General features: G+C 49.3%; 9 protein-coding genes across 20 annotated transcripts in view; 4 read left to right on the top strand and 5 right to left on the bottom strand.

Moving 5' to 3' along the window:
- Slc5a6 (solute carrier family 5 member 6) overlaps positions 1-8,885 on the bottom strand; it is a 12,035-nt gene extending 3,150 nt beyond the window's left edge. For 2 of the 5 annotated variants that reach the window (XM_057771221.1, XM_057771259.1), the window contains exons 1-12: positions 8,706-8,885; positions 7,953-8,169; positions 4,716-4,786; positions 3,208-3,748; positions 2,882-2,947; positions 2,604-2,655; positions 1,981-2,048; positions 1,605-1,759; positions 1,240-1,380; positions 958-1,087; positions 425-513; positions 58-170 (exon numbers count right to left, since the gene is read on the bottom strand). In XM_057771221.1, the coding sequence (XP_057627204.1) occupies positions 58-170; positions 425-513; positions 958-1,087; positions 1,240-1,380; positions 1,605-1,759; positions 1,981-2,048; positions 2,604-2,655; positions 2,882-2,947; positions 3,208-3,597 (1,204 nt within the window). In that variant the 5' untranslated portion in view covers positions 3,598-3,748; positions 4,716-4,786; positions 7,953-8,169; positions 8,706-8,885. Of the gene's footprint in view, positions 1-57; positions 171-424; positions 514-957; positions 1,088-1,239; positions 1,381-1,604; positions 1,760-1,980; positions 2,049-2,603; positions 2,656-2,881; positions 2,948-3,207; positions 3,749-4,715; positions 4,787-7,952; positions 8,170-8,334; positions 8,438-8,550; positions 8,649-8,705 lie in introns of those variants that run through there. The other 3 variants (XM_057771241.1, XM_057771231.1, XM_057771250.1) reach the window with 3 other exon arrangements.
- Positions 8,886-9,000: 115 nt separating this feature from the next.
- On the top strand, positions 9,001-14,874 carry Atraid (all-trans retinoic acid induced differentiation factor). Its single transcript, XM_057766221.1, has 7 exons — positions 9,001-9,134; positions 9,749-9,867; positions 12,897-12,968; positions 13,162-13,233; positions 13,473-13,594; positions 14,277-14,374; positions 14,544-14,874. The coding sequence occupies exons 1-7, from the start codon at positions 9,036-9,038 to the stop codon at positions 14,646-14,648; spliced, it is 687 nt and encodes a 228-aa protein (XP_057622204.1). The 5' UTR covers positions 9,001-9,035; the 3' UTR covers positions 14,649-14,874.
- Cad (carbamoyl-phosphate synthetase 2, aspartate transcarbamylase, and dihydroorotase) lies at positions 14,748-37,608 on the top strand. 2 transcript variants are annotated; one of them, XM_057766200.1, is made up of 45 exons: positions 14,748-15,297; positions 15,510-15,649; positions 18,531-18,660; positions 19,448-19,590; positions 19,701-19,842; positions 20,191-20,362; positions 20,548-20,733; positions 20,871-20,983; positions 21,256-21,401; positions 21,657-21,788; positions 22,076-22,309; positions 22,430-22,651; positions 22,802-22,990; positions 23,228-23,352; positions 23,475-23,605; positions 27,040-27,152; positions 27,314-27,558; positions 27,733-27,979; positions 28,251-28,349; positions 28,493-28,717; positions 28,802-28,984; positions 29,163-29,381; positions 29,655-29,822; positions 30,457-30,639; positions 30,731-30,835; positions 31,199-31,438; positions 31,687-31,768; positions 31,919-32,085; positions 32,215-32,379; positions 32,519-32,650; positions 32,855-33,056; positions 33,251-33,441; positions 33,536-33,676; positions 33,804-33,905; positions 34,336-34,432; positions 34,718-34,768; positions 35,054-35,098; positions 35,198-35,367; positions 35,453-35,527; positions 35,902-36,114; positions 36,267-36,392; positions 36,528-36,683; positions 36,769-36,870; positions 37,044-37,138; positions 37,229-37,608. In XM_057766200.1, the coding sequence occupies exons 1-45, from the start codon at positions 14,748-14,750 to the stop codon at positions 37,329-37,331; spliced, it is 7,197 nt and encodes a 2,398-aa protein (XP_057622183.1). In that variant the 3' UTR covers positions 37,332-37,608. The 2 variants fall into 2 exon arrangements, with proteins under 2 accessions (XP_057622183.1, XP_057622192.1); XM_057766209.1 differs by lacking the exon at positions 34,718-34,768.
- Positions 37,609-45,293: 7,685 nt separating this feature from the next.
- Positions 45,294-53,326, bottom strand: Slc30a3 (solute carrier family 30 member 3). The gene is made up of 8 exons (XM_057790601.1): positions 53,034-53,326; positions 49,555-49,727; positions 48,893-49,039; positions 48,650-48,803; positions 47,967-48,165; positions 47,688-47,793; positions 47,427-47,561; positions 45,294-46,484 (listed from the first exon to the last, which is right to left on the bottom strand). Exons 1-8 carry the CDS (start codon positions 53,126-53,128, stop codon positions 46,339-46,341), a joined length of 1,155 nt encoding a protein of 384 aa, XP_057646584.1. The 5' UTR covers positions 53,129-53,326; the 3' UTR covers positions 45,294-46,338.
- Positions 53,327-66,268: 12,942 nt separating this feature from the next.
- Positions 66,269-68,281, top strand: Dnajc5g (DnaJ heat shock protein family (Hsp40) member C5 gamma). Its single transcript, XM_057785514.1, has 4 exons — positions 66,269-66,381; positions 66,641-66,854; positions 67,328-67,465; positions 68,267-68,281. The coding sequence occupies exons 1-4, from the start codon at positions 66,269-66,271 to the stop codon at positions 68,279-68,281; spliced, it is 480 nt and encodes a 159-aa protein (XP_057641497.1).
- Positions 68,282-71,100: 2,819 nt separating this feature from the next.
- On the top strand, positions 71,101-93,822 carry Trim54 (tripartite motif containing 54). Its single transcript, XM_057777567.1, has 9 exons — positions 71,101-71,552; positions 86,202-86,374; positions 87,349-87,520; positions 91,032-91,127; positions 92,393-92,626; positions 92,889-92,911; positions 93,028-93,152; positions 93,255-93,347; positions 93,651-93,822. Exons 1-9 carry the CDS (start codon positions 71,385-71,387, stop codon positions 93,659-93,661), a joined length of 1,095 nt encoding a protein of 364 aa, XP_057633550.1. The 5' UTR covers positions 71,101-71,384; the 3' UTR covers positions 93,662-93,822.
- Positions 93,823-94,292: 470 nt separating this feature from the next.
- Ucn (urocortin) lies at positions 94,293-94,725 on the bottom strand. Its single transcript, XM_057792670.1, has one exon. The coding sequence runs from the start codon at positions 94,723-94,725 to the stop codon at positions 94,354-94,356; it is 372 nt and encodes a 123-aa protein (XP_057648653.1). The 3' UTR covers positions 94,293-94,353.
- A 2,287-nt stretch (positions 94,726-97,012) lies between these two features.
- On the bottom strand, positions 97,013-110,211 carry Mpv17 (mitochondrial inner membrane protein MPV17). Of its 4 annotated transcripts, none has more exons than XM_057761594.1 (8): positions 110,138-110,210; positions 109,557-109,631; positions 101,197-101,312; positions 100,877-100,969; positions 100,702-100,797; positions 100,453-100,485; positions 100,162-100,214; positions 97,013-97,390 (listed from the first exon to the last, which is right to left on the bottom strand). In XM_057761594.1, the coding sequence occupies exons 2-8, from the start codon at positions 109,624-109,626 to the stop codon at positions 97,321-97,323; spliced, it is 531 nt and encodes a 176-aa protein (XP_057617577.1). In that variant the 5' UTR covers positions 109,627-109,631; positions 110,138-110,210; the 3' UTR covers positions 97,013-97,320. The 4 variants fall into 4 exon arrangements, with proteins under 4 accessions (XP_057617577.1, XP_057617596.1, XP_057617587.1 ...); XM_057761613.1 differs by lacking the exon at positions 110,138-110,210 and adding an exon at positions 109,891-110,125; XM_057761604.1 differs by lacking the exon at positions 110,138-110,210 and adding an exon at positions 109,908-110,125.
- A 2,219-nt stretch (positions 110,212-112,430) lies between these two features.
- Positions 112,431-137,074, bottom strand: Gtf3c2 (general transcription factor IIIC subunit 2). Of its 4 annotated transcripts, none has more exons than XM_057761567.1 (21): positions 136,694-137,074; positions 133,080-133,142; positions 131,075-131,773; positions 130,613-130,934; positions 130,231-130,359; positions 129,632-129,908; positions 126,964-127,058; positions 126,632-126,709; positions 125,847-125,945; positions 125,173-125,400; positions 124,910-125,021; positions 124,604-124,712; positions 122,681-122,706; positions 122,011-122,140; positions 116,422-116,566; positions 116,175-116,336; positions 115,943-116,030; positions 115,594-115,722; positions 114,334-114,483; positions 113,923-114,030; positions 112,431-113,573 (listed from the first exon to the last, which is right to left on the bottom strand). In XM_057761567.1, exons 3-21 carry the CDS (start codon positions 131,316-131,318, stop codon positions 113,355-113,357), a joined length of 2,850 nt encoding a protein of 949 aa, XP_057617550.1. In that variant the 5' UTR covers positions 131,319-131,773; positions 133,080-133,142; positions 136,694-137,074; the 3' UTR covers positions 112,431-113,354. The 4 variants fall into 4 exon arrangements, with proteins under 4 accessions (XP_057617550.1, XP_057617532.1, XP_057617542.1 ...); XM_057761549.1 differs by having other exon boundaries at positions 131,075-131,341; XM_057761559.1 differs by lacking the exon at positions 133,080-133,142 and having other exon boundaries at positions 131,075-131,341.
- Positions 137,075-137,556: the final 482 nt, after the last annotated feature.

The following is a 137,556-nucleotide window of genomic DNA, read 5'->3' as shown; positions in this document are numbered from 1 at the left end:
GACCACGACGTATCTCAAAACGAACAAGACTTAAGATACATGGAAGAATAAGCCTACCAAGGCTTCGGGAAAGCAGGATGGCCCGGGTTTCAGTCATCTCAGGGAACCAAGGCTGAATTAGGTCCTCCATGGTGACAGTTGCCAGTGAATTGAATGCGGATGATATGGTGCTGCAGAGGAGGAAAAAGACGAGCTGTGTCAGGTCCGAGAGCCAAAGGAGGCAGAACTAAGGACTCCACAGAGGGTAAGAAACCACCCATCGATGTGGAGCCCAGGCTCCTTCAGAGGGGTTTGGAAAGCAAGATGTTTCTGATGGAGTGTAGGTGTGTTCACCTAGGTGACTGACACTGTCAACTGTAGCCTGCTTTGGGAGAGGCCATCCAAAACAGATAGGACTGGTCCAGCAGGGGTACTGCAGCAGTACCTGAGGGATCCACTGAAGAGGCAGGCGACAAAGAGCCCAGGCAGTCCCGGCGTGTCCTTCAGGAGGTCCATGACGAAATAGAGCACTAGCTGCAAGGAGAGCAGACACACTCAGAGAGAAGCCTGGGCGTATCAGCAAGGGGCACATCTTCCTCGAGCAGGGAAGAGCAGGGCTCTGAAGAGCAAACTCCACAGCCCACCCAGCCCGCCACTGATGGCCAGTGTGACCACAGCATGCTGCCTAACACACCAAGTCCGTCTGCTACAGAAGGAGGTTGTTGGGAAGCTTAGATGAGAGCAGACATGCAGCAGTTTCCAGTGAAGGCTGGCTGGCTGCCCACCCATCAGATGGGTGGGCACTGATTAGATCTGCTCAGGACTGGAGTCTGACACTAGACAGCTGGGATCTCATGATGGAAAAAAAATAGTCATCTATTTTTTTTTTTCCAATTTAGCCACACAGGTACTCTGCTTTGGGATCCAGACTGGCTTCGCATGAGCACAGGATGGAGCCAGAGAGGCCTTCTCTCTCACCTGGTCAGGTGCTGCTTGCTCTTGCTGGGGGCTCATAGTATATTTCTTATAATAGGCAAACATGACCAGACCAATGAGGGAGCTCATGCACAGGGCCACTTGTTGGCAGGGGAACACCGCATAGCAGGAACTGCAAAAGATCAGTGCCAGAAGACAGAGATGACATTAACAGACACTGTTAGATGTGCCTTCCTGAACCTCCAGAAAGCCCCCAACAAAGGGGAAGGCACTCTGAATCCTGTCCCACCCCACTGCTCCCAGGGACCCCATCCTCACACTTACAGAATAGCAGCTTTCTCTGAGCGGGAGCTGAGGTAGCGCTGCACCTGAGCCTGATTCACTCCATACAAGGACAGCATCATGAAAACCCCCCCAAAGGCCAAAGTCCAGAAAGTATGACGCACAAACGGGTCGGGATCCAGCCTGCAACAGAGATACCCGGTCACTGCCACAGCCACCTCATCTCAGGTGTGCATCCAGGCAATGTCCAGGTCTCTACACCCATGATCACTTTCTCCCTCTGCAGTATGGACTGTCTGCCTAAGGTGGTGCCAACTTTCTCTCTGCTTACTAAAGGCCCGAGACCAGGCTGAAATGGACTCAGTCCGTAGACGCTACAGGTACCAGTCAAGGAAGCACAGACTTACTCAATCCCAGAGATGCGGCCATACTGGGAAGACACGTTCCATACATGACCCAAGCCGCCCACTCTGGCTGAGCCTACAATGATAACCACCAGCTGCCCTAGGAACATGACCAGCGTTTGGAACACATCTGTCCAAATGACAGCCTTGAGCCCACCCTACAAGAAAAAAAATATCACATCAGTCACAAATGCCAAATCAACCGGAGAGGGTGGACATCACACTACCAAGAAAGCCCTTGCATAACCCCTGAAACTGTTAGTCACTCCACCTTCTCTGCCTCACCCTGGAACTGCATCCCATTTCCTGTATCTCTTTTCGCTGGCCCTTCTTTTCATTCTCCCATCTTCCCGCTGTCACCCAGGTTAACTGCAATTACCAGCGCAGTGTAGATGTTGCAGACAATTCCAAGGGCCAAGACCGACAGCCATAGATCAAATCCTGTCACTGAAAACAGATAAACGTCACATCCTACCTCTGCTAGGTTTTCCAGAGCAGTCCTGGTGAGGATAGCTACTCAAATCATAGAGATGAGCCAGCTGGGGTTGTCACATGACTTTAATCCCAGCATTCTGGGAGGCAGAGACAGGTAGATCTCTGGGAGTCTAGTGTGCTCTATCCATACAGCAAGCAGAGTGCCAGGACAGCCAGGACTACATAGGGACTTTGACTCAAAAACAAAACAAAACAAACAAACAAAAAAAAAAGAAAACCCATCACAACATGGAAGCAATTAGTTATTAAAGGGGAAATAAATCATTTCTCAACAAGTGGAAAAACATTTTCAGAGCTCCACCGAAATGCTGATTAACCAGTTCAGGTGTGGCCTGGTAATGTTTGATCAGCTTTCAAGCGAGGTGAAGGAAGTCTCCTTCTGCCCCTCGTAGAGACCAAGAGCCCTGTCCATGAATTAGTTCTCTCTAGCACACTACCCCCTCTGCCCCTCCTAACGGCATTTCTCCAGTCTGCCAAGGCTGGAAGTCAGGGACCGTGACTCCTCACCTGCATTGAGGGCCAAGGATGGTGCGTAGAGAGCAACGCCCATGTAGATCACCTGTGGGAGATGGGAAGGGTGTGAAGGGGAAGAGACGCAGGTGGAAAGGCAGTGTCCCCAAGGCTTGTGCTTACTTCCCTCTAACGCCTCCCAAAACCTGGCTTGCCACCACTGTCATATCTAGAGTGGCATTGGACATGATGCCATCAGGGACTTGACCAACTAGTAACTCAAAGGAATTTTAATCACAACTCTGAAGCCCCTCCCCTGCCCCAGGCCCACCTACCATCTGAAAGATGAAGGTCACAGTTCCAAGGATCCTCACTACTTTATTAAAGCGGAGCTCCAAGTACTAGATACAAGTACAAAGAATTTATGTGCCTTTTAAGGCATGGCATTTCGTGACTCCAAACCTCACAATACATAACCTCTTTCCTCAAGAGGCCTAGTAACACAAGAAAATATGCAGAACATATACTCTGGACCCCCTAGGCATGGCACTCTCCAACCCCCTCCCCCAGGAAGAAGAGCTACTTGGGGCAGTCATTCTTTGGTGGAGCCCGAGTCACAGTCTTAGGTACCCATCCCCTTCTCCATGCCTTTCCTGTTTACCTCATAGGCACTGGTAAGATGCAGGCGGTAGAAGACTGGGATGAAGATGTGAGCAGGGATCAGAAGTCCCAGGAAGTAGGAGCATCCCAGGAACCAATACTGGGTTCCGAATCGGTAGATCTCAGCTGGTGCCCCCAGGATGGCTACTGCTGACTGGAAGGTGGCCAGCAGGGACAGTGCCACAGGAAGGCAGCCCATTTTGCGGTCTGCCAGCAGCAACTCACCAACAGTATGACGGCCCCATCCACGGCAAGCATGATAGAGCCCAATGATGAGGGAGAGAAGGAGCAACAGGCCAAACACCACATAGTCCACGACAGAAAAGGAGGAAATAACCCTGTTGGTGTCTGAGGTATGGAAGGGAGCTGAGGTGCTCTCCCCCATACTCATCCTCTCTGCGCCCGTTTTTCAGGACTTGGTATTCCTGGGCTCAGAGCTGTCAGTTCACCGACCGAGCACGTACAGGCGAATGGCTCCGAGTTGGTTCCTGGCTCAGTTTTACAGCATTCCTCTTCCAGCCAGTGACACGGTCCAAGAGCAACTGAAAGAATCCATCTCTTAGTTAAGCCTGCCCTGCCCTCATGGCTGCCCACCCACAGGTTGCGGACATGTCATGGCCAGACTCAGACTAACCAGCCAGCACAGTGGTGAATGCCTGCAAGGTACAGGCAGGTTTGCTAGAGGTTAGGGAGGGAGGGGAGGAGGGAGGAAGCAGCAGAGTAAGACACAGGAGACAGTAACTTGGCCAGGACCTTTGCATATACAGTTATGAAATTCAAGACCTTTCTTGGGTCTCCACCCGAGTAGTAAAATAAAAATCAACTCTAGCCTAATATTCTTCATATAATCCCTGCCTCCATTTGCGGGCACAGACCCAGTCACTACAATGTATTGAGCCAGCAGAGCCCAGCCTGGCGCCACAGCCCAGCAGGGAAGAAATGGGAAACCAATGACAGCAGGGTTTCCCCTATTCTCCTTGGCCTCAGTTCCACTTCTCATGACCCAGAGACCCAGAGGTGTCGTCCTCCGAACAACACCCCCCCCCCCAGCTCAGCCCAGCGAGCTCACCTCCCTGATGTCTCCAGTCCCATTCAGAACAGAAGGTTCACTACTCTGTATCCCTTTCTGTTTCGGGATTAAAGGCATGTGCCACCACTGCCCAGTTGTACCTCTTTATTAGCATCCCAGGTATCACTAGAGAAACCTACCTGTCTGCCTCAGCTCCTGCTAGACACACCCATCAAGGGTGGATCTGGTCGGAATGGTAAAATTAAAAAGTGAGACAGACAGGGGCCAGAGGTGACGGTCAGTGGTTAAGAGTACTTGCTCTTGTGGAGAACCCAGGTTCTAGTCTCAGCATCCACATGGAAGCTCACAGTCATCTATTACTCTAGTTCCAGGGGGTCTGATGCCCTCTGATTGCTTCTGTGGGCACCAGGTACACATGTGGAACAGACATGCACACAGACAAGACACCCATATACATGATGCTGGGCTCAGACACATACCCGGAGAAGCAATCTCTGAGGCAGAGCTGCCTGGAGCGGCACTGAGGTAGAGGTCCTGATTCTGTAAGGAGCTGAGGAAAGAGCAAGAATTGGGATCAGAGGAATGCATTTGTTGCTATCTGTTCCGGGCTCTTCAGGGAACCAAGCACTGTGCCCCGAAATGGCCCATATCAGCCTATGTCCCGGCTCAACTCTAACAGATCCAGACTAGAGAGCAGAGAACTCACATTCAGCAGCATTCTTAGATGGATTAGGCTCTCAGGCTAAATCGCTCTTGGCACTCTGTGTTCTAGACAGAGTTAGAAAGGAGTTGCCTAGAAGACGGGAAAGTTACTTTTCTAACACTCTCTCTCTCACACAATCACCATTCTAATAATATGCCACAATCTTTAAAAGAACAAAGATGGGATCACACTATTCCAAGTCAGCCACTCTTACAGCGCCCCCACTTCACACAGAAGCATTCAAGATCCAGACATTCAAGCAACCTTTTTTCTTTTTCTTTTTTTTTGGGGGGGGGGTGGTGGTTTTGAGACAGAGTGTCTCTGTAGCTTTGAAGCCTGTCTTGGAACTAGCTCTTGCAGACCAGGCTGGCCTCGAACTCACAGAGATCTGCCTGTCTCTGCCTCCCGAGTGCTGGGATTAAAGGCGTACGCCACAGCTGCCCTGGCCATAACCTTTTCCTTTTTTTCTATGTTTATGTATGCACAGGTGTATGTGAGCAAGTTCGCGAGCATGTGGAAACTCAGGTGTCTTCCTTGGTCTTCACACTTAGGTGGCAAGCCTTGACCTACTACTAAGCTATCTCCTGGGCCTCTCAAGCAACCCTCCTAAAACACAGCTAAGTAACTGTCAGAGGCAACATTAGAACACAGGCCTATGGATCCCTCATCCATCCTGCTCTCCCAAATGTCCATCCTCTCGTCTTGAAAAGCAATCCCTAAGCAGGGCAGTGGTGGCACATACCTTTAATTCCACCATAAAGGGGGGGGGGCGCAGATCCAGAGGTGGACCTCTGTGAGTTCAAGGTCAGCCTGGTCACAGAGCAAGTTCCAGGACATTGAAACAAACACAAAATAAACAAAAAGCAATCCCCTAGAAGTACTCCTCAGGCCGAGCAGTGGTGCACCACCTTTAATCCCAGCACCTGAGAGGTAGAGGCAGGCAGATCTCTGTGAGTTCGAGGCCAGCCTGGTCTGCAAGAGCTAGTTCCAGGACAAGCTCCAAAAGCTACGGAGAAATTCTGTCTGGGGTAGCGGGGGAGTATGGGGACGGACACAAGAATCAAAAAAGCACTCCTCCTCAGTGTGGAAGTAACACTAGAGAATGTTGCATATTTAGATAGCCTTACGCGATGACAGTTTACGTTCTCTGAATACCTGCTTTTGAGCCAGGAGTAAATAAAGTGCCTCTATGTCACCGGTTCACAGACTTTTGACCCATCTGAGGAATCAGTCACACCTCAGATCCTATCTATTACCTTCTAGGTGCTAAATTCCTACCTTCGAGCAGCCTAAGGCAGGGTGGTACAAGGGACTTTTCCTAAATAAACTATAGCTCTATATCCTATCTAAATAAACTATAACTATGTATCCTGTCTAGTACGGGCCACTAGGCTAGAGACCCCACCTTCTAAAACTCAAACACCCTCCCTCAAAGTTCTAAAAAAAAAAGCAGTCTCCTGTTTTGTGTCTTATTTGCTGCTAAATCTTCTCTCCCAACCTCCCCAATGGTGAGCAACAGGGTATTTCACCTGAAACACACTCAGCATCTCTCTCCAAAACCTGTAAAGAATGGGTCTTGAGTCTCTATTATAGGGGTTGGTGAGATGGTCAAGGGTTAGGGGTTCTGACTTCTCTGTAGAGGACTCAAGTTTGCATACAAGCATCCATAGTAACAGCCTGAAACTACCGCTAACTCCAGCTCTGTCGCTTCTGGGCTCCTCTCACTAGTACTCATGGACAGACACACACAGAGCACAAAACAGTTCGCAGGTAATTCACCGTGGTCCAACCTCACTATTCCCAAGACTAGAAAAGATCAAAGTGCTAACTGTAGTCAGTCAGTCATGGAACAGTGCATAGATTTCAACCAATCTAGTGACAGATTAATACATCCTGCCTACCAGGAGATCAGGGCATCTTCTCCCATACTGTATTCAGATACTGCCTGGTTGATAAGGTGCGGTACACACATGTTAAGGAAGGGTCCGAGCTTGGGCCACACGTTCTATGTCACAATGCAACTGTCTAGATCAACAGTCTCAACAGGGCATGCTGGTTTAACCTAAGGATGCCCCGGGCCTTTGTATTTTGTAACACCTTGAGATTTCTCACTCTTTGGCAAGCAGTCACTACTATGAAAACGTCTTAGACTAGGTGGTGGTGCACGCCTTTAATTCCAGCACTTGACAGGCAGAGGCAGACAGATCTCTGAGCTGGACGTCAGGCTGGTCTACAGAGTGAGTCAGACAGGACAGTCAGCTACACAGGAGGCAGAGACAGGTGTAGCTCTGTGAGTTTCAGGACAACCAGTGCTACACAGTGAGACCCTATCTCAAAATAAAAACACTGACTGGTTCCCTCTACTTCTGGAGTTTCCGAAAATTTTGTTTTTGTTTTGTTTTTCGAGACAGGGTTTTTCTGTATAGCTTTGGTGCCTGTCCTGGAACTAGCTCTTGTAGTCCAGGCTGGCCTCGAACTCACAGAGATCTGCCTGCCACTGCCTCCAGGAGTGCTGGGATTAAAGGCGTGTGCCGCCACCACCACCCAGCTTCCTGACAACATATTTGCATTAGGCACCAAGAATCCTCTAGGATGGAGGAAGAAGAAACTAAGCAGACAGGAAAATGCCAATCCAGTGACAGGCTTCAGTTCACACAATCCGATTCTAGGAAAAGAACAGTGGCCTTCTGAACACTCCACAGACACACCGATGGACATATCTATCTCAGAGGGGTATCCAGAAGAAAGCCAAGCTACTTCCCTAAGTCGGATTCTCATGTTATCTGGCGGTTTGTGGGTTTTTAAGTCCTGAGGACCTGAACAAGCTAGTAAAGCGCAGGTCCACAGGGCTAAATCCTCACCGGCTTCCTCCTTTGAAATGCAAATGCAAACGGCCACAGACAGGTCTTGGGTTTAAAATTCCTCAAGGTCTAAACAGTTTCTCACCAGAACAAAATATTTCAGCAGCTAAATGTATTAATAAATGTAAATTCAGAACTTCCAGGCAGGTTACCTGAAATGAACTCCAACTGTCTTTGGTGACCTCTTGAGGTGTCCTCATCAAAAGCAATAGCTGCCCTTTGGTGTGACGGGTCTCTCCCAGCGCCCTTCCAGACAGGACTCCTGCGGCTGCTACCACGCTGCAGAAGCGCTACCTTGCCTTGCGTCGGTGGTTCGGCCAGGACTACCAAAGTTCCTTCGTTCCTTCCGAAACCAGCATTGTTCTTTTCCTGGGAAGGCAAAGAACATGAGTTAGGGAAGCGTCTTTCCCGCTCCACCGCCTTGCCCGGGCTCCAGGGCAATACGCAACATTAAGGTGAAGGGTTCCCAGACTCGTGTCCTCCTGCCAGCGTTTGCCCTTCGCCCTCCGATCTCCGCTCCTCCATCACCCATACCCTTTTTCAACTCAGTTTTCCCCTTCTCTCCACACGTGGCGAACCCACCACTTTGCGCTAGTATTTAAGACCTTTCCCCAAAGCCCACGCGGAGAGGCTCGCCCCTCGCCTCGCCCCGCCCCGCCCCTCCCAGCTCCGCCTCTCGCGTCCCAAGGCGACTGAACTCGGCCTCTCTGCCCAATCCCTACCCAACCCCCCCATCCCGGCCCAGCCCACCTGCGCGATTCCACACGTGGGTAGCTGGCCCGCAGGCCAGCCCGGCCCGAGCAGCGTCCGGCTTGGTGACAGCGGGACCCCGCCCCCCCTGCCCGCCCTGTTCGCCTTGCCGCCATGTTTACTGAGGGCGGATGGAGAGTCCCAGTTGTCCGCACCGTGCTGAGGAAGCATGCAGTAGGCTCCAAGCAACTAAGCGGCGCCTGGGGAGGCCTGCGCTCCCGGAAGAATGGCGGGAGGGTGGGTCTGCCCGCCAGGAACAGGCACCGGGGAGCGCGGACATGAGCCCAGAAAACAGGGAAGCAGTAGCGGCGCTCTGGCAAGCCATGCCACGCCCCACGGCGCCAACCGAGGACTGATTAGGCCACGCCTCAGAGTGGCCGGGTTTGCAAAATTAGGCCCCGCCCCAAGGCTAAGGCGTGATGCGCGGGGGCGGGGCCTCGCGCTCGGCTCTCGCGAGCTGTCAAGAAGGTTGAAAGGAGTGGAAAATGGCGTCTCGCGAGCCAGGCAGTTCTGCGGGCTCGATACCTTGGGTTGCTACCCTGCTCCTGGCTGTGGGCGTGGAGAGGGCCCTGGCTCTACCTGAGGTACAGAAGAAAGCTGGTTTGAGATCTGGCTGAAGAAGGTTGCCGATCGTCAGTCTTGTGTCGAGCTCGCCCGCCGGTGGCTGTCCCAGGCGAAGCTCAGATTTCCCCCTTGAAGATTCCCTAGCCCTGTCCCAGCGGGGATCGTGCTCCCGAGTACTCTCGTAGCGCCGGCCACTGGCACCTTCGCCCTGCCCACATTCAGAGACCTTTGAAATTTGATCTCCTTGCTTTTTGAATAACTTTAAATTGTTCTTGCCACTCTAGAGTCCCCGGCTCCTGTGCCAGCTGTCCGTGCGTGGTGCAGTGGCATGACTGAGTACTTTGTGTACCCGCGTGCAGCTCTTTAACACTTGCCAAAGCATGCCTGTCAGGTGGAGAAGTCTCTGGAAAGGACATAATATAGTCAAGTAATGATTTTCCTAGATGAGGACCTTCTTTCGGGAAAGACTTGTATAGTGCACTGATTTGGTGCCCTGTGGTAGCCGAAGAAATGGGTTCTATTTATAAAAGCCAGCTTTCTGCTCTGTATTGTAGGAATACTGACAACTAACTATTAATTCTTGTTTGTTCTTTTTCTTTCTGGAGTCTTAATAAGGTTTCTTTCTTTTCTACAGATATGCACCCAGTGTCCAGGAGGTGTGCAGAACACGTCCAGAATAGCCGTTTACTGTGAGAATTCATCGGAGTCAATGCAAGCCCGATGCTGCCTGAATCAGAAGGGCACCATCTTGGGGTGAGGGAGGAGAAGACATCCTTGGATACTCAAAAAAGTTCACAGACGAGTATATCGGCTTGCCTAACTGACTTTGGGGATAAATACTGGCACCTAACTGGAGACGTCTAATGCTTGATTGTAAAACGTTTAAATTGGGTGTAGTATTATTCGATAGGTAAAAGATCTTTTTTCCCCCCTGGATGACAATAGTTCTTGCCATTTTATAGACTTGTGTGGCATCATTTAAAAATAGCTTTGTTTTTGTTTGTTTGTTTTTGTTGTTTGTTTCTGAGACAGGGTTTCACTGTTAAGCTCTGGCTGTCCTGGAACTCACAGAGATCCACCTGCCTCTGCCACCACCACTAGGCTTAAAAATAGTTTTATTATAACTCTTTGGATTATTTTTTACTAAAATACATTTACAATTTTCTTTCTTTTTTCTTTTTTTAGACAGGGTTTCTTTTTCTTTTTTTTAAATTTATTTATTATGTATACAATATTCTGTCTGTGTGTATGTCTGCAGGCCAGAAGAGGGCACCAGACCCCAATTACAGATGGTTGTGAGCCACCATGTGGTTGCTGGGAATTGAACTCAGGACCTTTGGAAGAGCAAGCAATGCTCTTAATCTCTGAGCCATCTCTCCAGCCCCTAGACAAGGTTTCTTTGTGTATCTCTGGAGCCTGTCCTGGAACTCGCTCTGTAGACCAGGCTGGCCTCGAACTCACAGTGATCCACCTGTCTCTGCCTCCCGAGTGCTGGCTTTCAAGGTGTGTGCCACCACCGCCTGGCACAATTTTCTTAATTTAAGTTTTTTATTTTGTGTGTGTGTGTCTGGGTGCATGCACTTGAGTGCAGGTGCTGGAAGAGTTCAGAGGCTTTGGGTCCTCTGCAGCTGGTGGGATAGGCAGCTGTGAGATGTCCAACATGGGCGCTAGGAACTGAACTCGGTTCTCTGCAGGATCGGTACTCACGCTTATCTGCTAAGCCATTTCTCCAGTCCTTAGTTTTCTTCTGTCTTTTTGTTATAGCTGTTCTGGGTACTAGGGAATGAGCCTAGGACCTTGTGCATGCTATCCAAGCTACCTTTTTCGGCTTAGCTTTTCTTTTTTTTTTAAAAAAAAAATTATTTATTTATTATGTATATAGTATTCTCCTGCATGTATGCCTGCCTGCCAGGAGAGGGCACCAGACCTCATTACAGATGGTTGTGAGCCACCATGTGGTTGCTGAGAATTGAACTCAGGACCTCTGAAAGAGCAACCAGTGCTCTTAACCTCTGAGCCATCTCTCCAGCCCCTTTTCTTTTCTTTGGCACAGGATCTTCCTATATAGCTCTGCCCAGGGCATTGTGCATGCTAGACAAACTATCTTTTTTGTTTGTTTGTTTTCTTTTCTTTGGGACAGGGTCTTCCTATACAGCCCTGTACTTACTGTACAGCACAGCATAACCTCAAACTCACATTATTTCTGCATCAGCCTCCCAAGTTCTGGGGTTACGGAGTGAGCCATCATACTGACTCCTTTCAGCATTTATCATTTTGACACGTGATCTCACTGAATTGCCTACATAACCTTGAACTTGTGATCCTCCTGCCTCAGCTTCCCGAGTAGCAAGGATTACAGGTAGCTTGCACCACCAGGCCAGAAACTAAGTTATATATTTTATAATGTTATGATTTTGTACTTCATAGGCACTCAGTAAATGAAAATAATGTGTTGAAGTTCTTTTTTGTTTGGTTGATTTTTTTGAGACAGAGCTTCTCTGTATAGCCCTGACTGTCCTGGAACTCATTCTGCAGACCAGGCTGGTCTTGAACTTAGAGATTTGCCTCCCTTTGCTTTGGACTGCTGGGACTAAAGGCTAGAAGTCTTTAATGTATAGAAGTTTATAATTGTCTCTGATAGGAAATATAGTTGTGAAAAACTTAAGTGATTTGCTTTTTTTGTTTTGTTTTGTTTTGTTTTGTTTTTTCTTTCATTTAAAACCTCTGTGGCTGGGCTTGGTATTTGTAATTTCAGCACTTTGGAGGAGGATCAAGAATTCAAGGTGGGGCTGGGCGATGGTGGCGCACGCCTTTAATCCCAGCACTCGGGAGGCAGAGGCAGGCGGATCTCTGTGAGTTCGAGACCAGCCTGGTCTACAGAGCTAGTTCCAGGACAGGCTCCAAAGTCACAGAGAAACCCTGTCTCGAAAAAAAAAAGAATTCAAGGTGGGCTAAGAGGTAGTGAAGCACGCCTTTAATCCCACGCAGCACTCGGGAAGCTGTGCAAGACCAGCCTGATCTACAGAGCAAGTTCCAGGCCAGCCAGGTATTACAGAGAAACTCAAGGTCACCCTTAGCTACTTAGTGAATTTGAGGCTAGCTTGGGTTACATTGAGACCTTGTCTGAAAAAGAAATCATTTCGGTGGGAATGCTGACGGGGATGTTGCGCTCTGTGGTTCTTGTCTCTCACCCCAGCATTTGAGAAGCTGAGGCAGGAGGATTGTCACAGGTTGAGACCAGCCTGGGATGCAGAGTGAGACCCTGTCTCAGAACAAAAGAAAATCTCTGTAGTATGGTGGTTGTGACTGTGGCTTGGTGATCAAGTACCTCACTCATGCAAGACCCTGGGTTTAATCCCCAGCAAGGCCACAAAAGCCTCTGGGTCTGAGACTCACAGGATAGGAGCTACTAACTCTGGAGAAAATAACACCAAGTTTCTTCCAGTACTTGCACAGTGCATAGCTATACTGGCTAGAACTGTGATTGCAATGTTCTGTACCAGTACTGATCAGCACAGGAGCCACGATGTCATACCTGTTTGTAGTCTTTCTTGTGAGAATGCATTTGAATTTTAGGTAAATTACAATGTCGACATATGTAGCTAGCGCTAACTAAATTGGATAATACACGATTACAATGTCTTCTACCATAGTACTTCTCTTATAGTTTTGAACATAGTGTTGTTCTGTCAGTATTGGATTAAGTGGGGTGTGTGCACAAATACTAACCTTGCTAGGCATGGAAAAGAGACATAGTTACACTAATCACTTTGTTTCTTCAGGCTAGATCTCCAGAACTGTTCCCTGAAGGATCCTGGTCCAAACTTTTTTCATGCTTCAACTGCTGTTATCATGTAAGCATTTAGGTACTTTCCTAATATGGTGATGGGAAAGTCTTTGGGGATAACTCTTAAAAAGGGTAGATTAATATTAGCTTCTAAACCTGTATAACTGAGGGTGAGGGTTGGACTAATAGCCCAGGAAAGCATGTATAAGTGTTAATAGCATGCTTTTCTCAGCAGAGTACTAACACTGTGTGCTTTGCAGAGACCTTCAAGCAAATCCTCTCAAGGAAGACTTGACCAACACCTTCCGTGGCTTTACCCAGCTCCAGACTCTGTGAGTAATAGACTGGGAAGAGGGAATCATAGATCTTAATTGTTAGTCAACATCGGAGCTGCTGTTGCTACTGTGTGTGTGTGTGTATGTGTTTGTGTGTGCGTGCATAGATGCTTGAGTGAGCTCATATGCACATGTGTATGCGTGCCATGTGTGTTGCTGGTGAATGTTTGTTCTGCTACTGAGCTACACCCTGAACTCTTTGGCTGTGTGTTTATGATCATGTGTGCTGTCTTCAGGATATTACCACCAGATGTCACCTGTCCTGGAGGTATTAATGCCTGGGAAAGTATTACCTCTTTCATGGACAAGCAAATTTGCCAAGGGCAGAAGGACCTTTGCAATAGCACTGGAAGCCCAGGTATGCTGTGGAATGGCCATCTCACTGGCGAGTCCTTTTCCTTCTTTCTAAGGTGACGTCATTCTCTACTTTAGAAGAATAAAGATGCTAAGTGCCCTTCTGTTCGGAGTTCTCTATTTCCCTATAAAGGTTTTAATTATTTTTTTAAAGATTTATTTATTATGTATACAGTGTTCTGTCTGCATGTACACCTGCACACCAGAAGAGGGCACCAGATCTCATTACAGATGGTTGTGAGCCCCCATGTGGTTGCTGGGAATTGAATTCAGGACCAGTGGAAGAGCAGCCAGTGCTCTTAACTGCTGAGTCATTTCTCCAGCCCAACATTTTAATTATTATTGTTAGTGTTACAGTCTGATTATTTATGATCTTCTATTTTTTTTGTTTGTTTTTGTTTTTATTTTCTGAAGCAGAGTCTCTATATATTCCTAGCTGATCTGGAACTTGTGTAAACAGATTGGCCTTCAACTCACAGAGATCTGCCTGCCCCTGCCTCCCAAATGCTGGGATTTGGGCATCTGCCACCATGCCCAGCTTTTTTCTCTACTTTTAAAAGATCTAAGCAGATATTTGAGAAAAATACCTAATGAGATCCAGTGATACTCTCCCCTCCCCGAACCATGCTTCTGAGATCAGGGATGGCCTTGGAGTCCAGCGACTCTTGTTTCCCTCTGGCTCCCAGAAATGTGTCCTGAGAATGGGTCCTGTGCACCTGAAGGTCCTGGTCTTTCGCAGTGCGTTTGTGCTGATGGTTTTCACGGATACAAGTGTATGAGGCAGGTAAGGAACTGGACCTTTTAGAAATAGAGGAATGCATTTGGCGAGAACCTCTCAGAAAGAAACAAGGGAAGTGGCCGAGATGAGGGGATGCATGGCGAAGAAAAACTAGGTAGTAGAAAGTGACCCTGTATATACTGCTGTGACTGTTTGTTTCGTTTGCTAATCGCAGGGTTCCTTTTCACTACTTATGTTCTTTGGCATTCTGGGATCCACCACGCTAGCCATCTCTGTTCTACTTTGGGGAACCCAGCGCCGAAAGGCCAAGGCTTCATGAACCACACAGGGCTTCCTGCTCACCTGAGATCACCCTGATCGTGACAAACATGACTGGCCAGGGGGCGGATCCTGCTCAAAGCTGAAGCGGCCATTGATAATGAAGGAAGGTGTCAAATTGCACCACCTCGGAGTGATGGACCCTCGGTTCAGGAGTGGACGAGTACTTGTTTGTATTATTGACTACAATAAACACTTTTTTCCCATTGTTTTAGGGACTAGCGCCATACCTTCGCGTGTTTCTTGCTTGAGGGGCTGGTTTGGGACGGTCGGGTTTCTCGGGTCTCCAGGGTTTTGCTCGGTGCCCGGTGTGATGCTGAGGACCCACCCCATGGTCCCGCCCCTTACGTGCCCGGCCCCGCCCCTCACGCTACCGGCTGCCTGCGCCGTCGCAGTCGTGCTTCTGCTCAATACGATTAGGGCTCCCGCTTGCCGCGCCCGCCTGCTCTCCAGCGCTCCGCGCAGCGAGCCACGTGGACCAACTCCGGCGCGCGGTGTTCGCTTGGTTCCAGTGAGGCTCGCCGCGCCTCCCGCGTCTCTGTGCTCGCCCGGTCTCAGCTCCGACCCCATGGCGGCCCTGGTGTTGGAGGACGGGTCGGTGCTGCAGGGCCGGCCCTTTGGGGCCGCTGTGTCGACTGCTGGGGAAGTGGGTAAGCAAGCCCGGGCGGGCTGCCGACCTCATCCCACTCTGCTTAACCTGTCCACCCCTCCTGCACACTCCTCTCCTCGATGCGGTGGCCGCAGCCCCAGCTCCCTTTCACCACTCACGACCGAAGCAGTCATCTCCTCCGGGATTTGCTGCGCTCGGGGCAGTGTTCTGAAGGCTGCCCTTGCCAGAACTCAGTCCTGCCTCTTTCTTCAGTGTTTCAGACCGGCATGGTCGGCTACCCAGAGGCCCTCACTGACCCTTCGTACAAAGCTCAGATCTTAGTGCTAACGTACCCTCTCATCGGCAACTACGGCATTCCCTCAGATGAAGAGGACGAGTTCGGCCTGAGCAAGGTAGTCACACCCAGTGCTTTCTCTACATCCCTTCTCAGATCAGAAGTTAACGGTGAAGTGACACTCTGCTAGACATCCTAGAGGAAAGAGCGGAAAGCACTAAGGCGGCCGTGGTTACAGGGCTTTTAGGGGACCTTGAAAGGCAGAGCTGGAGACCGCAGAGCCTCCAGGTGGTACCCCCTTTCAGAGTCTTGTGTGAGGTAAAGGCACGGGCCACAGGAAATGGCAAAGGGCTTATGGGAGTAGTTATCCAAATGAAATGCAAGGGGTGCACTTTTTCTAGTTATTTCATAAGAACCAACAAAGCTTTTTAAAAATTTTTTAGTAGCAGTCATAGGGGCAAACAGAATCCTTTAGGTAGTCAGCCTTCCCAATGCGATGGCCCTTTAATACAGTTCCTTACGTCTTGGTTATCCCCGACCATAAAATTATTTTCATTGCTACTTCATAACGGTAATTTTGCTACTAGTGTGAATGGTAATGTAAACATCTGATATTTCAAATGGTCATAAGCGACCGCTGTAAAAACGTCGTTTGGCCTGGGGGTCGTGACCCACAGGTTGAGAGCCACTGCTTTAGGATCCTATAAGTTGGTAAGAAACTGGAAACCAGGGTTGTACCCCTTCTAGTACCAGTCATTGCCAGTTCATCTACATCGGTGACACTGATCACCGTCTGGACTCCAGGCATCGCTTCCTTTTCTGCTTCTCAATAGTATTTATTTCTAGATAGAAAACTCAAATTTCGGCCAGCCTGGTCTACAAGAGCTAGTTCCAGGACAGGCTCCAAAGCTACAAAATTTCCTCATGTAGTGAGGTCCTCCCCATTCATTCTGTAAAATCTGGAAACTAAGTTGTCTCTGAGAGTTAGGTACAAATGTTAACACAATCATTATGATAATAATAGAAATCACCATAGACTAGATACAGTATTTCACAAAATTTGCTTAAGCCCTGATCCCAGTCTTATGGCATCTTCCTATCGAAGCCTGGCTGACCTGGAATTCCCGGAGATCTACCTGCCTCTGTCTCCCAAGTTGTGACATTTGATACTATACCAAACCTTCAATCTTTTCCTCCTTTTTAAATTATTTTTATATTTTTTTTGTTTTTGGATATATGATACTCTATACTAGGCTGACTTAAACTCAGGAATCTCTTCTGCCTTTGCCTCCTGAGTGCTGGTACTAAAGACATGTGCCGCCACCACCTGGCTAATTCTTATTTTTGAAGCCTGCCCTGAATAAGGGCGCACTAATTGTTGTTATTCCTGCAAGTTTTTCATCATAAACCGCTGCGTACCTGCTTTTTAATTTTCATCTTAGTATCTTATGAATTTGGTTAACATGTGAATTGTCAAAAATTTAGTGCCTGAGGTCTCCTACAGCCCAATGCATTTGCTGTGTCTGAAGCTGTGTACATGGGTCAGTCCGCCTACCCTGGGGAGGGCTGCAGCTCACATAGACCTTCAAACTCAGAACCCTCCCACCTTACCTTCCCCTGGTGCTGAGATTGCAGGTGCGGTGGTGAGTACATCATTATCATCGTCTAAAGACCAGGGTCTCTGTGAAGCCCACACTGCCTTCAAGCTTGCAGATGGTTGTCTTAGCAGTGCTGGGATTGCAAATATCAGTATTTTGCCTTTAAATACAACTTTTCACTTAGCTTGTTTTCAAGACAACATTTTGCTAATTCATACCCCTCCCTCCCTGGAGTCTTTCTTTTTGAGACTGTGTTTCCCAGGCTAGCCTGGTACTCACTATTGTTAAGCCATACTGACCCTCAACGATCGGCAATTTTCTGCCTTGTCCCCCCCCCCAACCCCTAGGAATGGGATTATAGACACATGCCACCAGCCTGTCTTGAATGTCGTTTAATCTCTCCCACAAAAACTTACCAGGTCAGGTATGGCATCTACTCACTTAGTCCCAGTGCTGGGGAGGTAGAGGCAGGCTAGCTCTACATAGCCCATCTTGGGCCAGCCTGGACTATGTAGTGAGACCTTGTCTCCAAACAAAGTGTCCTTTTTAATTTACTATAATGTACTTCTTTTGAATAATAATTTGGTTATCTTTTTAAAATTATAATCTGAAATGAAATGATAAAGTGACATCATATCTGTCTGGTATTATACCCTGTAACTTTTTTTAAAATTTGTTTGAGACTGGGTTTCTCAGTGTAGCCCTGACTACCCAGCTGCCCTGGAACTCACTCTGTAGACTAGGCTAGCCTCCAACTCAGTGATCCAATTAAAGGCATGCAGCACCGCACCTGGGAAGCTTTGTTCTATTGTATTGTTCTGTGCGATTATCTTTTTATAGTTGTATTTTATTTATGTTTTAATAAATAAAGCTTGTGTAAAGATGAGAAGGGCAAAGCTAAACCTCTAGAGGTCAGGGAGTGGTGGCACACACCTTTAATCCAAAGATTTGGGAAACAGGCAGATGGATCTGTGTGAGTTCAAGATCAATGCTGAAACAAATCCAGGTGGTGGTGGCTCACACTTTTAATCCCAGTACTAGGGAGTCACGCTTTTAATCTCAATACTAGGGAGTCACGCTTTTAATCCCAGCACCTGTCTGTGTCAGATGCAAGTACACATTCCTGACACATTGGAAACAGAAGGAAGAAGTGGAAGGGGTTCCATCTTTGAAGGAAGCTAACGTACAGTGGATATGCGGGAGTCGGGTGCTCACAGGGAAGACTTGTAAACTCGCTTTTGGACGAGGAAAAGTACCATTCTCTGTTCCTTGGGCACTCTGGGCCCTTGTTCAGGACTACCTGTGAAAGCAGGAAGGGATGACAGACTGTCGTGTGGGGCCGAGCGGACAGTGTCGGGCGTTGTCCCTGGACTGCTCACCCTCTCCTCTTTCCATCTGCAGTGGTTTGAATCCTCGGGTATTCACGTGGCAGGACTGGTGGTGGGTGAATGCTGCCCCACGCCCAGCCACTGGAGTGCCGCCTGCACCCTGCATGAGTGGCTGCAACAGCATGGCATCCCTGGCCTGCAAGGTATGATTGCATGCACTGGGATGTCTGGGTACAGGACAGTGGGCCTAGCTGGAAAGAAACAGGTTTCTGAAATCTGTTAGTTCCCGAGTCTAAGGTTGCAAGGCAAAATGTGCAAAGTTTAGATTAGAGAAGAATCCAAACTATTGCTCAGAAGGAAAAGCTCTAAAGAAAGCAAACCTAGCTCCTGGTTTGCCTGTTTAAGTCCGACTCTCAGCAGATTTTTACATGGTTACATTGCATTTGGCTAATGCATGTCTGAAAGGCAGCTCTGCTCCCTGCTGTATCCTCAGTGGATAGCTGCTGACACGTAAAATGCGTAGATCCTGTAACTATTTCATGAAAACAAACTATTCTTCCTTAAGAGAATTAATTGTGTAGTCTCCCCTTTTCCCCCTTTTGGTGGGGGAGAGTGTTGGTTTTGAGCTTTTGAGACAAGGGTGTATGTAGCCCAGGCTTGACTCAAAGGCAATGTGTGACCAAGATGACCTTTGAACGCTCGACCCTCCTGCCGCTTCGCGAGAGCCAATGTTGCCGTCTGCACCACTACAGCTTATGTTCTTGTTCCTAGAGTGTCACTTAGCCTTTTCGTTTTTCTCTAGAAGTTATTTTCAATAATTAGATCGCTCTAGATTGTGCTTCAACTTGGGCGTGCTATTTTGGGCAGGGTCACTTCGTGGCAGTGTCCCTCCAGCAGCCCATGGGTTTGACTTAGGGCTGTGGAGCGGGAGTGTTCCTGGACGCCTGCCCTCCCTGGTGACTGTCATCTGAGGCTGTGCTGTTTTGATAGGAGTGGACACTCGGGAGCTGACTAAAAAGTTACGGGAACAAGGGTCTCTACTGGGGAAGCTGGTCCAGAGTGGGACAGAGCCTTCATCCCTGCCATTCGTGGACCCCAATGCCAGGCCCCTGGCACCAGAGGTCTCTATTAAGGTACAGAGGAGGTGCCCACAAGTGGGGTAAACTCAAGGACTTAAGAGTTTGGTGTGGCATGTCTTCACTTGCCGATCTGTGGCCGCCAACTGTTGTTCTTTGTCCCTCAGACTCCGCGGGTATTCAATGCAGGGGGTGCCCCTCGGATCTTTGCTCTGGACTGTGGCCTCAAGTACAATCAGATCCGATGTCTCTGCCAGCTTGGGGCTGAGGTTACTGTGGTACCGTGGAACCATGAATTAGACAGTCAGAGTGAGTATCTGGGGCCTTGCAGACCAGCAGCTTTTGTTAGGGCGGGAGAGCTGTCCCTCAGAACAGGTGATGAAAGTCAGCGTGAGTTGTAGGAAGGAAGGCAGAAACCAGGGGCTCCATTTTCATGGTCGAGTGTGTGTGTGTGTGTGTGAGATCTATTATTTTAATTATTGGGGGCGCACAAGTGTGTGCCATACAGCCTTAAGAAGTCAGGTCTCTCATGGGTTCTGGGAATCGAACTCAGGTCATCAGGCTTGCACATTTGGTGCTTTTATCTGCTGAATCATCTCGTCAGCCCTCGGGTGTCTCTGAAATCCCATTTATGACCACCTTTTCTGCCCGTTCCAGAATACGATGGTCTCTTCCTAAGTAATGGACCTGGTGATCCTGCCTCTTATCCTGGTGTGGTATCCACACTGAACCGCGTCTTGTCTGAGCCCAATCCCCGACCTGTGTTTGGAATCTGCCTTGGACACCAGCTGTTGGCTTTAGCCATTGGGGCCAAAACTTACAAAATGAGGTGGGGCTTGGGAGAATAGGAGCCAGCACTTGGGACATAATCGAGGAACGCACTGTCTTGAGAACTGGGGGTTACTGGTGTGGAAACTGGCGTCGAGCTGTCGGGAGCAATGAGATCTGAAAGGGCTGAGTTTGCTTTAGTCAGAAGAGGGTGGTGAGAGCGGTTGACTCTGTCCCATTCTCTAGGTACGGAAACCGAGGCCACAACCAGCCCTGTTTACTGGTGGGCACCGGGCGCTGCTTTCTGACGTCTCAGAATCACGGGTTTGCTGTGGATGCAGACTCACTGCCAGCAGGCTGGGCTCCTCTCTTCACCAACGCCAATGACTGTTCCAATGAAGGCATTGTACACGACAGCCTGCCCTTTTTCAGGTGAGCGTGGGCGTGCGTGGGGTGACAAGGGGTCGCGAAGATGGGCAAAGAAAGCCCAGCCATGGACCTCGTTTCTGGAGGCTGCCACAACCATAGCCGTGACGTCAGAGGTTTCTGTCATTCAATCTCTTCAACAGTGTCCAGTTTCACCCAGAGCACCGCGCTGGTCCTTCAGATATGGAACTGCTTTTTGATATATTTCTGGAAACTGTGAGAGAGGCTGTAGCTGGGAACCCTGGGGGCCAGACAGGTAAGGCGCTTTGTAGAACCAGGATGTGGACTTAAGAACGGGGCTAGTTCCGGACAGGCCCGAGATGGACTTATTCTCAAGGCTGTGTTTGGGAAGGAGGAAGAGAAACAACCCCGGGCAGTTTGTGCTGCCTCTGTCAAAAGGATCTCTAGAGGTAGAGGTCCTGGGCTCCTCTCAGGCCTCTCTGCTTTTTTTCTGGAACAGGGGTTCAATCTGCATGGCTCCTGAAGGCCCACTCTCTTGACATTCAATGACTTTGTTTGCGTTCACAGTTAGAGAGCGGTTGGCGCAGCGCCTCTGTCCCCCTGGGCTTCCCATTCCTGGTTCTGGGCTTCCACCACCACGGAAGGTTCTGATCCTAGGCTCCGGGGGCCTCTCCATTGGCCAAGCTGGAGAATTTGACTACTCGGGCTCTCAGGTAAGGTGTGGCGATCACCTCCCATCTGGATGTGCGACCCATGGAGTCATAAGGAGAAGGACTAGGCCTGGGCACTGTTAGCGGGGATGAAATGGCCCAGGGAGGTCTGTGTGCATCCAGATGGATGAGGTTGTGAAGGACAGAAGTCCCTTACTAAGTACTGGAGTACGAGGGAAGGAGGAAGGAAGGAGAAATGCTGGCCTAAGGCTTCAGTTGTCTGTCGAGGAGGCTGATAGGCCATTTTTGTCCTGTCAGGCAATTAAAGCCCTGAAGGAGGAGAATATCCAGACATTGCTGATCAACCCCAACATTGCCACAGTGCAGACCTCTCAGGGGCTGGCAGACAAGGTCTATTTCCTTCCCATAACACCTCACTACGTAACCCAGGTATGGCTCAGATAAGGGTGGCTGGAAGAGGGGAACTCTTTTTTTTTTTTTTTTTTTTCTTTTTTTGATTTTCGAGACAGGGTTTCTCCATAGCTTTTTTGGTTCCTGTCCTGGAACTAGCTCTTGTAGTCCAGGCTGGCCTCGAACTCACAGAGATCCGCCTGCCTTTGCCTCCCGAGTGAAGAGGGGACTCTTGATGGGCAAGAGGTTTCACTGGTACCTACAGGGTCCTAAACTGCTTTGATCTACTCTCCCCTAATGGTTTGGATTCCTACCTCCTGCCTCAGGTGATCCGTAACGAACGCCCAGATGGTGTCTTACTGACTTTTGGGGGCCAAACAGCCCTGAACTGTGGTGTGGAGCTGACCAAAGCTGGGGTACTAGCTCGGTATGGGGTCCGGGTGTTGGGTACACCTGTGGAGACCATTGAACTGACGGAGGACCGACGAGCCTTTGCTGCCAGGATGGCTGAGATCGGAGAGCACGTAGCCCCCAGCGAAGCGGCAAATTCTCTTGAGCAGGTTTGTGAGGTGGTTGGGTAAAGAGTGACGTATTTCCTCTGTATCTTATTTCCTTTGGGTCCAGGAGCCCTCTGGGCAGTAGCAAATGACTTGTTGGTTCATGTCTTCTGCTCATTGCAGGCTCAAACAGCTGCTGAGAGACTGGGCTACCCTGTGCTGGTGCGTGCAGCCTTTGCCCTGGGCGGTCTTGGCTCCGGCTTTGCTTCCACCAAAGAGGAGCTGTCAGCTCTTGTGGCCCCAGCTTTCGCCCACACCAGCCAGGTGCTGATAGACAAGTCTCTGAAGGGCTGGAAGGAGATTGAATATGAGGTGGTGAGAGACGCCTATGGCAACTGTGTAACGGTGAGTGATGGGGCGCAGGGTGGCCCAGGCATTCTGAACTTACGGAAGAGCAGAATCTAGAGTAGTCTAGCCCCAGGCATAGCAGGACCTGGGGAAGCAGCCTCCTGGTTCTTTTGACTTCCTTCATTGGTGACCTCCACCACCCCATAGGTATGTAACATGGAGAACTTAGACCCACTGGGCATCCACACTGGTGAGTCTATAGTGGTGGCTCCCAGCCAGACCCTGAATGACAGAGAGTACCAACTTCTGCGACGGACAGCTATCAAGGTCACCCAGCACCTGGGGATTGTTGGGGAGTGCAACGTGCAGTATGCCTTGAACCCGGAGTCCGAGCAGGTGAGCCCGTGAAGTTAATATTGCCCCATTGTATCTTGGTCTTTGGGCCTTGAGGTTAAGAGGTTTGTTGGTCCTGCCCACCCTACACTGAAGCCAGGATCTTAGTTAGGGTTGGAGCTTGGGGAGGGCCCTTTCACTCCAACCCTATTGGGGATGCGGTTATCTTTCCTCTCATTTTTGAGCACTTTTCTAGGTCAGGTACCAATGACTTGTTTTCTCTGTTCTCCCCGTTGGCAGTATTACATCATTGAAGTAAATGCCAGGCTCTCCCGCAGCTCTGCCCTGGCCAGTAAGGCCACAGGCTATCCTCTAGCCTACGTGGCAGCCAAGCTAGCCTTGGGCATTCCCCTGCCAGAGCTCAGGTATAAGGTGGTGTCAGGGAGGGGGGACTTGAAAGCATTCAGAAGACAAGGACTGCGAGAGTGACGAGATGCTCACCCTGCATTTCCTTCTCTGTCTGGCACCCCAACTTCCTGATGCTCAGGAACTCTGTTACGGGGGGAACAGCAGCATTTGAGCCCAGCCTGGACTACTGTGTGGTAAAGATTCCTCGATGGGACCTCAGCAAGTTCCTGCGTGTCAGTACAAAGATTGGGAGCTGTATGAAGAGTGTTGGTGAGTGTCGCACTCCTGGGGTCCTGTAGAACCAAGATGCTGGCATTACATCATTGTACATGCTAGACCAGTGGCTCGCAGCCTTCCTAATGCTGCAACCCTTCCGTACAATTCCTCATGCTGTGGTGACCCCCAACCTTAAAATTATCTCAGTGCTACTTCATAAGTGTAATTTTACTACTGTTATAAATCATAATGTAAATATCTGATATGCAGAATGAATATCGGATATGTGATCCCCAAAAGGGTCACAACCCAGAGGTTGAGAACCACTGGTCTAGAATGTCAGTGATGTCTAGTGTGGCCTGAATTTCCCCTGCTCCTTTATTGATAGTAGCTTAGAAATAATGGTTTCAGAGTTAATGGGCGTGTTTCAGGTTGGATGGTCATCGTCAAGAGCAGGCTCAGACTCATCTGGAAACCTGTGTTGGAATAGTCCCTGGGGTCTTCTTTCTTCTTTAACAACCGAGTAAATGGAGAGGCCACAGGAAGAAAGTGACCTAGTTGAAGGCTCACAAAGGAGCAGTGTGAACAACCAGGTCCTGTGAGGCCATCGTTCACTACTCCCCTTATCCTTGCGACTGGTCCCCTAGACGCACCTTCATCCGCACGGCATCTTCTTCACGGCCCCATGGTTAGGTTGATAAATGCAGGGGAGAATTACTCTTGCTTTCCTGTGAGTCCTTGTTTATTTTTCAGGTATTTATTTTATCTGCATGTGACTGTTTTTCCTGCATATTTGTATGTGCCTCAGAACATATCTAGTCCCCTGGAACAGATGGCTGTGAGCCACCATGGTGTGTGCTGGGAACTGAACTCAGGACCTCTGGAAAAGCAGCAAGTGCTCTTAACCGCCAAGCCATCTCTCCAGCCCCCATCCTACTTAATTTTTAAAATTCGACAGTATCGTGTTTGTGTGTGATATCTGTGAGGGTGGCGTGTGCATGCCACAGTATGGATGTGTGAGTCAGGACAATTTTAGAGTCAGTTCTTTCCTTCCACCTTTTCGTGAGTTCCGGGAATTGAACTCTGGTCGCCAGGCCCAGGTGGGAAGCTGCTGTCAGTGATTCCTTCTGAACGGTAGTCAGCATGGTGCTAGCCATTCTCAGCCTAGCTCCTCCTCTGCTGCTTGTAAAGTGGACTTTTTAAAAATGTAATTGGCTATGGGTAGATTCAAAGAATAGTAGGATCGTCCCACTGTTATCCAAACTCTTTAATATTCTAAAGGATGAGACATTCCAGATGGTGCTATCATGGGATGAATAAAGCAAGCCAGAGAGCTGGGCAGCCATCAGAGGTTCCGGCTGTTGCTTTCAACTGCAACAAGTTCCAGCATGTACAATGAAGTTTTGTCTTAACAGAGTGTGAAGATCAGAGCAAGACAGCACTAGTTACCCGACAAAGAACTTAGCACTTGGGAGGGTTAGAGAGGAGGACTGTAAGTTCAAGGCCAGTCTGGGCCTAACCTGCGAGAGTGACACCCTGTCTCAAAAACAGAACGAAAAGCTCTCGGGTTGTTTTAAAGCATTGTGTGACAGACAGGACCACGCGGTGGAGAAGGGGGCTGGGACCTAAGTGCTGGTGTGCTCTGAGGTGGCCCTGCGGTGGTTCCATCTCAGGTGAGCATGTACTAGCTCGCGGGCCACCTGATTTGGAGAAGCATGTCACTGCTCCAAGTCTCCATTTAGAGTGGGAGTGGCTTTTGAACAAGTAAATCAGCTCGGATATTATTTCAGAATTTTTAGAAATCCTACAAGGCTGCCAAGATGTTCCTTCTGGAGATGAATTTCTGTTATATGAAAATTATAATAAACATGGGACTGGAGCCATAATTAAATTATGGTTAAAATAAATGGATTGGAAATAGGACAATCAAAGATTGAGTCCCAGCTGAGACTTTGAAATGTCTTACACTCCTCCGGTCTTCTTGAAATGCCATCTTCCTGCTTACTCCTTATAAGTTTGTGTTTTTGTCTTTTTGAGAGAGGCTCTGGCCCTGTGCTGTCCCCCTCTGTAGATGAGGTTGGCCTGGTGTTCACTGTGTGTTCACTATGTAGTCTCCAAACTTTTGGCAATCCTTCTGCTTGAGTCTCTTAATTTTTCCCCCCTAGACAAGGTCTCACTATATAGCCATAGATAGCATGGAACTTGCTATGTATCAGTCTGGCCTCCAACTTAGAGTGATCCTCCAGCCTCTGCCTCACAAATGCTGAGATGACAGGCATGAACCACAACATTCAACCTTCAAGATACTGTTTAGCAAAAATCACCCAAGTGATCATTCTCACTTCTTAGGGGGTTGTTACACTTTATACTTTGTATTGTAGACAGGAGCTTATATGATGCAATTGGTACTTGACAAGGGCTACACAGTTACTCTTGCCGAGGGCCCTTGCACTTCTGGAAATCTTTTTGTAAGTAGTAACCTGAAATAAAATAAAAAAATATCCCAGCCTCATAACCATCCACAATTTAAAGCTCAATGTCCTTTAGTAATTCAGCAGGTAAATGATGGGAAAGCATGTAGGAATCGGAGTAGTGCTTATGGGGCCATGTGGGGAAGTGCTCGTGAGTGGGGGAAAGCCGAACTTAGGTTTATACTGTAACTGTCTATGAAGCATATAGGGGGAAGCCCTGGAGTCAAAGCCCATGCTTGTCTGGGTGTGAGTTTGGGTGGGTGTGCTGACTGGTACGTGAGGGGACCAGAGGACAACCCCGCGTGCTGTCACCCACTCCCCTTTCTCTTGACTGGCCAGTGATCCCCATCCCCAGTTCTAGGACTGGAAGCTGTGCCCCCACACCGATCTTTTGTCTGGGTTTTAGGACTTGAACTCAGTTGCTAGGCAAGTGGTATGCTGACTGAACTATCTTTGTACCTCAAATCCTTGTTCGTTTTTTTGTTTCTAAGGCAGGGTCTTTTTACGTGGTCCTTTCTGGACTAAAACTTATTATGTAGACCATGCTGGCCTCACACTCAAAAAGATCCGCTAACCTGTGCTATCATGTAGGCCTTCAAATATTAAAAAACGCAGTTGGCTAGGGATGGATTCAAGGAGTAGTGGGATCATCTTCCTGTTATCCAGACCTTTTAATGTTCTATAGGATGAGACATTCCAGATGGTGCCATCATGGTGTGGATGAAGCAAGCCAGAGAGCTGGGCAACCATCAGTAGTGTGGTCTGCTGCTGTTAGCTAATAAATCCCAGTAACAGCAGGCTCCTTTCGGCATGGCAGTTCCATGTCCAGTCGGGACAGTTTGTGCTTGTCTGTGAAAATGGTAGGAATAAGAGATGGTTTTCAGGCTTCTTCACGGTGAAGCACCATGAAGCCCACCACCATGGCCAAGATTTAAATAAAGCCCATGAGCGTGTTGGGCATCAGTCACCACACATACCCACCCACACCACTCTCCGTCCTTCATCCTGTTCCTCCAGGTGAAGTCATGGGCATTGGCCGCTCATTTGAAGAGGCCTTCCAGAAGGCCCTGCGCATGGTGGATGAGAACTGTGTGGGCTTTGACCACACAGTGAAGCCAGTCAGTGACGTGGTAAGCAGCTCTTCTTCCCGGAAGCACCCTGACGTGGGCCCTGCTCCACTCTGCCCCTCAGCCGGAACTTCTAGACAGTAACTGCAGCGGTCACGTGGTGATTTGCCGTTTCTCACCTTCCTACCGTTCTACATCCACCCCTCTGTGCTCTTCCCCAACAGGAGTTGGAGACACCAACAGATAAGCGGATCTTTGTGGTGGCCGCTGCTCTGTGGGCTGGCTACTCAGTGGAGCGCCTATATGAGCTCACGCGCATTGACTGCTGGTTCCTGCACCGGATGAAGCGCATCGTGACCCACGCCCAGCTATTGGAACAACACCGTGGACAGCCTTTGCCCCAAGACCTGCTGCACCAGGCCAAGTGCCTTGGCTTCTCAGACAAACAGATTGCCCTTGCAGTCCTGAGGTCAGAGATGGTGGTGAGGGCCTCGGGCCAGCAAGGGTGGGGAGGCTTTGGTGGGAAACCTGGGGGGTCTTGCCTTCATTTGACCATAGGATGTTTTCCTTTCCATCCCTGCCCTAGCATTACTTCATTAGTCTGCTCAATACCCAAGGCCCAACTGTGTTTCTGTCCCTTTAGCACAGAGCTGGCTGTTCGGAAGCAACGTCAGGAACTGGGGATTTGTCCAGCAGTGAAACAAATTGATACCGTTGCGGCTGAGTGGCCAGCACAGACCAATTACCTGTACCTGACATACTGGGGCAACACCCATGACCTCGACTTTCGAACACCTCACGTCCTGGTCCTTGGCTCTGGCGTCTACCGGATCGGCTCCAGTGTTGAGTTTGACTGGTGTGCCGTAGGCTGCATCCAGCAGCTCCGGAAGGTCAGAGGCCTTTGCTCCCAGTTTTCCTGCTCTCTGTGGCGGTTGCCTGCCCTCCCACATGAAACCCTGGTCTTCCTGTTAACTGCTACCCCTTCTGTCGTAGGTTTTGGGTTAGGGTCCTTCCTTAAGCTATCTTGCTCCCTCTCGCTGCCTGAGTCTCCTCCCTGTGTGTAGCCATTCCACAGGAGGCAGGCAGGCTGCAGTGGAAGCTGTAACTCCCTTTCTCTTTGTGCTTCCTCTTAATTGTTAATGCACCTACTCCCTATGGCAGATGGGTTATAAGACCATCATGGTGAACTACAACCCGGAGACAGTCAGCACCGACTATGATATGTGCGACCGACTCTACTTTGATGAGATCTCTTTTGAGGTGAGGGGGTACCCAGGGAATGAATGGGACAGGCTGGGCAGCCCAGGTCCTTTGGCACTTAATCAGGCTGAGGGAAGCAGCGAGCGAGAAGGCTCAGCCCCCTGAGCCCTTCTGTTGCCCTTGGTTCCTCTCCTGTACTACAGGTGGTGATGGACATCTATGAGCTGGAGAACCCTGAAGGTGTGATCCTGTCCATGGGTGGGCAGCTGCCCAACAACATGGCCATGGCTTTGCATCGGCAGCAATGCCGAGTGCTGGGTACCTCCCCCGAAGCCATTGACTCAGCTGAGAACCGATTCAAGTTCTCCAGGCTCCTAGATACCATTGGTATCAGCCAGCCTCAGTGGCGTGAGCTCAGCGACCTTGAGGTAGGCTGGGACCTGGCAGGAGGCCTAAGGACTGGATGTTGTTTGTGAGTGTGACCAGCCCTGCTGAGCCACCTGTTTCCTTAGTCTGCTCGCCAGTTCTGCCAGACTGTGGGGTACCCCTGCGTAGTGCGCCCCTCCTATGTGCTCAGCGGAGCTGCAATGAATGTGGCCTACACTGATGGGGACCTAGAGCGCTTCCTGAGCAGTGCAGCAGCTGTCTCCAAGGAGCACCCCGTGGTCATCTCCAAATTCATTCAAGAGGCAAAGGTGAGAGTCTCCTCCCCGCCAGCCCCAGAGAAGGCTGCATTCTTGCTGAGTCATAGGCACAGTGGGCTTGGAGAGATGGGTTGTATTAATGCTGTTTCACAAATGGAGCTTCTTGGGGAGGGCAGCAGGAATCGGAAATGGCCCTGGCCTACATCCCACTGCCTGTGTCTGCCCCCAGGAGATTGATGTGGACGCTGTAGCCTGCGATGGCATCGTGTCGGCCATTGCCATCTCTGAGCATGTGGAGAATGCAGGCGTGCATTCAGGGGATGCTACGTTAGTGACCCCCCCACAAGACATCACCCCCAAAACTCTGGAGCGGATCAAAGCCATTGTGCATGCTGTGGGCCAGGAGCTCCAGGTCACTGGGCCCTTCAATCTGCAGCTCATTGCCAAGGTAATAAGTCAACAGGAAGGGACCAGAGCCTACAGCTCCTCCATGTTCTCTGCCTGCTCCACTGCTGGGGGGCTGTGCACTGCCTTACCCTCATCTGTGTAGGCAGCAGAGCTCGGGAAGGGGTCATTTCTAGAGTCCACAGCACTGTCGGGGCTGGTGACAGTCACCCAGTTGATCGCTCAGACTCAAGAATGCGGGTGAGAACTAAGGTTCGTAGAGCAGTATCCGTGCACCTGGGCTGCACGGGGCCTGATCCGATGTTCTTTCCCCAAGGATGACCAGCTGAAAGTCATTGAATGCAATGTGCGCGTCTCTCGCTCCTTCCCCTTCGTGTCCAAAACACTAGGTGTTGACCTAGTGGCGCTGGCCACAAGGATCATCATGGGAGAGAAGGTAGAACCCGTGGGGCTCATGACCGGCTCTGGAGTCGTGGGAGTAAAGGTAAGGGAAACACAGACCCTTGAGACTGGTGTACAAAGCCCCTCATTGTTAAAAAGAACTTGGGTTAAAAACTAGATGGTTCTGCAAACTGTGGAACACCTGGCTGCTTTGTTTGATTAATTTATTTCTATTTTTGGTGGTACTGGAGACTTGAACCCAGGGCCTCAGGCATGCAAGACAAGTGCTCTGCCGCTCAGCCCAGGGGGAGTGCTCAATGAGCAGATAAACCCTCACCCACGCAAGGCATCGGTGCCCAACCATGGGATAATAAGATGGTCATCATCCCTTAAGAACTTACCCTGTAGGAGGCAAAAGAAGTTTGGTCCAAAAATAGCCTGTTATGGAACAGTCTGTGATACACCTACATAACCAAGTTATAAACCAAATGTACAAGGAATTTAGAGATGGGCGATGCTGTTTCCAAAAGGGTGCTCTGGGAAAGCTTGGGAGAAGGGGTGGTATTGGAACTGAGTCTCAAGAATGGTTGGATTCACAGAGCTCCTTGGAGCTAGCTGTGTTGGGGCCAGGAAACGGCCAGGGCGCAGGCAGGGTGGGAGCAGCTGTGCCAGGGTGATGGGGACAGGGCCTCTTTGTTGCCTCTTCTCCCGACACTTTGGTCCTGCTGCTCCCCCAGGTGCCTCAGTTCTCCTTCTCGCGCTTGGCTGGTGCTGACGTGGTGCTGGGCGTAGAGATGACCAGCACTGGAGAGGTGGCTGGCTTTGGAGAGAGCCGTTGTGAGGCCTACCTCAAAGCCATGCTCAGCACTGGGTTTAAGATCCCAAAGAAGAACATCCTTCTGACCATTGGCAGCTACAAGGTACCAAGGCCGCCGGGGGAGGCGGGAAGTCACACGGTTTCAGCTTCCTAGGCCAGGACTCACTTGTCTCCCTCTGCCTGCCCGGTTCCAGAACAAAAGTGAGTTGCTCCCAACTGTGCGGCTGCTGGAGAGCCTGGGCTACAGCCTCTATGCCAGTCTGGGTACGGCTGACTTCTACACTGAGCACGGGGTCAAGGTACGTGGTGGCCTCCTACCATCCCCCTCTGGCCCCAGAGGAGGCCCCACTTTTCCCCTTCCCCAGTGTAGACAAAGTAGGGTATGTAAGAAAGCAAAGAAGTTTCTCGAAGGCTCTCCTGCACTGTTGACGTGTTGATGGTCTTGTGTTTTTACTTCCCAAGTCTTGTGCGTGTGTACATGCGTGTGAGCTCATACTTCTTGCACACAGGAGAAATACTTTTTCTGTTGAGAACTATACCTTGTCAATAGCAAATAGAGGCAGCCCCTTGCCCCCAGCCTGTGAGGGACCAGAGCCTTTCAGATAAGCCCCCCTGGCGCTTGCGGGAGTGAGGCTGGCCTTGACTCCCATTTGGGCTGGCAGGTAACTGCTGTGGACTGGCACTTTGAAGAGGCTGTGGATGGCGAGTGCCCACCCCAGCGGAGCATCTTGGATCAGCTGGCTGAGAATCACTTTGAACTTGTGATCAACCTGTCAATGCGCGGGGCTGGGGGTCGCCGTCTTTCCTCCTTTGTCACCAAGGGCTACCGTACCCGGCGCCTGGCTGCTGACTTCTCTGTCCCTCTCATCATTGACATCAAGTGCACCAAACTCTTTGTGGAGGTGACATGATCCCGCGTGCTGGCCGCTGCTGTGATGGGGGAGGGGGGACGTGGTCTGGGGGTTGGGAGGTGGCCTGTGACATGGTCCCGCATGCTGTGATGGGAGGTGGCCGTGTGGAAAGGCTGTGTGGGTGCAGCTTTGTGGGTCCAGAGGCAGTGAGGTGGGGTGGAGAGAACTCAACTCACTTCTACCTCACCTCCCAAGGCCACCCTTCCTTTGAGCCTGTCCTGACTGCCCTCCCCTTGCAGGCCCTAGGTCAGATTGGCCCCGCCCCTCCTCTGAAAGTCCATGTTGACTGCATGACCTCCCAGAAGCTGGTGCGACTACCTGGTGAGTATGTCTCTCGGGATACTGATGGCAGCTCCTAGAGGCTCTGTTCTGAGCTCCCTCGGTCCGTGGTGCTCCTGACTGAGGGGCTTGCATCAGCAGCTGTGAATTCTCTCCCACTCCGACTCTGACCTTGCCCCTCACATTCCCCAGGATTGATCGACATCCATGTGCACCTTCGGGAACCAGGTGGGACACACAAAGAGGACTTTGCCTCAGGCACAGCCGCTGCCTTGGCTGGGGGTGTCACCATGGTTTGTGCCATGCCTAACACCCGGCCCCCCATCATTGATGCCCCTGCTCTGGCCCTGGCCCAAAAGGTAAGCCACTATACCCCTGCCTACCTGAACCTCTTTCCCTCTGTCCCTCCTGTGACCCCGGCCACTGGCACCTTGCTGGTGTGTGGGCATGGATGTCAGCAACCCTTACATCGTGTGTATCTTCTCTAGCTGGCAGAGGCTGGTGCCCGCTGTGACTTTGCCCTATTCCTTGGGGCTTCATCTGAAAACGCAGGGACTCTGGGTGCTGTGGCTGGGTCTGCAGCGGGGCTAAAGCTCTACCTCAATGAGACCTTCTCTGAGCTACGGCTGGACAGCGTGGCCCAGTGGATGGAGGTAGGAAATATATCACCACAGGTTGTCTCCTGGCTTGAGGCCTTGTCTGCGTGGGCTGTCAGCAGAAGGGGTTCAGGTTCTTCTGGGGCACAGGGAATCAAAAGCTCATGAGTTTCTCTCATCAATTCTTTCTGCCCAGCATTTTGAGACCTGGCCTTCCCACCTCCCCATTGTGGCCCATGCCGAGCGGCAGAGCGTTGCTGCGGTCCTCATGGTGGCTCAGCTAACCCAGCGCCCAGTGCACATATGTCACGTGGCTCGGAAGGAAGAGGTGAGTGTGGCAAAGGTCGCCAGAAGGGAGTCGAGGAGCCCAAGCCGGTACCCTTGTCACATTTGGCCCTCAGTGCTCTCAGAGGGAATGCCAGGAGTAGACTCTGTAGGGCAGAGCATGTTGGCTCTCAAAGGGAATGCCAGGCGTAGACTCTGGGGTGGAGCACGTTGGGGGCCCTTGTGGATCGCCCTGCTTTCTCTCTAGATCCTGCTGATTAAAACTGCGAAGGCCCAGGGGCTGCCAGTGACCTGTGAGGTTGCACCCCACCATCTCTTCCTAAACCGGGAAGACTTGGAGCGCCTGGGACCTGGGAAGGGAGAGGTCCGGCCAGAGCTTGGTTCCCAAGAGGACATGGAAGCTCTGTGGGAGAACATGGCTGTCATCGACTGCTTTGCCTCAGACCATGGTGAGTTCAGGGACTCGGTAATAGGTAGTTGACAAGTGCTGGTTGAGGGTGAAAATGAGTGAGGCTGTGTGTGCAGGGACCAAGCCCCAGAGGGGCCACAGAGAAAAGCATGACCACCGGGGTTGGGAGTGAAGACGGTGACTGGAATGAGGTGTTCGGACCTGCCCCCCAGAGTGATAGCTCCTGTCTTCCAGCTCCCCATACCTTGGAGGAGAAGTGTGGGCCCAAGCCTCCGCCTGGCTTCCCAGGACTGGAGACCATGTTGCCCCTCCTGCTGACAGCTGTCAGCGAGGGCCGCCTCAGTCTGGATGACCTGTTACAGCGACTGCACCACAACCCGCGGCGGATCTTCCACCTGCCCCTTCAGGAGGACACCTATGTAGAGGTGTGGAGACAGACACCAGAGGTGGGGAGAGTGCCGCCCTCAGAGCTGTGCTCTGGTGACCTTACCCTTGTGTGACCCTTGACCCTTTGGGCAGGTGGATCTGGAGCACGAGTGGACAATCCCCAGCCACATGCCCTTCTCCAAGGCCCACTGGACCCCATTTGAAGGGCAGAAGGTGAAGGGTACCATCCGCCGTGTAGTCTTGCGAGGGGAGGTTGCTTATATCGACGGACAGGTATGTATGGCCCCGGTTGGTCTCGGTGGTGACGTCTTGGCAGGAGGTGACATTTGCTTGCCAGTGTCTGCTTCTCTAAGAGCCCTGTGTGCTCTTCTCCCTCACGTCCCTTGCCTTCTGTGTGCAGGTGTTGGTACCCCCGGGCTATGGACAAGATGTTCGGAAGTGGCCTCAGGGAGCTGTTCCCCAGCCTCCTCCTTCAGCTCCTGCCACTGCAGAAATAACCACGGTAACCACTCTGACCCTGGCTGGATCTGGCCATCAGCCCGAAGGGCGTGCCCTGGGCTGGATCTGCCCGTCAGCCCGAAGGGCGTGCCCTGGGCTGGGCCAGCAGCAGTTTCATTGGCAGAGAGTGCCACACTTGACAGACGAGATCACACTACCTGATCCCTGGCTGCTGCAGAGTGGACCTGGCTTTGAGTTTAGGAAGCCAGCTCTGAGAATCACAAGTTACTGGGTCTGCCCAGGCCTTATTGCTAGATTGACACATACCTCAAACAGGCCAATTGTGTCTCCCAACCGTTGGCAGCATGTTGGGAGACTGTAGCAGGACAGAGGTGCCGTGGGGTGGGCTCTGCCCTGGGGACCCTGGCTTTTCCTAGGGGACTGCATGTGGGCCAGGTCAGTCACTTCAACACGCTGGGCCGTCTCCATTTCAGACCCCTGAGAGACCACGCCGAGTCATGCCAGGCCTTCCTGATGGCCGCTTCCACTTGCCACCGCGAATCCACCGAGCCTCTGACCCAGGTTTGCCAGGTAAGATGGGTCCCGTGGCACGGGACGCAGGCTCATTCCTACTGACCTGTGTGGGGATGGATACTGTTCCTCCCAGCATCCATAATGGGCCAGGGTTGGGGCTCAACTGCCCAGGAACTGATTCAGGCTCTTCCTCTCGGGGCTCCTTTGTCCCTTACCAGCCTCACTCTCCTTCCCTTGCTCCTAGTCTGCGCCACTGCATCCTTCTCTGACTAAAGTAATTTCTACAGCATGAAGCAAGCGTTCCATAGCATTTTCTCACAGGCCTTTTTTCGTTGTGGGCAGCTATGTACCTCCGCCCTGGAGCTGGGATCTCATGGGGCAGCCGAGCATGGGGTAAATCCCGCTTGCTGGTTGGTGTGAACTTGGCCATTCCTCTGCCTCAGATCCCTGATGCCAGCTGGGAAGGCCCTGGGAGGGCACCATTGGCCCATGCAGCACATCCCTCAGGGAGTCCCGGGTCCCTCCCGTAGCTGCTGCATCCTTCCTGCTCCCCCCTAACCTGCTGTAGCACCTGTGGTTTGAGGTGGCTTTAACACAAGCACCGGGAGCAGAGGTCCTTGTGACTTGGGCCCACCACGCACAGCCACCAGGTGACCTCTGTCTAATTGCCCTTTGCAGCTGAGGAACCCAAAGAGAAGCCATCCAGGAAGATAGTGGAGCCAGGTGAGCCCAGCCTGATGCATATTCACCCAGGGGCCTCTGTAGTCTGGTCCAAGTATGGTGGCCTTCTGACCATTGTCTCTGTACTGCCCCTCACTGCAGAGCTGATGGGAACCCCTGATGGCCCCTGCTACCCTGCACCACCAGTACCCAGACAAGCATCACCTCAGAACCTGGGGGCTTCTGGCCTGCTGCACCCGCAGACATCACCTCTGCTACACTCCTTAGTGGGCCAACACATCCTGTCTGTCAAGCAGTTCACTAAGGATCAGGTGCCTGGGGGAGAAAGGGCAGGGACACCCAGAGTTTGAGGATTTGGTGGCAGGACCCATGGGGCTGACTCACGTTCTTTCACAGATGTCCCATCTGTTCAATGTGGCGCACACGCTACGGATGATGGTGCAGAAAGAGCGGAGCCTCGACATCCTAAAGGTCAGGAGGGCGGTGTAGTGGACAGTGGGTCTACCCGGTCCCTTCGTGTATACATCAGACTGTGATGTTGCCTCTGCTTGGAAGGTCCCTGGGATCTGGCCCTGTCCCCTTGGCTGCTTTCCAGCCGTGGTTGACCTACACATGGGGGTAGTCACAGGAGACAGCTATGATGTTTTCTCTTCGGGATGGCTACACACAGGGGTGGCTTGAGTTTCCAGTCATGCTATTATGGAAATGTCAAGTTGTGACAGGTCGAGGGGAGGGTCTCAGTGCCCTCTGGTGTAAGAGGAGGGTGAGTGCTGCCCTGTGCACATTCCCGAGGTGCACGCACGTGCACATACACAAAACACCCTTCCACTTCGTCCTGTCCCCAGGGGAAGGTCATGGCCTCCATGTTCTACGAGGTGAGCACCCGCACCAGCAGCTCCTTTGCAGCAGCCATGGCCCGGCTTGGGGGCGCTGTTCTCAGCTTCTCAGAAGCCACGTCCTCCGTCCAGAAGGGCGAGTCCCTCGCAGACTCGGTGCAGACCATGAGTTGCTATGCCGACGTCGTTGTGCTCCGGCACCCTCAGCCTGGGGCTGTGGAGGTGAGATGGGGTGGCTAAGGCTGGACCGAGGAACATCGTGTCCCTTCCTGCCCACATGTCCTGTGCCCACAAGTCTAAGGTTGGGTTGGACGGGTGAAGGGACCTAGGAAATGGAGAAGGCGGGATTCTCCACATGGCTCCTGTCTTCCCAGCTGGCGGCCAAGCACTGTCGCAGACCAGTGATCAACGCTGGGGATGGGGTTGGAGAGCACCCTACTCAGGCCCTGCTAGACATCTTCACCATCCGAGAAGAGCTGGGGACTGTCAACGGCATGACGGTGAGGGCGCCAGGAGTTCTGGGGGGGTGGGGAGGGCAGTCCAGGAATGGTGTCTCTAGTCCTGAGGGCCAAGATTTTGAGCTGACAGGACGGGTGCCTGCTGTGAGTCTGTCTGGTGACTTCTGCCTCCTTTAGATCACCATGGTAGGTGACCTGAAGCATGGACGCACAGTGCACTCCCTGGCCTGCCTGCTCACCCAGTACCGTGTGAGCCTGCGCTACGTGGCACCTCCCAGCCTGCGCATGCCAGCCAGCGTCCGGGACTTTGTGGCTTCCCGGGGCACCAAACAGGTGAGCTCCTGGTGGCTCATCACACCCCGGGGGCCAAGGGGAGGGTGGTGAGAACTCAGTACTGATTCACGGGCTCCCTCTCCAGGAGGAGTTTGAGAGCATCGAGGAGGCCCTGCCCGACACCGACGTGCTGTACATGACTCGCATCCAGAAAGAACGATTTGGCTCTGCCCAAGAATACGAAGCTGTGAGCATAAGGCTTACGTCAGAGGCCCGGGGCTGGGCTGTAGAGCATCCATAGAAGAGGGCGGGAAGGCTGGGCATGCGCTGGAGCTGCACCACTAGATTCCAGACCCCTCGGTTGCCCTAGCTATGGCCGCCTCTGTCCTGAACCTAATGGGGACCCTGCCTACCTTGCAGTGCTTTGGTCAGTTCATCCTCACTCCCCACATCATGACCCGAGCCAAGAAAAAGATGGTGGTGATGCACCCGATGCCGCGTGTCAATGAGATAAGGTGATATGGCCCTGCTGCTCGGGAGCCCTCGTGTGCCCACCGGGACAGGCTCTCCGGGAGCTGGGTGGTAACGCCCCCCTTCTCTTGCAGCGTGGAGGTGGACTCGGACCCCCGTGCGGCCTACTTCCGCCAAGCTGAGAACGGCATGTACATCCGCATGGCTCTGCTGGCCACTGTGCTCGGCCGTTTCTAGGGCCCGGCCTCCTCCGTTGTCTCTTCAGGCCCAGCTGCTGGGCAAGGAATCCCAATGCCCCCTACGGGGGTAGCACACTTAGCAGACGTCCAGGGGCATCCAGATAGTCCGGGCATATAAATGTACAGACTGAGACCACGCTTTAGGCCCCAGACTATTCTCTGGCTTCTTGGGAGTACAGTCTTTAATACTGGGAGCCCCTCTGCCTCATCTCCGTTCTTACACTCAAATCTGTACAGTTACTTTTCTACTGACTATAATAAATAGCCAAACAGTCCCTGGTTCCTCATGAGCGCCGTGGGCCGGCAGAGGAAGTCTGTGGTGGGATGAGAGACCCCCACTGGGCTCTGCGGGGCTCGGGCTGACACTTGGTGCTCAAGTTATGTGTTTGCTGGGCATCAGAGCTCCCCTAGAGACTCTGGCTTCTGTCCAGCCTGCTCTGTGTTAAGTCGCAATCCAAGCCCTCTGAGCAGTGGGGCTTGGCCTTCTAGGAGAACACCCAGGTCCTGGAGAAGGGAGGCTGTGTGCACTGGGCTGTAGCTTCCAAGATTCACTGTCCTCCAGACATTGACTCCTTCCTGACTAGCCCTGGCCTTCAGTGGCCTGGGTTGCCATCATACCCCAGAACCTCACCCTGGGGTTCTCCAGTTGTCATCAGTATGGGGAACCCCTCTTACTATCTCTGGGGACCACTGCCTAATGCCATGGAGAGCTGAGCAGCCTTTGGCGTGGGGCCCTGGGTAGGTGCTAAGGGGGAGTAGCTCTTGTGGCTGCAGGTGAAGGCTGGGAGCTGCCGTTCTGGTCCATGAACTTGAACAACAGACTTGACTTGGCACGCCCTGGGCATAAAGCTCCATGTTCCCTGGGAGCACAGAAGATAATCAACTCACTCCACTTATTTGTTTTCTGTGTTTTGAAACAAAGCCAGGCATCTTTGGAATTGTTTGATAGCCCCAGCTGCCCTCGCTCCCAAGTCTGGGGTTGGAAGCCTTTACCATCACATCTGGCCTTCCTTTGATTTCCAGTTTTAGGTTATAGAAAGACATGCAGTGGCTTCTATAGATTGACCTTCCACACATCAGCTCCCAGTGGTCCAGACTACCCGGTCTCCACTCAGCGGTACACTTTGCAGCGAAGGGAAGGAATCGCCTTTTTAAAGGTGGCGCCAACACAAACGTGATGCCCATTTCCCTTCAGTCTTAACAGCCTTTCAGCCTTTCCCAGCTGTGCAGACTGGCTCGGAGAAGTTGGCGGGTAGCTTGTGAGACTGATCACAGCCTGCTTGATTTCAAATGCATCTTTCTATTAGGAACTCGTCATTTCTGGCTTTTAGGCCACATATATCAAATAGCTGGAACCAGTTTGCAGAGATTGAGACTCACAAAGGCTTGGTGGGCAGGCCTGGAAGTGGGTGAAAATCTCACGTACACAACCTAGCAGAGCAGTGAAAATGGCCTGCCTGCCATGCAGCGCGAGCCAGGCTTGGCAAAGGGTTCCTGCCTAGTGGGTAGAGTTGAGAGACCACAGCAGGCTGTGAGATTTGTATTTCAGTTCTGAAAGAAACAGGGTCATAGCCTGGGTCCTGTCTGAGGAGCAGCTGGGGTGAGTGGGTTCAGTGCTGTGCCCTGGAGGGGGCTGAAACAGCCGGGCCTGCTAATAGGTGAGTCCTTTGCAGTCTTGAAAACCCAGCCCCCTCAGCCATCACTCCTCGAACTGGGGCTGGGCTGGATGGGTTGATGTACAGGACTCCTTTCCAATACTTCTCAGCTGAGACTGTGCAAGAGTAAGCCTGGGGACCATTAGCCCGCCCCAGAGGCTCGCAGAACCTGGAGCCGTCCCTGTGTGGAGGCTGCACTTGCTGCCAAGTGGCATGCACGCTCCGCTCAGCTGCTCAGTGGTGGGAGGTGTCCCTGCCCTGCTTTGGCTCTCCTAATAACACAGCTCTAAACTGAATAAGCTTCTCTACAACCAGAAGTGAGGTCTTACACTGGGAAATAAAATGAAAGCAGCTATTAGCAAAGAAAACATTTCAATAAAGTCCGCCATGTCTGACTGATCCTTTCTCCACCCGTTGAGAAGCCACCTTGAGTATGCCATGTGATTCTTATTAACTGCCAGAACTCAATTTCCTGGCCTCAATACCCAAGACATTTGACCTATTTTTTTCCGGTAATGGCTCTCGTGTGTCAGGAGCAGACCTATGCACTTTGCAGCTGCTAGCATTTCTTCAGGTATTTTGGATGAATCCTTCAAATCTATTCATCCTCTTGAAAGACGCCTGTCGTTTACCTCCAACTCTTCATCTGGAAAATGTCCTCAAAGTCAGCAGCCCCGTGGAGCTCTGCATCCAACCCCCAACCGGCCATGAGGCATGTCCGAACCCTAGCTGTGAAGGGCAGAGTTTGAAGTTCCCTGTGTCGAACTGGCAGGAGTCTGACCCTGGAGCACTGTCTCAGAGATAGCTGAGCTTTGTGGGGCAGGCTGGTGGCAGCACCCGGAGGAGATGGAGAAGCACTGTCCCACTGGCAGGGCGATCAGGAGCTTACAGCAAGCTTAGATGGTAAGTGGAGATGGTCTGAGTTTAGAAACGGGATGGTGGTACGGGCTGGTCTGTTACTGAAGAGGCAGAGGCAGAAGGATCATGAGTTCAAGGACACTTTTGGTTCCACCTAAAGTAGCCGGCTATAATGGTCACACCTTTAATCCCAGCACTCGGGAGACAGTGCTACAGGGTCAGATCTCTGTGAGTTTGAGGTCGGTCTGGTCTACATAAGGAGTTCCAGGGCAGCCAGGGCTACACAGTGAGACCTTGTCTTCCTGAAAAACACACAGGATCTGGGAAGATGGCTTAGGGACGACAAGTGCTGATGACAAGTGCAGAAGTTTCAGTCATGGCAGCCAACTGTCCTTAACTCTCGTGTGTGTGTGTGTGTGTGTGTGTGTGTGTGTGTGTGAGAGAGAGAGAGAGACAGACAGACAGACAGACAGACAGACAGACAGACAGAGACGCCCTCTTGTGGCCTCCACAAACACTGCAGGCACATGGTACCAGCCATACATGCAGGCAAAATCGCCATACACATAGACTACTTTTGCAACAGGGTTCACAATAGCTCTAGCTGGCCTGGAACTCACAGCTATGCCTGCCTCTGCCTCCCTACTGCTGTGGTTAAAGGTGTGTGCTACCATGCCTGGCATAACAAAAAAAAAAAAAAAAAAAACTTTTTTAAAGATGTGGCCAGAATGGGGGTGGGGCACTGAAGGACGGCCCGCGGTTAAGGCTGCCGCTCTTCTATTTTTGGCTGTGAGCCTGGCCTTTAACGGCTGAGCCACCCCTCCAGGCCAAGACTACTACTCTTACAGAGATCCCAAGTTTGGTTCCCAGCAACTCACAACTGCTTTTAACACTAGCTCCAGGTAGATCCAACGCCTTTGGCCTCTGTGGGCATTTTGCACTTACGTGCACAGATGCATGTGTGTGATTTAAAATAAAATATTTGGAGCTGGAGAGAATGCTTGAGTGTTTGGTAGTTACGAGTACACATTCCTCTTCCAGAGGACCAGCATTGGATTCCCAGCATCCAAATAAGGCATCTCACAACTGCCTGTAACTCCAGTTCCAGGGGATTGTCCAGGGTCACCCACACATGTGACATATATTCAGACACACACACACACACACACATGATTTTTTTAAAAATTTAAGAAATGGCATGGATGGGGCTGGGAAGATAACTCAGACAGAAAAGTGCTTGTCCTGCACCCAAGTTCAATCCCCAGAACCCATGTAGTTTGTTTGTTTTGAGCCAGGGTCTCACTGTGTAGCTCTGGCTGTCCTGGAACTCACTCTGTAGACCAGGCTGGCCTCAAATTCACAGAAATCTGCCTGCCTCTGCTTCCCAAGTGCTGGGATTAAAGGCGTGCACCACCACCGCCCAGCTGAAGTCTGAATCTTAAAGAGTGGGAAAAGAACTGAGAAGAAAGCCTTGCACGACGTGGCACCAGTGTGGCTGGATGGGAGGTGGCATCAGACCCTGGAATAGGCCAGAAGTGAGGGCTGACCTATTGCCAGTCGGTGTTTTATGGTGGGAAGGTGGGTACAGAGCCTCACCTGGTTACATCAGCTGCAGAAGGACCAAGATAAAAGAAGTACAGGAACCGCAACCTCAGATTGCCTTAGGAATGGCTGAGAACGACAGTAAAGCCCAAAGAGACTTATTAGTCACTAGACCGGTGTCAAGGGGAAGCAGGGTTCAGAATAGGCCTAAGGAAAGGAATGTTACCCACCAAGGAGGGGCCTCCCAGAGAGTGGGGTGGTGGGGTGTGGTCAGCAAGTAACAAAGTGGCTTATTGGCCCAGCGGTGGGAGGTGGGGACAAAAGGGACACTGATTGGCTGAGTACTGTCCGGACAGCTGGGAATGGGCCAGTGGCTCCTATCCATTCCTTCACCTGCAGTCCCGAGCTGTGTGCTAGGAGCCAGACTGGGAGCTTCCTTCAGGGACTCAGCCACCCAGGGCAGCCTCCCCACCAGCACCTCCCAGAAGTCTTGAGTGGTCCAGGAAGTAGGTGGAGGGGGAGGAAGCAGGGCGATTTTCAGGCACTGCAGGGTCACGGGAAAATGAATTTGCTGCTGTGGGCTCTGAAGTTGCTGGTTTGGGGAAGTTTCACTGTGCTTTCTTCCCTGGCTTTGGTCCCCTTCGCTTCTCCCTGTGTTTTTTGGCTACAGTTCTTTTTTTAACTTGGCGCCTAATTGCTGGGCTTAAGGAAACAGAAAGGTACTGAGTGTTGGGGCTGTTTGGGTGAGGTCCCTCGGTGGGAAAGTTCCCAGCCTGGCCGCTGCTTGTCTTCAAGGTGAGGGTGAGGATGAGACTGACCCAGAGTTTCACCGGAGCCCTCGACTGTACCCCCCCCCCCGCCTCGTCACTTCCCACACACTTCCTTTCCTCTGGTCAACAGGATGCAGTTTGTGGGATCTTGGGTGCCCACCGCTGCACCTGTAGTCCCAGGCTTTGCCCCAGCCGGGCCTGCATGTTGTCAGCACCCTTTGGAAAATGGTGCTGATGGAGCGGACTTGGGGCTCAGGTCGGAGACAGTAAGGCCTGCCGAACTGGGTGAAGGGAGGCTGAAGAGTTGAGAGTGAAGGGAGAGGTAAGAGGACCTGCCAGGAACAGGAACAGCAGCATTTGGGTTTTCCCATCCCACTCCGCCCTGAGATTCCTTTCAACTCTGGCAGCCCGGCTGCTGTCATAGCGCCAGCCGCGCGGGGGCGCTGCTCCCCCGACTGTCTGGCTCCTGGGTGACAGCTCGCCGTGCCCCCTTCAGACTGGTCTGTAGTGAAGCTCAGGAGACGGGCTGGGAGTGGATAAGGGCTTTATGAGCAGACCATCCTGTGCTTCCTCTTGAGCCTGACAGACCATCCCGCCCTGCTGAGCCTTAGCCTGTGCCTCTCTTATGCGGTACACTCAGGCAATAAGAAGGGCGGGAACTCTTTCTGCATTGGTGTTTCAGGCCTGACCTGTGAAACACAAGCCTCTTAGGTCCCCCAGCCTCAGCCTCCCTTGGTCTCCAGCCTTTCTTTTGAAGACTTCAGCTGCACTTTCACAAGACAAGCCCAGCCCGCAGCCTGTCCCCGTCATCCTTGCTAAGCCTCCATTCTTCTGGCCCCTCTCTGACAGGCAGCCCCCCCACCCACTCTCCCCAGTCATTCAGCTGCGTAGGGATGCCAGGATGCTGATAGACGGGTCCTCCTCTCGCCTGTGTTCTCGCTAGCCTCTCCCAATCACCCCTATTTTAGCTCCCTCGCCTCACCGCCATTGTGTATTTTATCAGCAGAGACCTCTACGTGGGGGGAAGGGACTTCTAGATAAGCAAGTGGGCTGGGGATAATAGGAAGGGGCAATGGCTGTTCTGCAGATAAGGGTTTCCTAGGCTCCCCTGGGAGGAGGGCCAATGGATGGTGGGGAATGAATGCCCTGGGTTTTGCTATTGTTGTTTTGGGGTTTTGTTTGTTTTTTAAGACAAGATTCCTCTCTGCAGCCCTGGCTATCCTAGAACTCACTCTGTAGACTAAGCTGGCCTCGATCCACCTGTTTCTGCCTCCTGAGTGCTGAGAATGCTCTGGAAACTGGCTTCTAGGAGTCTCTATCCATGACAGAGCTGGTGACTGAAGGAGAATAGAGAGGCAGAGGAAATAGGTTCTTGGCTCCAGGCAGTCAAAACTAAGTTTAAATCTTAGCTCTGAAAGCCACCGAGTTGTGTGACCAGCTCGGTCTCAGTTTTCCTATCTGTAGCATGCAAATGCTGCTACTGACTTTAGTCCTCCTGTCTCTGCCAGGTGCCAGGTCACTTTAATCCTGCTTCCTGGCTTTTACCCCAAAGCTATGAACCTTTTTGTATGTATACCAGACATACTTAAACTTGGTGTCCGGGAATCCTTCTGTCATCGCTGGGAAAGCTGGAATGCAGAAAGTCACCAGAATTTGCAGAAGGTGACAGCAGAACTGGCCCCAGAGCCCCAGGTCTGCAAGCACCAGGGTAGCAGGTGGCTGGAGCGGAGCGGCCAGCGCCAGTACTTCACCGGTCTGGGGTGGGTGGGACAGGAGGCGAGGTTGTGCTCCTGCCCCAGCAAGTCCTTTCAGACCTGCCTGTGGAGTGCCGGCCGCTGGCCAGGCTGGGTACATGGTCTCTTCGTGTCCTGAGCATTTGGCTCCCTCTCTGAATCCCTCTCCCATCTCAAGCAGCAGCAGATTAAAGCTGTCCAGAGGGTGATCATTACAACCACTTCCCTACTCTCCATTCCTCTCCATTTCCCCATCGTCCCCGCCCCCACCCTGTCACTTGGGGCCTGCAATCAATGAGACGGAAAATGAGAAAGTGTCAGGAGCTAGCAAAGCGTGGAGAGCAGCTGGGGTAGCCCCTGCAGCGGGCCTGAGTGGGTGGACCCCAGCCCTTCACCCCAGCTCTGGTCCCAAGCCAGCCACTGCTGCCATCCGCTCAGTGCCCAGTGGGGCCAGGCTCCCAGCTGATGTCAGTGAGGAAGTCTACTGTCAACATGTCCAAAAGCCTCGTCTTGAAAAATGTCATGAAACCCGTGTGTTGCTGCACGAAAATGTGTCCAGGACACACGTCAAAGCAGCTGAAGCCATGGCTCCTATAAAGGGGTTATATTTTCGTTATTATATAGATACTGGTATGCACACAAGGGGGGGTTGAGTAGCAGTTACTCCTGGAAGCACAGAAAACACTTCCCCTTTGTTGAACCCCAATAAAGATATGTTGCTTTCATAAGAAAAAAATAACTTTAGGGTAAAGTATTTCCATTATGGGGAGAAACATGAATGGGCCATCGAAAATGACCAGGGACTGGGCTTTGGGCTGAAACTCTATCAACCCAGGGAGGAAGGGCCAATTACTCCTGCTACTCCAAAGCATGGGTCTAAAACCAAAGTATATAGAGTTTGCTTTTTTAAGAGCTAGCAGGATATGGTGGCTCAAGACTATAATCCTAGCACTTGGGAAGCAAGGGCAGGAGGATTAAGAGTTCAAGGTTAGTTACACAAGTTGAAAGCCTCTGTGTGTGTGTGTGTGCGCGCGCGCGCGTGCACACACGAGTGCACGCTGCAGCTCAGATGTTAGAGCTCTTGCCTCACACACATGAAGGCCTGGTTTAGATCCCTACATGCCCCTCACAATATTTGAAGTAGCCCATGCTTGCAATCCTAGTACTCTTTTTAAGGTTACCCTTGGCTACACAGTGAGTTCAAGACCAGCCTGGGCTGCATGAGACTGTTTAAAAAATGGGACAGGTAGTGCACACTTTTAATTCTAGCACTCAAGAGGCAGAGGCAGGTGGATCTCTGAGTTCAAGGCTAGCCTGGTCTACAGAGTGAGTTCTGGGACAGCTACGGCCACACAGAGAAATCCTGTTTTGAAAAAAAAAGAGAGAGACAGAGAAGAGAAAGATTCGTGAGACTTTGAAATATATAGTTTTTCAGACTGAAGAGCGAGCGTGGCGATGACACTGGTGCTTACACACAGCCCACACCTGCACGGAGGGCTCGCTGCCTTTCCCACCCCTGCTGACACAGCCTCTTTCCCCACAGTGTTCCAGTTCCCCACTAACAGGAGCGTGGCCTGGCCTGCTGGAGGGTTCCAGTGAGAAGGGCTCTCCAGGATGGCCCCTGCAGCCCTGCTCTGCCCACAAAGGGACTCTTCTTCGTCAAGAGCCTGGGCTGGGAAAGCTTTCAGCCTCCATCTGAATTTACTTGGGACAGAAGGTGACCGACTGTGAAAGGCCAGGAGGGCCGTGGGTGGTCACTCCAGAGTCCACTTCTGAGGAGTCACGGAGCACAGAAATGCAGTTAGACACGAGTTTATTGGTGGGGCTGCAGAGTCCTCCCTCTCCCGAGGGGAAAGCTGAGGACACAGCACCAACAGAGGGATGGACAGACAGATCCCTAAATGGACACACAGGTAGAGCAGACTCAACAGAGACCAGCACAGCCACAAAGACACAGAGGCCACAGCACCAAAGAACACACACACACAACAGACAAAACCACAGGGCACACAAACCAAAGTGCAGGCATTGGGGCCCCTGCATAGACCGAGCAAGGATCACATGGGGAGGGGGCCCCTATGACCTCCCCAAGCATAGGCACACGAACAGCACACAGACAGGCAGATGCCCCCAGGTACCAGCCAGCCTGCCACAGGACACATGAATTGCACAGAAAGGGCAAGCATGACTCTCCAGGTCACGTGGAACACGAATGGTGGGGCTTCCACACACCCCACACCCCTAAACTGCTTACAGCAATTCAGTCTGATCCTCCCTCCTCCCTCTTCCCCACATGCACACTTTGGTCTTGACCAGGGGGGCAGGGGCTGGGGCATCTGGCAGGTGGAAAATGGAGAGAGGATGGTCCCTTCTGTGGTGGGGAGGCAGATGCTGAGAGTCCAGGCCTGAGCCTGGGCCTGGCAGTGGGGTGGGGGTGGGGCTGAGGCTCAGGCTTGGGGCTCCCGGCAGCGTAGACACTGGGCCATCTCAGGCTGGTACCGCTCCACCTGCAGGGTGCAGCTGGAGAACCCAAACCGGGAATAGAGCCGCGATGAGGCCTCAGCCAGGACAGCTTCAGGGTCAGCCGTGGAGTCTGTGGGAGGGCGATAAGAGGCAGCTTAGTCCTTGGGAAGTCGGGCACAGCCAGGGGCTGTGATAAGGAGGGAAGGGGGCCCAAGCACAGCACAGCCCCAGAGGACTGAATAGACCTCTTGATCTTTCTTCTGCATCACCGCATTATATGAACGGCGTAAAAATTGTAAAGAAAACGTGAGACTCGCTGCAGTGGGCCATGCCGACACACTAAACTGCGCCCGTTACAGGCTGCTTCCTGCCCGTGAGCATCAATACACAGCTGGGTAGTTCGGCAGCCACACCACCGTCTTTCCAGGGCAAGCCAGATGTTAAGTATTCTGCCCCACTGTCCTTCTCAAGTTACCATCCAACATCCCACAAGTTATGATATTTTTGGCATCCAAATTGCATGCCTCTGATTGCTTCTTGCATCTGGGAGAGACTCAAAAACCCTTTGTCAGCTCATGAGTCACTGTATATGTATTTTAATAGTTGAATCATAATGTAGATATAATTTATATTCCGCTTCTTTCTTCCTCAAGCATTATACCACAAACATTTTCCCTAGTTGCCATACAGGCTTCATAATTACCACTTTAAATAGCAATGTGATCCCTTACTGAGGGGAGCTGCCACAGTCACCCAACTACATCCTGAAGCTACTGGTAACGTTTTAAAGCGTCAGAGATGGTATTGCAAGTACCCAGGCCTCCCTGTCTCTAGAGTGTGTGTGTGTATGAGTATGCACACAAATACATGTCAGAGAGACCAAAAGAGATCAAAAAAACAAAAACAGCCAAGGTATTTCAGGGAGGCTGAAGCAGAGGATCTCAGGGATACCCTGGGCTACATAGTGAGATTCACTCTCAAACAAACAATGCCTCAATATGCCAAGCTATTGCCACAGGTGGACAGAGGGGTTGGCTCTGAGACGGCACTGACTGGGTTAGTGTTGACTCACCAATAGCCAGGTGTGCAGAGGCAACATGGTAGGTCAGCGTCAGGGCCCATAGGTGGAGGTCATGCGTTGCTCGGACTCCCGGCACTGACAGCAGTGTGTCCCTTACAGGTTCAAAACCCACACTGCGAGGGGCACCTGCAACCAAGGCCACAGTTGATGGAGACCCAGGTGGGAGCTGAGGGAGCCCCGAGGCGGGAGCTGGGGGAGCCCCGGGGTGGGAGCTGAGGGAGTCCCAGGTGGGGGTGTCAGTATTAAATTCACCTTCCATGAGGATGCGCAGAACGTCTCGAAGGGTAGGGGCTGTGGATCCAAGGGCACAGATAGAGAAGAGGAACGTGCTTATGGGGTCAGCCGCCTTGTACTGAGGCTGCAGAGAAAGTGATGTCTCTTAGAGGAGGCTCTAGGTTCATCTTGGCAAACAGAACCCAAAGGCATCCTGAGACTCTCACAGAGGGGGAAGGAGACACCCTGGAAAGCTGGAAGCTCAATGAAGACGGCAGAGGGTACCAGGAGAGGGAGGTGGACCCTCCACAGCGGTACCTTGAAGTAGATGAGGAGGGAGGCAGCCAGGACCCCCAGGCTCTGGAGGAGATCTCCCAGCACATGCACAAAGGCAGCCCGGACACTGGTGTTTTCCAGGGGCACGGGGGATCCGTGCCCCTCCTCCAGCGGTGCATACTCTGTGCCCCTAGATCCATGGCTGTGGGGGGGCCCAGCCTGGTGCAGCACAAAGGCCATTCTGAAGGAGAAGGAGAGAGGTTCAGCCGGATGGCCTGTTCTTCGTCTCCCCGTAGTGCCCATCTCCACCTGTCTCCCATCCCAGAAAGATAACACCACCTAACAGAAAAATTACACTGTCGGGGGCAAAAGATACTGGACCTGGGGCCAGAGATGTGGATCCAGGTCCTGGCCCTGCCTATTTAAATAGTCTATTGCCCCCACCCCCCACAGTATCTTTTACTAGGAGGAAAACCAGTGCTCATGGATTGATAGACTCAAATGAGATCATATTGATAAAGTAGGGCTAGTATCCAGTAAGCCCTCAACAAATACCTCCTGGCTGAGTGTCTCTTTCCCACTCATTTCACCCAAAGAAGACAATGAAGCTGTGTGTGTGTGTGTGTGTGTGTGTGTGTGTGTGTGTGTGTGTGTTACCATCCTGGAAGAAGACCCTCTCTCTCACCCTGGACCCCACCTGGCGCCCACTCCACACCGGGACGTACAGCATGTTGGCACAGACAGCAATGCTGGCAGTCAGCAGCATGGCACCCCCCTCGATGTGGTAGTCACTATGCAGCAGGCGGATGAAGGCCAGGTACAGCAGGATGCCAGTGACCATCCAGAGGGAGACCACAGAGGCCAAAGCCCCCAGAGTCTCTGCAGGGGAAGACAAGCTGTCAGGTCAGGGCCCTAAGGCCCGGCAGGACCAGCGGGGAGGCTGGGCACCGAGTCATGCACGGCTTTACCTGAGCGGTGCCAGCCAAAGGTCATGGTTCGGGTGGCTGGCCGAGTGGAGAGCCAGAGGGAGAACAGGCTGCCCATCATGCTGCCTACGTCTGCCAGCAAGTGAGCGGCATCGGTCATAATAGCCAAGCTGTGTGCCAAATACCCACCTGCAAAGGGGGAGGCAGAGCTGGGATTCCAGGAAGTGTACATCATGTGTGCACAGGAATGGGAAAGAAAGGGGGCACCAAGAGAGACCGGGCTTTTTCGGGTGATAAAATTACAAGTATTTTTTATTTTTTTATTTTATTTTTTTGTTTTGTTTTTCGAGGCAGGGTTTCTTTCTGTAGCCCTGGCTGTCCTGGAACTCACAGAGATGTGCCTGCCCTGCCTCCCAAGTGCTGGGATTAAAGGAGTGGTCATGTGCCACCACCACCCAATCTATTGGAGGAATTTTTCTAGTCTTTCCATAATAATAGATTTTATTTTCATAAAAAGAGAATAGGGTTCTTAAAATGCCAGTTCAGTCCAGCCCCCAAGCAACTGCTGGTTCACCTTGGTGCCTTGCCTCCCCCGTCCCTCACAGCCCTTGTCTTTCCGTTTCTCCATCCAGGAAACCTGGGCTTCTTGGTGGAGAGTGGCCTAGGAAGTACAGAATATGGGACTGGGGGTGTCCCCAACTTACCAACCACCTCCCCAGCCATGAAGATGAAGCACACAGCACAGGCGGCACACAGCTGCCTCCGGGCCTGCAGCCTCTCAGGAGAGAGGCCTGACTGCGGCATGGGGTCCTTATGGCAGTGGTGGAAGGCCATCCCCTCAAGCTTGGGCTCCTCGGGGAGGGGCTCTGTGAAGAGACTGAGGCAGGCGACATGGTCACCCTTGAGCCTGACCACAGGACTGGCCTGGTCACTCACAGGCTGAGCAAATGGGCCGTCTCTGTCCCTCTGCTAGACCCAATCACGCCTGAGTCTTTGGGGCATGTGGGGGCTCACAGGAACACTCAACCCAGGCTCTTCCTCCTTCCAAACACAGGGCCATAGAATCCCATATCTGAAAGTAAAGTCTAATTTTTTTGTGTGTTTGTTTGGTTTTGGTTTTTTGAACCAGTGTTTCCAAGTAGCTATGGAGCCTGTCCTGGAACTTGCTCTGTAGACCAAGCTGGCCTTAAACTCACAGAGATCCACCTGCTGGGATTAAATGTGAATGCTGGGATTAAAGGCATGCACCACCACTGCCCGGCAAGTCTAATGTTTTAACAATGAATGTAAACTAAGGCTCAGGGAAGGGAAGAAGCAAGAGGGGCCACACAGCTGGCAGGTGGTGGAGCTGGGACAGATACTGACCAAAATTCTATACCATGAGAGGCACCCCAGGAATGCAAAACGGACAGCCACTCTTCCTGGGTGAATGAACGAATGTGGACTAGACACGAGGGCACACAGCAGAAGGCAGATTGCTGCTGCTGGAGGAATTCTGGTGCTCTCAAATGAGTTCTAGTGCGGAGACCACAGAAACCACATGCGGAAGCATTGAAAAATGGGGAGGATGTGGACAGTCACAGCGCCAGAGAAACACAGAAGAAAGCCGGTATGAGAACGTGGTACACACAAACCCGCTCACTGCATCTCTCTCTTAGTCTTGCTCCGATGCCTTGGTCCCTAAACCCTCTCTGTCCCTTCAAGACAGGAGGTATAAGCAAGCGAGGTCCTCTGAAAGGGTGTAAAAACTGGCGTGATGACTCATGTCTGCAGTCCCAGCACACAGAAGCTGAGGCAGGAGGCTCAAGAGTTGAAGGTTAGCCTTGCACACATACGAGGGGAACCAGCAGGGCTGTCACAGGGGAGGGGGTCCTTCCTACTACAGCTGGGATGGTAGTGACAGGAGCAATGGATTTAGAGTCCAGCCCATGTCACCTGGAGCCCAGCATGCCGCACATCCCTTGACAATAGAGATGGGGCCTTACCTAGGGATGCCACAGGTAGGACTCAAAGTGACTGTGTTTGGACCTATTCTAGCCCAGTTCTCACTGTCCCACTGTTCTTCCTGGACCCAAGCAAGGAAAGAACAAAACAAAGGAGCTCAACACAGAGACAGTCCTGAAATTCAGGAGTAACAAGGATCCCTGTGGGAGAAAGATGGCTCTAAACTAAGATCCCTGCAGGGACAGGGATGGGGCCCGCAGTGGCCATCTGACTGAGAAAAACACTGCTTGGGTGGGCCGAGGTGGGGGCAGCCAGCAGTTACAGAGAAAACTCAAAGAGTGGGAAGGTAAGCTTACTTCTTCAATGACAAGCCCCTTCCCAGACTGAGAAAGAGTGTGCATGATTCCGGTGTTCCCAGAAGAGACAGGGAGAGGACAGTGGCTTCAGAGCCCATCCCTGTTCGGTCCATGAGGTATGACAAGCAGTATCCAACACAAGGAGCCCCAGTCTGGTGGGAGACAAACATGTAACACGACTTCTACCAGGGAGAGGCTGGGGGGGGGGGGTGTCTGAACAAATCACTTCGGGGCACAGGGGAGGGCCTGAGAGGAAGTCACAGTCCTAGAAGACGTTCCTGACGGGCAGGATGATAACGACAAGGCACACAGAACGGAAGTCCAGTCCTAGGTGAAGGGAAGAGGAGACCTGCTGGCTGACAGAGCAAATATCTTCATGTTGAAATGACCTTGATGGTGGGGTGTGGGAAAGAGGACATAGAAGAGTCTAGAATGGATCTGGCCGGAGGCTCTGCCAGGCACAGCATCAGAGGAGGGTCAGGTAAACACACAGAGCCTTGAACAATCCTGCCGGATTTGGTGACTAACGGTCATATGAGGATGAAAATGGTCCAGGAGATGAAGATGCAGTCTGAAGAGGAAACAGATGCTGGGCAGTTTGGAGGCTGTAGCAAGACACCTTCCTTGGGCTTTTAAGACGCAGCACAACCAGCCATCAGCGTAGCCACCCATCAACAGGCTGCCTCCTTTTGTTTGGCATCAAGTGGGCACTAAAGGGGCCTCTCTGCTGGGGTGTGGAGGTGAGGAGACGCTTTTGTCCAGGGCTGGAGGCTGTTTCCTTCCCTGGCCTTCTCTGAAACCCCCAACAACAACAAAATGATATAGAGTGGGGGAAACGGTGAGGCCTAGGGTATTCCTTGGGCAAGTAAGCTAGGCTGATGCAAAGTCAAAAGGGTACGGGGAGCAATGCCAGGGCCACAGCTGGAGCCCCACAGCTGCCCACCACTGCAGTCCCCTGCAGGAAGAATCCTTCCTTCCGTTCAGTTTCCCCATTCCCCCACCCACTCAGGTTTAAGGCCCCCCTCCCAAGGAAAGACCTGGAAACACGCAGAAGACCACAACAGAGACAAAAGGAGAGGACGGAGAGGGAAATAGAAAGATTGAGGGAGATGAAAGAACAGAAAAAGCCAGAGACCCTGTCAAATTCCAGAGACAAACGGACGGTCGGCTTCCAGACAAAATGGCTAGCGGAGGTGGCAAGGAAGGGCCTGTCGCGGTGGCAGCTCGAGATGGCAGGGCAGACGGAACCGGCGGCGGGTGGCGGGAGCGGGCGGCCCGCAGGGTGCGGGGGAGGTTCTGCCGCCGCCCCCGGCCCGCTGTCCCGGCCGCTCGGCGCCTCATTTCACACCTCGCCGCCCCCGGCCCCGTCTGTGCGGAGCCGGGAATACCCCCCGCCGCCCAGCCCGCACCTGCTCCTTCCTCGCCGCCCCCTCGCTTCCTCGCGGCCGCCCGCTGAGCCCGAGCCGATCCCCGGGGCCCGAGCCCACCACTGGCCGCGGCTGGATGGGGCGCCCCTATCCTGGGGTGCTGAGCGAAGGGTCCGGGGCCTAAAGCCGGGTTTCCGATGCCCGGAGGCGAGGCTCACGGGGCAATGCGGAGATCGCCGTGCCTGGCCCTCTCGGTCCGACGGAGCGGCGGAGGAGGCGCAGGGGTCGGGAGGCTTGGGGCACCGCGGCAGGGGACTTGCTCCAGAAAATGGGTGTCGGACAGAGGCGAGGCGGGGAGGGGGCGGGCTTCGGCCGGCGGATCGGCGCCGCGAAGCCTGGGGACCGTGGGGCGCTGGGGAGGCGGGCCGGGCCAGCGACGAGGAAGACAACAACGAAATGGACCGATGGCACGCGTCTGGCAACCCCGGGCTGACAGCCAGCCCAGGTCTGTCCTACCTCTTCAATCGCAGGCCGCCGCCGGCGCTGCCGCGGTCCCGGGAACTCACGAGGCGGGTGGTCTCCGAGCCTCCGGTGGCGGGAGAAGGCTCCATGTCCCCACAGCCGCGACCGTCTAGGCCGCAAGGAACGGGAGAGACGGGGCTGGCCTTGCGCCAAATCCGAGAGGCCCGAGGACCACCCGGACTCCCCGCAGGACCGTGGGGCCACCAGAGTGGAGGGAACTGCGGTGACTGTGGCGCTCTGAGTCCGAACTGCAGAGCCCGCGGCAGCGGGAGCCCCGCCCCACGTGGGGCGAGCTCCCCCAAACCCCGCCTCCAGGCTCCTAAGTCCCTCTCTTTCTCGCTCCCACACTTAAGGCCCGCCTCCGGGACACGCCCCTAAATCCAAAGCCCCATTCCCCACCCCCCCCTTTGCGCGCCAAACCGTGGGGTGGGGTGGGATAGCCACCACGATACCCTGGCACTGGGGTTCTTGCAAGCACTCCATCTGCACAGTCCCGCCCACCAGTTCCTAGTCCGGGTCTTCTCACCTAGGGACCCCTCTGGCACCAAACTTTTGGAAGAGACACTGCCCTATGCATGAGAGCTTAGGGGCATCGTCCCACCACCCAATCACTTTGTGGCTCTGGCCCCCACGCGGAGGCAGAAACAGGTGCCAAATTGATCTGGAGAGAGACAGAGAGAATCTGGGGTGAGCAGTGACACATTCCCAAACAACTCTAAGGACTCCAGCCAGAAATCCCACTGTGGAGGCTCTGGAATAGGAATTCATGAGCAAAATCTGCTGCCAAGCACGGTACCGCTAATTACCATTTATTTTTATACAGAGATCTTGGGTAACAAAACCCTTTCTGCTGTCCTTCAATCCATACATTATCCCCACTTTCCAGATGAGTAAACAAAGTCCTAGAAGCGTCATGTGACCTGGAACAAATGCCTCATCCTTCTTCCCACCTGGATCAGGACTAGAAATTGAATTCCTCTCACAGAGAGGTTGGGGAGGCAGGAGGTGCACTGTTACCTCTCCAGGGTCACCAGCCATTGTTTATAGAGGGAGGCTGCTTGTTCAGTCTGTTAGCACGTGACTCCTTCCTTGCCTACTTACTGTAACACAGTCTGGTGTGCTCATCTGGGGGAAGGCAAAAGCCCAGAGAAAGGAGTGACTTACATCCCTCGGCGGCCAAGGCTGGAGTCGAAACTTCAAATGTTCAATGCTCCATACTCCTTGCACCTGCCGCCACTGTGGAATGAAAAGAGGAGGGGACTGAGTTGTACATTCTCAGCTATGAGTCTGTGAAGACGATGGTCCGGAGGAGGAGGAGAGAGCCGTGGAAAGAGCGCTGGAGGCGGCGGGTAGTGAGTTCAGGCAGTAAACCCACCAACCGCATCTTTTGGAACACACGGAGCCTTCTGAACGCAAGGTCCTGGGGATTGACACCTGCCCTCAACATGGTTCTCACAAACAATGAGGTCGTGTGTGCATTTCCAAAAGGCAAACCAAACCAAACAAAAATGAAAAAGTGAAAGAAACGGTGAACTCGCCAGTGTTTGGAAGTGATGGGGTTAAGCCGGGAGAGCTTCGCGGAGGAGGTGAGGCTTAAAACGGATTAGGCAAACCGGGCAGCGGACTGGCTGTTCCGGCGGGGGAAGAGTGCGGCTAGGCTCGCGCCAGGTTTGCCGGGCGGCTTGTGCAAACGGATGGCAGTGAGCAGAGAAGTGGAGCAGAAAACTCGGGGTCTGCATGCCATCGGTGCGGGCCTCTGCCCACGCGCGCCTAAGGCCACTGTCGGCTTTCCCTCTGCACCCGCGCCTGGACCAACGAGAGCTCTTTCCTCCCGCTCTATCCTACTGTCTAGAGGGCCTCAGCTCTTGGGCTGAGTCTCAAGAGGACAAACAGAGGGTAAGTCATGGGCCAAGGTCACCTTGCTGGCCCACTCAGAGCCAAGGTGGAAATCAAGTCCCTGCTCAGCTAAGCCAGCGCCTCGGGCTCGTCTTGCCCAGCGCCGTCGGTTTTCTAAACTCGCTGTTTGCCCTGGGGTTCCCCTGATTCCAACTGCGCTCGTGCTGGGGGTGCTCGATAGTCATGCTGCATTCCAGAGACCGTGTGTTAGCCTCGCCCCCAGTGGCCAGGGCGAGCTCCAGAATGGGGAACCGGCTCGTAGGCACGCCTCGGACGATGACGACAACAGGGAACATGACAACAATGACTTTCCCTGGGATTTCCCTTCTTGGGCAGCCCGCAGCGCGCAGAGCATCCCCGACTGCCCAGGAGGGGGCGCGGGTATTGGCACGTGCCCGACCCGCCACCGGGTGGGAAGCCGGCAGGCCTGGAAGTGAAAGGAACGTCGGAGAGGATGGATGACAGCCTCGCTGTGTGTCTGGCTGCCGAATGCGCCGCCTCCAGAAGCCCAGAGCGCCGGCAGTGGGAAGACCAACTTGGGAATCTATGTAAGGAAAGCTTGGCAGTAAAACCGGTGTTTGTGCCCGCTTCTCCGGGAGCCGCCAAGAGGCCCTACCAGAATTTTGTGCAGGGTCCTTAAGAACGAGAGCCTGGGAGAGTCATGCTGCACCTGGAGAGGACGCTGGAAGGCCAGTCTAAGGCTGGTGTCCCTTACAGAACTGTCAAGTTTACTCAACACACCTCTCACCGCATCGCCACCATGCCACCTTAGCTGGGAATTGGTGCTGAAGGAGATAGACAAGGTCCCCCTCCTAGCGATTTCTAGATGGTTTTCTTCTACCGTCCTTTGTTAAATCAGTGCGATATTGATTCATCCACATGCCCTACTACTTGCCCTGTTCTGCCTCTCTAGCAATCTTCTCTAAGGTGACTCACTGGTCATTTCTTAGTCCCAAAGGCTTGACAGACGCAGGAAACCCTGCCTGTCCCCAGGAGGACAATTCAAGGCCAGATTCCAAAGGGCCTCTGTCAGAACAGCCTGGAAGAAGCTACAGGGGTACCCAGGTTAAAACCCCACCCTGAACCAGCTCCTGTCGGGAGAGGAGGCAATGAAGTCAGGATTAAAGCCAGCAGACAAAATTTGCAATCTAAGCATGCTGTGCCCCAGCGCCCCACTAGTGGCTGCCACAGGGCTCTCAATTAAGCCCTTCCAAACAGGAGAAGGGGGCTGTGAGAATGGCAGGCGGGCAGAGGAGGCGGGCTGTTCGTTGGTAATGAAGAGAATGGCGAGAGCCTGCAGCTTCAATGTCTCTTGGCCTCAGGGAGACTCTCCGGCTCTTAATTAGGTCAGGTCTCACACCAAACACTCTCCTGCATGCTACCTTTTCTTTCTTAGTGTCCACCCCTGAGCTGTAATTGTCATTCGACAACTGTGATTCTTCACCCAGCTCCCAGGATAGCACTGTTTTTATCCTCCTGCTTTGCTGACCCCTTGTTCTCTCTTCTCATCTTCTCAACCTTTTAATGATGAACTGATCCCGGACTTGGTCGCCGTCTCTCTTACTTTTCTGCACTCATTCCTACAGAGTTATCCTATGGTCTTAAGCCTTCATATGATGTCAAGTAATAACAGAAAGCAGCGGTTTGTTAAGGCTGAATGTTGGGTGTGGGAAGCCATTGTCTTATTCAAGCTTTATGCTTGGAATTTATTTAAAAAAAAATCAAAATAAATGGCATCTACAGATGATGGTTCCTCCAAACTCTCTACCCAGCGCCATTCTTGATGCTGTCTCAAATATCAGCAGGGAAGCATCTTGGGTTATAAAGTTAAAAACCTAGCTCCTGATAACTACTCAACCCCAAACCTCCTCTTCCCACAGCGCCCTCGCTCCAGAACATGACACCATCCTCCATTAGCTCAGGCCAGAAACCTTACCACCATCCTTGACTCCACAGCCACTCCCGCCCTCCACACTGCCACCACCTGGCCTCCCAATGGCTGTGCTCACCTCCCAGGTGACCTCCCTTTTCCCACTTTTCCTCTTATCCTGTGACTATATTCCCAGTCCAGTCCAGTACCTAGGCAGCACAAGTCAGAGTCTCCTCTCTCTCTCCCCTCCCCCTGCCCCGGGTTTCTCTGTGTAGCCCTGATGGTCCTAGAACTTGCTTTGTGGATGAGGCTGGCCTCAAACTCAGAGCTCCACCTCTTCTGCTTCTCAAGTGCTGGGGATAAAGGAGCCACCACTGCCCTGCTAGGCATTTTCTCTTATGCAGAGTCCAGGTCAAGCCCCAGCCCCCTGCTCCATTCCCCAACTATTCTAGCCTTATGTGAGTCCCACAGTGCTACAATATGCACTTGTCCATATCACTAACTGTAGATGTGCCAGTGACCTATTTCCTCATCCTTTTTATTACAACAACAGGGCAAACCCAGGACCTGTGACACTTGGAAAGAACTAACAGTGGACTACAAGCCCGGCTCACTAGCCTTTACCTTTTACTTATTTTTCTTGCCATTTTTTCTCAACAGAATGTAAACTCCAAGCCAGATGTGGTGGCATTTGTTTGGAATTTCAGCACTCAGGAGGTTGAGGCAGGAGGATTGAGAGTTTGAGGCCAACCTGGGCTACAAAGTGCGTCCAAGCCACACTGGGATGCAGATAGCAATCCTGTCACATTTAAAACTAAAACAAAGCAGGGCCAGAGAGGTGGCTCAGCAGGGAAAAGCACTTGCCACCAAACCTGATAACATGAGTTCAATGCCTGACCTACACGGCCAAAGGAGAACACCGAACGCCACAGGCTGTCCTCTCGTCACCACCCCAACACAGTGGTGTACACACACAAAATAAACAAGCAACATTTAAAAAGGGTTTTAGCTCAAGAAACCAAGGCAAAAGAAAAAATAATTTTTAGCTAGATACAGCGGCACACACCTTTGATCCCAGCACTCTGGAGGTAGAGTTAAGCAGATCTCTTGTGGGTTTGAGATCAGCCTGGCCTATATAGTGAGTTCCAGAAGAGCCAGGGCTAATAGTGAGATGCTGTCCCACTATTCCAAAAACTGGAGAGAGAGAGAGAGAGAGAGAGAGAGAGAGAGAGAGAGAGAGAAAGCTTTTTCAGCCTTGAATCCCAGTACTCAGGTGACAGAAGCAGGTGGAACTCTATGAACTCAAAGCCAGCCTAGGACTATACAAGAAGACCTAACTTGTCTCAAAAGAAAAAAAAATGGGGTGGGGGTGATGAAGAGACGGCTTAGCGATTAAGAGTTCTCTTCTAGAGGACTCAAGTTCAGTTCCCAGCAGTCATCACCTATATCAGGGAGCTCACAGTCGTTGGTAATTCTGTTTCCAGTGGGTTTGGCGCCTCTTCTGGCTTCTGGGCACTTGTGCTCACTCGTGTGCATATACTCACAGATACACAAAGATACATGAATTAAAAATTAAAAGTAAATCTTAAAAAGTTAAACAAAATGCTCCAAAAAAGAACATACACTTTGGAACATGTATGTGTATACATTTACACACACATATTAATGTGTTTATTGTGGATATATGTGCACCTACCATGCTCAGGTGGTACTTGTAGGAGCCAGCTCTACCCTTCCTCCATGTGGGTACCCAGAATGGAACTCAGGTCATCAGGTTTGGCAGCATGCACCTTAACCCACTGAACCACCTTGAGGGACCCTAAAAGTTTTGTCTTTATCCCTGGCACTTAGACCAGGCAGACATGAATGATAACACTCAGTGAATATGTGTTAAAGGAGCTGATGGATGTCTTATGAGGGTATGAGACAAGGACTTTGGGGGCTGGAGAGATGGTCCCTGGTTAGAACATTACTGCTCTTGCAAAAGGCCAGAGTTTGATTTCCAGTACCCATGTCAGGCAGCTCACAAACACCTATAATGTAACTCCAGCTCCATTTTTGGCACCCATAGGATCCATACACATGTATGCATACCCATACACACGTACACATACCCATACACATGTACACATACCCATACACACGTACACATACCCATACATACGTACACATACCCATGTACACATACACATACCCATACACACGTACACATACCCATATACACATACCCATGTACACATACACATACCCATACACACGTACACATACCCATACACACGTACACATACCCATGTACACATACACATACCCATACACATGTACACATACCCATGTACACATACACATACCCATACACACGTACACATATCCATACACACGTACACATACCCATGTACACATACCCATGTACACATACACATATACATGTACACATACCCATACACATAAGGCCAAAAAAAATCTATTAAAAAAGACTTTGGAGGATTGGAGGGACAGCTTGGTAGTTAAGAACACTTGCTGCCCTTGCAGAGAACCTGGTTTGATTCCCTGCACCCATGTAATGGTTCACAACCATCTGTAACTCCAGATCCTGGAGATCGAATTCCCTCTTTGACCTCCATGGGCACCAAGCACACATGTGACACACATACATAAATACAGGCAAAATACTCACACATAAAATAAAGTGAATTTTTTTTTAAGTTAAAAAGAACTTTGGCCACTTATCAATGTATCTAAGGCATATTGGCAGTACTTAGTGGATACTTCTTGAACAAGTTAATTGATAATTAATTAATTAATTAGCTGTTTCATGGAGTGCATGGAACAAGAGCAGAAAACAGAACTGAGGAACAGCTGGAATATGGCAGACTAGGTAGATGACTGCAAAGGGTTCTGTGAAGGCAATGGGAGACACCGAGTTTGGAGAGGTACAGAATTGACTGCCAGACTGAAGCACACTGGCAGAGGAGTAAGAAACAGGGTCTAAGGGCCTGGAAGAAGGAGACAATAATCAAATCTCAGAGAAGAGTCTTTGATTTCTTTCTTTCTTTCATCCTTCCTTCCTTCCTTCCTTCCTTCCTCTTTCTTTCTCTCTCTCTCTCTCTCTCTCTCTCTCTCTCTCTCTCTCTCTCTCTCTCAGATGGGAAGAAGCTTCTTTCTTTTTGAAGTCAGGAGGAGAGAGGACAGAATCATTACAATGATAAGAACAACAATAAAAAATCAAATAGGATAAATATACCTGGTGTGGCGCGACGTGACAATTACCCCAGTATCTGGGAGACAGATGCCGGAGGAGCAGGATTTCAAGGCCGTCTTCAGCTACACAGAGAGTTAAAGACTAGCCTGGGCTACATGAGAACTTGTCTCACAAAGGCAATACAAATTTATTATAAAGCACACTTGGGCCAGAGCGATGATTCAGTAGGTAAAGGTACTTGCTGTCAAGCCTGATGACCTGAGTTCAATTCCTGGGACCTCCATGATGGAAGGAGAGAACCAGCTCGCACAAGTTGTCCTTTGACCTCCACACATGTGCCACGGCACATGGGCTTGAGCACGGGCGCGCACATACACACATGTGTGCGCACACACACGATCAATCAAAATATAACTGACTTTGCATCTTGAGACAGCCAATATTAGAATAGTCACAACGTAGAGTAAGGTAGAAAAGACCAACTATCAGAGGCTGATTTAGCAGTGGATTACTTAAAGAGCTGCCTATACTGCCTATTTATCAAGCATGGCTTCACTTGCTTGCTACCTGAAACAAAATGTCCTGGAGAAATAAAACAGCAGATCATTGCCCTTAACAACCCAATGACTGCCATTCTGTAAATTTTGCTTGCTTGCTTGCTTGGCTGCCCCACCTTGTGTTTTAGAGTATGAAATGAAAATACAACCTGGGTACCAAGGATTTTCAGTGTCTGTCTTAGCCTAGTTCTACCAACGACATCTTTTCTCTTCCACTCTCATTGGTGTCCACGTGTTTATTACCTGTGAGCCACTCTAAAGTTCTCTTATCAGCTCTCTTTCTGGGGCAGGGGTCCCAACCTTCAACACAGTTCCTCACACTGTGGTTATGTTCATCGCTACTTCACAAGTAATTTTGCCACGGTTATGAATTGCAACGTAACTATCTGATATTTCCAATGGTCATAGGTGACCCTCGTGAAAAGGGGTCATAATTCACAGTTTGAGAATCACTGCTCTAGAGAAGGCACCCTGACTAACACAGAACAGAAACCATAGGGGCAGCCATTACACCACTGGATGACCTTCAGCAGCTCAGTCGTCTTTGGGTAATACCTGCTTCGGTTGGGAAATGAAACAACAGGCCGGAGTTAAATCTCCATGGTCCTTTCCAGCTCAAAAACTGTAACTCTAGAACCTGCTTGTTAGATGTGACAAATTATGATGTCTCTCTCTCCAATTACATATGTTCCGGAGCGTGGTGTTTTGGATATAAATATGCCAGTGTTTGCCGTCTTGTATATGTGTGTATTCTAGCTATATGACTACAGTATCTTTTGTTTGTGGACAAACAAGGGATGCCTCACGGTTTCTTCAGACAGGACCAAATGCCTGTGGGATACAGTAAGCTCACTGACTGAAGGCATTATGGGAAGAGAAAGAACTCAAGAAATTTGACAAGGTTATTTTGTTGTTTCTTTTCCCATTATTATTATCGTTATTATTTTAGTTTTTCAAGACAGGTTTCTCTGTGTGGCCCTGGCTGTTCTTTTTTTTTTTTTTTTTTAAAAACTTTCTGTTTTTTTTATTATTATTATTATTTATTATGTATACAATATTCTGTCTGTGTGTATGCCCGAAGGCCAGAAGAGGGCGCCAGACCTCTTTACAGATGGTTGTGAGCCACCATGTGGTTGCTGGGAATTGAACTCAGGACCTTTGGAAGAGCAGGCAATGCTCTTAACCACTGAGCCATCTCTCCAGCCCGGCCCTGGCTGTTCTTGAACTTACTCTGTAGACTAGGTTAGCCTCAGAGATCTCCCTGCCTCTACCTTCTGAGTGCTGGGATTAAAGGCATATGGGGGCCTTTAATTCTAAAGAATAATTCCTATTATTTTTTGCAACTAAATCTAATTAAGTTTTGGAATCAACTCTGTGGGATAGCGCAGGATTTTACAGAAGAAAAATTGAGAAGCCAAGGGATCAGTTCACACAGCTTGTTAGACTCAGAGCCAGGGCAGCGATGGAGACAGCCAACACCTGACCTGCGCACTCGTCCTGTGGCAGTAATGCGGGTGAGGAGCCATCAAAGGACTTCTGGAGAGCACAGTCTAGAAGCCTCAGGTCACAGCACAGTGTGCCAGGCCCTGCTCTGTCCCAGGGCTCGGCAGCTGCCTGGCTGCAGCACCTTCTTAGGTAGAGCAAGACCTCACAGGACTGGAAGGCTCTCTCGAGGGCCGCAAACTGTGATGAATTCAAATGTTAGAGGGCATAGATGAGAAGTAATTGTGGAGCCTCCGACAAGATGTGAAGGCTTCTTAGTAACTCCTTCCCAGGGCTCACCTCTGCAAACCAGGATTGATCAGGCCAGCTCTAAGGGGTACGGCAGAGGTGCTCGTTCATTGTTGCTTTTTTATTACTTATTTAATAATAATAAATATATCATTTTAATATTTACCATCAATTACTATTATAATTATTATATTAATATCATAAAACATATAATTATATAATATGATATAATTGTGTTATGCTATAATAATTATTAATATAAAATATTATATTTATTATTAAGAATAAACAATACTATTTATTATTACTTATTACATTGTTGCTTTCATTATTGCTTACACCCAGTATCCCAGTTGCTGTATTAAGAACTGGAGGAGGGGCTGGAGAGATGGCTCAGTGGTTAAGAGCACTGCCTGCTCTTCCAAAGGTCCTGAGTTCAATTCCCAGCAACCACATGGTGGCTCACAACCATCTGTAATGAGGTCTGGTGCCCTCTTCTGGCCTGCAGACATACACACAGACAGAATATTGTATATATAATAAATAAATAAATAAATAAATAAATAAATAATTAAATAAATAGCTGGAGGAACACTCAAAGAAATAGCGAGCTCAGGATCGTGTTCCAGACTCTCGATCCTCTCCATTTCCTTCTATTGGTCTCTTCACCTCTAGAAGCGTAGGAAGGGAGGGTCTGTCGTCTTGTCCGTTTCTCTAGCCCCTACCCAGGGAGTTTTTGCTGGCTAACCTCCAGGCTTACACTCCGCGGGGACAGCGACCCTTTAGCTTCAGCTCATTCAACAGGTCATTCATTCGCTTATTAAGAGCCAGGCATAGCGGTAGGTACTGGAGACACCAACCAACAAGTGCTCTTGTGGGCACTGTCAACCGAGAAAACCAGACATTGAAGAAATGAATATGAAAACAGTGATATAAGTATACGTGTACTGTCTGGTTTTGTGTGTCGTTTTGACACACATCAGAGTCATCAGAGGAAGGAGCTCACTTGAGGAAAGGCCTCGATGAGATCCAGCTGCAAGGCATTTGCTCAATTAGTGACCAGTGGGGTAGGACCCAGCCCAAGGTAGGTGGTGCCATCCCTGGGCTGGTGGTTCTGGGTTCTATAAGAAGGTGGGCTGAGCAAGCCGTGGGGAGCAAGCCATAGGGAGCAAGCCAGTAAGCAGCTCCCCTCCATAAGCCTCCGCACCAGCTCCTGCCTCCAGGATCCTGCCCTCTCCTTTGTGAAGAATGAATTCACATTCATTCACACAGCAATGTTGAAGCGTAAGCCAAATAAACCCTTTCCGCCTCAACTTACCTTTTGGTCGTGGAGTTTTGTTGAAACAAGAGAAACCCTAACTAAGATGATGCAGAAATCATGGCGGAGGTTCTGAAGTAAGGAGGTGGAAGGAGAACCCAGTTTGTCTGAGGCAGCATGCTCCTGAAACCTTTGGGGGATGAGTTGTAAAGCAAGGGGACCCTCCAGCCAGAGGAAACATGGTCACAGGAAACACCGCGTCTTCACAGAGACGTGACAAGAAAGAAGAGGGACAGATCCCAGAGCAAGTGGGACGGTGGTTCTCAACGAGACCGGAGGAAGAGGCAGGGCAGAGCCACCCTGGCCTGGGAAACTGAGGTAAGGAAGCCTCTGTCCATTCACTCTGCTTTAGAGCCTGCTGCTTCCCTTCCCCGCACAGTGCAGAAATGATCTGGTTTGTTTCATCAGTTCTGTTGGCCCTGGGTGCTGTTGAAAATTGAGGTTAGAAGATTAAACATAGCACAAACCACTAATGTGGTCCATTTCAGCCTTTCCTGTTTGGTTGGGTAACCTCAAAACTCATCTGACCCCATCCTGTGGGCTTGGTGAGTATCGTTTTATGTACAGACTCAGTGTACCTAAAGACTAGCATTTCAGGGGTGGAGTATTGACTTCACATTTAAACCCTAGGAGAGGAAACGAATTGCGATAACAGCTGTAATAAAGAACAAAAGCTACAAAAGGAGAGATGGACAGGGATTACTGAGTAAGAAAGCTCATGCAATTACATTCCAGGAGGCACTGAGAACTCTCCTCCACAAAGGAAACCAACACCACAAATACTGCCTCCTGTGAAGAATGAGAAGTCCCATCGGAGCCGGGCAGTGGTGACACACACCTTTAATCCCAGCACTCAGGAGGCAGAGGCAGGTAGATCTCTGTGAGTTCGAGGCCAGCCTGGTCTACAGAGCAAGTTTCATGTCTTAAAAAGCCAAAAACAACAAATAACACAGACACTTGCTACAAAAAAAAAAGCCCGATGACCTGCGTTTGATCCTAGAACCCATGTAAGGCAAAGCATCCATACACGTCAAATAAATAAATCTTAAAGAAAAAGCCAAGTTGGAAAAGTTTAAACTCTGTATATTCAGGGCCAGTTAGATGGCTCCTTGGGTGAATGTGCCTGTCACCAAGCATGGTCACCTGTGTTCAATCCCTGCAGCCTGCATAATAGAAAGAGGGAACTACTGACTCTCACAAGGTGACCTCCACACGCCAGCCACTACCGGCGTCCACACACTGCACACACACACACACACACACACACACACACCACATAGATGTCTTTTTTTTTTACTTTCAATTTGACTCAACCCTTCCATTTCCACTACTCTACCCTTGAACAAAAATCAGAAATGTGTTCAAGCATTCTCATGAAAAGGGTTAGTATACTATCAATAATAACTCAATATGAAATCTAGATTTCATAACTACACGGCCGTATCTCCTTATGGACGCACGGGTGAATAGCTTTTGGAAAGGATTTTAAGGGCTGTGCCAACTAACAGTTACAGTCTGATGGTGCCTTAAGAGGCAAGGTGGGGGACAACGGGCGGGGGGGGGGGCGGGGGGGCTGTGAAGGACAGATTTCCCGGAACACTGACATTTGAGGTAAGTCTCAATGTTTGTAGAGAAGTTTCTAGATGTAAGGGAAATAAAAAGGACCAAGTGAAGACTCTGAGGGAATCTGGAATGATAGTCCCCACCTACCTCTCCTCCACCAGGTCACCAAGCCTGTGGTGTGTTTCCATGAGTGAGCTGAAGAGCCATGACGGTGATCCGGATGGTCATGGCCTCTCCCTGGAGAAGAGGGGTGATGTGGAAGGCTGGACCTCTGCCCTGGGGGCTGGAAGTAACGCCTAGCCCTGGGCCCGAGGGTCAGGCTTCTGGAGCGAAATAAGTCCCAGGCCCAATATGGGCTCTCCACTCAGTCCCACTGGGGGCGCCAGAAAACGACTCGCTGCGCCTACAAAGTGCGCAAGCGCAGTTGTCCAAGGCCCCCGGCAGCAATATGAAGCTTCGCGCCCACCAGAAGGAAGGAAGCTTGTGTGAGGCCTACCTGGCTTAATAGACCAATTCTGAGGTAAAGAGCCAGGTCGGGAGTCAACACAAGGCTAGGCTGTCCCAACACACCCGAAGTTCCCAAGTTTCCTGGATCCAAGTTCCCTGGATACTCCTGGGGCCCACGGGCCTCCCAGGCCTCTGCCCCACCCTGTTGGATCCTGTTCTGGATCCCTCCGAGTTTGTCCCCGGCAGCAGCTCCTGTACGCTTCCCTCTGTCCAGGGAGCCATCCTGCTCTCACCACTGTGGGCTCTCTGAAGGGTAGAGGTGAGATGGCCAGAGACTGAGGGGCCAAGAATCCTTGGCCTAGGCCCTCCTGGGATCCTGGACCCGAACCTGACCTGCAGCTAGCGGGCTCTGGTCTGGCTAGTTCTTTCCCGCCTGTTGTTACTTTTCTCCATTTCTCATCCACCCCCTATTTAATGGTTGGGTTACCCTGGTCTTTCAAACACAGCTACCAGCTTGGGCGGGTGGAGGGCGGTTTATGGGAAACGTGAAGAGAAGATGGATCCTCGTTACATTTCTGCATTCTTCCGATTCCAGTCACAGTAGCCATAGACCGTTGTCTTGTAATGTTCGTCCTTTTGGCCCAGAGCATGCCTCAAGGAGATGACACACCCCGGCGACTGTCCAAGACTGGAACAAGCCTCTACGCAGTACTGGAACTAAAGAAAGGTGCCCGGCCTGAAGAGGTCAAAAAAGCCTACAGGTTCAGACCCCTGCCATTTATTCAACCCTGGTATTTCCCCTCAATCCCTTTACCTCAGCAGACTTTTTTTTTTATCCTAATAAGCTTTTATTTGGGGGCCAAAGAATGCCACCCCTTCTTCAGATGTGACCTTGTCTCCGTCACCTCCCATGTACCCCGTGCATCATCTAAAGACCCCACTCTGCCATCCCTCCTAACCGTCCCTTCTCGGCCACTTTCTACATCTCTCCCCACTGTCCTTTGGGTATCACCTGGGCAGGAAACTGGCCTTGCAGTATCACCCCGACAAGAATCCAGGGGACACTCAAGCAGCAGAATTCTTCAAAGAGATCAACACAGCCCATGCTGTACTCAGTGACCCTACCAGAAAGAAAATCTACGACCAGCATGGCTCACTGGGAATATACCTATTTGATCATTTTGGTGAAGAAGGCGTCAGATACTATTTTATTGTGAACAGCTGTTGGTTCAAGGTACCGTCATCTTCCTAGTCCCTCAAAGTAAGAAAGGAGTTGGGGGCAGGAGCTGGAGAGATGGCTCACAGTTGAGAGTGTTTAATGCTCTTTTAGAGGACCTGGGTGTGATTCCCAGCACTCACATGGTCGCTCACGACATCCCGTAACTCCCGTCCCAGAGCTGTCGTCTGGATTCTGCGGGCACCAGACACATACATGGTGCACAGACATACATGAAGGCAGAACACCCACACATAAGATAAAGCCAGCTGCGGTGGCTCATGCCTCTGAGCCAGCCCTTGGGAGGCACTGGGTAGCCTGGGCTACATAGTATGATTCTGTCTGTGTCAATAGAGTAAGGCAGGGGGAAGGGCTGCCTTCCTCTCTAGACAGATGCCTCTGTTCTCACTTTCTGGGCGTGAGGATGGCAGGAGGACCTGCAGGGAGCTACAAAAGGAACAGGGTGCCATGGCCTCTCCCCTGTCTTGTAGACACTCGTCCTCCTTTGCTGCCTCTTGACTTGCTGCTGTTGCTGCTGCTGCTGCTGCTTTTGTTGTGGATATCTTACTCCACCACCCGAAGAAGTTCACGGGAAGCAGCAGAGAAACGTCTGTACTCAGCCCACCAGAGTAGGTAGGGAGGTGGGAACAGTCTCAAACAGTTTATTCCCCCAGCCCCAAGACTGGGGATGGCACCCAGGGTCTTCCACATGCTAGGCCCCCAAGGCTGGGATGGCACCCGGGGTCTTCCACATGCTAGGCCCCCAAGGCTGGGGATGGCACCCGGGGCCTTCCATGTGCTGGGCCCTGGGTGCCATCCTCAGCCTTGGGGCTGGGGGAATAAATTGTTTGAGACTGTTCCCACCCCAGATAGTTAAAAGTATAAAATGGGATGTTGGTCGAAGTTCACACTATGCCACCTGGCAATGCGAATGGGTGACGGTGAGGGAAGGGTTTTCTCGAACGGTTGTTACTGTAGATATGTGAGCATGTTGTAATTCCACCCCAGGAGCACAATGCACGGTTAGAATAGAGAATGAAGACAGCGATGAGTAATAAGGAAATGTGCAGAAGAGTGAGGTATGTAATGGAGGGGCCGCAATGGCTACCAGGTAAGAGAAGCCCCTGAGACGGCTCAGCAGGCGAGGCGACTGCCATGAGCCTGACTACCTGAGTTTGACCTCTGGGACCCACATGGTGGAGAGAAAGGACTCCTGTCCTCTGATCACTACACACATGCCGTGCCATGGCACGGGAACCTACACTCGTATACACACGTACACACATATATCATATATAATCATCTATGATATTTGTGTGCCTATGTGTATATAACACATATCTATATGTCTGTATTATATACTTTAAAGTATACTTCAATTCTTGGTGGTTATCCTAATAAGGTTCCAATGAAACTGTTTCTGCCATTAGGTGCTGGGTCAGTGAGAGTTCCCTGCCACCCAGCCCACTGGACTCACTGAAGAGAGAAGCAAGGAGCCCTATCCTGACATTGACCCTGACTTGACTCCTGCTCTTAAAAACAGTCCATGCCAACATCAGTCCTAGAAAGGGCAACATCTCTCTCTGCCCTCAGGGTGCCACCAAGCCTGTGCACACAGAGCCTTCCGCCACTCTTCTTTAGCTCTAGCCCCTCCCCATCGTTATCCGTGCGAGGTCTCAGGCCGTGGTGGCAGGCATGTCCTGAGAACTCTTTTTCCAGTGCGTGCCTAGCTACTTGCCATGTCAGATGGGTCCCTGGGCACTTGCTGATCAGCTTCACCAAGCCCCTCCTCACCAAGCAAGGTGACTGCTGTCCCAAGAGCTGGTGGCCCAGCTAATCCTCCTTTATTGCAACTTTGTGTACCGAGAACTTCTAGCGCTGGCCTCATTTCTTAGCGATGCCCCTTAGGGAGGCAGGTCTCACCCTCTTCTCTTACCTCCACCATTGGCAATGACACCCTACTCATAAGACAGCTTGGGAAATATGTGAGTGCACCTGAGGTTTGTGCTTCCCTTTGGACTTCAGCCTCATCCCTGGACCCGTTATCAGCCGTGGTCCTGTAGACTGGCTACAGCCCATGCACCAGGGCCTCTGCCTCCACCCTTTAGACACCTCATACAACCCATCACCGTGTATTTGTTCCTAACGCAGGGGCGTGGACTGTGATGGAGACAGACGGTACTCGGAAACATCACTCTAGCCTCAGTGTGCTGTTGGCTTGGTGCCCTCTCCATATCCTCTTACCGTTTCTTACTCACACGGGACGGGGCCTACAAACCCTCAAACCTCTGTGCCCTCACTGGGAGAAGGACTAAATAAAGAATGTCGATAATAAAAGAGCTTTGTCTGATTCCAGTGTATGGTGGACCTCCCCAAAAGACATGTTGTGTGGGGGACAGAGGAAAAGTCCAAAGTCTACTGCTCATGTCTGGGATGAGACTGTGTGCTCAGCAATTGAACACTGTGGAGTTGGGGGTGGAAGATGCCCAACAGTCCTAAGATTTCTCTGTAGACTGGCTCACGGGTGTTCCAGATATCTGTGGCATGTGGATTCTTCTAGCCACATCTGTTTCTCACAACTTTTTTGTTCAAGACAGGGTTTCTTTGTGTAACAGCTCTGACTGGCCTGGAACTCTCACTTTGTAGACCAGGCTAGCCTCAGACTCACTGAGATCTGCCTGCCTCTGCCTCGCAAGTGCTGAGATTAAAGGCGTGTGCCACCACGCCCAGCTTAACTTTTTTCTTTTTATTTATGTATGTTTGTGTGTGCATCTGTGTGCATGTCTGTGTAAATATTATGCACATGTGTCTGTGCATGCCTGTAGAGGCCAGAAGAGGGTGCTGATTCCCTTGGAGCTGAGGTGATGGGACAGATGGTTGTGAGGGTTGGGTTCTGAACTCCAGTCCTCATGAGTGAATGGCAGGCTGCCTTAGCCACTGAGACATCTCCAGTCCACGCTTGCCTGTTTCTAAGCAATTTTAGCACCCTTGAAATGGCGTCTCTACTATAGTGGTGGACCAGAATCACACACTCTTGCGTCCGCATCATAAGGCAGGCCTGGGCCCAGCACAGCAGCCTTCTCTTGCCTCTTCAGCTGCTCTCCTAGGATGACATAACAGGCTATCCAAGGGTGACGTAGTCAGTCCGTGGAATGTGCTTGTCTAGCACATGAGACCCTGCATTGATTCCCAGTACCTCATAGACTGGGAATGAATGATAGTGCTTTCCTCTGACCCCAGCACTGTGGATGTAGAGGCAGGAGGATCAGGAATCCAAGGTCATCTTTGCTGATGCTAGCCTAGTCTACATGAAAGTCTGTCTTTAATAAGGGAGAAGGAGTTGTGTGGCTAAATTTGTCACCAAATCTGATGACCTGAGTTCAATTTCTGGAAGCCACGCTCTGGAGAAAAAGAACTGACCCCTGTCAGTTGACCTGTGACCTCCACATATGCTCCATGCCTTCCCCCCTCCCTTTTAAAAGTAAAAGTAGTTAAAAAAAAAAAAAAGGCTGAGCAAGAACAAACATGGGCCAAACAGATGAGACAAGAAGTTCTTCCTTTAAATATTTAAAAAAAAAGGGGGGGGGGGGCTGGAGAGATGGCTCAGTGGTTAAGAGCATTGCCTGCTCTTCCAAAGGTCCTGAGTTCAATTCCCAGCAACCACATGGTGGCTCGCAACCATGAGGTCTGGTGCCATCTTCTGGCCTGCAGACATACACACAGACAGAATATTGTATACATAATAAATAAATAAATAAATATTTTTTTTTTAAAAAAAGTTCTTCCTCAGCCAGTGGTGGTAGCACACGCCTTTAATCCCAGCACTCAGCAGGCAGAGGCAAAGGCAAGCAGATCTTTGTGAGTTCAAAGCCAGCCTGGTCTACAAGAGCTAGTTCCAGGACAGCTAGGGCTGTTACACAGAGAAACCATGTCTTGAAAAACCAACCAACCAAACAACAAAAAAGTTCTTTCTCTAGGTTCTGTTGGAGACTGTATCACTATTTGGAATAAGGTCTTAAGCCAGAACCTTCCCAGTGACGAGTGAGCCCCACATCTTTGCTGGCCTGCCTTCCACTGAAAGCCGTGACGCCCCTGCTCTTCTTGCTCAAGAAAGCCACTGGTTCCTGAGTGAGTCAGGGTCACTCGGTCCGGGACAGCTGCGGCTCGCCTTACACGAGCTAAATTGGGAACTGGAATGTCACACAGATGCCCCATGTCTCCCTGCCCCCACAGTAATATTAATCTCTCTGGGGAGTAAGGGACAAACAGTACTGCCTGCCGAGTGGACAAAGGGTGGTTTAGGGGAGCTAAAGCGACAAGTGCCTGGAGAGGCTTCTGAGCAAGGAGTGCAGACAGGAGAGTCTGGAAATTGCGGGGGAGGGGGGCGAGAGGAGCTGTGAAAGGAAGAGACAGGAGACATCACTCAAGAGGGAGCAATAGCAGGGATCCTAAGAATCCACAGTCTAGAGTTTGCAAGGAAGGGGTGCACAGGCAGCGGGAAGGCCGGGAACAGGGCCACAGCCAAGGCAGGCACGAGAGCGCCGAGGGATGAACTTCACGGTGGGTTTCAAGCCGCTGCTCGGGGATGCACACAGCATGGACAACCTGGAGAAGCAGCTCATCTGCCCCATCTGCCTGGAGATGTTCTCCAAGCCCGTGGTGATCCTGCCCTGCCAGCACAACCTGTGCCGCAAGTGTGCCAACGATGTCTTCCAGGTGGGCTCCGGGACGGCTGGGAGGGTACAGGGTGGGAGCTGTGGGCGAAGCTGCCCTGACTGAGCTGCAGGAGAGCTGGGGTCGTAGGATCCTGGAGTAAGCATGAGTCAGCAGGTGCCCTGAAGCTGGCAAGCTCAGCCCACGTCCACAGCAGCTAGACAGTGGCATCTCAGGGAGACTGGCAGGGACTGCCAAGGAAGAGTGGTCCTGCCTGGGCTTTGTGGGAGCTTCACTGGATTTTGTTTACTTTGAGGCTTTGATTTTTTTTTTTAAACTGTAGAAGAGATCAATGAAATACTGAGGAACTAAAAAATAATAGGGTCAACAAGATGGTTAGTTGTTGAAGGCACTTACTACCAAACCTGACAACCTGAATTTGATCTCCAAAACATAACGTGGTGAAAGAGAGGACTCCTGAAAGCTGACCTCTGACCTCCATTTACATGAGTGCACATACACACACCCTTAAAAATAAAAGCTGGGTATGGTGGTGTATACCTGCAATTCCAGCACTTAGGGGCCTGGGGCAGGAGGACTGTCATTATTTTGTTTTGTTTTTGAGACAATCTCTATGTAGCCCTGGCTGTCCAGGAGCTCACTATGTAGACCAGGCTGTCTTCGAACTCATAGAGATCCTCCTGCCTCTGCCTCCCTGGTGCTGGAATTAGAGAGACATCACCACCGTGGCTTGACGATCAATTGTTATGATTTTTAGGCTAACCTGGTTTACACAGTGAATTCTGGACCAACCTACAACCTACAACCCTGTCTCAAACAGAAAAGAAAGGAAAAAAACTAAAATTAAAAACCAAGCCATGAGAAGGCATATGCATGGAGCTCGTCTGTCCGTGATGGAGCTGGGTAGACACAGTGGCCCAGGGAAGCAGGAAGTCTCCCCAGTCTCTGATCTGGTAAAGAGGCTCATGGACTAACTAACACTCAGGTGACTTACAGACAGACAAACAGAAAGCAGAAGCAAAATGGTACTTCCCAGAAATGCCTATGTAGCTATGGTCATGAGGCCGGGCATAGCTAAGTTATAAGTCACTGATATCATTCTGTCCACCCGTTTCAAAAATAAAAACAAAAAAGCCTGGCATGGCGATGCATGGCTGCGATCCCAGCCTTGGGAGGTGGTAGCAGAATGAGCTAAGGTTGGCTTGGGGCTATGAGACCCTGTTTAACCAATCAAATAAATGCAGATGCCAGAATTCCTGGTAAATTCACAGGCTTGCGTTCCTGCTCTGTGTCTTTCGTAGAGGTCCGAGTAGGCTATAGACCCAGTCAGAGGTCAGGGAGAGCAAAGGGACAAGACACAGGTGTACAGAAGCGCCTGGGAGGAGCATCACAAACTGCAGGCTAGCCTGGTCTACGGAACAAGTATACCAGTATAACCAGGGACTGTACACAGCAAGACCCTGTCTCAAAAAGGAAAATAGCTGGAGAGATGGCTCAGCAGCTAAGAACACTTGCTGCTCTCCCAAACAACTCAGGTTCAGTTCCCAGTCTCCACAAGGTAGCTCACAACCAGCTGTAACCCCAATCCCAGGGGATCTGATGCCCCCTCTAAACCCTTCCTGCATGGGCACCATGCATGCAGGCAAAATACACAAAAACTAAATCTTTAAAAAAATTAAAAGAATTATTCCTGCTTTTCACAGACTATAAGGAAATGAGTTGAGCAGAGTTTCCAAGCCCCCTTTTCCCTTCTCTCTTTGGTGCTGTGGTTAATCCTGGGCACTGTGTGTTAAACACGCACCCTACCATTGATCTGTACAAGCTCCAACACAAACTATCCGTAAAAACACTAATGTGTGTGTGTCTGCGCGCGTGCGTGTGTGTGCGCGTGCGTGCATGCGTGTACATACAGGTGCCCACAGAAGCCAGGAGAGGGTGTCAGACCCCCTGGAGCTGCAGAGTTTGTGATGTGGGAGCTGGCACTCTGAAAGAACAGCAAGTGCTCAAAATGGCTGGGCTGCCTCTCCACCCTCAACACAGCGGGTCTTACTTCACTGAGAATTTAGGCTCCTTGGTGTAGCAGGCTTTCTCGAACTGGCAGTCCCCAAATCATGACAGAATCTTTTATTAATTTTGAATGCTCGGCCTTATGCTTATCCCACTAGCTCTTATAACTTAATTTAACCTGTTTCTCTTGTCTACACTGTGCCTAGGGGCTTCTTACCTGTCTTTCATTCTGTATAGCCTACTATTCCTGCTTCTGTGCCTGACTGGCAGCGGCTGCCTGGTTCTGGGTGTCTCCTCTTTTTCGATCTCTCTCAAGCCTAGATTCCTCCTCCTGCTTAGTCTCTCTGCTTGCCAGCTTCACCTATCCCTCTACCGCCTAGCTACTGGCCATTTAGCTTTTTACCAGACCAACTGGGTGCTTTAGTCAGGCAACGTGCAACAAGGACACACCTTCACACAAACAAATGCAGCAAACAAAAGCAGCACACCTTTGCACAGTTAAAGTATATTCCACGACACCTGGGTATAGGATGTTTGAAGGCAATACTGGGCTGTTAGGCCATCACAGCATGTCTATATGCCCTGTCTGTCTTCTGCCCCCTTCACTGAGTAGCCAATACTCCAAAATCTCCTGCCACTGTCCCCTTGAGTTCTCTTCAGAGTTCCTTTTATTCTGGGTGTCCAAACCTGCCATAATTTGGCTGTCTGAGGTCCTAGACGGCTGTTGTTCTGACCCTGTCTCAAACCAACAAATAAAACCAAAAATTCTTGCCAGGTGTGGTGGTGCACTCCTGTAATCCTGGAAACATGATTGTCATGAGTTTGAGGCTAGCCTAGGCTACATAACTAGTTCTGCGTAAGCGGTTATGCCTTTCCCACCAGCTTGGTTTCTCCTTTGGTCTGGAAAGCTGATACCTCTTAAGCTGCAATATCCAGAAAAGACATCTTTCCCGTGTGTTTATACAGACACATCTACTGCTTTCTCTCTCTCTCTCTCTCTCTCTCTCTCTCTCTCTCTCTCTCTCTCTCTCTCTCTCTGTGTGTGTGTGTGTGTGTGAGAGAGAGAGAGAGAGAGCCTTCTCCTTCCCTCCCTCCCCACCCCCTGCACGTGCCATGGCACATGTGTGCAAGAGCTTCTACTAAGTGAACGTCAGACTTGACAGGCAACTTTACCAACTGAGCCATCTCTCTGGTCCCAAGGCAGCCCATTATTAGAACCCAAAATATGTGAAGTCAAAGAAACATCTGGAACGCTAAGGAAAGTATTTGGTAAAAAGCAGCCAAGGGGCCAGGTGGTGACGGTACACACTTTTAATCCCAGCACTTGGGAGGCAGAGGCAGGCAGATCTCTGTGAGTTTGAGGCCAGCCTGGTCTACAGTGTGAGTTTCAGAATAGCTAGGACTCTTACACAGAAAAACCCTGTATTGAAAGAAAAAAATAAAGCAGCCAAGGGGCCAAATATGGTAGCACATGCCTTTGACCCCTGCACTCAGAAGTTGGAGACAGGCGGATCTCTTCTGAGTTTGAGACCGACCTAGAGAATTCCAGGCCTTCCAAGGCTATATATAGTGAGACCCTGTCTGAAAAGCAAGCAAACAAACTGGAGAATATCGATTTCCAAATGATAAGGTGTCTAGCACAGAGCCCAGGAATAGCCACTAGAGAGAATGCAGAGTGAGCATGTGACCTTCCTTCTTCAAGGCACAGTGCTGAAGCGTGAATACATGTGAATACATGCCAATACATATCTGGGCCCAGAGAGATCTAGGAAGGTTCTGGGACAAGCCCTGCTCAAAAGCAGATTCGGTGGCACACCTGTTGGTGCAGCTCAGGAGGCTGAGGTGAGAGGGTCACTTAATCCGTCAGTTTAACACACCGAGATCCTATCTTTAAAGAAATGAGAAGTGGGGGATGTTTTTAGTGCCTGCCTAGTAAACCCAGACCCCGGAGTTTAATCCCAGCACCAGGTAAACAGGGTGTGGTAGCTCACACCTGTAATCCCACACCCAGGAGGTGGAGGCATGACAAATTTGAGGCCAACCTGGGCTACATGAGACCCTGTCTCAAAAACAAATGAACAAGACCCAAGCCTGTGTAGATTATTTGAGAGGTAACGTGGCCCGCAGGGCCCTGAGATGGTTCTGTAGGTCTGATGCAGAGCAACCAGCTCTCCTCAGGGACAAGAGCGGACAGCTCGCTCCTCCAGGCTTTATTTGGGGAGGCCTGGGGGAGGCTGACCCAGTTACCCAGCGGCACCCGTGTCTATACATCTCAGCTCCGTCTGAAAGATGAGCATATTTCATTTTTCACACATTGCCTCCACATTTTGACAACTCTAGGCATAATCAGATTGTCTGTTTTCTAAGTATGGCGACGGGAATAGGACTTTTAGTTCCTCCATCTTCAGATCTCTGGGGAGGAAAGCCTTCAGAACACTGCCTAGAAAGTTGGCAGTTGTGAACATGGTAACAGTGTAACACACTTAAATTTTTATGTGTACATTTTTTTCAAACACCTTGGAAGCTCATAGCATGCAGTTCATAGCATGGATCTGCCACTAACTTCAGATCTTAGATTCCCTTCACCAAACACAACCATTACCAGCTTCTCTGAGAATCTTTCTAGAAATTTCCGCACCTAGGCACATGCTTGCACATATAGACACACTTACACTACACCAAGCACCTTTGTTCAATTCTTTTTTTGTTTTGATTTAGTTTGGGTTTTGGTTTTTTGAGACAGGCTGTTTCTGTGTAGCCCTGGATGTTCTGGAACTCAATCTGTAGACCAGGTTAGCCTTTAACCCAGATTGTTGCCTGCCTCTGCCTCCCTAGTGCTGGGATTAAAGGCGCCACCACTGCCCTGCTTTTTTTAAAATTTGTTCCCTACATAGAAGACACAGTATGTCTTCTGTTTTATCATTGCTATTATTTTAGCATATATATATATATATATATATATATATATACATATATATATATATTATTTTGGGTGGGGCACATGTGTTGAAGTCAGAAGACAACACTGTATACTACATAGTGTCAATTCTCTTCTACCTCTACTTGGGTTCTGGGAACCAAACTAGAGCCCCTAGGGCTGTGAAGCAAATGTCCCCCTAGTCCTGCTGACTCCTCTTGAGACAAGGTCTTACTCTGGCCAATCCAAGTCCAGGCTGCTCTTGAATTCAAGATCCTTCCAAGGGCCTGAGCACAGGTGTGAGTCGCTACACCCAGCTGTTTTCTGTTTCAGAGAGCAGCACAATGTCCATTGTTAGAGCAGACCACAGTCTCTTTAATCCACCTGCTAAAATGTTTATCTGCATTCAGGAGTTGTTGTCCGGTGTTTGTTGGAGGAATTGTGGTGGTTGTGTTAGGCTGGGATGTATTCAGCTGATAAAATGCTCACCCAGCACACACAAAACTCTGGACTTAATCCCTAACTCCACATTTACAACCTCAATACACAAGGGAATCGAGGTCATTCTCTGAAATACAGCAATTTGGATGAGCACCTGGGCTATGTGAGGCACTGTTTTTCAAAGGAAATTATGGATCAAGATTAAGGATTTAAGAAAACCATCTGTAATCTAATTCCTGCCTCACCCAACACAAGTATCTTCATTTTTTGCCTACTTTATCAACATTGCTTGAGACAGAATCTTACTATAACATTAGTTAGCCTGGCACTCACTAGGTAGATGAAGCTGGTCTTGAATTCCTAACACTTTTCCTGCCTAAGTTTCCCCAGTGTTGTGATTACAGGTATCTACTGCGATGGCCAATTCATGCTTACTTATTACTTGATTACCTTCAAGCCCTCAGCTCCCTATTATTTTACCTAGTTGCTGTTCTAATTCTATTTAAAGCTCTAATCCTCTTTTTCTCTAATAAGAAACAGAAAACTTCAAAATATGACATTAGCCCCTCTAATCCTCTCCTTCCCACACTTGCACCCACTCAGCCTCCAAAACTTTGGAGGAGAGCAAAGCTGTTGATGTGGGAAACTGACATAAACATCTCCCCGTGTGCTTCTGTCTGTATTTGTAAACCCAGTTCTCATCCAAACTCCTTTCAAGCAAGCCTTCAGAGTATTTTGGTATCTGCCTCCGCTTTGCTGTGGGCACTTGTTTCTGAGAAGCAACCTGTTGTCATTTAGTAGAAAACCAGAAGGTACTGGAAGGAGGTTGCTGGAAGAGCCGTCTTCTTGGAGGAAGTCCAGGCAGGGAGGGCCTTACAGTGGGAACTGGCAGAAAAGAGACCTTCTGGACTGTGATGCAGGCTGCTTTCCCGCTGATTTTGATCCCCAGCATTGTAGAAACCAGGCATGGCGGTGTGATGGTTTGCACCTGCAGTCCCAGTGCTTGAGAGGTAGAGGCAGGAGGATGAGAAATTTCACAAGTCACCCTTAGCTCTATGTAGTGAGTTCAAGGCCAGCCTGGGCTATATCAGACTGTGTATGCCTGTGTGTGTGTGTGTGTGTGTGTGTGTGTGTGAGAGAGAGAGAGAGAGAGAGAGAGACAGACAGACAGACAGACAGACAGACAGACAGACAGAGAGAGAGACACACACACAGAGACAGACAGAGAGAGAGACAGAGAGACAGAGAGAGAAGTCCCAGAAGCCTGCTGTATTTTTGGCTCTTTGAGGCAGCGTTCTGCTATGTATTTCTGGCTGGACTTGCCTGATATGTTCTATGTAGCTGAGACTGGTCTAGAACTCACTGCAAACCTCCTGCCTCAGCCTTCCAAGTGCTGTGCCTCAACCCCCAGCTGGACACCAGGGCTTCTCCAGCCCACCTTGACCTGGTCTCCTTTTGGAGAATCTAATTTGTTGCGAGACCTTGCTTGGGTTTGGGATTTTAATTCCCCAGGGAACAAAACTCCACTGCTGAGACATCACACTCTTCGCTATTTCTCACATCTTTAGGTTGTGTGTGTGTGTGTGTGTGTGTGTGTGTGTGTGCATGCACTTGTGCAAGTTCTGCTGGTGCGTATGCACGGTTATGTAGAGGACAGAGGTTGACATCATATGTCCCCACTTGCCATCTCTCATCCCTACCCAGCACTAATTACATATCCGGTACCATGCACATCTTTTACATGGGTACTCAGGATCTGAACTCATGTCCTCATGCCTGAGTGGCAAGCTATTTATCTGGCGACTCAGCTCCATAGTTCCCAGCTGTTTAAACTAGTACAAACACCTCTTGTAACTTTAATAATCTGCTTTTAAAAATTCAAAATGAAAATTATCCAGTTAGTGGTGTACACATTTAACCCCAGCACTCAGGAGGCAGAACCAGGCAGAATCTCTGAATTCAAGGCCAGCCTAGTCCACAGAGTAAGTTCTAGAACAGTCAGGGATACACACAGAGAAACCCTGTTTTGAACTCTCCATCAAGAAGTTTTACAATGATTATGAATGATCATCTCTCTTATACACATATGAGCACATGTGTGTGCGCGCACACACACATACACACACACACACACACGGACACGTGTAACCCAGGCTAGCCTCAAACTTGCTATGTAGCTGAGACTGGCTTTGAACTCTTGACTCTCCTTTCTTTTTCTCCCAAATTTTAGGTCACAAGCAGGAGTCACCATGCTTGGTGTGGATGACCACTTTTAAGGCCTTTCTATTCCACCAGAGTCCTCCCTCAACCCATTCCTCTTGGCCTCTTAGTCTCTGTTTCCACAGAGGGGCTTGTTGTCCACCTCCAGGGTGGGCCATGCGCATCCTAGTCTCTCAGCCAGCCTTTTAGCTTGTAGTAAAATCTGGATTCTTCCACAGCTGGGCCACTTTCATCAGATGTCTTCTGCCCATTGTGTTCCTGTACTTTCTCCAGTTCACAAACTTTACAAGACCCTCAGGTCTGCGGTGGTAGCTCATCCAGGGCCCATATTAGCATCCCCTGGCTAGCCGGGGAAGAGGACGGGCCCTGTGAGATACGTACACATTTGTCAGAGTGACTTCAGTACAGAGGTCTTCTAGACAGATGACAAAGGGACTAGTAGAATCACACAGCCCTCAAGAGAAAGTTCTGAGCACGGTTGGCCAAAGCCTTGAACAAGGGCTGAGCACTAAATCCCTTTTACTTGTTCCATTCTTTGACACAGGGTCTCCTGTGTTCCAGGATGGCCTTGAACACAAAATGTGGTGGAGAATGACCTTGAACATCTCATCCTCTTGCCTCCACCTCCCAAGTGCTGGTCCAGGCGTGTACCTGCCGACCACACCCAGCTCATCCGATGCTGGAGATCAAACCCAGCCCTTGTGCGTGCTAGGCAAACGCTGCCAACTGAGACACATCCCAGACCATTTGCTCCATTCTCTTTGTTGTCTGTGGTGCTGAGGATGGAGCACCGTAAGCATTACTACCCCACCAGCCCTGTCCATGTCATTTTCACCTTCACAGTGGAGAAAGAAACAGTTATTTCATGCCCCAGGGCTCTATGCAGTCATTTATTTTACCTCATGTTCATTTAGTACTTTATAACTGATTGGGCATCTTCACAAATAAGATTCTGTAGAGCGGTATCGTGGCTATCATACAGGCGAGCACACGGAATGCATATTACAGTCACACAAGGAGACAGGGCAGGGACATCCACCAAGGTGTTTCCTAGAGTGATGGCATTTCCTTCACACATCACACGGTTGTTAGCACATGAAACTGTGCTTCATGGGGCTGACTCCGAGAAGAGCTTTTTTGTTGTTTTGTTTTTCAAGACAGGGTTTCTCTGTAGCTTTGGGGCCTGTCCTGGAATTCACTCCGTAGCCCAGGCTGGCCTTGAACTCACTGAGATCCGCCTGCCTCTGCCTCCTGAGATTAAAGGCATGCACCACCACCCAGCTTCCGAGTATGACATTTAAGGGAAGAATAAGACAGTTATGTGACATGACCGAGTAGGATACATGACCAAGCATGGTACATGACAGGGCAGGATACATGACCGAGCATGGTACATGACAGGGCAGGATACATGACAGGGCAGGATACATGACTGAGCATGGTACATGGCAGGGCAGGATACATGACCGAGCATGGTACATGGCAGGGCAGGATACATGACAGGGCAGGATACATGACAGGGCAGAATACATGACTGAGCATGGTACATGACAGGGCAGGATACGTGGCAGGGCAGGATACATGACCGAGCATGGTACATGACAGGGCAGGATACATGACAGGGCAGGATACATGACCGAGCATGGTACATGACAGGGCAGGATACATGACCGAGCATGGTACATGACAGGGCAGGATACATGACTGAGCATGGTACATGACAGGGCAGGATACATGACTGAGCATGGTACATGACAGGGCAGGACACAAGACTGAGCATGCAATCAGTTTCCTGAAGCAGCGAGGTAAGCAGGAGCAGGGGAACAGTTTGGCTAACTGAATATTAATTAGGTGGAGAGATCTTAGCCCAGAATAGACATTATCATCTTTTTGAAGACTTCTTAAGGTTTCCACCAATACCCTAGAATCTGTAATTACTATTTGTGATGACAACGTTTAGGGGCCTGCAGTCAGGGCAGAGAGTAATTTTCTTTTCCTCCTCTGGATCCAACTGCAAAGCCCAGGATCCCTGCTGTACTTGATCCCAGACAAAGGGCCAAGAAGCTCGTGGTTTCTTTTATTTTCTTTCTTTTTCTCTTTCCTTTTCTCTCTCTTTCTTTTTTTCTTCCTTTCTTTTTTTCTTCCTTTCTTTTTTTCTTCCTTTCTTCCTTTCTTCCTTTCTTCCTTTCTTCCTTCCTTCCTTCCTTCCTTCCTTCCTTCCTTCCTTCCTTTCTTTCTTTCTTTCTTTCTTTCTTTCTTTCTTTCTTTCTTCCGAGACAAAGTCTCACCATGTAGTATTGCCCAGCTTGGAGGTTGGCCTCAAACTCAGAGATCCTCCTGCCTCTGACACCAAAGTGCTGGGATTAAAGTCATGAGCCACCACACTAGCTATGGTTCCATTCTAAAACCAATGTTTTGTCAGGTGAGGTGGTCTACACCTTTGATTCCCAGCCCTGGGGAGCCAGAGAAAGGCGGATCTGTGAGTTTGAAGTCAGCCTGGTTTACAAAGTGAGTCTCAGGACAGCCAAGGCTACATGGAGACCCCATCTCAAAGCCACCAAAAACAAACGAAAAAGCCATGAAATCAGCAGAGGGCCTAATACCACGAAGAGAAGTAATGCAAGGGAAACACATGAAAACAACTGATTTCTGTGGTGAGGCACCCGTGCCATTTGAACTGTTGCCGTTTGTAGTACGGCTTCACCATTGGGGCAGATACTCAGTTCCGCTAGAAGTCAGTGAAAGTGAAGATGCCGTCGTGTCTGAGTTCACAGACTCCCCGAACTCTCTTCATGGATCTTGTCAAGTCTGTGACCCTCGGGTGAGTCCTATGTCTGGAGCACAGCATCTCCCCAGTCACCCAAGTCTACAACCCCAGAATTTCCCACCTCCCTCCTCTCCCCATGCCCAGACTCTGGTTAGTCCAAATCCCACCTCTCAGTCGTGGCTTTTCTTAGATTGCCGCCACTAACATCCCGCGACCTGGCCTTGACTGTGCCGCTCACCCCACTCGCCTCCTATCCGACCCTTGCCTTTGCCCATCCATGTCAACTATAAGTTCAGATCTTCTCCCTGTCCACTCCCAGTCTAGAAACCCAGCCCAGGAAATCAAGTTTAGATCCTCACAGATTCAAAAGCCTTCTAGGGTGACCCCCATCTTTCCAGCTTCTCCCTGCCCCCACCCTCGGCTCTTGCAGTCCCTCCCTCCCTCCCTCCCTCCCTCCCTCCCTCCCTCCCTCCCTCCCTCCCTCGCCCGGAAGCCCTTTCCAGACCCTCCTTCTTGGCTGCTTGTCTACCCTGACTTCAAGCCCTCCTCAAGTGGCACCTTCAATATCAGACCCTGTATACCAACAGCAAACTCAGTTTGGGTCTGGCAAACCTCATTTTGCTGGTTCCTCTTTACTATGGCATTCTAGCGCCCTCTTTTGTTCTATTCGATCCATTTTTCCAAACCCCAGAGTTCTTGTAAGAAATTTGGGACTGATAAAGAAGTTGGGTGTGATGGTCCCCAACAGCAAAGCCAGCACGTGGAAGGTGGAGGCAGGAGGATCACGAATTCAAAGTCATCTTCAGCTACACAATGGAGTTTGAGGCCAGCCTGGGTTACTGTCTTAAAAAAAAAAAAAAAGGCTAGTTACTGTGGTACCCACTTTTAAGCTCAGAGAAAAAGAAAGATAAAGGATGGGTGGTGGTGGGACCTGCCTTTACCCCAGCACTCAGCAGGCAGAGGCAGGTGGATTCAGTGAATTCAAGGCCAACCTGGTCTACAAAGTGAGTTCCAGGGCAGCCACGGTTGTTACACAGAGAAACCCTGTCTTGGAAAAAAAGAAAAAAGAAAAGAAGTAAAAAGGGAGGAGGGAAAAAAAGGCGGGAGGTGCCACCACCCAGAATGCATTGCTGTTGCCTGGAAAATACTGCTGGGGTTACAAGCATGTGCCACCATGCCCCGCACTTTTGTGAGTTCTGGGTTTTGAACTCAGATCCCCATGCTTGTGAGGCAAGCATTTTACCAACTGGGCTATCTCAGAGCATGAATGCATATATGTATATGCACACACATGTGCACACACACACACACACATGCACGCATGCACGCACGCACGCGCGCACACACACACACACCCTTTTGTAGAGTAGGTCTCTTATGGCCCAGGCTGACCTTGGTCCTCTGCCTCACAAGTCAGGTCTGCAGCAACGTGGCCAGGTTTGTCCACTGTCTTTACAAAAAGCTCTTGACGATTAGATTAGACTCAACAACATCCAGGAAGCCTAGAGAGCCTGTGCTTGACCACAGCAGGCCCTCAGCACCGGGTAGAATGCTAGCAGTGAGTCTCATGTGTCTGAGTGTCAAGAAGAGGAAGGGCAGAGGGAGAGTAGCAAGTTTTGTTGGTGGCCTGTAGCACAGCTGCTCTGTGCTCTGGAAACACTTCCCGGAAGATTTCACGTCAGTGAGGCTGGTCTCTTCTTAACCATCGCTCATTTCTTAGCTCCAGCCGACCAGCATCGAGTATCCCAGCAAAACAAGTTTTGCTTTAGTAGTCCTGGTATCTTGTTAACCACAGCTGATTCTTCAGCCCCAGGTAGTTAGAACCATGGGATCTTAATTTGAAAAAAACAAGTGCCCCTGAGAGTCTTTAAACTTCACAAGCCAGGCCCCCATCCTCTGCCCTACTCTCAACACCTTCCAAGCTCCTAAGGAACATCCCACTGAGCTCTGAACACTCAGTGGCTCTTCTAGCCCAAAGTTCCAAAGTCCTTCCACATACCTCCCCAAATCATGGCCAGGTCAGTCCCTGCAACACCCCACTGCACTGGTACCAACTTGTCTTAGCCAGGATCCCTACTGCTGTGACAAGACACCATGACAAAGAGCAAGCTGGGGAGGACAGGGTTTATGTGGCTTACACCCCTCATTGCTGTTCCTCACTGAAGAAAGTCAGGACAGGAACTCAAACAAGGCAGAGGTTATGAAGGGGAAGCTTACTGGCTTGCTCCTCATGACTTGCTCAGTCTGCTTTCTTATAGCACCCAGGACCACCAGGCCAGGGATGGCACCACCCACAGTGGTTTGGGCCCTCTTCCATTGATCACTAAATGAGAAAATGCCTTACAGCTGGATCTAGGGGAGGCCTTTTCTCAGCTGACGCTCCTTCCTCTGATGACCCTAGCTTGCGTCAAGTCAACACACAAAACCACCCAATACAACTGACCCCTTGACACCCGGACACACAAACACACAAATACATCAATATTAAGCCACAGCCATTCCTTTCTTATTCATCCTCAAGATGTTAAATAACTTTAAAAGTACCACAGTCTTTACATATTCAAACACATTCCAATTTCAGTTCCTTTAAAATGATCAATCTCTTTTAAAATCTAGTCTTTTAAAATTCAAGTGTCTCATCTGCGAGCTTCAGTAAAATACTTTCTTCAAGAGGGAAAAAAATCAGAATCCCAGCACTTGAGAGGCAGAGGCAGGCATATCTCTGTGAATTTGAAGCCAGCCTTGTCTACAGAATGAGTTCCAGGACAGACAAAGCTACATAGTGAGACAGTTTCACATTTTTTTTAAAAAAATAAAGTATCTTTGTGGAAACATCAGGTAAGGGGGTTACAGTTAAGTTGCGAAATCTCTGTCACATGCGCCGGGTGTTATTGGATGACATCTTTAATTTGGGGAGGTAGTGGAAGCCCGCGGTATGCCTGTACATTACAAAAGGAATTTGCCCAGTAGCCACAGGGATGGATTTAGGTCGAATGCAGCAGTGAGCAGTGGACGGCCATGCAGAGCAGTGGACGGCTGTACAGAGAACTACAACCAGCCCAAGATGACTGGGCTGCAGACCTGCAACACTGCAATGTCCCAGCTCCCCACAGCCATAGAATATTGGATATTGCCTTACCCTCTGAGGGTCCTGCCTGTCCCATCCTCCGGTTGGTATACAAGGAGTCCACTGGAAACCCCCTGGAGATATGCCAAGTCAAGGGGTCTGCTGTTCCCTTTCTTCTATAAGCTCATGATTCTCTAGCTCAGTGTCTCTCAACCTTCCTAATGCTGCGACCTTTAATACAGTGTCTCATGTTGTGGTGACCCCACAATATCATTATTGTTGCTACTTCATAACTAATTTCACTACTGTTATAAATCAAAATGTAAATATCTATGTTTTCCATTGGTCTTAGGTGGCCCTGTGAAAGGGCCATTCAGTTCCCAAAGGGGTCGCGACCCAGAGGTTGAGAACCACCGCTCTAGCTGATCAGATTGGGATTTTTACTGTAAACGGAAGGAAATGTGAAAGAACTGGCTTTAAGGGCTGGGGTATGTAACTCAGTGATAAAATACTTAATATTCGAAAAGCCTTGGGCTAGACGAGCTCTCTCCAGCTGAGCCACATCCCAGACCCTGGTTGTAATTTCTCTACCCCACTCTTCAGCACCTGGTGTGTGTGCCTCTGCCCAGGACTAGAGAGAAGCTCTCTTAATGCCCAGTATATTATCCCAGCATCAGAGAGGCGGGGGCAGGTACATAGACATTCAAGACCAGTTTTGTGACTACACAAGACCAGAGAGACAGAGAGAGAGAGAGAGAGAGAGAGAGAGAGAGAGAGAGAGAGAGAGAGAGAGAGAGAGAGGAGATGGTAATGGGGGAGGCACATCTATAATCCCATTCAAGGTCATCCTCAGTTATACACCGAGTTTGATATAAACTTACAAGATCTTGTGAAACATGCACACACACACATAGGCACAAACATTAACAACAACACACACACAAAACACCTTTCAGGTGGCCCATAAGGGTCCAAGCTGGAGGACACTTGGCAATGTCATCAGCCCCTTGCCTGTGTCAGCGTTCTGCCAAGGTTCCATGCTGGACCCCACTGAGGACCAATACTGCTCAGGCCTTGGCCAAAGTGAGGTTCTGCATGCAGGACACTCAAGGAGCTGGGCTGAGGAATGAAGCAGACACAAGCAGGAAGCCATCTTAGTCATCTGTCAGACTGTTCCTGGGGGACATCAGATGCCTCCTCCTTACCACTCCTGCGCCCACCACTTCCCTCATGCTCACTGTGCTTCTGTTGTCTTGCCTCCTGTCCTCGCAGGCCTCTAACCCTCTGTGGCAATCCCGGGGCTCCACAACTGTATCTTCAGGCGGTCGCTTCCGCTGCCCATCTTGCAGGCACGAGGTTGTCCTGGACCGGCATGGGGTCTACGGCCTGCAGCGGAACCTCCTGGTGGAGAACATTATTGACATCTACAAGCAAGAATCCTCCCGGTGAGATGTCTGGCTGCTGGCCTCTCTGGAGGGAAGAGCCTGCACCGTCAGGGATTAGAGGGGCTGTTTAGTCAGGGTTACCACTGCTGTGATGAAACACCCTGACCAGAAACCACGTGGGAGGGAAATGGTTTATTTGGCTTATGCTCCGACATCATAGTCTATCACTGAAGGACGTCAGGACAGGAAGTCAAACAGGGCGGGAACCTTGAGGCAGGAGCAGATGCAAAGGCCATGAAGGGGAGCTGCTTACTGGCTATTCCTCATGGCTTGCTCACCCTGCTTTCTTATAGAACCCAGGACCAGCAGCCCAGGGATGGCCCCACCCACAATGGGCTAGGCCCTCCTCCATTAACCACTAATTCAGAAAATGCCCCACAGGCTTGCCTACAGCCCCATTTTATGGAAACATTTTCTTAATTGGGGTTTCTTCCTCACAGATGACTTTAGCTGCATCAAGTTGACTTAAAAGTATCCAGCATGGGGGGGGGGCGGTTGATGGGAGACAGGGACACACACAATGGGGAAGAAGAGGAGGGGATTGGGTTCCTACCCAGGGAGGCCTGATTTTCTCTCTCTCTCTCTCTTTTTTTTTTTTTTTTTTTTGGTTTTTCGAGACAGGGTTTCCCTGTGTGACAGTCGTAGGTGTCCTGGAACTAGCTCTTATAGACCAGGCTGGCCTCAAACTCACAGAGATCTGCCTGCTTCTGCCTCCCGAGTGCTGGGATTAAAGGCGTGCGTGCACAACCACTGCCTGGCTTTGTCTTCGGAATCAAATCTTACTCCCTCTGGTCTGTGACCAAAGCCCACCCCAGCTTTGACCTCACCAGCTCCCATGACTTCCTATCCTGTGGGGCCTCTTTGTCCCCTGCAATAGACTCTTCTTGGGCCCAGTCTTCTTTGGAGGCTCTTCCCTGGTGCGAGTCACAGCCTGGCTCTCTGACAATTGCTCCTCCCTTGTCCATGGTCCTCAGGCCGCTGCACTCCAAGGCTGAGCAGCACCTCATGTGTGAGGAGCACGAGGATGAGAAGATCAACATCTACTGCCTGAGCTGCGAGGTGCCCACCTGCTCTCTCTGCAAGGTCTTCGGGGCCCACAAGGACTGTGAGGTGGCTCCTCTGCCCACCATTTACAAACGCCAGAAGGTATCTGGCCAGGGAGGGACTCGGGAAGGGGGTTTAGGATAGGGCAGTTCTCACTCTGCTCAGGTGAGGTCTAGCAGATCAGGGCAGAAGCCGCAGGTCTACTCTTGAGTCGGCATGCAACCTTAAGGAGTCACCTGACCTCCCTGGTCCTGACGTCCTTCACTTGTCTGACAAGGTGAACGCTACAGTTGCTGTCACCACAGCCTTAGCTAATGCGTGGCAGTAGCCACGGCAACACAGAGGACTGCAGACCCTCAGGGGTCTTTAGCCAAGCCTTTAGCTTCTCCATAGCTGTCATTTTACAATCAGATTGGTTGGGACATGAAAAGAAAGGGGAGGGGAGGACAGGGTCAGAGAGCCACTGCAAACAGAATAGATATCATTTCTCAGATGACCGATGATGGCTAGAGTCAGGTGGTTATATCATGAAACCTGCCGAAGGTGTGTGGGGAGGGATGCCTTTTAAGACTCCTTACACCTCAACTGTATTGCCTGGTTTTTGACAGAAAGAGATGCAAACTCTAAGCTGGACGAAGATCCCTTCAGTGTAGACCTTTAGGCTGAACTTAGATTCCTACCAACCAACCAGTCATTCACAGCTGAAGACACACAGAGGCATGGACTATGAGCACAGTGAGCAGAGCAATGACAGTTTAGATCTCAGGGTGCTTAGAGCTGCTGGCAGCAGTGCCTTGACCAGAGGCCACAGAATACACAGCAGATAGTCACTGATAGTTCAGGTGTCCACCCACCAGATGAGTCAGACTCATGGAGAAAACCTCATCAAGTAAGGCTTACAGGGCCACAGACTCTGAAAACTGGCTGCTTCTGTCTGTAATTTTTCTCCTCTGTGCCTACATTGCCTCCCTAAAAACATTTGTAGGTATTTTTTCCACTGCCTGTGCTTATCTCATGTGTATATTCCAGCTGTTGGGCACACTTATAGCTGTGGGTGGTCAGGAAGATGATGTCTGCTTAAGTGTGTGCACAACTTTGATGAATAGAAACAATACTAGGATCCTTCATGGCTCAGACGGATACAGGAAAACTGCATTGTTCTCAGTTACAAAGACAGCCTTTTACACACCATTAGCTGATTTTAGACCTCAAAACAAATTCAAAACAGACTAATTGCTCGTGCAAAATATGCACACAGGCAAGTTACCAGGTGTCTGTTGACCTAAAGTCAGTCTGATAACATTAAGACACAAGTCCCCACAGTAACTGACTTTCTGCATGGACTCCTAAACCTCACTCTTATGATGCGAGGTTCAAGTTTCAGCCAACTGTTTATTGCTTAGGTCCCGAATTTCAATGTTACTCTCCACGATGTCTCTCAGGCTACATGCAGACAGACCGTGCCTCTTGCCTGCACAGTTGAGTGTTGCCATGGTTACTCATTTCCAGCTGGTCAGTGTGACATTCTAAGCCTGAGAGAAACCATAAGATTCCTTGTGTATCAGAATGGTTTTCTCTCAGCTGTTTACTCAAGAAATGCTATGTGACCCTGAGAGTGTAACTTACATATTGTCCAGAGTTTGGTCTAAGAGGAAGTGTGTGAGTGAGTGTATGAGTGAGTGTGTGAGCGGAGGTGTGTGCAAGTGTGTGAGTGTGTGTCTGCGTGTGAGTGTGTGAATGAGTGAGTGAGTGTAAGGGTGTGTGTGAGTGGAGGTGTGAGAGTGTGTGTCTGTGAGTGAGTGTGTGAATGAGTGCGTGAGTGTGTGAGAGAGTGTGTGAGTGAATGTGAGTGTGTAAATGGGGGTGTGTGAGTTAGTATGTGTGTGAGTGAATGTGTGAGTGTGTAAATGGAGGTGTTGAGTGAGTGGAGGTGTGTGAGTGTGTGTATTGTGAGTTGAGGTGTGTGAGTGTGTAAATGGTTTGTGTGAGTGAGTGAGTGGATGAGTGTTGTTAGAGTGTGTGAATGGAGGTATGTGAGTGTGTGAGTGAGTGTGTGTGAATGTGTGTGAGAGTGGAGGTGTGTGTGAGTGTGTGTGAGTGGAGGTGAGTGTGTGAATGGAGGTGTGTGAGTTAGTATGCGTGTGTGAGTGAATGTGTGAGTGTGTAAATGCAGGTGTGTGTATTGTGAGTTGAGGTGTGTGAGTGTGTGAATGGTTTGTGTGAGTGAGTGAATGAGTGTTGTGAGAATGTGTGAATGGAGGTATGTGAGTGTGTGAGTGAGTGTGAGTGAGAGTGAAGGCGGTGTGAATTGAGAATAGTGTGAGTGAGAGATATAAGTGTGTGAAGACATGTCACAGAGTAGAGAGAAGTGTATACAGGAGAGGGATTGTGAAGAACGAGATGTAGCTCTATGTAAAGAGATATAATTCTGTAGAGAGTGTCAAGAAAGCGATTATTCAAGATGAAGTAAAAGAGAAAGTTACCCTCAGGAGAGAGTGTGTGCTTCTTCCTTTTTTCTTAAATTACCATCAGAATGTGTAAATCCTTCCCTAAGACCCTCAGATGGATAGGAATTTTCTCTACGTCCCACTACTCTGAAGGCATTCTTTCTGCAGCCCTGGGTGTGGTACTGGGAGCTGGCCTCTCGGGCTGCAATACTTGGGGAATTCAGATGCTGGAATTATTGAAGAACAGAAATCCACTGTGCACACACTGTTTTTAGAAGGTGGAATAATGCCAGGCGTGGTTGAGCACTGCAGTCACAGCACCGGGATATGGAGGCAGGAGGATCTCTAGTATGAGGCCAGCCTAAGCTACATAAGGAATTCCAAGCCAGCCTTAACTATATAAGGAAACCCTGTTGTTAAAGAAAAATAAAGATGAAATAAGATAACAGCAAAAAGTAGGATTGGAGATGCACAAAATCTTGCCTAGCACAAAATCTTGGATAGATTTCCAGAACTGAAAACATATGTAAAATGACCATACAACAGCCTGTTGTGGTGGTGTGCACTGTAACCTCAGCTACTAGGGAGGCTGGAGCTAGAGGATCACTAATTCAAAGCCAGTTTAGACAATATAGAAAGGTTCAATCCAAGAAAAACAAACCAAAAACAGACAGGAAAATAGATTTGGCAAGGAACGAAGTAGAGTCTTTAGAAATCAACAGCTCTTGAAAAACCAGTGAATGAATCAGATGATGGATTTCTCAGAAGAAAGAGTTACTGCACGCAGAAGAGTGCAGACAGCACACCAACCCAGAATGCTCCGGGAGGTGGAGGATGAGTAGGTCTAACCTGAGTCCTACCTGACTCACAGAATGGCAGGAATAGAAGGGAGGCGTGTTAATTGAATGGGTAGCCCTAAGTATTTTTTCAGAATTAATGGCTACTGATAAAGCACCTAGGACAGTCATAGTGGGTGGTTAGAGAATGTTACTTGTCTTCACATATGGGGGTGAGGGACTTCTAGAACCCACAGAACGTGCTTCCAAACTTCTAGATCTTTGTAGATGTCCCTGAATGGGCGAGGTGGGGACAATCCCGTGGGGTAAGAGGGAAGCCGCTGCTGGAGGGAGCTTCCAGCTCTAAGAGTTGGCCCATGTGTGTGACAGAGCGAGCTGAGTGATGGCATCGCGATGCTGGTGGCAGGCAATGACCGCGTGCAAGCAGTGATCACGCAGATGGAGGAGGTGTGCCAGACCATTGAGGTGAGCCTGGGCTGGGAGGACAAAGGGGACAGAATAGTCCATAGTCCGAGGGGTGGAGGTACAATAAGCACAAGTTTCAGGCCAGCCTGGACGACTTATGGAGATCCTAGCTATAAATAAATAAATAAATAAATAAATAAATAAATAAATAAATAGTAAGCAAGCAGGGTGTAGTAGCCCAAGACAATAATGCCAGCACTCTGAGGCTGAGGCAGGAGGATTTCTCATCAAAGGCCCACTTGACCCATACCAAAAATAAGTGAGCAGGGCTGGAGAGATGGCCCAGGGGTTAAGAGAAAGAACTGCCATTGCGGAGGACCAGAGTTCAGTTCCCAGCACCCACACTGCAGGTCTCAAAACTGCCTGTAACTCAGCTCCAGGGGAATTCAGTTCCTCTGGCCTCCATGGGCACCCACACACCACGTACATATGCCTAATTGAAAATAATACAACTAAAATTGTGGAAATAAATAAATATGCAAAATAAATATTAAAAGATAAAAGAGGCTGGGAGGTGAGAGTAATCAGACTATATATATATATACATATATATATGAAATTGTCAATGAATACATTTAATTAAAAATTATGTGGTGAGAAATAATTATATGCCCTTATTATATCATATTAACTAAATATATTTGAATATTGAGACAGTATTTCCAGTCAATGAATTTTAGAAATTTAGATTCCTTGTTTTCTTTTCAATTATGTGTATTTGTGTGTGTACAGGCATGTGCACATGACTGTTAGTGCCCGCAGAGGCCGGAAGAGCTTGTTGGATCTCTTGGGGTTACAGGTAGCTATGAACCTTCTGGCATGGCTCTAGAAACAGAATTTAGGACCTCTGCAAGAGCAGAATACACTAACAGCTGGAGCCACCTCTCCAGCTCTCTAACCAACGTCTGTATTTAGAAATAGAGCTTAATTTCATAGCAGAGCAAAAAATTAAAAATATAAAACTCAGATAGTCTTTTAAAATAATGCTGATAGTAACTCATTTTATTTCCTTTATGAAGTAAGTGGCAATTAATGCAAAGCCAAGCCAGGGCCAGTGACATACATGGCTCCCAGAAATAGCTTTGAAATATGTTGTCAGCATTGTTAATTGAAAAGATCTGAGCTGGATTCTGTGCCCCTAACTTGAAGCGTGGAAGGAAGTCACACCTTCCTTCTGGGCTTTCCTTGAGTTCTGTTTAAGGGGTGGAGAGGGATAAAATACCCTGCCAGCCGCGACCTCCTTCAGGCTTGCTCTAATCTTTCAGGACAACAGTCGCAGGCAGAAGCAACTGTTAAACCAGAGGTTCGAGACCCTGTGCGCGGTGCTGGAGGAGCGCAAGGGCGAGCTGCTGCAAGCGCTGGCCCGGGAGCAGGAGGAGAAGCTGCAGCGCGTGCGAGGCCTCATCCGTCAGTACGGAGACCACTTGGAGGTTTCCTCTAAGCTGGTGGAGACTGCCATCCAGTCCATGGAGGAGCCGCAGATGGCCCTCTACCTCCAGGTGGGCGAAGAGGGAGGGAGGCAGGCGCCCAGGGTGGCGGGAATCAGGGCCTGGGTAGCCGGGTCAGGTCTTACCTGCGGTAATTTCTTGTCACCACACCCTGGGAAAAGTCACCCTTTTACACGCGCGCGCGCGATGTCTCTCTCCTTAACGAATTGGGATGTACACCCCTACCTACCCCGCAGGACTGGTGAGAATCAGAAATGGGGCTTTGCCGGGGCTGGCGCAGCGCTCACCTTCGCCCTCCTTTTCTCCCCTGCAGCAGGCCAAGGAGCTGATCAACAAGTGAGTGGTCTGCGCGGTGGGAAACGAAGGGACCCTGTCGCTTCCTTCCATCTAATCTGGGGAGGGGCTTGAGGGAATGCAGGAGTCCCTCTGCTTGAGCCCTGTGACCATCACAGGGTCGGGGCAATGTCGAAGGTGGAGCTGGCAGGACGGCCGGAGCCAGGCTATGAGAGCATGGAACAATTCTCTGTGAGCGTGGAGCACGTGGCCGAAATGCTGCGGACCATCGACTTCCAGCCGGGTGAGGGAACTGAGGGAGCTTAGACACGCCTTAAAGGTCTGAGGTGGGCGCTCCAACCAGGGGAGCAGGGGCTCCACATCACCAGCCCTGCCTTCCACCTAGGCGCCGCAGGGGATGAAGAGGATGACGAGGTGGCTTTAGACGGAGACGAGAGCAACGCAGGGCTGGAGGAGGAGCGGCTGGACGGGCCAGAAGGTGAGAGAGTAGGACGAGGGCTTTGGGGTGAGGAGTAGTTAGTCTCAGGCGATTGCCTTCCTAGCGGCACCAGGACGCTGGTAGCCCCCTCTCCGGTGCCACTCAATAGGAGCCACAAAGCGCGCCCCCTAGCGCGCGCGCGGAAAAGCGCACTCTGTTCCAACAGTTCGTTCCGCATGGCTTTTGGGGACCATGGTGGGTTCGCTAGTAAAACCCAGCTACCTGGGGAAAGCTGGCTGTCGAGGAGTGGGGAGTTTGTTCTTTTAGATCACCCGCCCACCAAGCTGTCTTTTCCGGATACAGGCCTGCACTGACCAGACCCTGATCCAGAGCGCGCATCCCTAGCGGGAGGCAAGGGATGCTAAAGATCTGCTCAGAGACCACCGCGCCTCTCAGCTCGGCGTCCCGCCCTCCGGGAAGGGTCTCAATAAAGGACTCTTGCGTCCCACGTCCTTGGCTCTTTTCGCTGCCCACTCCTAGTCTCGGCTGTAGAAGCAACCACGCCATCAGTCTGCCACCCCCCCCACACACACAACCCGCCGCCGCCCTGAGACATTTGAAGCGGTGGAGGTGAAATAATAACCCCCCTTGTGGGCAACTGCTTTACACCAGAGGTGGAGTTCTAAGCCCGAGACCTCGAAAGGGGGTCTGGGTTGGGTCTCAGGACCTCTGAGTTCCCGGATTTGGATGAGCGGGGGGGGGGGGGCTATTTAGCCCCCAATAGCCTACCTTTCCCACCCCACTTAGCATGCTTGTATCTCCTACCGGCCTGGGAGCTCCACTCCCCCAAAAGTTTCCACCCTTCCTTAGTTGCCAGTGCCCCCCACGACAGAAGATAGAGGCTAAACTCTTGGGCAGTTTTATTAAAAAATAGTCACGCGGAGTGCTCAGGGTGACTCTGGGTGGCGCTGCACCGCGGGACTGAGCCAGCTTCGGTCGCGCGAGCTCCAGCCCCGGGGTATGTAGGGGAAAGGGTCGAGCCTTTCGGGGCCCCACACCAGGCCGATCACTTGCCCACCGAATGGAGTATGATGCGGTTCTGCTCTGCGCGCTCCCGCTGGCTCTGTGTCCGGGCCAGCTCCAGCAGGGTTCGCAGCAGGTGGAAGGTGAGGTCGATGGACAGCGGAGGGTCGTCCCGTCGCTGCCGCTCGCCGCCTGGCGTCCCCGATCCCGCGCGGCGCGGGAAGCGCTCAGCTAACAGCAATAGGAGCGCGCGGGCGCCGCCGCCCTGATTCCGTGTCCCAGGACTCCATCGCAGATTCGGATCCTGGACCTCGGTCGCTGCCGCAGTCACCGGGCTCCACTGACTGCTCCCGGGGCGCAGCTGTGCCAGGAGCAGCAGTGCCACTAGGAGTGCAGCGCGTCCCCTCTGCCTCATGGTGCCGCCTGCCCTGAACACACAGGGGCAGCATAGGGTGAGGTGCGCTTGGAGCCGCTGCAGGTGACACGAGCCCCTTCTCGCGAACGCCCAGTGCCCCCACCGGGACCCTCCAGCTGTTGCCTGGTGTCCACAAGCCTGCCCATCAGCCCCAGCCGCTGAGCCAGTCCAGTTCCACCCTCCTTTCCCTCCTTCCCTCCCGGTGGGTCGCAGTGGGTGGGCTGAGTGCAGAGTCTTGGTGCTAAGGGAGTCTGGATCTTTGCTCCGAGCCACTCACAGGTTGTCGGAGTGTTTGCCCGGTGCAAGATGGAGCTCCAGTCTCTGTCCCCCGGGACGGGCTGAAGGCGTCTTGGGGAGCACGGGGTCTGTCCCGGGACCGTCGCCAGCCTTATATAGCACCAGGACAGCTCCGACTGACGTCAGCGAAGAACATGAACTGATTGTAGAAGCAATGACAGAGGCAGCTTCGAGTCCAGCAGCTTCAAGCCCACAGAGGGGCGCGTATCCTGACCCTAGAGCCAGCTTTGGAAGCACCTTGGCTGTAGAGGAGGGAGAAGCTGGCTGAGGCATAAAGATTGCTCTTTCCGGATGTAGAGTTCTTCCCCCGCCACAGAATAGTCAGAGTGTGTCTCCAGAACAGAGTAGTCCAGTTTTTTCTTCTCCAGGACCAAGAAGGGGGACAGGACCGTGGAGCTGTCCGTGGTCCTGAATTTATCTGCAGCCGAGAATCTGGCCAGAAGTTCTGAGGGGTGTCCTATGCTGCTTAGACACAGGACCCAGGACCCAGGCTGGCTATCGAGTCCCTAAAGTAAGATCACACAGTCCCATCCAAAGGCCCGCTGGCCCAACTGGTCTGTCAGGATTCTTGACCATCTTACAGCGGCAGAGTCTAAAATCTACAGGTGTCAGATTGTGTATGACGTAGAAAGGAGTTTGGCTTTCAGAACTTAACGCACCAGTCTGTCCTGAGTTTGACAAGGTTAGCCCTTTCCCCTGGAAATCGCAGAAACAGTACTAGTACACCGCTTTGCCTTCTAGTTAAGGTCACCAAGCAGGGAGTGAGGAAACTTGGGCTGGAGCTCCTGCTCTACCATCAGCTGGTGGTGCGAGCTCTTTGTAAATCAAGGCCAGGCTTGAATAGCCTCCACTTCTTCTCAGTAATAGACTACACGTTGGTAGTCTCCTGAAGGGTTTTATCCATGACTGCTGCAGACTCCAGATAATAATGTATTTATTTCTATGCCCATAAAGACACCAAGAAGGTCTGAAGGGGCACTGGGACCCAGGAAAGTTAGAGTGAAGATGTTCTAGGTTAGGGATGTAGCTCAGTGTTAGAGCACTTGATTAGTATACACAAGGCTGAGTTCAATCCTGAACACTGGATAGGAAGATGTATCTATAGAAGTGTGGATGAGCTGGGCAGTGGTGGTGAACACTTTTAATCCCAGCACTCAGGAGGCAGAGACAGCTGGATCTCTGTGACTTAGAGACCAGCCTGGCCTACAGAGGAGGTTCCAGGACAGTCAGTATTACACAGTGAAATGTCTCAAAAAACAAAGAGGGGATGAGTATTTTTTTTGAAGGATGGGTATTAATTGTTGGGACACGGATGTAAAGTTGGCAAGGTTATTCTACAAGCATTTGTGGGATATATGCTATGTGGCAGGAATAAGAGAAGCCATGCTGCATAAGGACCTTTTAGTCAATGGTGACAACTTGTACCATGGTGGCTTCATATAATGACAACAGAGACGAAACATTCCTACCACTGAGCAACATTAGCTGTCACAATGCTTAGTTCAGCTCATTATTCACGTCCGTGTGATGATGCTGGTGGAAACATACTATGTTGGCAGTAACATGGAAGGACAGCTTGGGCAATTATGTACAGTATGTACAACTTAACGATAAATGACAATGTCACTGGTTTGTGAATTCACTATATTTATCATTACTTTAGGATGTACTACATATGAAAAAAAGGTCCCCTGTAAAACAGTATACCATGTGTACTGGCAGCAGGAGAACACCTCACTGCATTCAGAGCCCACGCTAAGCATCTGTCTGTTGCTATCGGTTTAAGTATATTCTATGATGTGTATACAATGACTACACTGCTAAAGGACACACTTCTTACATCGCCCATCAGTAAGTGCCAGAGTGACAGACAATGTTATAGAGGTCTTGGTGATTTCACAAGCAGTTACATCTTTAGAGTGAAATGCGCTGTTTCCGAGTGGTAATGCCATCCTGACCAGCACCTCCATACTGTGGAACTGAGAGGATCTCTTTTTAAGAAAGACTTTATTTTATGCTTTATTATGAGTAAGTGTCCATTCATGTGTGTGCGTGTGAGTGCAGGTGCCCGAGAGAGAGGCCAGAAGAAGACAAGGATCTCCTGGAGCTTGAGGTGGTTGTGAGCCACCCGATGTGGCTGTTGGGAACCAAACTTGGACCCTGTGTAGACCAGTCCGTGCTCTTAGTTAGCAGCTGAGCCACCCGCCAGTCCTGATGTGCTCGCTGTGAGGACCATGTCCAAGCATTCCAGGGTGAAGATGCATCAGTGCAAGGTGTAAGCCACGGAAGCAGGCAGGCTTAGAGCTGATGCGCCTTCCAGGATAGGTAAGAGTTCCAGACAACAGCAACACACTGGACGACAGCCAATCTAGGGGATAGCAATATACCGTGAAAAGGAGAATGGGCAGGGTAGGGAGAGTGATGGTCAAGGGCTTACAAGTTGCGGGTTTGGACCTCCTTCCTTTGAGCCCCATGGAGGAGGGACTGTATGGTTTGGACCAGGGGACAACCAACCATGCTCTACTTCAGAGCTCTGCCTCTCAGATGAAGCCTGAAAGCCTGAATAACCCCATAGCTCACTCCTTTACTCATTAGTTTTGCATGTGTGCATGTGCATGCACATGGAACTCAGACAACAACTTTGGGAGTGGGTTCTCTTCTTGCACCATGTGGGCTCCAAGGAACGAACTCAGGTCATCAGGTTTGGCAGCAAGGGCTCTTACCCACTGAGTCATCTCATCAGTCCACCAGCAGCTCTCTTTCAACAAATGACTCGTCATCCATGCCTCTAGCTAGACCTTTCCAAATATATCTGTACACCTTATACCAGCCAAGATTTCATTTCCAAAAATAATGCACTGCCTGTCATATAAAGTAACCATTATATGTAATCATATATATATGTAATATATATAATCATATATACATATATATATATATGATTTATTTACTCATTCACAGACTCTCATATAGTCTAGGCTAGTCTTGAATTCTTGTAGACACTACGTCACCAAAGACAGTGTTAAACTCCTTTGACTCTTTTGTTTTGTTTTGGTTTTTTCAAGACAAGGTTTCTCTGTAGCTTTGGTGCCTGTCCTGGAACTTGCTCTTGTAAACCAGGCTGGCCTTGAACTGACTGCCTCTGCCTCCTGAGTGCTGGGATTAAGGGTGTGCACCACCACCGCCCGGCTACTCCTCTGACTCTTTAGTGTTCCAATAATAAGTAAGCACCCTCATGCTGGTCCCCCTTCCCGCCCCGCCCCATGTTCATTGGTGTTTGTCTGCATGTATGTCTATGTGACAGTTTCAGATCTTGGCGTTAGAGACAATTGTGAGCTGTCATGTAGGTGCTGGGAATTGAACCTCAGTCCTCTGGAATAGCAGTTAGTACTCTTAACCACTGAGCCCCATGCCTGGCCTTTTGCAGAAGACCCAAGTCTGGTTTCCAACACCCACAACTGACAGCTCACAATGGTCTATAACTCCAGTTCCAGGAAATCTGATGCCATCTTCTGATGTCTGTACATCCACACACATATGCATACAGCCACACACATAAAGAAGTTTTTTGTTTGTTTGTTTGATAAAGTTCCCACTGTGTAGCCTGGAAACTCACTATACAAATCAGGTTGGCCTTGAACTCATAGAGATGCAAGTGTCTTTATCTCTGTATGCTGAAACTAAAGGCATGTACCATCCCAGCAAAAAAACTTTTAAAATCTTAAAAAAAATAAGAATCTTAAAATTTGTACTTTTAAATTTATGTTATTTTATCTATTTAAATATATTTTTATTCTTAAAAACTTTCTTGAGGGGCTGGAGAGATGGCTCAGTGATCAAGAGTACTTATGGCTCTTGCAGAGGACCTGGGTTTAATTCTTGGCACCCACATGTCTGTAAATTCAGTTGCAGGGTATCTGACGCTCTCTTCTGACCTCCATGGGCACCAGGCATCATGGGGTACACATACACTTATTCAGGCAAGACATTATATACAAATAAAAATAAAAGCTTTTTTGAGACAGAACCTAGTGTGTCTCAGGAGGGGCTCAACGCCTGTTCTTCCTGCCTGCACCATTGCTAGGGTCACCGGCATGGGGCACTATGACTGGCCTAGTGCTGGGATTAAAGGTCTGCACCTGGCTGACCTTGCTTTAGTTCTGAAGAGTGCTACCAAAGATTCTGATGGTTAAGATTTGACTCACAAGTCTGCATTCTTTTTAGTTAAGCTATTTGGTAGCTGTCAACCACAGTTTCATATTTTCCTGTGTTCTCAAGATCCCTCATCTGGGAGCATTTTCCCAGCCCCTTCTGAATGCCACTCTTAATTTTTTTTTATTTTAGATTTACTTATTTTTATGTTTATGGGTATTTTGTCTGCATGTATGTGTATTCAGTGCCCACAGAGGCCACAACAGAATCCTCTGAAACTGGCGTTACATACAGTTGAGAGCCATGTGGGGGCTGAAAATTGAATTTGGGCCCTCTGAAAGAGCAGCAAGTTCTTTTAATCACTGAGCTATCTCTCCAGAACTTTTTATTTGATTTGATTATTATCAACATCATCATCATTATTATTTTGGTTCTTTTTCCCTATGTAACCTTGGCTGCCCTAGAACTCACTCTCTCTGTAGTTCAGACTGGCCTTGAACTCACAGAGATCCTCCTGCCTCTGCCTCCCAAGTGTTGGGATTAAAGGTGTACGCCACCACTGCCCACCTTTTTTTTTTTTTATAATGCAGTTCAGCAACAAATTTTATTACTAGAACAAGATAATCCTCTGAGGTGACAACCAGATAAGGCTCCTCCTTAGCATTTGAGTCTGACTTTTTGTCTGACTTAGGCTACCAGTGTACCGCAGCCAGGTACTGTCCCTGCAGATGAGCCACCAAACATGGAGCTCAGGAGGGGTGGATCAAGGTTTGTGGGAGCTGGCAGGTTAGCCAGGGACACTCTAAGATGATCTCTGTAAAGGGTCAAAGGTTCCAAATGAAATACTGGAGACTCTGAGGAGGCCTGACCAGGACACAGTGCGCTCGTGAAGACCTACAGTAGGTCAAGGTTGTGATGATTCTCATTTTGTCTCCATCTGGGAAACAGAGGGTCTTCCTTCAAGGGTTGGGGAGGGGTCTGTCATACCTGTAATGCAGGGGGACCAGGTAGAAGTTGGCTAGCTGCACAGCAGGCCAGAGCTAGAAGAAGAAAATGTGAAGGTCAGGGGGTATTGCTACCTGACCACCAGACTCCCTGTCCTGCCTGGCCCCGCTCCACAAACCACACATAAGAATGGCTGGAGGTAGGTGCCTCCCTGAACAAGGTACCCATGTGGGAGACTGATCCTAATAGAGGGATTCCTATGTGATGAGCCCCAGTCTCAGAGAAGCTCTACACTAACGGAGGCAGAACAGATAGCGGAGGGTCAACTCTTACATAGTAGTTAGTGATGAGGGCATCAGGGTAGTCCTGCAAAGACAGAGGGAACAGGTAACAGGAATCGCGTTTCAAAGTCACTCGCGCACAGCATGAATATCACACAGAGACTCTATTCCAGGAAGACACTCCCACCCCAACTCCCCTAGGCTCCTTTTCTCCCAAGATTCTCCTTGCACAACGCTTGTGCCTGCCTCAAACCCTTGGGGCAGCTAGCCTGCCTAGCCTGCTAGCCAGAGAGCCACTTACCCGCTGTAGTTTGGCCCAGTTGTCCCGGGCTGACATTCCATTGAGTACTCCTACCAGGGGGAGGAAACAGCCTAGAAAACACGGGGCAAAGGCCCCCTGGGGAAGAGGAGTCAAGGGTAAGCTGTGAGGGCCCAGAACCAGGCTCTCCTCCCCAGCTCCCTTTTCCTCAGCTCACCTGATCTAACAACATCTTCTTCAGTGCATCCACCTTGGTGGTGCCGGGGATAAGACGGTCTAAAACCTTATACCAGCCTCCGACGACAGGGCCCTAGGAGTAAAAGACAGGACAGCAGGGCACAGTGACTGAGACCCTTGGCTCTTATATCACAAAGTTCCTCCCCAAGGCGCCAGAAACCAAATCATGAGGAAGGCAAACTCGAAGACAAAAAGAGAGCACAGGCTGGCCTAGGTGTGAGAGGCCAAGGAAACTACAGGGTGGCAGAGAATGAATGCCACTGCCCGAGGCACTGCGGTCCCACTGTAAGCAGAACTTACCACAAAGCCACAGCCCATGGATACCATGGTCAGAGTCCGGCCTGTCTGGTGTTCCTGGAGACCCCGCCTCTCCACCAGCTGCTGTGAGATAATGTCACCTAGGCCCATCAGAGACCCTGTGCAGGGCATACAGGTGTTGTCAGGACATCTCCCAAAAGGTAAGTCTGTTGACCAAACAAGGCTTGGCACCCTGAGGCCCGGGGCTTTGTTCTGGCAAATGACCAGCCCCTTCTGCTTCTCGAGGATGGTGACACCATTCATGTGTCCTATCAAAAACTGGATGAGGAGTGTGGTGGCGCACGCACGTCTGGCATCCCAGCACTTAGGAGGCAGAGGCAGGAGGGCTGCTGAGTTTGAGACCAGCCTGGGCTACATAGGGAGTCCCAGGACAATCAGGGGTATACAGTGAGACCACAGCTTAAAACAAACAAACCATGAAGGAAGTGGTGGGCAGAGAGAGAGGGAAGTGGGAGTCGGAAAAGCAGAGGAGATGAGCAGGCCAGGATCTATGAACACACAGTTGTAAGGGAACCAGGGCTGAAACCCCAGATAGAAGAAGGGAAACCTAAAGTCTGTGGCTAAGAACTGTAGAGACCAGAATTGAAAGGGCCTTCCAGAACGTTCCATTTAAACTTATTCTAGAGGCATGGAAATGAAGGTCCATGATTTCATAGAGTTGGTAATAGGGCTTTACTCCTAGACACTATTCTTTTGAGGACCCCAAAATACTTACAGATTATGTGCAAGAGAATAAGGAACAGCCTCTTTCCTGCCAGCTCGAAGCTAGCCTCTGGTCAATGTCTTTTGCTTTGGGCGTAGGGGTCTCTACTGGTAGATAACAGCATGAATAACTCTTTCTAAAATGTGCCCAAACAGAGCCAGAAAAGCAGCTGCCTTGCTTGGATGATCAGAGCCTCCTTCATAAGGAAGAGTCCTGGCCACCTATTACACACACCGGAAGACAAGCCCAGACTCCCCCTCGGCAACAGGGATTGGGGTCATTTCCCCTCAGACCTCTGCACCTGCTTCCCCTCCCCTAACTGCATAGATTACCCACTCCTAGAAGCCAAGACAGATTTGGAATCATTACTATTTAGAGCCTAGAGCTTGTCATGAAGGCGTGATGGTTTCTAACAAACAGTCACGGGGCCACGTGTGAGTGACCGCATGATCTCCAGCTCACCCATCCATCTTACCGGGTAATGAAAGTCCCCTCTATTCCCGAAGCCACCGCTCTTCCCATGCCCTCAATTAGAGCTGGGCAAACATACCCTTCAACCCCATTTCTTGGTCTGGAGCTGGCTCTGACGTCCATGCTGGCTGCAGCTCTACCCCCTCACACTCTCAGGCCAACCTAGCCAGAGGTGGCTGGAGAAGGTAGGAGCAAGAGCTGGTGATGGGCAACCCTCGGTGACCTGGGCAGCTGGACATCAGGCAGCTCTTCCTCAGCATCCCATCAAGTCCACGCTGCCTCTTTCCCCTAATCTCCCCAAAACAGTGAGAAATGGCCTCCCCAAGGGCATGGGCAGAATTCCTGGAGGTTGGGGGAGGGGTTAATTGGCCAGAGTAGAATCCTAGAGATGTTTTCTGTCAGTCTCTACACCTAACCACATCCCTAATAGGAGCTCAGAAAATAGTCAAACAACTTACAACCCCAAACAACATTGTTTGGGGGAAGAGCACAAAGAACTCTAAACTCACTGGACAGGGGTAGGGCACGCCTTTAATCCCAGCACTTGGCAGGCAGAGGCAGGTAGATCTCTGTGAGTTTGAAGCCAGCCTGGTCTACAAGAGCTAGTTCCAGGACAGGCTCCAAAGCTACAGAAAAACCTGGTCTTGAAAAACAAAACAAAAAAGAACTCTAAGCTCAACCTGAAGAACTGTGTCAGGCACAAAGTGTTAGGCTGTCAGGGAACCTAGAGTGTGCTTCCTTGTCCCAGGCAGTTAGACTTCCTTCAGCCCCACCGCTTCCCAATGCGTGGCCATCAGCTGTGCGCTCAAGGCTCTCTTCAGTACTCTTTCCTGGACTATGTATAAAGGCAAAAATGACCCTAGAAGGCTGAAGGCACTTGGAAAATGAAAGGACAATAGCCCATTTTGACAAGATGGTGACAGTCTACAAAGGACTCAATTAATCCTCACAAGAGGTCTGGGAAGTGGGTAACCGTATGTCCATCTAACTAAGGAGTCTCTGAAACATGGAGTGACTGAGTAAGGTGTAGAGTTTGGATTAACTTAAGCCAGGGGAGCAAGGCCAGAGCACAGGCAGAGGCAGGCTAAGAGGCCATGGGCTACCAAAGGCTCCTACCCAAGTAATGTCTAGAAGGCTCACATATCAAAGAAGTTTCCTGGGCAGGCATAATGCCCATGCCTGTAATCTCAGTTCTTAGGAGACAGAGGCCAGGGATTGTTTCAAACTCAGAGAGCCTGGTCTATATTCTGAGTTCTAGGCCGGACAGGGCTAGGTGGTAAGACCTTGTCTCAAGCAAAACCAAACTTAAAAAAATAGGAAAACAAGCCGGGCGGTGGTGGCGCACGCCTTTAATCCCAGCACTTGGGAGGCAGAGGCAGGCGGATCTCTGAGTTTGAGGCCAGCCTGGTCTACAAGAGCTAGTTCCGGGACAGGCACCAAAGCTACAGAGAAACCCTGTCTCGAAAAACCAAAAAAAAAAAAAAAAAAGGAAAACAAACAGACAAACAAGGGGCTAGAGAGATGACTCAGTGGTTATCACTTAGAGTTTGTGCAGAGCCCCGGACTGGGTTCCCGGCACTCACACGGCATCTCACAACCATTTCTAATTCCAGTTTCAGGAGATCTGCTGGCCTCTTTGGGTCTCTGGGGGCACTAGGCAAAGCCGTGGTGCACACACACTTAAGAATACTAAAAATCTTCCTTTGTTCTTATACACTTCTGTATTATTCCCCAGACTACGATCCCCTTTGTTCCTTGTTACCCATAGGGAGGGCAGGCAGCAATAATCTTAGAAAACAGAGACGCGCATATTTTCTCTCCTCACGATTTATCAGTAGTCATACAAGCTAAAGGGAGAACTCGCACGAAAACCAACTTCCTGATGCCATGGTTCTGGAAGCCTTCAGCCACTGAAAAAGGCCTACCTGCAGTGTCCTGGTATCCACGAGAGTAAGTAGAGTCCCCTCTCATTGGTTTTTGTCTGTTTGTAGGGATGAGCCCATGGCGTATTGATGATTAGTAGCTCGTGCATGTCTATACTTAGACTGTCTGCTCCTGGACGGCAGGTGGTTGGGGAAGGACTCAACCCTTTAGTTAAGGTGTATCTGTTATATGGTATGTGGCGACTGTAGTTCCTGATTGCTTAGGGTGCTTTGATAAACTTCCTTTGGGGATGTGGCCTGCAGACTCGCAGACAGTCGTATATGGCACCTGTTATTCCTTTTCAGCACATGTTAAGAGCAGGGGAGCGAGGCTGGCACATATGAACACTGTATGAGCATATCTCTAGCCCAAACCTTTGAGGCTAGGTCCATCAAGCCTGAGGCAGAACCAGGTGACAAGCCATCTTCAGAGCGATGAGGGGAAGAGGTCTGTCCATTTCTGACATAACTGCACCCTGAAGCTTGTCTTCTGCTCATAGGAGCCTATGACCACTGGACCTGCAGCAACTCCAGGATGGCCAAAGACTTTGGTCCATGCCAAGAGCAAGGCCTGCATTCCTGGTCCAAGTGAGCCTTCAACAGGAAGGACTCACACATTCAGATTCTTTATCCTGTTTTCTCCAGCCCAGACCCCAGAGCTCTCCAATACATGGTTAACAATGGTGTAGGGGGGGCTGGAGAGAATGGCTCAGTGGTTAAGAGCATTGCCTGCTCTTCCAAAGGTCCTGAGTTCAATTCCCGGCAACCACATGGTGGCTCACAACCATCTGTAATGAGGTCTGGTGCCCTCTTCTGGCCTGCAGACATACACACAAATATTGTATACATAATAAATAAATAAATATTAAAAAAAAAACAAAAAAACAATGGTGTAGGGATCTGCTTCCTCTCTTCTTGGATTTGAGAGTTGGAAGCCTCCAAATACATAATGTCCAGAGCCCTGGTGGGACAGGGTGAGAGGTTGCTGGGCAGTGGTGTCCCAAAGCCAGGCTGGGCACAGAGCCTAGTGAGTAGACACTGGTTCTGAGTATGACATCATGCCTCTGGGTAGATGCCAGGTCTCATCCGTCACTCCCCACTGGATCTAGGGGGTGGCGGGGCGGGGGAGAGATGTTTGGCTCTGAACACAGATCTATTTGAAACCATCCCCTTCCTGCCCATCAATGGAAAAGCCCCAACTTTCCCAACCCTCTCCCAAGACTCCTGCTTCCCTTCGTTCCTCAACTTGCTTTTGGAAAGGGTCATATGTACAAGAAAATAAAGTATTAACAGAAGAGAAGATGCAGGTGGACCGGAAGTGGCTTCCTGGAATGACAGGGATGTGTGCTTTTAAATATTTGAGGTGGGGTCTGCAGGTAAAGATATTCCTGGCACAGAGCCAACAGTGCTGCTGACTAAGGGGCCTGCTAGTTGGTGCAGGAGTTTGACCTGGCCTAGGGCCCAGGGGCAGCTCAAGGTCTACTGAGGAAGGGAGGCATAGTCCCTGCAATGGGTCTAAGTGCTCAGCTCACTCCTGTCCACAAGAATCCTATTGAAGAAAATGAGACAACACGGCCAGCTCTACAGCTTCTCATGCTTAAACCCAGCTGGACTGACACTCAATGTCCCGAGGCTCCAGGAGTTCAAGTACAGACCTGGAGTACAGGTAGCAGTGCCCAGATTCTAATGCCAGGTCTAGAACTGCGTTGACACCTAAGCACATGTCACACCCTGCTTATGCCTCTGTTTCCCTTTCTGCAGTATCAAAGCCTCTAAGACACACATTCTGGCTTAATTCAGGTTCCAAGGAAATCAGTGCCTACAAGTTTAGCTGTTCTGGTGGCCTGCGATGGATGGAACTGGGCCCTGGGCTCTGGGCCCACTGCAGACTGGAAGAGCCCTCCAGAAAGGAAGGAACGAAGCTGACTCAGACTGCAGAACACAGACAACCTTTCCCCCAGGCTGCCCTGGTGGTGACTATTAGCCACTTCCGCTGAACCACTGCCGATCTTGATGCATCCACCTATTGCTCTAGTCATGACTGCAGCTGGAACAGACAGGCTTCCTTCAGGCCCGCCACACCCAGGGTCTCACTGTTAGTGCCTTTGGGGACTACACATGAGTGAAAAGGTAGTAGAGGAGTTAACTGTTCCCTGGGGTGAAATGCTGTCCAGTGCAGGGTGGAAATCAGTGGATTAAGGCCTCTTCTCCAGAAATGACTTCATCCGATAAGGCATTTCAAATTGCTCCTTGGTCACTTCCAAGGTACAGAGCCACAAGGAGTCCTGAAGGGCAGCTGATTTAACAATGCACCCGTCACACCTGCTCTCCCTCTTGCCCTCAGGAAGGATCACTTTCTAATCTGCCCATAAGCTTTAGGCTCTGCTGTTCGGAAAACCAGGGCTAAGATATTTATCTGTAAGCTGGGCATGCTACAAGTCTATGACCTAGGCTCACGAAAGGCTGAAGTGGGAAGACTGAAGAGTTTGAGGCTAGCCTGAGCTAGACAGTGAGTTTAAGGCAAGCCTGGACTACACAGTGAGATTCTGATTGAAAATAACAGCTCTTGGGGCTGGAGGGATGGCTCAGTGGTTATGAGCCCTGACTGCTCTCCCAGAGGAAGCGGGTTCAATTCCCAGCACCCACATGGCAGCTCACAACTGTTTCTAACTCCAGTTTCAGGGGGTCTGACACCCATGGCAAAACACCAAAGAACATAAAATAAAAATAAATAAATAAATAGAACCTGCTGTACATGGGTTACCAACAATCATAGAAAGGGCCAAGTCCTCGAACCTTTAAAAAAGTTCCAGTCAGTTCAGGAGAGAACTGACTTCGCACATGTCAGCCATGTGTGCGCATCCACACACTAAATAATATTTAAAAAGTAGACGTTACAAAAGGATAAGCATATCGTCTAGAGAGAGCGTGGTTGCCCAGCATGAGACTGTGAGTAGATAAATAAAAACACTTCCTTGCTTCTTCTCAGAGATAAGTCCTGTAACTGACCTTTAAGTTCTGATTGAGGAAAGTGAGGCGCAAAGCGCTTTACTGACGCGGGCTAATTAGGCCGCTACTAAGTGCCATGCTCCGAGATTCAGATCTCGGCCTTCTAGTTCCAAGTCTGAGATTTCTGTTCTGTTTCCCAGTGTGAGCTCTCCCATGGGACCTCTGCAGCCACTGTGCTCAGAAAACAGTCCAAGATGAGCTAGTGAGCTAAGTCCACCCACCCATTACTTGCAGGTTGGTCCAAATAACCCAAGCAGCAAGGAAGTCTGAGGGAAATACAAGGAGGCTGCAGGTTGCTCCAGGACCATGTAAAGATGCTACTACTGCATACATATGAGACCACGTATGAGAAACATACACACGGGACCACGGAAAGAGCCTAGCAAGACACGCCAGGCACTCCAGTTAACCCCAATTTTGCACTTGCACCTCTTCAGTTCCTGCCTCTGCCAGCTATGGAGGGAGCATTTAGGCAGGGAAACATGACTGTCCTTCCCCTCTCCATTCTTGATGGCCGCAGGGGGACCTTCTATCTGGAAGCCAGGGGCCCTGAGGGAATCTAAGGCTGGGCAAAGGGCCCAGCGTGTCAGTTCCCATCACAGCCACACAGTCCAGCATGAGTCACCACTCAGCCAGGTGAGTCATGCAGGCCGGACACCCTGAGGACAAGAGGTGGCTGGGCACAGGATGCTATCAGGGGGCTAGGGAGGAGTAAGGGGGTCCACCTTTTGGCCAGTCACGCAGTGAATGTAGTTTCTATTGTTCATGTAGGGCTATTCTGCAGGATCACTGTTCTACCCTGACCTTTAGCCTTGCTCTTTCCTTTCAGAAGTTCACAGCTCTCCTCAGAATATGGGTTCTCTGTCTAAACATAGGCAAGGTGTCTTTATGACCCCATTCCCCCACTGTGCTGCTCTGACGGCCAGAGGACGGATGATGCTTCCCTGTCCTGTCCCCTGTACCAGCTAACCAGCAGAATGAAGGTGGGAACAGCTGCCACTTCATCACTGGACGCGGCGTCAAAAGATCTCAGTTAGTACACTGTCTGATGACACGGACGTAAGAAAAGCAAAACAATGACCTAGGCCAAGCTCGGACAGTGGCCGTAGCCAGTCGTGATGCTCACACTTGAAGTTCAGTACTAGGAGGCCAGTTCAAGGCCAGTCTGGTGAATTCCAGGTCAGCCTGGGCTAGGGTGTGACTCTGGTCTTTTTTTTTTTCTCTTGTCTTGAAACAAAACTCAAACAAGGTGGAATGTACAGACTGAGGAGAGGGGCTCCAGGGGTCCTAAAGCTGAGTGCTGACTCGAAAGCATTCAGTTCTAATATTTAAACTTCAGATACATGACTGTTTTGTGCATTTCACAGTAAAAAAAAATGCTGAGAATAAATAAACTATAGTAAGTTACTTCAGCACTTGTTAGGCGTGTGATCTAACATGGATCAAGGAATCTAACAGACTTTTGGAGGCCCCTATGACACAATGCATGTACATTAATGTGCTCGACACACTATGAAATGTAGGAGGAAAACTTTAGCTTCCCAAGGTGGGTGGTCTCCTGGGGGAGATGATTTAAGAATGGACTACTTAGGTCAGGTAGTGGTGGCACACCCCTCTAATCCCAGTACTTGGGAGGGAGAGGCAAGTGAATCTAAAATGAAGGCCAGTCAGGTCTATAGAGTTCCAGAACAGCCAGGGTTACTCAGAGAAACCTTGTCTTGAAATAACAAACAAACACAAATGAGTGAATGAATGAATGAATGAATGAATGAATGAATGAATAAAAAGGACTACTTAAGTTTGTGAGGACTTTAAGACTTCCTGGACAGAATCATGTATCTCTGTTTAGATACATTGTTATCACTTTTAAATGATTGTAAATTATGTGTGTGTGTGGGGGGGGGTTGAGTGATTTGCAGGCGCCCCAAGCGGCTGGAGGTGACTGACAGAGCTAGAGTTACAAGAGGCTCTGAGCCACCTGACAGGGGTGCTGGGTCCTCTGCAAAAGGAGGTATGTATTGGTCAAGTCTGAGTCATCTCTCTAGCGCCCTACTGTGTATACCATAGGAATAGCTTTAGGACCTCGCCCCCCTCTCCCCTCCCAGAAACCAGAATAGTTAGGGATGAGATAAAATCAACTCTAGGCGGCTAAATAGGAGGAAGTGGGTGCCATAATGTGGGCCTCTTCCTCCTCAAATCAGCCACTCTAGTTACACCCTGGTCCCAGAGACACTCACCAGCTGTCAGAACCTGGACCTTCCACGGATGTGCAGCCAGGGCTCTCTGGTATGCCCGCCAGAGTGCCATGCCTCCTGCCAAACCAAGAGGAGAAGTTACTCCACTGCCCATCCTCACAGTAAAAACCACGCCTGCCATTTCCTATGCTCACTCTCTTCACTTTGAGAATCTGTAAGTGACAGAGGCCTCACAAAGGCTGCTTACTGAGCGGTGTCCTGCCTCAAGACCACTTCAGACAACTGCAGAAGAGGCAGTCGGGTAACTTTAGAATTCCAGAGGCTGCCTCTGCTACCCCAAACCCGGTCCTGAAGCAAGGCTGACAGGGCTGCAGACCTGATCCAGACACTCACGAGGTCAGGTTTACACTAGCTTCCATCCAGAGTCTAGTTTTCCTCGCCCACCCCTGGTAAACTTGATAGGTCTCCAAATGCAGACTCAGTTGGAACTAAGCCGCATCCTTTCTGAGTGCAACTCCACACCGGAAATAAACCACGATCTGAGTCTGGAAGGTCACATGACTTGCGGGCGCTTCTGGCCCGCACCGCTTCAAAGCACTGATGGCTAAGAATCCTCCACTCACCTGAATGCTAGCAATGCGTGGAAGCTTCTCCCACGTGACTGGAGCTGGCCGAGGGACTTCCGTATTGAGCCCCGCCCCTTCCGTCCGCATGCAGCCTGTCATTTGGACACTTGCAATCCAGGAGAAATGAAAATGTCTGGGGCCCTTGATACCCATTAAGGTCACCTAGTGGGTAGCCCCCTTCTTGTGGATGGCAGCAAATACCAGTGTGGAGTCTGATCTGTGCTTCGGTATAGCTCGTCTGGTCCCGGGTTCCCAGCCTGTCAGCCTAGAGGTCCCCGCTATCCCAGTCTCCCAGAGCTGGCCCGGTCTGGATCCCTTTGTTTGGAAACTTGAATGCTGGACTCGAACTTGTTCTGTTTTTGGACTTCATAACAAAATGTTAAGCTTTGTCCTTAAAAGCGTGCACCACCACTGCCCAGCCAAAATCTTTTTCAATATGCAGTCGACTTCTACTGGCCTGGGAGAACCCGAGAGTGCCTGGTAGCTCCGTTAACTGAGGCTGCCCAGCCTTTGTCAGGAGAGTTTGTGTTCAGTATTGTGTATCAGGGGTCCTAAAATTCTAGATGTGCAAGAGTGAACCTAATGGAGTTTTTTTTTTTTTCTATGTTTCTGGAGTCATTTTAAACAAAGAGGCATACAACTGTTTGAAAACCAGTTTGGGGACCCTTAAGCCCTCGTTCTGCTGTAATATACCCAACCCACTGCAATTACCTTCCCCCAGGTAGGGTAAAAATGTATCTACTCAAATGTCTTGAGAAAGCTCAACTTTCCTGTTCTGTCTGCTTACACCCAGCTCATGTACTCAATTCCCATATGACTACAGGAGGATGAATCCTATCAGCTACTAGAGAATTTGGATTCCTGTGTATAGAACATGCTAAAGGAATTTGTATCAGTAGATGTAATAGGTCAAATGTGCAAGGTTGGAAAAGTATTTTTAAGGAAGTGTATGGATTAAAATCTCAGTGCCAGTTTTGGTAGTTATATGACCTTATTTAGATTGCTCAGCTTCTCAGAATCTAATCATTACATGAAACAGCATAAAGCTCATAACGCTCAGTAACATATGTAAAGCACACAAAATAGACAAAATTCATCCGTCCAGCCTTCTCTAACACATGAAGTCCTGGCTCTGTCCACCATACCCTTCTTTGGAGAAATACAAAAAGTTCCCAAGTGAAATTCGATCTGGTTTTTTTTTTGGAGGGCAGGGGTATAGGGTGGGTGGGAACTGAACCAAGGGCCTTGTACATGCTAAGCACATGCTCTTCCATTGAGCTACAACCCAGCCCTGGGTGGGATCTTGAAGGATGAACAGGATTTGGGTGATGCTGGGAAAAGACAACTGGAGAAGGCGACAAACTAAGCTAAGGCCCAAGAGAAGAAAAGAGCAGGAACCAATGGATTATAAAGTGGATATACAAGGAAGGAAGAAAAATGAGAAAAGGCCCATGGGAGAAGAAAAAAAGAGCAGAAAACATCATCCACAATGTCTTCAGTTCCACATAAAGGCTGACTCGGTATCAGGAGCAGGCTGCTGGCACCAGCCTACAACCTCTGTCTTTAGTTCCCAGGCCCCACCTTCTCTACCACTGGAAGCAGGGAAACAAGAGCTGTGTCAAGGGGATGCTCTGCAGGACAAGCCAAGCTTCTCTGCAATGGAAGGCACTTCTTTATTAGTTCAAAAAGCAAGCCTGACACAGCCTAAGCTGGATCACAACAGACTGGTACAATACTTGACTCCTTCACACCAACATGAGTTGTGGTTCTTCTGTGGCTTAAGGACCTGAGTTTCCTACAGGCCTGCTTTCTCTTTTGTATAGGAAGGCGACTGAACTACTGATTCTCTTTTGAAAGATTTTCTGGTATTTGATAAATCTTCTATACTACTCAGGCAGAAGGCTGTTCCCAGATATGACAGACCAGACTTGAGTGTGCTAAAGTCTAGGTTTGTTTCAGGCAATATTAATCTAGACTGCATCCCTTCCAAGAGGAAGCAGGCGACCTATTTGCTTCCTATTTCCTAGTAAGATGGTCTACTTCCTTCCAAACCTCAGTCTGTACCCCTACGTGTTCCATGGCTGTGACTTGATCATTTCCCATCACTGGGCTGCCTGTGTTTTCGAGGCAGTATCAGTCATATGAGGTGCAGCTATCCACGAGAGGACTCTATCCAGATGACAATACATTATTGGGTTCTAAATACTTTCTATACAGTTTAAACATGTTTAATATGTCAACAGTGTGACCATATCATGAAGATCAAAAATCATGACTTGTAAAAGAATGATTGAAATAACTAAAGATATTTAATCTAGAGAAAAAATGACTTGAGAAACACATGATAGCTACTGTTAAGTACTGAAAAGGGCACTCACAGGGAATGACTACATCTCCTAATGACCATTAGTAAAATTAATAGAGGTATACTCTTGACTTGATATAAAGGAAGATTTTTTTTCTTACTTTTTGGTTTTATGAGATAGCCCAGACTGAATACAAAATTATGATCCTCCTGCCTCGGCCTCCCAAGTGCTGGGATTACAGGTGTGCACCATTATACCCAGCTTCAAAAATTTTAAAAACACTACTATTTAGGAGTGTTCAAGTAGTGTCAAATGACCGATGATTGGGATATTTCATAAGCAGGAGCAACTAGGAGCTGGCCGCTGTCCTGATAGGGAGTTTAGGATGTTCCTCAGTTAAAGTATAACAAGCAGCTTCAGTCCAATAAATTACTGTCACCCACTGGGCCTGTGTGTTGGTTATTCTAAAGAGGAAGGAAGATTGGAAGGCAATAACATCAAATCCTGGAATTCGACAGGAGCCTTCATGAAGATCCTTTCCGACTCTCCAAACACCCACTCACAAGTGGTCTCAAAAACACCCAGTACCTTTACTTAGCTTTACCTCCTTCACAATATGCTCAATATGAGCAATTTGACTCCCAAGCCTAGGTCAGGCCTGAGTGTTTCTTGTGAGCCACGGTTTTAGGCATAGGAATTGTTGTAGAGGGGGAGCCCCCCTACCTGCAGGGAGCTGTGACCATAGAAGTCTGTGGAAGGAGAGGGATTTAAGGAGTTCTGGGCAGGTAGGCCTAAAGATCTAGGCCTGGCACCATCACTGTCCAGGAAGGGCCCAGGTCCTATGCTCTGTGCATGGGGGCCATTTGTTCTTGGCAGACTTCAATCCAAGAGGTTCTGTGTGGACCAGACTAGGGATTGGGGGGAAGGCAATGGCTGGTTGGAGAGAAACCAGGCCCTTCAGTTGAAAAGGAGGTTTGGAACATAGCATTGAAGTGGGCTCGGCTTTCAAGCTGTACACGGTGGGCCAGCGGGGAAGTGAGTCCACGGACAAAATGGATCCGAACCAGCCCTGACTGCCCCCCAGATACCAGCCATCCATAGGAGTCCAGGTTTGGGCTGAAACGTACCTGTGAAGAGAACAGAAAACCAAAAAGAGCCTCAGAAGTTGTATCTTAAGGTGACCCCTAGATGTGTGAGCTTTAAAAACAGGTCACCCACCTTTAACCCCAGTACCCAAAAGACAGGAAGATATATACCTCTATCTCTGTGAGTTTCAGGCCAACCTGGTCTACAAAGTGAGCTTCAGGAGAGCCAGAGCTACATAGAGGGAACACTCAAAACCAACCAACCAAATAAAATCAAGTCACTATCAGAACTAGACCATGAGATAATCAATAAATGAGCTCTCTGTACCATGACCCAGGTCACCAAGGTTGCTTCTCCTCTAGCCGTCTCTGCTGCCATTTAGTCTCTCACCTTGTGAATAGCTTCAAGTTGCAGCCTATCCAAGCAAAGCTGAGAATGCCCCTCTCCTTCCTGCATGCGCAGCATCGGTTCTCTACGGAGTAGATTGTGGAAGGAACTCTGGGGAACACAAGTAGAATTCATTAGGATTGCCTGTTATCTTAAGGTTTCTATCTTTTCCTTTAAGATTTATTTATTTATTTATTCATTCATTCATTTATTATGTACATTCAAGCAGTGTTCTGCTTGAATGATAGAAGAGGGCACCAGATCGCATTATGGATGGTTGTGAGCCACCATGGAATGCTGGGAATTGAACTCAGGACCTCTGGAAGAGCAGCCAGTGCTCTTAGCCTCTGAGCCATCTCTCCAGCCAAGTTTCTACCTTTTCTAATGCCACACTGACTTGTAGCCACAGCTTACCAGATCTGTATCCTGAAAGAGTAGGTAGTGGTGATTGATGGTCTCAGTATACGTTCTCGCTTTGGGAGGATTGGGGGTCTCAGAGGTGGCCGAGGAATCTTGGTCTTCAGGGCTGTCCTGGTATGCTATCAGATCTGCTTTATAGATAGGCTAGGAGAAGACCAAACATTAGTGTCTTACAATTTTATTTTTTATTTACAACTGCATGCATTCACACATGCCAGTATGAGGAATTCAGGGCTAAATTCAGCACATGGGCTTAGCAGACCATCTCTCTAGCCTTAGATTTCTTTTGTTTTTCTTTTTTGTTGTTTGTTTGTTTTAAGGCAGGGTTTCTCTGTGTAGCCCTAGTTGTCCTGGAACTTGCTTTGTTGACCAGGCTGGCCTCTGCTTTCTGAGTGGTGGGATTAAAGGCATGTACCACCACCTGAGATTAGATTTTAACATACTGAACACAAAAGCAGAAAGTAAACTGGCTTACTGTGTGTGGCAAAGTCTCAAAAGTAGTAAGAGTAAAAATACACTCCATGCCAGTCTGTGAATGGTGCACCCCTTTACTTATGAGGCAGAGGCAGACGGATCTCTGTGAGTTTGAGGCCAGGACTACAAAGCAAGTTCCAGGACAGCTAGGGCTATCACAGAGAAACCCTGTCTTGAAAACCCAAAGCAAAACAAAACACCGGAGACAGTGCGGTAACTGTGGGTAAAAGCTCTAGATGCTAGGCCTGGTAACTTGAGTTTAATCTTCAGGATCTATATGGTGGAGAGAGAGAGACAGAGTCAGAGAGACAGAGAGACGGAGAGAAAAGAGAGAAAGAGACAGAGAGAGAAAGAAAACTGACTTAAAAGTTGCCTTCTGGCATGCACATCACCATCCATACACATATACACAAAATAAATATGATGGAAACAATTTTTAAAAAAACATGTTCAGGCCTGGCAGTGGTGGCGCATGCCCTTAATCCCAGCACTTGGGAGGCAGAGGCAAGCGGATCTCTGTGAGTTCGAGACTAGCCTGGTCTACGAGAGCTAGTTCCAGGACAGGCTCCAAAACTACAGAGAAACCCTGTCTTGAAAAACCAACCAACCAAACAAACAAACACACATGCTCCGTTCCAAAAGGGCAGAGAAGATTATACCGAATTCCTTGCCATAACAAGGACAGTATCAGAGCTTGGAGACCAAGCACTAGTTTGCATTCTACCAAGAGCTGACGAGGCAAGTAGATTATGACCTATAGATAGATGTTCGTATACTCACAAATCTTCTTTCTGCAGGTTTCTTGACATTAATTGGGTTTGATGCCATGTCAGGTAAAATAGCTGCAATGAGCTCCCCAGATATATCTCCTGCAGCTACTGTCCCGAGCCAGTCTGAACCTGAAAGACTCTAATAGGAAGAGAGACAAATTTATTTCATCCATCCACTCATTCATTTGCCTGTGATGGTGACTATACTGTGTGAGGTTGGGGAGAGAGATACGGAGAAACAACTCAAATCCCTAATGATGGAATTATCCTATACCGTTAGTTCCTCCTTGTGCCCTGACTACTACAGTGAGCAAACGAGCATCTCCTGCATACTAAAGCTGGAAGAAGGAGCAGCTCACCCAGACGGTGCCTTTTCGTGGAGCAGTAAAGTAGGCCTTAAAACCAAGGTAACCAGCATCGATGTAATGAATTCCACAGAGTCCGTAACTATGAGAAAGAGAGATAGAATAAACTGTCCTTCTTCTAAGAATAATAAATCCTTTTCCTACAAATTCAGAACCCAACCCTCCTTTCTCATTTCTGCTCCAACCCTTAGAGCCTGTCCCAACTCATAGCTTCATCTTGCCGTACGAGGCATAGCAGTTGTCCTGAGCCACGGTGACACCATTGTAGGGGAGCAGCCAGGAAAGCTCTGTACTCAAGAAGCGCTTGATACAGTTTATTGGTTCATAAGGTCGCCGAAGATCCCAGAATTTGATTTTCCGGTCACTCCCCGCAGAAACCAGGAAATGACTGAAAGACGGGAGAACACATCAGAGCCAATATGGAAGAGGCAGCCTGCTACAGCATCCCCTTCCACAGCCCTCCTACTCTGTACCTGTTGGCTTTGCACCACTGAATTGTACGGACAGCCTGGTCATGGGCTAGGAAACACTGGAAGGGGTACAGCTTTAAGGAGCCATCAGAGAGACGTATCCGTTGGAGGGGTGAATTAGTGGGAAGATTCCAGAAAACCACCATGCCTAAAGTAGGGATAGAATACGTAGACATTAAAGCAGTGGTTCTCAACCTGTGGGTCGTGACTTCTTTGACAAACCTCTATCTCCAAAAATATTTACATTCGGATCCAGAACTGTTGAAATAATTTTTTTTTTTTTTTTTTTTTTTTTTTTGGTTTTTCGAGACAGGGTTTCTCTGTGGTTTTGGAGCCTGTCCTGGAACTAGCTCTTGTAGACCAGGCTGGTCTTGAACTCACAGAGATCCACCTGCCTCTGCCTCCCAAGTGCTGGGAATAAAGGCGTGCGCCACCACCGCCCGGCCTGTTGAAATAATTTTATGGTGGGGTCACCACAACATGAGGAACTGTGCTAAAGGGTGGCAGCGTTAGGAGGTCAGGAACCACTGTGTTAAAGTGGTTAAAGGAAGGGTGCTGGTTCTCTGTTCTCTCAGACTTTGTCTCCTGACTCTCAAATCCAAACTACAATGAAAGAGCAGGGATGATGACGACCAGCTGAGTTCTCCTGCCCAGCTCTAACACCCAATGCAACGTCAACTAAAAGCGACAGTTTAGTCCTGGACCTGCACTTGAAATTTCAGTTTGAATGTATCTGACGGCTGCTAAATAAGTGAAGAAATTTTTTAAAATTTGAATTATGTGTTTGTGTATTTGTCTGCGTGTGGGTATGCGCCTATGTGAGTGGATGGATGCCAGAAGAGGGCTTTGGATCTCCTAGAGGAGGATTTACAGGGGGCTGTAAGCTGCCTGATGTGAACACAGGAACACAATTCAAGTCCTCTGCACGAGCAATACATGCTCTTAACTGCTGAGTCATCTCTTGGGCCTAAAAAAGAGTTTTAAAAAGTGCACATGGCTGACAGTGGCACATGCTTATAATCTTGGCATTCGGGCTGAGGTAGGGTGACCTGGGACACACCATGAAATCCTATCTCAACCAAACAAACTAAAAGCTCTTTAGAATAGTAGTTGGCAGACTACAACCAGCAGATCTGACAGAGTCAGTTTTGCCTGTTTTCACTTGGGTACTAGGGAATAAACGTGCTTCACCTCACAGGAATGGAGTTAGTGTCACACTCTTTGGAGACAGCATCTTAGTGTGCAGCCTCGGCTGGCCTCACACTCACAGCATCCTTTGGGCTCTCCTCCAATGTCACTATCAGCCATAATGTCTCGCTTAGGCTGCCTGTTCTGGCAAATTATACTGAAACAGTGTCATACCTATTCATTTACACAACGTCTTGGGTTGATAACATACCCAAATAACAGAATTTAGCACCAATAATGGCAAATTAGCTTAAAAAGTCTAAAATCACTACTATTTGCTCATTACAAAAAATTTCTTGCCTGGGCAATGGTGGCATACACCATTAATCCCAACACTAGGGAGGCAGAGGCAGGCAGAACTCTTGAGGCCAGCATGGTCTACAAAGCAAGTTCCAGGATAGCCAGGGCTGTTACATGGAGAAACCCTGTCTCAAAAAAAACAAAACAAAAAACCCAGAAAATTTCTAATTCTGCTCTACAACAATAAAAACGACAGAATGGAGAGGAAGAGACAACAGATGTACAGACAGAAAACGACTTGACTTAAAACAAGGCTGGCGAGTGAGGCAGTGGTGGCACACACTTTTTTTTTTAATTTTTTTAAACTTTATTTAATGTGAATTGGTGTGAAGGTATCAAATCCCCTAGAACTGGGGTTACAGACAGTTGTAAACTGCATGTGGGTGCTGGGAATTGAACCTAGGTCCTCTGGAGGAACAGGTGGTGTCCTTAAGCTCTGAGCCATCTCCTCAGGCCCAGGCACACACCTTAATACCAGCACTTGGGGGGCAGAGTCAATGGATCTCTGTGAGTTCAAGGCTAGCCTGGTCTACAAAGTGAGTTCCAGGACAGGCTCCAAAGCTAAAGAAAAACCCAGTCTCGGGGGGGAAAAAAAAAAAAAAGAAACAAAACCAAAAACAAACAAAAAGCAAGGCTAGCAAAGAAGAGGTATTCAGAAATGTAACTCAGAGAAAAAGAAAAGATAAAAGACATTAAAAATCTTATATACATAAACGTAGCAAGTGTAGCATTTATGAACCTTTTTCAAAAAACAAAACCAATGCAGTGAATTGTAGGCAGCGGAGGCAGGAGATTGAGCTGAGAGATCTCAGGGAGACAATCATTAGATCACTTCAGCTACAGCAGCTTTCTCACACATGCAAGGGCTGTGTTCAATCCGGAGTACTGGGAGAGGTGTAACAATAGCAATACAGCACAAGCCATGCGTCCTGAAGATGAAATACCATCCGAGAAAAGCAGAAAACAGACACAAGAGTGACGCAGGTCTAAAAAGGCATGAATTTCCTCATCTTCTTGAGAGAAAGTACACTGATCTCTGAAAATGACTGTTACTTAAAGACAGTAAGAGGAGAGATGGCTCAGTAGTAAGGCTGTCTGCTGCCAAACCCGACAATCTGAGTTTGATCCTACCTACATGGTTGAAAAAAAGAACCAAGTTCTGTAAGTTGTCTTCTAACTTCCACACACCACCCCTCCTTGATTTAACAAGTAAATGTAAAAAATATGTAATTAAATACCTTTAAATTGTACTTATTTGAAGAACTGGGGGATTATATCCAGAATCTAATGAATATTATGTAGGCACTTGCTAATCTTTCTATTTTTGAGTGTCTAAAATGCCTATGTATTCCTTGAGCTTGAGCCTCCTACCTCAGGCTCCAAGTAGCTGATTATAGCCTTGTACAGCAGGCCCACCACACACTGGATCCTGGAGCACTACGGTCAGCTGTGACCTGCCTGTAGATGCCAGGAATCGAACCCAGGTCCTCTGGAAGAGCAGTCAGTGATCTTAACTGAGCCACTTCTCCAGCCCCAACACCTTTACATTAAACAGCTTACATAGTATGATCTTTTACTATAAGGTTGTCCTTCTTTAAATTCCCATGATGAACTCCTGTATTATCAGAGAATTTTTCTCTTTTCTATTTCATAGTGGAAACATTTATGTTAAGTACATTTCAGGCACATGATTCCATGAGTCTGACAGGTACTTGCACCAGGAAAAAAAAACCCACAAACAAGAACCCAAATATTCCCATCACTGTCAAAATTCCTTATGACTCTTTATGAATGAGGAAAGCCACTATCTGCATATCACACTAGTGACCAGCAGGCATTGTGGTAGCTGTTCTGAGCTGTATCCATGCTATATGTCAGGAGACATCATTTTTCTAAATTGCTGAGTACTTTATTATATGTATATACCAGTTCTGTCCATCTAATTATTTATTTGAATTATATAAATTTGTTTTGTATTTGTGTGCCACAGCATGTGTATAGAAGACCATCTTGAGGGAGTCAGTTCTCTCCGTTGACTGTGAGAATCCTGGGGATCAAACTCAGATTGTCAGGCTTGGCAGCAATTTTACATTCTGGGCTGTTTATTCAGCTGCCCAGTACTATCCCCCCCCCCCCCCCCAGACAGGGTTTCTCTATGTAGCTCTGGCTATCCTGAAACTCGCTATATAGACCAGGCTGGCCTCAGACTCACAGAGATCCTCTTGTCTGTTTCGGAGTGTCGGGATTAAAGGCATGTGCCACCACAAGCTAGCAGTGTCCAGTCCTTCTTAAAATTCTTTTAATTGAGCCGGGCAGTGGTGGCGTAGAGGCAGATGGATCTCTGTGAGTTCAAGGCCAGCCTGGTCTACAAGAGCTAGTTCCAGGGCAGGCTCCAAAGCTACAAAGAAATGTTGTTGTTGTCAAAAAAAAAAAAAAAAAAAAAAAACAATCAAACTAAAACTTTAAAGTAAAAAATATTTTTTTAAAAAATATTTATTTATTATGTAGACAATATTCTGTCTGTGTGTATGCCTGCAGGCCAGAAGAGGGCACCAGACCTCATTACAGATGGTTGTGAGCCACCATGTGGTTGCTGGGAATTAAACTCAAGACCTTTGGAAGAGCAGGCAATGCTCTTAACCTCTGAGCCATCTCTCTAGCCCCCCAAAAAATTTTTAAAATATGTATGTCATGTGTGCCCTGACAGGCTGGAAGATGTCTGATGCCCTGGAGATGAGTTGCAGATGAGTGGGCTGCCCGACACTGGTGCTAAGAACTGAAGATGGGTCCTCTGGAAAAGCAGCAAGGACTGTTTGTTTACAACTGAGCCACCTCTCCAGATCCCCTCAGTTATTCTATTAACTTAAAAAATTATTATATTTCCTTCTTTCATGTGTGAGTCCAGGCATGTCACAGCTGGTGTGTGGAGGTCAGAGAACAACCTATAGCAGCTGCTTCTCCCCTGTTGTGGGGTCTCAGGGATCAAACTCAGGTTATCCGGCTTCAGGGCAGATATCTTCACCTAATGAGCCATCTAGCCAGCACCCCCATTTAACTCTGAATTGGCTTTTAACTCGCAAATATTCAATGTTTTCTCATCATTATAGAGGTTGTTCACATCTTTCTTTCTTTTGAGATAAGGACAGAATAGCCCAGGCTAACCTCAAATAGTTTTAGGTTGTTTTGTTTTGTTTTTGAGATAGGGTCTCTCTGTGTAACTCTAGAAGTCCTAGAACTTGCTCTATAGACTAAGATGACCTTGAACTCAGAGACCTGTCTGCCTCTGCCCAAGTGCTGGAAGTAATGGTGTGTGCCACCACTACCGGCTCACTTATTTTCTTCAAAATTCTGCAGTCAATGCTCTACTACTGAGTTATACCCCCAACCTTGAATTTCTGATCATCCTGCTTCCACCTCCCAAGCGTTAAGATTACAGACACGTAACATTATGCCTAGTTTATGGAGTGTGGGGATTGAAAAAAGAAATGTAAAGTAAGCATTCTACCAACTGAACTATATCCCACCCAATAATTTTCTAACTGGAAAAATTATAGTGACATTTCTTCTTTGTGTAATTTTTTTTTTTTTTTTTTTTTTTTGGTTTTTCGAGACAGGGTTTCTCTGTGGTTTTGGAGCCTGTCCTGGAACCAGCTCTTGTAGACCAGGCTGGTCTCGAACTCACAGAGATCCGCCTACCTCTGCCTCCCGAGTGCTGGGATTAAAGGCGTGCGCCACCACCGCCCGGCCTTCTTTGTGTATTTTTTTTTTACAATGCTTGAATTTGTATAAAGATTTACTCTATTTTATGCATATGAGTATTTTTGCTTGCATGTCTGTTTGAGCACCATGTGCATGCTAAGGGCCCTGAGACCAGAAGGCTTTGGATCCCTTGGAAATGGAGTTATAGATAGTTGTGAGCTATAGGTAGGTGCTAGAAATCAAACCCAGGTCCTCTGCAAGAGCAGCAAATGTATGTAACTGCTGAGCAATCTCTCCAGCTCTGATTTTCAATTATAATATAATGTTACGCTTAATCAAAAGAGGACACAATCCAAACCCAAGCACATATAAAAAGCTTAGAGAGCAACAGGTCTTGGTTTTTACCATTATAGTATCCTGCAGCCAGGTGGTGGTGGGGCCTGGTAGGCATCCAAGCCAGGCTAAGGCACTGACCACACTCAGAGGGGTCTGAAGCTTGCACAGACCCCACCTGAAGGGTTGCCAAACACTGTACCTGTAAGGACAGAAGAGCTGGGATTAGGATTAGGAGCTCTTACTGTTTGAAAGGAGACTCTAATTAGTTTTTTTTCCCCTCAAGGTTTATTCTACGTGTCTACGTCAGAAGGTATGTGTGTACCACATAACTGCTTGGTGCCCACGGAACTGAGAAGGGGCAGGGGCAGATCTCCTGGAACCAGAGTTATGGTTGGTTGTGAGCCTCCATGTAGGTGCTAAGAACCAAACCTGGGTCCTCTACAAGAGGACAAAGTGTCTCCAACCCCCTCAAATCAGTTTTTCTTCTCTTTCTTTTTTTTTGTTTTTGCAGGGTTTCTCTGTATAGCCTTAGCTATCCTGGAACTCACTCTGTAGCCAGGCTGGTCTCTAACTCAGAGTTCTGCCTGCCTCTGTCTCCCAAGTGCTGGGATTAAAGGCGTGTCCCACCACCCAGATGAGAAAGGGAATACTTTCAGAAGTGAAAGACTCACTGTAGACTCTGTAAAATAAGGCTCTAGGCAGATGCAGCCTCAGCTAAACTAACAGGCTCCTCACTCACCTTGTAGATGGCAGGCTTCATAGCATCTGTAAGGAAGAAAAACAAGAATAGTAGATAGTTGATGCTTTGGATCCACAGGACTGAGCTCCTCTCTCACGCCTCAGCAATGCCCTTCTTTCTCTCACTATGTCCACCTGCCCCACTCTTTCCCCAACACTAGCTTCCCTTCTATGAGAAACGCTAACGCCTCCAGATGTTCTTCTCTCCATTCTGTTTCTAGAACTCTGTTTTCAATATCCATGTGTTCTGTCCTTACTGACTTGTTCCTACATTTCTATGTAAATATGTTCTACTGTCTCTTCTATAAGAGTTATTAAACACAGAGACAAGTGTGGTAGTGTAGACCTATAATCCCAGAACACGAAGTGGAAAAAGAAGGAAAAGAAGTTCAAAGTTATCCTCAGCTACATGGTAAGTTCAAGGCCAGTCTGGGCTACATGAGACTCTGCTTTAAAAAATTCAACTAAGAGCCGGGTGATGGTGGCGCACGCCTTTAATCCCAGCACTTGGGAGGCAGAGGCAGGTGGATCTCTGTGAGTTCGAGACCAGCCTGGTCTACAGAGCTAGTTCCAGGACAGGCTCCAAAGCCACAGAGAAACCCTGTCTCGAAAAACCAAAAAAAAAAAAAAAAAAAAAAAAAAAAAAAAAAAAAAAATCAACTAAAAGAAGCACATAAAACCTCCTTTGGCCCATATTCACTCAGTGGCATCCTCATTTATCTGCCTCCTTTTATATCCAAACCTTTTTTTTTTATTTGTTTTTTTTCAGACAGGTCTCTCTACAGAGCTCTGGTTGTCCTGGAATTCACTTGAAGTTCAAGGTGGCCTTGGACCTACAGAGATCCAAGTACACACCTGTCTCCCAAGTTCCCTATTATCTTCAAACTTTCTACAGAAATTATCTATGAGACTTGTCCAATCTTTTAAGCTGCATGCAGCTAAGAATAGCTAAGAATGTGGCTCAACACAAAATAGCAACTCTATTGAACACATTACCAGCTTTTTCATGTTTTGGTAATTCAAGTGTGGAAATGAGCTTTGTACATGATATCACATCATGATGTCACGGTACTGGACAGGCCAGATGCCCTATGTCTGCCTCAACCTGTTTCTCCAACAGACTATCAAACACCAAACACTCAAGGGCTTAAATCCAGATACCTTCCCTTTAAATACTTAAGTATTGTTGGGGAAAAAAAATAGGATCTGCCTTTTTTTAACTCTTCCTAAAAGATACTGATGGAGGAGGGTCATATATCTATGTGTTACTCTCACTGGTTAATAAAGAAACTGCCTTGGCTTTTTGATAGGGCAGGATTTAGATAGGTGGAGAAGACAGAACAGAATGCTGGGAGAAAGAAAGCATAGTAGGTCAGACGCGATGAAGCTCCGACCCAAGATGGATGTAGGCTAGAATCTTCCCGGTAAGCCACCACCTTGTGGTGCTACACAGATTATTAGAAATGGGTTAATCAAGATGTGAGAGCCAGTAAGAGGCTAGAGATAATGGGCCAGGCAGTGTTTAAAAGAATACAGTTTCCGTGTAATTATTCTGGGGCTAAGCTAGCTGTGCGGGAGCTGGGAGGGGAAGAAAAGCAGGCCTGCTCGCCTCATCACTACAAATGGCCCCTACAAGATACCGCCTAAACATAGGTGAGGGGAATCCTGACACCAGCACAAGGGAAACAGAGGCAGGTGGATCTCTGTGAGTTCAAGGCCAGCCTGGTCTACAGAGCTAGTCCCAGGACAACTAGGGCTGTTACACAGAGAAACCTTGTCTTAATAAACAAACAAAAAGAAAAACTGAAGTCATATTTCCATCACAGAAGTCTGCCTAATTAAGCTTTTATGCTCGAGACTATCTGGGTCACGGGAGTTAGACAAGCTGAGAGTCCAGCTCCACTGTAGTAGTTGTGCTACTTGCCTGGAGGCTGCTGAGCCAGGAGGGCCTCAGGATGCGGCAGACTGAACAGCAATACCTTCCCATCTGAGCAGGCCAGGGCTAAAAGACCCAGCCGAGGCAGAAGAGGAGCCTGGGGGGGCGGGGTGGGGGGGAGAGAGCAGATCCGTGCTGAGGTTTGCTGCTTTCAGGTGCCTCTCAGAAAACTTGAGGCTCTGTCTCTCAGAACAGGACATGGGATTTCTGGAAAACCCCCACCCACCACACTCTAACATTCCTTCCTCCAGCCCTAAGACCTCCAACAGCTAGCCCACAGTCAACTAGAAGTACCTTCCGAGGGGTTTCTGGATGTTCCCATGCCCCACTGGGGCAGAATTTGAGGTCCCAGATACATCCACTGTCACAGGCAATCCCATAGACAAAGTGGGCCCTGTTGCCAGGACTGGGGAGAGAAACATGGGACACAGTAGGTAGGAAAAGCCTAGGACTAACAGGTCCATTTCCTCGTCTCGTCTCAGCACAATGCAAGCCCTTTCCCAGCCTCGTTTCTCCCTCACCCACCTGCCTGTGGCAGTGTCCCAGCCCCACCTCACCAGCTTTCTTGCTGCAATGTCCCAAGGCCCCAGAGCTGCAGCAGCCCAGGGCCTGAATGAAGCTGGCTCAGTGGGTGTGTCTCATTCATGTCTGGGCTGGAGAAAAGGGCCACATACTGTGAGGCTGCTGACCCTTCAGGCACGGGGCACCAGTCCAGAGCCCAGAGTGGTCCTCCTGTGAAGAAGGACACATCCCAGCGCTCTGGGTGTGCTGTGATCGAGCTAAATCTAGAGAAAGGTCAGAGAGTAACAGAGATATTAGGAAATGGAAGGACAAAATGGCAAGTCCCACTAGAACAGGTGACTGGCTTATACGAGGTTCTGAAAATTAGCCTGTTGCTGGAGGAGGACTCGCCCCCACTCACGCTTCCCTCCCTTCACTCTCAGAAATGAACGCCAGCTCACTTCCAAAGATAAGAAGCTGTTCTTTCATGTTAAATACATGCCATCTTGTGACTTGGACTGCCTGAGTCTCCAAACATCTCTAGCCCAGCTTGGAGAGAGCTGAATACTGTACATTACAGAGGACTAGCTTGTTACAGCTGGACTCTAGTCTCAAAACCAACCAGACCAGCCCTCAGGAGAGGACAGGGCTAATCTGTTAATCCTCGAAACATCTGTTTTTCCTATTTCTCTCCGAGAATCAGAGAAAGGGCTGAGTAGCTATCTTTTACCTGTTTATTCTGTAGATTGTGCCATCCTCAGGAATTCCTTCGCGGTGTACCGAGAACAGGGGGGACTTCTCCTCCTGTGGCAGGTAAGGAGCTGCTTCACTGCAGGAAGCAAAAACATTAGCTTCAACTCAGAAGAATTTCCCCGCCATAGAATTCCCACTGTATACTAAAGAATTCTTGATTGTGGGCTGGGGAGATGGCTCAGAGGTTAAGAGCACTGACTGCTTTTCCAAACGTTATGAATTCAATTCCCAGAAACCACATGCATCGTAATGAGATCTGGTGCCCTCTTCTGGCCTGCAAGCATATATGCAGACAGAATACTGTATACATAATTCTTTAGAAAAAAAAATTCTTTGTCACTTGTCTGTCCTCTCCCTCTCCTTCAAGGACTTTGGTGGTTTTTCTTGACAGGGCCTAGAATTACCAATTACGTAAGTCTGGGGGCATACCTGTGAAGGCTTACCTAGATTAGATTGGCCTCTCGGTAAGTCTGTGAATGATTTTATTAGGTTAATTAAAATGGGACAATTCACCCTAAATGTTCATGGGCTTGGGTCCTGGACTGGATAAAATAGCTGAACACCCACTGATCTCGACTTCCCAACTGCAGATAAAGAGCAACCAGCTGCTTCCAGGTTCTGCCAGGACTTTCCTACCATGACTCGCAAGTGCCTTTGACTCTGTGAGCCAAAAAAAAAAAAAAATGCTTCCCACTTTTGTCAGATTTTCCTATCACAGAAATGGAAAAGTAATACAGCTTCAGGGATGTCAATCCAACTTACAGTTCCGATAACAGCTGCCACTTCCAGGCTACTGGAATCCATTCAGCAAACTCCCAGAATGAATGCTGCTGTTCTCGGCTAGAGAGACAGAAGCATCATCAGTGGAAAAGGAGACAGGTTCTACACGGCACTGTCTAAAACCATTTTCTGTGAGGGTGGGAGTAACCAGCCCTTAAAACGTGGTCAAGTAAAGAAAGATCTTGCCCTCAACAGTTTTTCTCAGTAAAGATGTTACCACCACTTTCTACATTAGCAAGGGCTTCCCTCTTTTCAGATGGTCCTTATATTCCTCCTCCATCCCCTCACCCTCAGTCCCCGTCCCCAAAGCTCACAGGTCCTTGGTGAGGTGCAGGCACTTCCAAACAGGAGCCATGATATAATTGGGTAAGCCGTTGGGAGCCATGCCCCGGCAGTGTGGTTTCTGCTTCTGAGGATCAAATTACAGAAAGTATAAACGTTCTAGGTTGGAGAAAGTCCCAGAAGATAGCTTTCTTTCTCACTTTTTAACTTTCTTTGGTTTTTACGTATCCTCCCAACTGCCCTATTAGCATCTACATAGACTTGTGGTCCAATTAAACTCTAACTATTGAAGCATTCTCTGGTCTTCTCCCCAGAGGACTCTCGTACACTGTGCCGAAACTCCTGCCCTGAGGGACAGTGCTAGTGATTCCTCCCACTGCACTCCTTTAAAGACACTCACTCCTCGGACAGGCCAAGGAGAGCACTCTTTACACACACAGTCCTGGAATCTCACCCATATTCCAGGGATGACTATCACCTTTAAGCCCAATTATAAAGCTTACAACATTATAAATTTGGCTCTGTCACAACTTTTCTACAAGTTGTAGATCTACAGAACTAAATCAAGGACTAAAGTAAAAAGAAAAACCAGAAGTCAATTAAATTAAGAAATAAGTGAATAAAAGTATGGTGGCTCATGCTTCTATCCCCAGCATTTGGGGGAGAAAAGAGACCTGATCTAAAACAAAACAAAGCAAAAAAGCAGTGGAGAGAGGCTGAGATATGCTCAGAGGTTAAGAGCACTGGCTGCTCTTCCAGAGGTCCTGAGTTCAATTCCCAGCAACCACATGGTGGCTCACAACCCTCTGTAATGAGATCTGGTGCCCTCTTCTGGCCTGCAGGGATACATGCAGGCAGATGCTGTATACATACATAATTAATAAATCTTTTTAAAAAAAGCAGTGGAGAATAACAGAGGGAGACATTCAAGGTCTAGCTCTAGGCCCCCCCCCATGCACATACACTATGCATGTGTACCAAGTTTCTTCCTTTCTATGCTGGCTGAGATGGTGCACATCTGCAATGCTAGTACTAAGACAACTGCAGGAGGATCATGTCTGAGACCTGTCTGTACTAAACAGAGTTAAAGCCCAGCTTGCAGTATAAGAACATGACTAAAAAAGTTACTAACATGTCTAAAAGGATGGCTCAGCATGCTTAGTGCTTGTTGCCAAGTCTGAAGTCCTAGGTTGGATCCCTAGGACCCACAAAGGAAGAAAGAACTGATTTCCGAGTTGTCTACTGACCTCCATACTCATTCTGTAGCGTTCAAGTACCCACACACTATTTAGATGATATTCTTAATACATATGTATAATATATATGTTATATACACAGACATATATAGACATATATACTTTTTAATATTTTGGATTTGTTGCATTTTTATTTTTAAAAAATAAATATTTTTGATCTCAAAGGATCAGTTTCTTAATTACTGAGGGTCTCAGTGCTCCCTTAAATGTGCTCTCAAGGCAAGGAAAGCACTGGGAGACCATACAATTATACTATGGACTCATAGCCCATAGGCACTTCCCAAATTCCACCTATCAGAAAGGCAGTTCATCTTGTCCCCAACATCTACTTCACCTGATGTTCCATAGCTGGAACGCACCAGTTTCTCCCTTTTCTCTTTCTCTCTCTCCAAGTCCTGTGAATTCTCTTATCTCCCTAAAGGGGTCTCACCTCTGCTTGTTTCATTGGTTGGTTTAGGACTCTGCAAACTTTCATCTGGATAAATGAAAGCTTTTGAATGTCAAGTGCAGTTTGTCCTATTTCTTACCAATGCTCTTTTTCAACTTAAAAAGAGTCTGCAGCTTTAGCTGGAAATGTTAAAAACAGTTTTGGAAATTCTCAGGACTGGTGGCTCAGGCAGAAGGATTGCAAGTGCAAGACCTGCCTAGGCTGCACAGTGAATTTAGAGCCACCCTAGGAAACTGAGTGAAACTGTGTCTCAAAATTTAAAATAGAAAAGTGGGGCTGTAGTGGCGCACACCTTTAATCCCAGCACTTGGAGGCAGAGGCAGGCAAATCTGTGAGTTCAAGGCCAGCTGGGTCTACAGAGTGAGATCGAGGACTGGCTCCATAGCTACTGAGAAATCCTATCTTGAAAACCAAAAAAATTAAAGAAAAGAGAACTTGCCTAACATACGTGAGTGCTTGGGTTCAATCCCCAGTACCACAAAGAATAAAAAGTTCCAGACATGGCTGGTAATGACAGCTACACAACAGTATAGATATGTTTATGTTATGTATTTCTCAGTCAAAACCAGCATGTGTTGGCACGTACTAGTGCAAGCCCTTCCATCCTCCCTACAACATCATTCACCTAGACCCTGCTCATGTGCTGCAATCACCTTCTGGGGAAGCACCACCGCCCCTGGAAACCTGTACTTGCCCTTCAAGGCCCAGCAAGTGTCGTCCCTCTGTGAAATTTGTGCAGTCAGTTCCCCTCCCCCATCTCTAAGTCATTTTGTAGCATTCAGTAGAGAAGCAGGATCCTTTTCTAGCAGGAAACACTCTGGCGTGAACCATTTTATTCACTGTGTTCTTCCCCTATAACCTCCCCAATACATCACATTTTTGAAGTCTTTCCCTCTTTTGGTACTAGTTTTGGTTATGAAAGAGCAAAGGTCTCTTGGGTACTCGATGCTTCCTAAAATTCTCATTTCCCCATACTTTTACATCAACTCAAGTTACCCCTGCAGTGGGTCCTCGTGGGGTGCTTCGGGGTGCAACAGGCTCAGGATCAGATGAGTTCTCACTTGGGGCCTCACTTTCTTCCTCATCTTCACCCTCGACCTGAAGAACAAAGTCTTCATCCCGAGCGCTGCCATCTTCATCACCCTGAGAGGTTGCTTGCCGGGTCTTCTTCGGCTTGGTAGGGCTGCTCACCTTGGGACTCTTAGGACCTGACAGCGGAGCAGGCAGGGCTGTTGAGAGCTCTTCAGCCAGTTCCTGAAGGTACAGAAGTGCCCTGTGGGACAGGGTGGAGTCAGAGCCATGCTCACAAGCACTGAACAGAGCCCACATTTCCAGACTTTATTATTATTTTACTGATCTCAGAAATGCTGGGAAGCAGCTGCCAGTTCCCCTTCCCTCCAACAGAAGCAGAAACAGAAATCCAGGAAATTAAGTGATTTGGCATAGGCAAGCCAGATATCAAGGAATATGAGTTTAGGTTTTCTAATTCTAGGCCAATACATTCTTTACTCTACCACATAGAACATGAAGGGCAAGGGAAAGAAGGAAAGGCACATAAACACTGAAATATATTGAGTGGTAAAAGCAATGAAGACCTGGGGGAAGTCTGTGAAAAATGTGATGGAGAGCCAGGTGTGGTGGCGCACGCCTGCAATCCCAGCACTCGAGAGGCTGAGGTGGGAGGATCGCAAGTTCGAGGCCAACCTGGGTTAGGCCGCGACACCCTGTCTCAAAACAAAAACAAAACAAACAAAAAATGTGATGGAGTATGAGGTACAGAAAGAAATCACTTAGATCCAAAAGTTAGCAACACACACCACAAAAGTGGCTGTAAGAGCTAAAGGGCTGCCCCGCCCAGAACCCAGACACCACCCCTACTTACCTGACACCTCACCAGTCTTCCCATCTCTCCAACATCTGCCCCACCCTCCCCTTCCACCACCACCCCTCCACCAGGCTGTGCCCCAGAATCCTTACACTTGGGCAGCCCTTCGACGGGGTCGTTCCCCAGAAGGGGTCTCAAAGTCCTCAGGGGGCCTCTTTGGATGTGGAGACTCTGGCTGATCTAGGCCTTTGGACAACTTCAGAAGTAGCAGGTCTCCCTTGGACTTTTGACTTCGTTTCTTAGGCATGGGGGTAGACAGAGGGTTGGACTGATCTAAGAGACCAGGAACCAGAGGGGTGGATGGAGGTTTACGCTGCTGAGGCCTTTTAGGGCCTCTTGGTGTCCTACCACCTCTCCTCCCGGAAGGCTTTGAAGCCCTAGGGTTTGAGACCTTTGACATCTCTGAAGAAAGATCTGTAGAGAAGAACATGGTCTATGAGATGGGATCAGAGCTCAAGGTTCTCTGGAGTACAGTATATGGTACCCAAGTTTGTAAGAACCCATGAGCTCAGCATGCTAAGCAAAGACAAGAAGAGCAAGGGCCAGGCACATACCTTGCTGTTCCAACCTGGTGAGGCTTTCCTGCTCTGGAGGAAGCCTCTTGTCAGAAGAATCCTCAAACTCAGGCAAAGGAGTAGGCAGTGACATCTCGATGGAAGTCTCCACACTGGATGTTTCTGAGGAGGCCTTGACATCCAGCTGGTTTAGTTCTTCATGTCCAGGAGAGTCTACCACAATCATGTTTCCCACGGGGTCGGCCTCCCCCAGGGCAACATAGCCGACCCCGCAGGTATCCATCAGCACCCCCCAAAATGGCTGCCCTGCATACAGAGATACAACAATGAGTGGAACACTGAAGATATTTGTAGGGGCTCAGATTTTTCCCTTCCCTTCATCCCACAACCAGAACCAAGCATCCGGATCGATCATTCACTCATTCAAATAACTACTGGGGTGGTAAGATGACTTAGTAGATGCCTTGAGTTCAATCCCCCATCCACATGGCAAGCTGTAAGGAGAAAACCAACGTGTCCAAGTTGTATTCTGACTTCCACATTCTCATGTGTGCCCCCTCAACAAACAAATGCACCCCCAACATACAACTATTATGTTAAGCATTGTTTTGGGAACTAGTAAATGACAAGACAAACAAGGAGCTGAACATAGTAGTGCACACCTGTAACCCCAGCTCCCTGGAAGCCGAGGCAGGAGAGGTGCTTTGATTTTGAGATTAGCCTGGGCTACACAAGCCCCTGTTTCAGAAAAGAAACAAAAAAACAAAAAAACAACAACAGAAGACAGGCAAGATGCTACCTTCTTGAGATTTACATTCTCATGTAGCAGACAATAAGTAAACAATAATAAGCTACCGTTTATTAACTGCTTACTATATACCAAACATTATACTTTATGAACATTACTTAAGCCTCATATATCTTCACAAGGATATGGAAGTGAATATTCAATTAACTTAGTTATTACTAAAAATAATAAAATAAATCATATTCAGATTCCCCACCACAAGGGAAAAGGAGATGAAAATTATGCACCTCTAGGGAAGAATTGTAACTTCCTAAAAAACAGACTAAATAACAGCTCCCAAGCAGGTGTGACGGTGCAGAGCAAAGTCCTAGCTATTATGGAAACTGAAGCAAAAGGAATCTGGGACCAGCTTGGGATATAATACAGCAAGTCTCTTAATGATTAGATATACAGAGTTGCCAGATACTATAAAACTGACACCAAGCTAATGTAGGGTACCCAGAGGCAACATCCACTTCTGTGAATATTTAGTAAAGGGACAGATTTCCTTAAGAATAAGAGTAGTACTGAACTAAGTGGGATAGCACATTATGAAATCCTAGCACTTGGGGGATTGGAGGCAGAAGTTCATGGCTAGCCTGGGCTACATGAGATCATGACGAGAGTTAGTTTTCTGGAATCTAGCCATCAATGTACATTTGAATTGGGGAGAGGAGGTGCCTACTGGCCAGAATATAATTAAAAATCATCCTATCACATTAAAAGAACTTCCTCACATCAAAAAATGGACTAAAGTGTCCCAAATCTTTATGAACCCAGAAAAATCAGATAGATAATCACAGACCAAGGAGATTGGCAGAAGTAAAACATTGACCACAAACAAAAAAATTGGCCAAATACAACTTTGTAAGGATCTAGATTTTGGTCAGGGCAACCTGTTTGCCTTTGACAAGAGGCAGAAATAGTTCAAATCCCAGAAGGGAACCCTCCATAGGTTAAGACAAAAGATAAAGAATTAATCAGCCTCAATGGAAAAGTGTGCTCACAAAAATTCTAAAAGACAAATACACGCTCAGGCCCCCACCCCTCCTTACGAGTACCTCTAGCAATGGCAGCAGTAAATCTCTAACCCATGTGTGAGGACACAATGCAACCTCATAAGCTAAAGATACTGCGTATGGTAGCGCTGCTCTTTGAAGACCTGTATCTCATTCAAAACTAGTAATAAGTAAAAAAAGAATCCAATGTAGGATCTATTCACAGACAGGACAGGAAGAAAAAAAAGTTGAAAAGTACCTTTCAAAAGAACTATTCCAGAAAACAGAAGAAAATTTTCAGCAAACACAAAAACTACAGGATCTAGGAAACAAGAGAAAACAATGGCAAGATGGTTTGAGTAAACGGTCAGCCATAGGGAAAGGAATTAAGTAAAAATAAGTTCTTGGAAATTATATCCACAGGAAGAGAAACAGCAAATTAAAACTATACTGCTAAAAAGTGAGATGAAGGGCAGGTTTGATAAAAGCCACAGATTGCAGAGAGGGAAAAAGAGTTAGTGACAAAAAAAAAATGACATAAATGGAGGACAGGTGAGGGGTTAACAACTAGTAATTATGGCTTTGCTGTTGTTTTTGAAATAAGGTTTCACTATGTTGCCACAGCCTGGCTTTGAACTGCCAAAATTTGCCTGCCTCTGTTGGAATTAAGCCTGGCGGTGGTGGCGCACGCCGTTAATCCCAGCACTCGGGAGGCAGAGGCAGGCGGATCTCTGTGAGTTCGAGGCCAGCCTGGTCTACAAGAGCTAGTTCCAGGACAGGCTCCGTAGCTACAGAGAAACCCTGTCTCAAAAAACCAAAAAAAAAAAAAAAAAAAAAAAAAAAGTGCTCCACCATCCCTGGTTTAAATAATTTAGGTTTTAAGAAAGAAGGCAAATGTAAGGGCATATAATACTTATAATCCAAGGCCATCTTGGTTTACATTAATATAGTTAAGACCCTATATTAAACACAAAAAAATTAATAGAAGAGAGGGAGGACTAGGTGGTAGGCACCTGTAATCCCATCAGTAGAAGGTAGCAGAGGCAAGAGGATAGAGGCTTCCAGACCATCAGAGATACAGTAAGACCCTGTGCCCTCTCAAACATTCCCCACTCCAAATACTGAAATAAGGAAGACATCAATTTATAGATCAAGAAGGCGTGGGCGAGGAGTAGAAGGCTGGAGAGATGGTTCAGCAGTTAAGAGCACTTGCTGCTCTTGCAGAGGACCTGAATTTGGTTGCCAGGACCCATGTGGTGGCTCACAATCAACCAAAACTCCAGTGGTGCACAAACATACAGGCAGGCAAAGCCCCCCACACACGTAAAATAAATAAATGGCTTACTGTGCAAAAGAAAAACATGATCAATAAAGAATTATTAAGACCAGAGTCAGATGGTGGTGGCGCGCACTTTTAATCCCGGCACTTGGGAGGCAGAGGCAGGCGGATCTCTGTGAGTTCGAGACCAGCCTGGTCTACAAGAGCTAGTTCCAGGACAGGTTCCAAAACCACAGAGAAACCCTGTCTCGAAAAACCAAAAAAACAAAACAAAACAAAAAAAGTTATTAAGACCAAAAATATTTGAGTGACAGCGCTAAATTTCAAAAAGTACATCTATGTACATCTCATCTCTTTTTTTTTTTTTTTTTTTTTTTTTGGTTTTTCGAGACAGGGTTTCTCTGTAGCTTTGGAGCCTGTCCTGGAACTCCCTCTGTAGACCAGGCTGGCCTCGAACTCACAGAGATCCGCCTGCCTCTGCCTCCCGAGTGCTGGGATTAAAGGCGTGCGCCACCACCACCCGGCACATCTCATCTCTTATAGAGGAAACGGCATCAGGCCCACTTCAGAGTTCTCAAACAAAAACAAAAACAAAAAAAAACTTGAAGTCAGAAAATAAAGAAAGGCTTGAGAAAAAGTCTTTACTAAGCTGGAAGTCATTCATGTAAAGGCAATAGCATAAAATTCTTTCCTATGGGCTAGACAAGCAGTTCAGGGATAAAGCACTTGCCTAGCACCCCCCAAAGCCCTGGATTCAATACCCAGAACAGAAAGGGAGGGAAGGAAGAAAGGAGGGAGGAAGATTTTCTGATAGAGAAGCTGTGATATCGAAAGACTGCCAGTATTTACAACAGTGACACGGTAAATTGAAATTAAGTAACTATGGTAACTATATATTTATGAAACAGATTCTAATGTCAAATTTTAAAGTTTCAGTTGGCCGTGATGGTGAATACTTGTAATCTCAGCCCCAAGGAGCTAAAGCTAAAGGATTTGGTGTTCAAGGCCAACCTGGAATAAAAACCTGTCTAAAACAAAGGCCTTGCAAAATGAACAACAACAAAAAACATATTTTGGTTGTAGTGAATAAGACAAAATCTATCTTCCTTGAAAGTTTGTATAGAGCACTTGTTGCTTGCCTGATTTACTTCAATATTCAAATCTGATGCACGGTAAATACAACAATTAGCTCATAGATTTTCCACCAGGTGGTTCAACATACAAAAACATCCTTTAGAAGACTCACTTCTTATGAAAGGAAGTGGCAATGAGTGGTTTATTTTTTCATTCGTTTGTTTTGAGATAGGGTTTCTCTGTGTAGCCCTGACTATCCTGAAACTAGCTCTAATTGACCAGGCTGGCCTTGAACTCACAGAGATCTTGCCTTTCCTTCCAGAGTGCTGGGATTGAAGGCAAAAATGCCACCAATGCCCGCTGAGTGGTGTAATTTCTACTAAGGAGTTTACAACACAAATTTTGGACAGGCAGTAAAGGAAGAACTGTTCAGTAAACTCTAGTTAAGAGTTTTTACATTCCCAAATTGTCTGCTTTCCTTGCTGCTTCAGGCTGCTAACCTGACTATTTGGGTAAAAGAAAAACAATTAGATAACACTACATCATAAACATGGAATCACTTCACATACACTGTTCCCCAAAGTATTTTTATCATACAACTAGTGACATATCAGATAACTAATTTTACGAGTACACAAATGAACACTTCCATTTAGTTGCATTTTTATTTTAACTTGCACAGAAATCTGCAACTCACGTTACTCAGTTTATACTGCTAGAAACTAAGGAGTGTAAACTTGAAAAGAACAATCTAAAACTCTAAGAAAACGGCACTACAGGTGAAACCGGTAAAAGGCAACGATAGCAAAAGATTGTTTAAATTTATATAACAATATGCCCCCAAGGGCAAACCTATCTGATTATATCCTAAACCTCTCCAGCAAAGTGAATTACCTCCTGAGGGGGTGAGGTTGCCATCTCTGTCTTGCCCAGCCTACGGCCAACTTGCCGCGGGATAAAAAGCCCAGACAAGGAAACATAACTGGCCCGTGGCTGCGCCAATGGGGTTGCAGCGCGCGGGGCACAACCCCCGGGGTTAGAGCCACTGAGAGGAAAAAGGCTGGGACACAATAAGAGGGGACTGAGCACAACGAGGGGGACTAACTGCAATCAGTCTAAACGCCACCACCTGCCATTCCCCAATCCTGGCCGTGGGGGCAGCTTTCTCCACCCGCCTGTGCAGCGGGCGAGCCTGATTTCCCTCGGCCTGAGAACAGCGGGTTCACCGAGCCCAAGGGGAGCAACGTAAGCAGCGCGGAAGTCTGGAGCCAGCTTACTGCGCTGCACGCACCGCATGGGGGAAGAGAGGCTGGCAGGGATGGGGGATGCTCAGTGGCCACAGTGGGGACTGAGGTGAGAGCGCGACGGTTTTCCGGGGACGCGCGGAGGCTGGGAGGCGCGCTGCGTTGCGCGGGAATCAGAGCGGAATCGGGAACCGGTTCCCAGTGCCTTAGCGCTACGGCGAAAGAAGGGGAGGAGTATTTCTGGGTCCCCCGCACACCCCGTTGCGGTACACTCACCCGCGCCAAAGTCCTTCCGGAAGTCCAAGTTCGAAGATGGCGCCGCCTGTCGGGTCGCGGTTTTATGACGAAACCTGGAGCGGCTCTTCCTTGCCCCACCCCCGGCACAAGGTAAACGCAAGCTCGGTCGGGAGTGCGTTCCCTCCCGAGTTTTCTACTAAACTCTGTGTTCCATAATGCAGCGCGGCGCAGCGCTGAGCCCTCCGACGCCCGCGAGCTGGAGCCTGGCTTCCGCGGCCCTGGGACACTGCAGAGCCTTCTGGGAATTTCAGCAACCGGAAGGGGAGGTCGGCGCCTGCGCGGCACCGTGGCTTCCCCAGCGGCCTTGCTGAAAAGCTTTGAAGGTGAGGTTGTCGCGCTTTAGCTGTCGCCCAGCATTCCGAGCTGCCATTACTCAGACTGTGGCGAACAGAGCCAGACCACGCTGCTGCTTAACGGCAACCCCGAGCTTCGACGGACTAGGAGAGGATCTACTGATTTTCTACTGCTAGTGAATGAGCAGAGATAGGAAGAAAATAAGGAGGGCTTGGAAAGAGGCCAAGAAAAGGAAGCGGGGGGAACCTAGTCTGGGTGGGTACGCTGCGCTCCTAAAGGGCTCGTCAGCCCGACTGCCTGGCCTCCCGTCTCCGGAGGTAGCCTATGATGGAGGAAACAAGTGCAACAAGTTTTCTGAACCATTTAAAACCAGATAAGGGCTGGAGAGATGGCTCAGAGGTTAAGAGCACTGACTGCTCTTCCAGAGGTCCTGAGTTCAGTTCCCAGCAACCACATGATGGCTCACAACCATCTATAATGAGATCTGGCGCCCTCTTCTGGTGTGTGGGAAGCAGAATGTTGTACACATAATAATAAATGGGGGCTGG

This window comes from Chionomys nivalis, chromosome 1, assembly GCF_950005125.1.
Source record: "Chionomys nivalis chromosome 1, mChiNiv1.1, whole genome shotgun sequence".
Classification (NCBI taxonomy): Eukaryota; Metazoa; Chordata; class Mammalia; order Rodentia; family Cricetidae; genus Chionomys; species Chionomys nivalis.
Note: the sequence above shows the minus strand (reverse complement) of the source record. Positions and strands in the feature narration are given on the sequence as shown.

Excerpts from the sequence above, each read along its gene's own strand:
- Gtf3c2 (XM_057761567.1), bottom strand. The coding sequence starts at position 131,318 with ATGGATACCTGCGGGGTCGGCTATGTTGCCCTGGGGGAGGCCGACCCC. Across the intron at positions 115,723-115,942 it reads CACGAAAAGGCACCGTCTGG|AGTCTTTCAGGTTCAGACTG; the intron begins GTGAGCTGCTCC and ends TCTTCCTATTAG. Across the intron at positions 113,574-113,922 it reads AACTTGAAGCTATTCACAAG|GTACGTTTCAGCCCAAACCT; the intron begins GTGAGAGACTAA and ends TTCTCTTCACAG.
- Mpv17 (XM_057761594.1), bottom strand. The coding sequence starts at position 109,626 with ATGGCACTCTGGCGGGCATACCAGAGAGCCCTGGCTGCACATCCGTGG. Across the intron at positions 101,313-109,556 it reads GGTCCAGGTTCTGACAGCTG|GGTCTCTGATGGGCCTAGGT; the intron begins GTGAGTGTCTCT and ends TGCCCTGCACAG. Across the intron at positions 97,391-100,161 it reads CTGGTCCCCCTGCATTACAG|ATTGGCTGTCGTCCAGTGTG; the intron begins GTATGACAGACC and ends GCTATCCCCTAG.
- Dnajc5g (XM_057785514.1), top strand. The coding sequence starts at position 66,269 with ATGCCTCAAGGAGATGACACACCCCGGCGACTGTCCAAGACTGGAACA. Across the intron at positions 66,382-66,640 it reads GAGGTCAAAAAAGCCTACAG|GAAACTGGCCTTGCAGTATC; the intron begins GTTCAGACCCCT and ends TCACCTGGGCAG. Across the intron at positions 66,855-67,327 it reads TGAACAGCTGTTGGTTCAAG|ACACTCGTCCTCCTTTGCTG; the intron begins GTACCGTCATCT and ends CCTGTCTTGTAG.
- Cad (XM_057766200.1), top strand. The coding sequence starts at position 14,748 with ATGAAGGAAGGTGTCAAATTGCACCACCTCGGAGTGATGGACCCTCGG. Across the intron at positions 28,350-28,492 it reads TTGATGAGATCTCTTTTGAG|GTGGTGATGGACATCTATGA; the intron begins GTGAGGGGGTAC and ends CCTGTACTACAG. Across the intron at positions 28,985-29,162 it reads AATTCATTCAAGAGGCAAAG|GAGATTGATGTGGACGCTGT; the intron begins GTGAGAGTCTCC and ends GTCTGCCCCCAG.
- Atraid (XM_057766221.1), top strand. The coding sequence starts at position 9,036 with ATGGCGTCTCGCGAGCCAGGCAGTTCTGCGGGCTCGATACCTTGGGTT. Across the intron at positions 9,135-9,748 it reads GGGCCCTGGCTCTACCTGAG|ATATGCACCCAGTGTCCAGG; the intron begins GTACAGAAGAAA and ends TCTTTTCTACAG. Across the intron at positions 13,595-14,276 it reads CAATAGCACTGGAAGCCCAG|AAATGTGTCCTGAGAATGGG; the intron begins GTATGCTGTGGA and ends TCTGGCTCCCAG.
- Slc30a3 (XM_057790601.1), bottom strand. The coding sequence starts at position 53,128 with ATGGAGCCTTCTCCCGCCACCGGAGGCTCGGAGACCACCCGCCTCGTG. Across the intron at positions 49,728-53,033 it reads GGCGGCCTGCGATTGAAGAG|TCTCTTCACAGAGCCCCTCC; the intron begins GTAGGACAGACC and ends CGCCTGCCTCAG. Across the intron at positions 47,794-47,966 it reads CCCTCCTCATCTACTTCAAG|CCTCAGTACAAGGCGGCTGA; the intron begins GTACCGCTGTGG and ends CTTTCTCTGCAG.
- Trim54 (XM_057777567.1), top strand. The coding sequence starts at position 71,385 with ATGAACTTCACGGTGGGTTTCAAGCCGCTGCTCGGGGATGCACACAGC. Across the intron at positions 92,912-93,027 it reads GCCAAGGAGCTGATCAACAA|GGTCGGGGCAATGTCGAAGG; the intron begins GTGAGTGGTCTG and ends TGACCATCACAG. Across the intron at positions 93,153-93,254 it reads GACCATCGACTTCCAGCCGG|GCGCCGCAGGGGATGAAGAG; the intron begins GTGAGGGAACTG and ends CCTTCCACCTAG.
- Ucn (XM_057792670.1), bottom strand. The coding sequence starts at position 94,725 with ATGAGGCAGAGGGGACGCGCTGCACTCCTAGTGGCACTGCTGCTCCTG.